Raw genomic sequence first — 144,179 nt, 5'->3', positions numbered from 1 at the left:
TCTGTGAGACCTGAGGGGTACCAGGGATACCAGCACGACGTTTCACGTCAGTGACCAGTTGATAAATCAGAAGTGGAAGAGAAGGCACCCCGCTCAGCCCAGACCTGAGAGCAGGAGTTCTGCATGTCTACAGCAACATGAGCAACCACAGGCACAGTGGTGAGGTGCAAACCTTTCCCCACACAAAGATCCTTGCTCTGGGGCCTGTCAGTGTGCAGAGGTGCACCATCCCAAGGTGTCACTTCCTCCGGCTGAGGCAGGTGCTCTATGGTCCTGCTGGGTTCCTCCACTCTGGCTCTCACTGCAGCAAGCCTCCACTCCCGGCTGCAGCAGCCGCTGAAGGCTGCTGTCAAACAAATGTGGGGGAAAAAAGTGAAAACTGAAAACTGTCAGTCATAACGCAGCCATTTCTTCAAAGAAGTGGCGGTGTGATGGTTTTCCAAGCAAAACAAAAGGCATGCTGCCTAGTCTGTCTCACTTGAAGCTCTGCAGTCAGGTTGAAAGGGAAGGGATTTAAGGAGGGATTTTCAGAGAAATGAATAAGTACAAAGAATGTTGGAGAGCAGCAGGCAACATCTGGAGAGGGGGACTGGGATTTGGCTTTGGGTTATTTAACCTTTCTGCTTGATCTACGTGGGCTTCTATTTTCAGTCAATGCTAAGCAGAACTAAAATAATTTGAAGAAAATGTTTAAGACCTTCTTCTAGGACGTGACAAAACACCAGCTGGTATAAAGTAGTTCAGCTTTTATAGGAGTTCCTATTATTTGGAGCTGCTGTAACTACAAACATCTATCTCTTCAGAAATCTGTAAACATCCATATCTTTTCCGTAAAAATACCTCATTGAAAAAATTGTCACCCAATTCTTTCTGCAGCCATGCTGGCTGGGGAACAGACTGGGACTAGGAGAGCTTCTTTTTGAGGCAGTGTAAGAAAGGCTGGCGCAAGGGCTGGCTCTGTGTTTACACAGAAGCTTAAGGCACTGGCACTTTCTAGGCTACAATAATATGAAGGCTTTGAAGGCCAGAAGTTCCTGGTTAAAGTACTGAAAAGTAAGAAACATTTAGAGATTATAGGTATCCCCTTACCAAAATAAAAAGAAAAAAAAAAAAAGGAAAAAGGCTTCGAGTGAGCAAAAGGAAGCCTTTAGATTTTAATTAGACTTAGCCGTTAGACTTTAATTTTTTACGTGAAATAGGGCTCCACTATGGCAATTTTAGGGAAGGAGAGAAAAAGAGAAAGAACTTCAGAGTAACAAGTGGACATATGTGTGTGGTGTAACCCGCACAATTAATTAGGGAGTGTAACCTTTCCCATTTCAGGTGTGTTTAAGTCACATTCTTTAAACTAATAGTATGTGATATAACCCTCAGGCCAGCAGGGACAATAATAGATGTCCAGCTATGACATGAGTTTGCATGATGAAATAAAAATTATGGAAGTTTCCCAAAACTTAATGTACAACAAATGTGATATTTTCTGACAGAAACCAGAATAAAATCATGCTTCAGTTGTTCAGAAAAAAAAAAAAGTTCCAGGTACAACAAATTTGTTAGTGTCATATGGCAAGAGACAGACTTGGGGTCAAATTCTGGAATTAAAAGGTGCATTCAGCTTAAAAATATGGGCCTCTTGCCACCTTCTGTTAGTTTATCTGGCAGCTGTGCTGCAGGGATGTTTCTGTACCAGGGTCCTTTTTTATTTTCCACTAAATATGCCAGTCCGGCACCTTTCCTTACAACAATCTTAAAACTTCAGTCCTTCCTCAGAGATCATTAAGGCCCAAAGCTCTCTCCTTATGGTCAACATCCAATTTCTGTGTTGGCTCATCCCCCATGTGACACAATTTAAGCACTTGATGCTGATAGGGGACAGGAGTAGAAATTATGGTCAAGCAAAGAATGGGTGATCACTGCAATTGGTTTGGTGATGAGGAGCTGTCAGAGTACAAACCAAAGAAGAATGTTTGGTCAAACACCAAACTGTTTGACTTCTCCATGTCAGGGTACAAACCCGAGAAGAAGGTAACATGCCATCCAAGTTAAGGTATCCATATGTACAAAACCCCAATAAGGGAGGAAAAAAAGTAGGAACCAGAGATGAAAGATAATCTTTGGATTTTGTCAATGAAAATACAAATCTAAACAGCTACAGGCTTTACTCCACTGGGGTCTCTAATTCTGGTTTAATAGCAATCAAAAGAAGAATAGAGATAAAATACCGGTTAGTTTGCCCTTCAGTGAAAAATATCATTTTGCTTACACACTCATGACTATCAGCAACTCCTTAGGTGTTTGATGGTCAACACTCCGGACTTAGACCACCAAAGTTTTGTTTGTTCATATGAATGTTGTTGCTCATTTTTCCATAAATATAATTTCTCCAGATTTTATGAGATACTTTCTGTCCTACGATCTCAACCTGATTACCTCTTATGCCAAATTGCTCATGTCTTTCTACCAGCTCCTGAAGGATACTTTTCAATTGCTACTCTATTAGTCATGCCACTAGACCTCTGTTTTTTAGACTTTAATTTTTGGCAGAGAAGAGTTTGTCTTACAGTGAAAGAAGCGTTGTTCACTATGATCCCTATGTGCAAAAATAAAAACAATACATTGAAGTCATGCCAGACACATGGTTCCTACTTCTTTCTTACCCAAGCAGACACAGGTCAGGCTGAATCACCAGTGCACACGAGAGTTGTCTCACTTGATTATCTACAACACCACAGAGTTCAAATACCGCAGATGTGACCTTTACAAATAGAAACTTGCTCCTTTCCTCTCCCACCCACCCCCCACCTTTGCCCTCCAAGACTGCATAAAACATTGCTTTATTTTTTTTACTCAAAGGCTTTTGTCAGTGTTGCAAATATGTCTTGACGTTGGGGCAAATCTTCAGCATACATGGAGCAGAGACAGGGGGCAGAACTCCTATTAATGTTGATCTAAGTTGTTTAATTCTCCTGCAAGCTGTGCTGAAAACGAGCCCTACTGTGCCATGCCGCATCAATTAGGACACAGTATGTGACCTGAAGCAGCAGTTCTAAAGCAAAAAATTCATTGTCAAGTTGTTTCAGTTTGTGAAAAAACAAGGCACAAGAAAGTGATTGTGAAAGGTTTTTTTTTATTTAAAGACCCAATGTCATCTTGAAAATCACAGATCCTTCTTAAATCTTTTTACTTCTACTATAATTAATGAAATGTTTACAGTTATGCAATGAAAGAACATTATATTTCTACTCTTTATGTTTTACTGTTCAAGTATGACCATTTCTTATATTGTCATTTTATCATATTATTGCTTGTATTTTTTTAATATTATTCCAACTCATTTCAGGTTGCATATCATGCCACAGTATTACTATTTTCAAATAACCACTATAAAAGACTATCCTCTGTCAGAAAGAAGCATCGGTTCTTCTGGTTACAAAAGCAGTTTTATTTTCTGAATATTTGCTCAATTTTTTACCATTTTCTCCGTCTGCTTCTAGAATTGTATTTCAGATATTTTGATAGTTAAGTACAGGGTAGTCAGGCTTTCATCAAAGTTTTCATGTTCTGATTTCTTGGGGTTTTTATTCCACTGCATAGAAGGCCAAAAGGATGGAATTATGTGAAAATTTTTCTTTCCATAATAAAGAATACATTTAGCACTGCATTGCCACTTTCACATAAAACATGCAGGGATCCATTGCTTGGACGCATGTCAAAGCCACGTTTCAAACTCTCTGATAGCAATTAAATGAGAAGGCCGCATGGATTTGCCCAGTCATTCAACATTTTCTTCTCTCTAAAAAAAAAGTGACTATGAAGACTTGTGCTCTTCACTTTTAGGTGGAACTACTTGTACCTTGCGTGCAGGAAAGCAACCGGCAAGATAACATTAATTCTCTAACCTGCTCTAGGCAGTAGAACTTTTGCCAGTTTTAACATTCTGGTCATATTTACTGACATGTGTAACCTGTAGGAATAATCCACCAATGTGCTTTCCATATGTGGCTCTGCTCAAGCTCAGGCCAAACTAAAACGCCACCTGGGAACATCCACAAGTTTTATACAACCTCAGTATGCAGGATCACATCTTTCTCTTGCTCATACCAACACCTTTTACAAGCTGAATGAGTGATTGAACTTCACTATATCTAGGCACTTAAATGAGGGAAGTTAACACTGCCAGGAAATCGTGTTTGCTAGGAAAATGCAAGTAGCAGAATACATTTTGCCATCCCCTAATCCCGAAACAGGGAAAAAATGAGAGCTAAAAACAAATAAAAGCACATCATCAAAGACTTTGTAGCCCTAAATATCAAATCACACTTCACAAGACAACCAAATGAGAAGAAGATCACAGAACAAACTACCCAATAAATAAAGACCACAGAGAGAAAGAAAAGTATAGCAAGCCAAATGGAGACATAACTAACCACTCTACACAGCAAATGAACACAAATTAAATTAAGCAAGACTGAAAATCAAAGTAAATTACATGCAATCAAGGGATCAGAAAAAAAAGGCAGGTCCTAAAAGTATTGCTGGCTTCTTTCCATCTCTCCCTTTGTCTATCTGATAATAGCCAATACCATTAAGCATCTCACCATCACTGAAATAAATTTATCTGATTAGAGGAATTTCAGTATTTGGGAAGATGTGTCTTACATTTCCAGGACCGTTGTGCTTTAGTTTTAATGGTCATTGGAAATAAAATGCCTCTATCTGTTTGTGACCGACAAATGACATTTCATGCCATAGATCTTTGTTCAGGATAATTTCAGTAATTGTTTTCCTTTCCATCTGACAGCCAGTAGCAAGAACATAAGAGAAAAGATAAACCTTTGCAAAAACTAAGGAAATTCCACAAAAACAGAAAACACACAGGAAAACCAAATAGTGGAAGCAAATTATAAATATTAGACTAATATTACTTTAAGTCATTATTTCAAATTAGATTTGAGTAGTATAAACTTACAGTCATTCCCAAGAGAATACATTTACAGTGAGTAGGAGAAGCGCTGTTCCTGAAAGCTTGCCCAGGTGAGCAGTCCAGCAACTTCCACAGAGATACTTATTTTTCTGAAATGGAGCACATGCTTATAGAATGGGAAACTAGAAATGTTTTAATCTTTTCCCACTCAGCTGGGATACACTCTTTTTAATCTTGATTCAGTAGACACCACAAACAAACAACTGTACCTTTCCATGGGTAATTGTCCTGGTTTCAGCCGGAATGGAGCTAATTTTCTTCACAGTAGCTGCTGTGTTTTGGATTTAGTATGGGATTTGGTATGTGAAGGATGTTGATAATACATTGACTTTTTCAGCTTCCCAGGTTTTGCTAATTTGCACGTGCAAGATACTGGAAGGGGTATAGCCAGTACAGTTGACCCAAACTGGCCAAAGAGGGTATTCCATGCTATAAACGTCATGCTCAGTACCTAAGGAGGGGTGGCTGGTGGGCAGTGCTTTCTCTTTCTCTCACTGCTCGAGATTGCTCCAAGACCATTCTTGGTTCTGTCCTATGATTGCTGCTTGGGATGGGCTGCATCAGTTGTCAGGTCCTCAGGTGGTGAGAAATTGTGCATCATTTGTTTGCATATTTTATTATCCCTATATTTTATTATTATTGTCATTACTTTTATATATATATATAAAAAACACTATCTCTTCCTTTGCTATCCTAGTAAACTGACTTTATCTCAACCCATGAATTTTCCTTTCTTCCTGATTCTCTCCCTCATCCACCTGGGGAGAGGGATGGTGAGCGAGCGGCTGCATCGTACTTGATTGTCAACTGAGGTTAAACCTTGACAGTGATCAAGCCTGGTGCTTCTGAAAACATGAACTAAATGAGTTGGGAAAATGAACCAATTAGATTATGTAAAATGGGAATGGGAGTTCAAATCTCAAATGGGAAGGGGAAGCTGAACAACTCACTATGGAGTTTTGTGATATGAGTTCCATTTCCTCAGACCTTCTCTAGGGTTTTCAGCAATTTGCATTCCTTGTTTCCCCAAATTTGAGGATAATTCCCTCTCTGATTCCATAGGTGAATCTTCTGGGACAGGTATTAACTACAGGTATGTCTGGTACACTGACAACACATTCATCTCTTCTGTGACCTGTGGGCCTAGCAGGACTAATGGGGTAGGAAGTACCACCTGCTTGACCATGTACTACTTTATTTACTCCTGTAATTGCCATATATCTGGATACTGCCAACATGTGCTTCTTTTCTCAAATGTTTTGAGAACTGACAAATTCCTACCAAATGCAACCCATATTTGCTTTTGGCTATTACAGGGGCAAGTATAATAATCCTTGTGATAAAATACTTATGGCCATACCCATCCACACTGTTCTTATCTTTCGCTGTAGGCTTCAGTTTAAAAACAGGTTGTGGTTTGGGGTCAAAGCATTTTCTATGGAACAGTTTTTTACCATCAGAAGATGGAATGCCACCACAACTGAAAGTTTCCCTGTAAACAGATTGATATGTTAGAAAATGTTAGGTTAGAATATATTATGCATTAGATTAGGCTGGCATTAATCTCTGTCTCTGCCTTATATATTATCTTTTACAGAAGTTTGTTCAAACCAGAGGCCAATATAAATTGAGTTTCAGCTTAAGGTAATACAAAAACTGCTGTGTATTGTACATGTAACTAAATTCCTGTGGACAGACTCTGAAACGTATGTTATGCCCAGTGACTCCTAGTTCTGTTTCTTGAAGTCAGTAGAGCTTCACAGAGGAGCTAGAATCCACCTGCGTAGACATAGGGTAAAAATGGAGCCATAGGGCTGTGTCGTAGTTCAGCCCCGATCAGGACCAGACTACGCAGTCTCTCTCTCACTCCCCCCACACTCCGAGAGAATAGGGAGAGAAAATATAAGGAAAAACGGCTCAAGGTTTGAGATAAGGACAGGGAGAAATCCTTAAAGTTACCGTCACGGGCAAAACAGACTCGACTTGGGGAAAACTATTCATTTATTACTACAAACAGCAGGATAATGAGACAGAGAACAAGATAACCTCCATCCACCCCTCCCTCTTCCCAAGCTTAACATTATCTCTACTACCTTCCCCCCCCGAGCGGCACAGGGGGGAAGAGGGAATGGGGGTTGCAGTCAGTTCATCATATGTTGTTTTATGCCGCTGCTTCATGGTCGGGGGAAGAACTCCTCACATTCCTCCCCTGCTCCAGCATGGGGTCCCTCCCACGGGCCACAGTCCTTTGTGGAACTGCTCCGGCGTGGGTCATCTCTTCCACGGGTGCAGTCTCTCCAGAACAGCTGTCCCAGCGGGCCCTCCACGGGCCACAGCTGCCTTCAGGTATCCACCTCCCCCGATATGGGGTCCTTCACGGGCTCCAAGTGGATCTCTGCTCCTCCGTGGACCTCCATGGGCTGCAGGGGGACAACCTGCTCCACCATGGTCGTCACCACAGGCTGCAGGGGAATCTTGGCCAGGAGCCGCATTACTCCTCCCCCTCACTTCTGAACTGACCTTGGTGTCTGCAGCCGTTCCTCACAACAGGCTGGTAGGTGTCTCTCAGGATCTTTTTTACATCTCATTCACTTCTCATCTCCTCTCCACTTCTTGCAGCCAGGCTGGACCGAGTCGGGCCCAGTCGGCTGCCTGGCGAGAGGCCAGAGGGTGAGGCCTGCAAGGCCCATGAGGCCTGCGCCTCCCCCTCTGCGCCTCTGCCCCTGCTCAGCTTCTTCACATCTTCTCTTCTCTCTTTTTTTCTGTTTTCCCATTCTTAAATACGTTATCGCAGAGGCGTTATCACGAGACATTCTGCTACCAATCGGCTCGGCCTTGGCCAGCAGTGGGTCCGCCCTAGGCCTGGCCAAGTCCCCTGAACAAAGGGGAGCAACTTCTAGCAGTTTCCTACAGAAGCTACCACCTTAGGCCCCCCCTTACTAACAAAACCACGACAGGCTGAATCCTACGGTCACTCAAACTTTTTTATACATTTTCAGCCTTTGAGTGGGTGTAAATTTAAGACCAATGAAAATGTATGCTGAATTACATATTATGATAAAGCCATACATTACTACTTTAGTTTAATATTCCCACATCACTAAGGTCCCTCAAATAGGAGTTATAAGATGGTCCATGTGTATTTTTCTACAGTCATGTAAAATTCTGCCTGGACACCAATAAAAAAAAAAGCTATTGAGAAAAAGCAAAATGCCAGTTCATTGTAAAGTGGATTTGGTCTAATTCAAAACCAGGTCCTTATGCATGATTCTGCAGTTATACAGGTGTATAAAGATGCAGAGAAGAATATAGAAGTGATGGTTTATTTTCTTTGTTAGTTTATATAGAGAGAATAATAAAATAAAAGAATAAAAGGAAAAGGAAAAAACATATGTAGTCACTTTTTTTATAGCTTAACCAGACATTAAAGCTTTATAGTTTGAATAAGATCTTTTAAAAGCTCAGGAGAGGTTTTGTGAGGCTCTCATAAGTCAAACGAGCATAAATTATTTTGGTAGCAATTCTGGCAAGGTAATATGGTAGCAAAGAATAAGGCCATAAGGGCTTGTGGTTTAATACAGGTTTAAAGGCTCCTTTTGCTGTCAGATTAAGACAGTAATGCTGCAATGTTTATAGCAGAACAGAACATAACTACATTCTTGCAATTTAGAGGGGCATATAATTTAGGTTTGGTACAATACCAGTTAAAGCACTTGCAAACCGAAGTCAATGTTAATCTTGGATTAGTGTCATAATCCTTGAAAAACTGACTGCAAAACCTGTGAATTAAAACAACACATGACAGAAAGTGAGGACAGTTTCTTTATCCCCCGCAGCAGAACAAAATAGACACTTATTTCAGCATTGCCTAATATTTCTATTAATTAAAAAGACAACAAAAACCCCTACTGTATATCATATTCTATCCATGTAGGCATATGTTTTGGCCTTTACACTACCTAGTCTCTAAATAAAATGTAGATATATTTATATTGATTTGTTTCCATAGCAATGTAAAAGCTCCTCTTGGGTTTCCAAGGCAATATGCAGCAGAGTAACAAATTAGAAAAGTATGGGAAATGTTCAGCAAGCAGTGGGTTTAGGCAGTGCCCCAGGCCTCCAAGCAGAAAAGTATTCTTCGTTATAGCAATCTGAAAAAATTGCTTGAAATTAAAAGAGAAAATCTCATCTGCTAGGTTCACATTTTCTTTTGTCATTAAACACAATCTGTAGAAAAAAATGCTTTTGTTTGTGACAATTCTCATTCAAGTTAGTTCCACTGACAGGAGCAAGGGATCTTCACTTTAATATTTTTTTAAATGTGCAACTGTCTAGAAGGGTTTTAGAAGCTCTGATACAAAGATTACTGACGGACGGGTGGTTCAAAGATAAAATCCCAGACAATGAAATTAAATTATTTGACTCTTCTTTTTTTTAGCCATCTAGAGATGCCACTAATTATTTTGGGAAATGAAGATCTAGTATAAAATTTTATTCTGATCTGACCAAACCTTTTTGGAATATCCTTAAAATTCTTGTTCTGACTAGTAATGAGATCTGTCACAACGGTCTACTTTGTCCATATACAAAAGCTGAAAGGAAAAATCTTTTATTTGTAATACCATTGTTATATCCATGGCTCTGCCCTGCATCAGTCTTCAAAAGGTTTTCTGTCCCTTTCTAAATTAAGGCTCTGAATCTGAGAAGTCTTCATCTTGTCCTGAGACCCATCCCAAGTACAAACTAGGTCAGTATAAATTAGTTAAAGCTGTAAGTATGTGAAGCATATTTGGACTTAAATCTTGGGTTTGTTCAGACAAAATATACATTATAGAGACAAACTCATCACTTTTTTCTCAATATTCAGGAAAAAAAACCAGCAAAACCTTATTGTCTTGAAATAGTTCTAGATTCAGGCAAAGGAAAGAATAGTTACAATAAAGCTGTTGTCTCACATCATCACTGGAATTAAAGTTGTTTCAGTACTTAAGTGATAAAGCTTTTAATTTTGGAGTTACACAAATAACATTAGTGTTAGTGCTCAAGAAAGATTTTATTTACTCCACATGAGATGAGATACCTTACCTGTGCAGATACTGCAAACACCCTCATCACTGTTAACAGCTGGAGCCAACCTTCCATAGGTTAGGGAAAAAAAACAATAAAGCCCATAGTGTCTAACTGCTCTAAACTCTTGGTACTGACTGCTCCCCTCACCCTGTTCCTCTAAAGTGACTGCTATTGCTTTATTTTAAGAGAGCTGTGCTTTATTTCTTTGCTTTGAATGCAACAAGCGATCATTCATATTCTCATTTTGTGTATGTAATTTTTTCATTATTTTTTCACATGAAAGAAGGAGGATGGAAGCAAGTGAAAAGCTCTTTGCTAAGTAACAATTGGCAGCATAATCATTGATTGAAATTTCTTTTCAGAGCAGATTTCAGCCTGAAGAAAACCAGATGTTTAGCAAAATCTATCAAGTTCAAAGAGAAAAGTTTCCTTTTGTGTTATCCAAAGATTGTTCTAAATTACATACCTGCAATGAAAATCAGAAATGTGGCTTCCTATTTGAGGTTTTTCTAATTAAAATATGATCTGACCCCTGGTTTATTTTGTATTCAAAAGCAGCATTAAAGAAAAAAAAATACTTCTAAAAACCTTTACTATAAATCTTGCTATATAAAAGGCATTGGTTTTAATATATGACAGAAAGCTAGTTTATTCAACAAATTTAGAAGCTTTTAACTAGATACCTTCCCAAAGCTTTCTGGCAATTTTCATCTAACTTTGCTTACCTATGACTCAAGGAGATGGAAAGCCTCAACAAGAAATCATGAAAGACAGAAAAAAACCTGGAGTCCTTTTGAGCTTAAGACAGAATGAGAGTCTCAAGGGAGACCTATAACTCCCTTAGCACCCCAAAACGAACACTCCTATGGGAACTTAAACCAAATCTCTCAAACAGTATGGACAGGTGCTATTTGATGGTGACAGGTGTCTCTACTGCAAGGGACATTTCAATGTTATTGTTATATCTGATGTTTAACTTGATTTCCATAGCTTTTGCCACAGATGGAGATTCCTTCAGGTCTTTTACTTGCAAGCACTGAAGTGCTGAAGCTTGAAGGGTGGAGAGTTAAGCCATAAAGAAAGAGACCTGTGGGAAGGACTGTGAGAAGTATTGTAATATTCATTGCCACGTTTACAAGTGAACAGAAAATGCTAACAAATATTTACACACAGTTAATTTCCCATATCACATGCTGAAGTAGCAGAATGCCATATTTAAGTCCTTATCTGTATAACAAATTTATTTCTCATTTTTCTTCATTTACGAAAGGATTTCAGTCACGTGGGTGATATTTCCTTTTCTCAGACTCAGAATGTGGAAATGTTGATGCCTGCTCCAAGATGTTTATCGCTACACTTGCCATTACAATGTTACTAAAAAGTTTTCTGGTCTGCAATATCCAGGTTCAAATCTTAGTTTCACTAGATGGTGAAGACTAAACATTAAGAAGATTTTCATGACTGAATACCACTTATCTTTCTTTCACAATTCAGCTAAAAGTTTTTCTGATACAGTCTGATACCTGGAAAATCTGACCTGAACATGCTGAAGTTAATAACAAATGGGTCTAGCAATGGTACAATTAAATCAAATTATTGACATGAATGTAAGTTTTGAATAAAAGTTCTAACAACCTTAACAGTTGCAGCATTATTTCTGGAAGAGAATGAAAATGAAATGTGCATATATATGTATATATTGGCTTTGTACAAGTATTGTATAGAGTGATTTTCTAAGGCATGTGTGTATGCCATATTATTCTTATTAGAACACCACACTATTTTCAATGTTCACATTCTTTTTGTGTGATATTTTTAAACATGTATTTTATTCAGTCTCATTCAAAATTAATGAAATGCAGCAATTAAAACAACAATTTTCTTTGTGTAAAAAGATTTAGGCAGATGAAAATCAGTATTAATAGACTTCTGTATTAAAGCTAAGATTCAAATTATGTGTTAATTTCAATTGCAAACATAAAGAGTTATATTAATTGGTTGAGAAGCAAAGATGTGTTGAAATGTATTAAAGGTACCATTTAAAAAAAAAAATGGAAGCTTATAGAGATTCAGTTGTATGCCAAATGGCAGAAGAAAAGAAGACTTGGAAAAAAATACATTATATAGATTTCCTTTAAACGGATCCTTTAAATAAATGTTGTCTTTCTCTAACTTTTAGGTAGTTTTCTCTTAATATATTTCTACTCCCTCCTGTCTTACTTTGCAGTAACCCACCTCCATATTTACCTTGCCATGGTATTACTATGCCATGTTATTATAGCAGCCACATGAACTGGTCTCCATCTCTTCTTATCAATCACTTATTCACAGGAATCTGTCCAGTACTTATTTTTTGACTCAAATTAATGGCAGAAAATATGAAGAGGCAATAACTATTGCCTTACACTCATGCACCAGAGTCCACTCCTACTGAGCACAGAGGCTGTTTTTATTTGTTATTTTCTTTGTTTGTGTTCTTAGAACCACATTTCCACCATAAAAGAGTCACACACAGCTTGGGAGGTGCTGGTTGGCTTGACCAGCCATATTCAGAGGTAGCAACTACATTACAATTTTATAATGCCATATTTGTTCATTACTTATATCAAACAGGAAGAAGTCCTCCCTTCATACTGATCCAAAATTTAGCATTTGGGGTTGTGTAAGTTTTGTCTCTTCAGTACAGTTTAATCTACAGTTCAGCTAGATCTTCCTGCCTTCCTCTTTTGAAACATGGAGGCTACACTGCAGCACAAAACCTGGAAAGCTTCATTTGTTTCTGTCTTCTACAAAAATAATCACTCAAAAGCTGTGCAGTGTTGAATTACTTGATCGAATTGTTTCAGGAGCATTTGCAATTGCTAAGGGAAAGCATTTAAAGCACTGTCTGCATGTTCTATCAAATGTGTTTGAATAAATGACAAGGTTTTTTTTAGTGCAAAACACTCTCACACTTCAGCAATCTGGGACATCTATCTCATTATTTTTAAAATCCTTATTCTTTGCTCGTACCCAAACCCACTGTTTTTAATTTGACAAATAAACAAGGAAAAAATCTTCTCATCTTGGGGAGATGTATACCTATTTATGATAATTAATGAAAACAAAGTCTCATCTGGTACTTTCCACTTGAAACTGACTAAGAATCAGCTCAAAGTTGCAAGGGAGTTGAAAGAGTTTTGCTAATGAGATGTACATTTTCAAACAGTTGGAGATCACAAGTTAGTGCAGTGGCTGCTGGAAACTGCTAAGTATAATAGGCAGAAATGTTGATCTATGTGTGTTCACAAGCAAAGGCTTCTGAACTTAATCCTACAGATTTTTTTTTACAGGTTTTCCCCAGCAGAAAACCATTCAATAATCTAGCTCACCTAGGTATTTTGGCTATGGAGAGCTATGGGGAGAAATTAACATTCTCATTCACTTCCATATAGGTTAATTTACAAGATCAGTGGGTTTCTTTGTGTAAAGAACATCACTGGGTTTCGTCCAGTTCGTTTCTACTACACGCATGTTTGAAGACTAAGCTTTTTTTACCTTTCGGGTAAAGTTCCTCAGCAGAACTTAGACATGCTCCCAGGCAGCAGGTCTACTGTAGGCAGAGACGTGAGTTCACTCAGGCTGTCTGCACAGTTTCACCACTAACTTAAAATGATGTTCACTGGTTCCCTGATATTCATGTCTTTGACGATTACTCTTGAATGGCAGAGGATTTGCTCCAACTGCAGCTTATAAATAACATACAGAGCCAGATTTATTGTGGACTAAGAAGGCAAAATTATCACTGCATATACAGCAGCCGTAAAACGTGCTAATTGATAGATACCTGAGTAGGATATCCTTCTGCACATCCAGTGACTCTGCCTCTGGTATTAGTACATGGGGTATGTCCAAATAAGTGTCTATGACACAGATAAACTCGATCACTGATGGAAGGATCAATGCTGTGTGCCAAGGAAACAAATGTGCTATGTCTCTGTAAGGTTAGATTTGTTTTGTTCACCAGGTAGTGCTCACATAATTAGTTGCCTCACCCCCAGATATGCAGAATTTCTTGCACTTGTACCTCTGGTCAGGGCAGTAAAACCAACGGACTTAGAACATAACATATATAGTATGCATGTGCAAGTCCTCACGAAACACATAAATTGCAAAGTACACACAGATGTCTTTGAGTAAATCTCAGGCAGCAATATGAGAGCCTTTGCTCATCTGTTGTGATGAATTAGAACTTTGATTTTTAAAATGGTAGCTAACAATAAATAGTCAAAACCTTCTGTGAACAATAGCAAGGTACACAAGACCTGATCTCCGCTGTCAACATGTAAGTATCTGCTTCTGAAAAGGTAATCTGCGTTTGCCTTTCCTGAGCTCATAAGTAAATGGAGACTTACGTCAACTTAATAATAGTGTTCATAGTTTACAAGGACTGTTTTTGTCTGATGGATGAGGATACCTTTTCCTTCTGATCACAAATCCTTCAACCTAAGTCTATTTTTATTCCATTTAATTAATGTAATTCAGAGAAACTTGGAAAGGAACAAATCCTTACAAAGAATTAAGAAAAAAGAACCTGGTAATCACACTCCCAGCATGACGAGGTCAAGATATAATGAATGAATACCCTTTTAAAACAGCATATGGTATTTTACACAAGAAGGAAAAGGTGAACTCTAGGCCTGCTCACAAAAATCACATTCTCTTAAGACAGCTTGAATAGAAATAAACCAGATCGTTGTTTATCAAATGACCAGAGCTGCTCACCGCTAGCTAAAAGGCCTGATGGAGTCACAGTGCTGGTACTTTTCTCCACACGCAATCGACAACCTTTTCAGAAGCATACGAATCTTAGAGATGCCAAGCTTGTAGGAACAAATCCTGATGCACTCAGAGAAGATAAAATAAACATTACATAGCCCTGAGAGATGTTTGTTTAATCTGGTTTTCAACACTTCTAGGAGGGAGGCTCCATGAGCTTCTGAAGAAGTTTCATAACTCTTACTAGTGTAACCTTAGCTAACTATTTCTGGCTGACAGTTACTTCTTGTTCTTCTATGAACAGAGAAGAATATGTCTACTCCATATTCATTATGACTTTTTAAACAGTAGAAAACTCTTACTAAATCATCCCTTTATTATTTACTCTTCTATTTCCTAGACTTTAAAAAATCTGATTCCTTCAATCATTCATTATAAATTATGTTTTTCCAGAGCTCTTTTCATTCTCACCACTATTCTATAGATCCTCTACAATCTGCAGTAGTAGCACTTCCATAAAGCAGTACCCAAGTGAGGCTTTCCAAGCACCACATTGACTAATCAACCCCCCATCTTCTTTAGTAGATTCTTAGCAATACATGACAGAACAAGCTTTGCCTTTCTTCATCTGCATTATACTGCTAACTGCTATTTGTTCTCTGAGCCACTGTTGATTTCTGATTATTTCTCCCATTTCTCAAGATCATTTTTAATCATGATCCTGTCTTGTGAAATGCTTGACAAATCTGTACCTCCTGGTTGGCTGTTTGGTCAGTCAGTTTGTTCATTGATTTATTTGTTGCCTCATTATCTTCTGAGTAGTTATAAATGTTTTTAGTATAGTTTGTCCTGGTGTCCTGATGGCTATCAAAGTGAGACTGATTGATTTAGTGTCCCCTGGGTTCTCCTTCTTCTTTTTCATTTCAAAACACTGAATTCCTTCGCAGCAAGAGCATAGAAACACCATACTCTTGATTCTAGCGTAAGTTCCAACTACCAGACTTCTGCATAAACAGAAGGGAGCTACTTCTTTTCACACAGGTATTCATATCTTAAAACAAGCAATGTCTCCTCCACTTTGGAGGGAGTATTGTCCTGCTGCTGTTATTTCAGACACATTGCATGTTTTCAGCATGATGAGATCCTAAGGCCTGGATCTATGCAGAAGAATAATTACAGGGTATGCAAAAGTATTTGTTGGGAGGTACAGATGGAGATGTGCCATTCTTCCTAAAGTGCAATGTGTAAGTTAAGCATGTACAATGCCTCAAAATGTCAGCATGCAAGCAATGAGATATATTAAAAAAAAATTATTTTTTTTTTTAATTCCCATATCGAAATGAGATGTTTCATTTAATTAACTCATTTAACTGATTGAAGAATTGCATTCTACAGAGTAAAATTTCAATGGACGTTTTGAAGATTCATGTTAAAAACACACACTATGAAGAATATTTGAAAGTAGGGAAATTATTTAATGATAACAAGTGTAAGATATCAGTCTGGTTTGTAAAATCACGTTCACATCATCCTCATAATTTATACATAATTCAAATAATTTAATTTTTAACAAAATTCAATCAGCACTCTTATTAGTGTTAAGGGCATGTTGATTTTAATCAGTTGATAATTAAAGACTTAGTTTATTGTTCTATAACACTAAGACATCCTTTCTTTCCTTACTTGTAGAAGATAACGTTTTCAAGTTTTTAAAACACTCAGAGATCCATACCTAACACTACCATGAATTACTATACAAATTTAAAAGAATAACACAAAAATGAACCTTAGAGGTGTTAAAATGGCCAGAAACATACAATGATGAGAAAGATCATTAGATTTTCCATAAAACTTTGGCACTCTGATATCTAAAATAGCCAATCTTAATAAAAGTAATAAACCCGATCATGAAATGTACAACATTGATAGCTTAATAAAAGTTTGCTCAGGCCACTGTATTTGTCCAGCTCTTTGTAGGGAAATGTAAGCAGATAGTCATAGTAGAAAAAAAAAAAAGAAGAAGACACAGAAGAAATTAACCAACAAGAATTCTTCATATGCTATATATAAAATAGAATATTTGGCATTACATTGATTTAAAGGATTTTACTGAGTAAAATGAATTCCACTTACAAAATGTCTACTAAGCAACCAGGCTGCAAAGAAGCTGTGGAAATGAAATCTTCCCTAATAGTCAGGGTACAGTATATTTCCTCCCAAGCTGAGATTGTATTACAGTCAAAGTCTCTTGGGTCCATTTGGTCTACATAAAGAAAGTCTAAGACATTTCTCCTCTACTGATAGAAATAAAAGTTTTGTTACCTAGTTATTTAGCTTTGCCACACTTAAAATATCACACTTGAGAATCTGACATACCCATGATTGCCATATCTAAATGTTGGAATACCCACCATCTATGTTAGTCTGAGGAAAGAACTGCACAGAAAAGAGAGAGCAAATTAATTATTTTTGAGCCTGTTATTATCCATCTTCAATGCATCTCACTATCCCTCCGGCATAACACGGTCTTTTATCTCTTCTTATTTCTAGGCAACCTTACCTACACTCATAGTGAAAGGTGCTGATAGTCCTTCACTATAAATCTAAGAAACAAAATTTCTATCTTAGTGGGAGATATTCTTCTAATCTAAAATAAACTCTTCGAGGTGGATAGGTAGTTCAGTACAACCACAGATCAAACAAGTCAGGAGGACTGATCATGAGCAACTAGTAACTTACAATTAATTGCATTCTGACAGTTATGACAGTAACAAGAGAAGTGTAAAGGGAATGATCACACAACATAAAAGGTTGTCAAATATAGTCCATACATTTTAAAAAATATTTTTGTACTTTTGGACATTTTTGATTTGCATATTGGAATACAAGTGTAGATAGGAATCCAGTTGTGGACTTTTCCTTCATGAGCTTAACTTTTTACCATATGTTACAAAATTCTTATGAGTATGCATGCATTTTTTTTAAGAACAGAACACTGCTTTGCTTTCTATTTTAGATTTTATTTCTGCTTTGCCTTCTTGGATTTGTGCGTAATTCTATCTTGAGTTAGACAGAAGTAGAGGTTAGTAGTGCCATCTTCTAGATTATAATAATATATTTAGATAAAAAAAATTTTTTCTGAATCACTTAGTAAAGAAAAATATCTATTTTAGAACCTACCTGACTAAAAGTAGGTATAGAACTGAAAGATTCTATATAATAGGAAGATCTTGACCACGAACAAGAAATAGAGGTCAAATTTCCTCACCTTTTAATATTGTTCCCAGCCCTTAATATAAGACAGAGGACTAAATAATATTATTTATTGCTATGGTTAGCATAAGTAAAAACCTCTATCTAAAAATATGTGTGCAGACTCAATACTGTACAGGTACAGTGGAGGATATCATGTGAGAAAGCAGATGGATGCTGAAAGTCTTGTGCAATATCACAGATGCCCTACAGGCTCCTTAGGCTGTTGATAAGACATCTGTTAACTAATTAGATGCATATAACTAGTTAAAATTGAGGTTTTTTTCAATTTTATAGCTACATTATTTAAGGCACGGAGGCCACTCATTTTATCCTGTCTCTTCCAAGACATTTGCCTAGTGCTTAATGGTATGTCTTTTAGTGCCAACTCAAAAAAAAAATACATCAGGGAAAGTTTTTGTGAAAGACAAAAAAAAAAGGGGAGGGGGGAGAGAAAAAAAGTGAGTTAAACACACCACAGAGGGCCCAGACACCAGCTCAATGTCAAACCCAGCAAGCTGTTTTTCTTCATGACTGAGAGAAATAACCCATAGGTTCCTCTCATGCTCCAATGTCTCCTTGGAGGAGGCAACTTCTTACCTACTGCCAGCCTGGGATAAGAATTAGAGCAAAGCTGCCACCATGTATCCCAACTGAGCTTTCTTCCAGCTGGGGAAAGATGCTAGCCCTGCCTAGGATGACTTTCTGTCCCTCTCTGGTTCACTGCCTTGCCTCACAAAGCTGCGTTTCTACTCACTGTGTTACTACTTGTGGAGAGACTTCCTTCCTACAGCTTACTGGCCTCACATGCTCCCTTTGGGTAACTTGGGTATATAAGACTTCAAAATGCGGTTCTAAAAATCCATAACCTTTTTGCAGTTGAAATCTTTTATAGGAGTCTGTGTACAGTTTATTCAGATCACAGGTGTTGGAAATCGAGTTTGCTTAGAGAGGAAGGAAGTGAGAGTATAATGCATTTTTCATACCAGACGATGACATGGAATGTAGTCATGCAGAAATCACTCCACTTCTTCTTAGAGACTTGATTTCAAAGCACCATTAAGTAAAGCTGATATTGTTTTGCTCAAACACTAACTTCATTACTTAAAAGTAATCTGCAAGGGAAATGCATGCTTTCTTTAATTCACTAAATGATTCGCCTTGTCGAAGTGTCAGATAAGACAAAGAACCTTTAAATCCCAGAAGAGCTTGCTCACAGAATGGAAGACAAGCCACTTCTTGTTTTACTGATTTATTTGATCAAGAATGCCTGAGTCATGAGTAACTTGTCTCTGTTATAAACGTCAATATAAAGTGCAAATTAAGCATTTGATTTTAATCTCGCTGAATATTACAGTATCATCAACAATTGGTCAGATGTAATGAAAAATTAAAGTGAACAGTCAGTATGCGTCTACCAGGACAAAATGATTCCCCAACCGGACTTAACTCCCAGAAGCTTGCAGCAGTGCCATGTGGAATTTGGGAGGAGCTCTACTTTCATATTAAGACTAACAGGCAAACCCTAGCTGCACATGTCACCTTCTATCTGCAAGTCAGACAGGAAATCTCAGCCAAGGAATTATCTGTGAAAATTCTTTCCTACTTACTGTAGCAGAAAACTTCACCAAGTAATGCTATTTTCCCACCCACCAAAGTTTGGAGTTTTTTTTCCCTTTCCATAGGCTCCCATTAGCTTACGATTACTGAGATCATTAGAAATAAAGCCTCCATATTTTATTCATTTCATGCTAATTTTACAGGCCTACATGATGTCAAATCTATCTTTATCCTATGCAGACTATGCAGGCATTCTGTCTAATCCTATGTATCTTATGTAGGAATTCTGCCTAATAATAACTGCGCTCTTAAGCGTGCAATCACTCTTGTGAATGCAAATATACTTTCCCATTCCTAGAAATCTATAAATTCACCATAGTCTATAGCAAACATAGGTACAAAAAGTGAAAATTACTGTAATACTTGCTTCCTGTGTCCTCATAAGCAATGAGACAGGTGAAACTTTTGCTGTCCTTTTCACCCTTGTGACAAGCATTTTACTTCAGAGACCTTGGTTACCTTCAGCCTAGTGTGGTTCTGGTGCTGATGAAGGTGATGCCTTCATACAGTTGGCTTGCAGGTGTTTCACGTCACAGCTCACTGGTTGGTGCAACTGTATATGAGCTGCTGATCTCTCATGTTCAGCTTAAGTTCAGACAGGCCACCACACAGATGCTGACATAAAATAATGGTTTTCTGGGAGAAGCTGGTGATGAAGAAACTTGGGTAACTGCAGTAACCCTTTCAGGTCTTGAAGCAAAATTCTCAGCCAGCTCTTATTGCTGGGCATAAGCAAAAAATAATTCTCTAAGAACAAATTTAACCAACTGCACACAAATAAAATGGGGAAACATTAACTAGGCAGCAGTTGGTACAATAAATTCTGGGAATCACAGTGGATCAGAAATACAAAGTTTGGCACAATCGATGCAGAATTAGGAAGGTCTTCTTTGAAATACATCTTCCAGTTTGGAGCACCATCCTTTAAGGAAGATGTGAATGAGTTCAAGAGACTGCATGGAGAAAAGGAACAGTTCAAAGCCTAGGAAGCAAACTATGATGCAAGACTGAAAGACGCAGGGTTGTTCTTAAGATGACTAAAGCCCTGACAGAATTAAATCTGGCCAGGGACGTCAAAGCGCAACAAGAAAAGCTTCTTTAGCTACGTTAAAAGCTGGGGATAAAAGGAAGACCAGGGAGAATGTGGGTGATCTCTGGGAGGAAATGGGAAGCCTGTTTACCCAGCACATGGAGAAGGCTGAGCTACTCTATGACTTTTTTTTGCCTCAGTCTTCACCAGCAAGGGCTCTAGCCACATTGTCCAAGTCACAGAAGGCAAAAGCAGGGACTGGAAGAATTAAGAACTGCCCACTTTAGCAGAAGAGCAGGTTCAAGACCATCTAAGGAACCTGAAGGTGCATTGTATATACACTGCTGTTAAATAGATTTAAGAGGAAAGTGGGATGAGTGTAGAGGAGGTTTCACGCCTACTTCAGACACAACAGGCTGAGATACAACTGTCAGGTATTTCAGTGATGCTCTTTACATCCCAGAGCCATGTCCAAGGCACAGGAGTTTTCAGTCACTGAAGTCAATAAAAAAAATTAACCTTGACTTCAAAGTCACTTGTAACATTTGCAGCATCCACTGGATATATGCATGCTGTACTTGCTGAAGAGTAAACACAAGTACAGATACTGAGAAAGAGACCGACACTGATATACGTTACTCTATTTTTAATATATACCATTACCACATGTCTAACTATTTAAATACATTTTTTCTCTCCAGGGCTAATTCCCATGTCACCTGTTGAGATTTCATTGATGAAATAAACTTCTTAAAAATTTTTACCTGCAAATACCATTACAATTATTGTTCTTCAGCTGCATTGTTCTCAATGCAGACAAAACCGGATTCTCTCAAAAATATTTAACCCAAGTGTTTTTCGTTGAGACAAAAAAAAAAAAGATCCTACATATATATACCACAATTACTTCTAGATAAGTGTAGTGCACTGAAGATGGAAATTAGAAGAAAATGAAGTGGCAAATACATATATTAAACTGTATTTCTTATTTCTATTTTTACCAGTTAAGTCTGGCAGAATGTTACCACACTGGGAAATGAACACTAAATGAACACTAGATGCTGTGTACAAGCACTGTTTGGGAAAACTGAAAATCTGATATACAGAAAACTGTGTAATCATTTAAGATTAAAACTGCATGGTCCACAAACAGCAAGAGGACAGATGGGTGGAAGACTTGGACGAGCTGTTTGATGGCCTCCCACCATTCATTCTGGTATGCCAACTGGTAATTATTCTGCAGAAAACTATGTAGGTCCAAGCTGTGTTTTGTCACATAAAATCTATACAATGACACAGATCATAAACAATCTGTAGGCATGTCTACACTGGCTTTACAAAAGAAATTATGTAATGATAAGTCATTGTAATTTTGAAGATAACAGAAGCATAATTGTGTATAGTAATGTGGTCACATCTGGTCAAACTGACACATGTGCAAAATCAGATGACTCACCACGCCAGCTGAAAAAAATAATGCTGAAATGTATCAATCGACTGTATTACTTTGCCCATATATTCTTGCAGTTATAGTTCCAGCTACGGTCTTTTTGTGTCACAGTGCTAAAATTCACAGTCTTGATACTGAACTACGTTTTCAATCAGTCAGTAATTTTTAGCTACATTTTCATGTGACAGAAGAAAATTGAGTACACCAGTTTGGTTTAGCTACAGGTCAGCCATAGCTCAGCACTGCAGTCCTATCTATGCAATCTGTTGAATCATTATCATAATTTCTTTTGCTGATATTGTTTCCAGCTCATCTGAAATCATATAGAGGTATGCAAGAGTGCTGTCTGCCAGTTCATTTACAAATAATCCACATTGTCAATGAATTTGGGTATTCCTGATGAGACACATGGAGATCCCCAGTGCACATTTTAAAGTGACAGTTAAGCTTTTAGGGTAAATTAGGATGACATGAGGATGTCTCTTTTTGACAGCAACAAATTATTTGTCTTACTACAAATTGAAATACTAAGTGATACATACAGGTTTTCTGCTTATTAAGGGCCCTTCTCATTTTCGTATAGGTGCCAGTTTTTACTGAACTTTTACACTAAGACTGATCCTTGACAGACTTTACCCATAGCTTACCTCCACTTCGCTACCTCCCCTTTCAACACACTCTACTTAGATGTTCATTGATATGACCTAGCTAAGCTTAAAATCGTAACTACTAGCCTCCCATTAGTTTATGAAGAGTCCAAGCTTTTTTCTTATGCTCAGAACTGTACTTAGAGGACTTTTTAGTATTATTTAATATGCCATATTTATGTTCAGCTCTAATTCTGTTTATTAGTCAGCCATTGATCTATCTTCAGATATACAAAATAGAAGAGAAATTGTAGAACTTCACACCTTTTTAAAACAAAGATAACAAAGTTGAAATAAATATCCAGAATTTCCTTTAGAATAAAAGGACAGGATTAACTTCTATGTCATCCAGGAACTCTGCCTTGCTATTCACTGTCACGCTCCGATTTCGGGTGGGAGGAAGGCCCCCTTGCGTTCTAGCCGACCTCAGACGAGTCTGGGAGGCTAGGGGCGGCTAGACCAACCTCACACACACCGGAGCGTGGTTTTGTTTGTATTTCTCGGGAACAGAATTAAGACTCAAAACGGAGTCAAGCGCCAGGTAACTTTATTAACCCGACAAGAAGTTCGCAAATGCAAGAGAAAGGAGAGAAAGAAAGGAAAGAGGGAAAAGAGTTTCAGTTGCAATAGCTACCACCACGGAGCTGCGGCGTCCCGACAGTCCAGTTGACTCGGTGGGGGAAACGTTCCGTCCGATGTTGGTCATTTCTGTCCTCTTATCGTTCGTCTTATCCACGTCACATATTCCAAGAGCGGGTTTGCTTGGCCGCACCCCTCACCTGGCGGTGATACGCATGCCCAATACCGTCTCTGGGCCCCTCTGTTTTTCTGGCCTGGGTCTGGGCGCATACATAGGGGTAAGGCTAAATTTTGCAGAATCAGCTATGCATTCAGGTTTGTGGGAAAATAGGAGGAAAAAACAGGAAGCTTCCAGTCCTGTGGCTTGACTGGCTTGCAAGATAGGGGAATCATCTTGCAGGAAAAAACAGGAAGACTCCAGTCCTATGGTTTGACTGATGTACCATTGTTTAGGTGATGGTTTGACGCTTCGACAATGTTGAGACAAACATTCGACACAGTCTCTCACACCACCCCGTGGCTCAACATTATTGCCTCAGGGATGGGGTTCCGTGGTGGCATAAATGATAGAGGAAAGGGGAAAGAAAAAAAAAAAAAAAAAAAAGAAGAGAGAAAGAGAAAAAAAAAAGATATATACAATTCTAAACATTATTGTTTGTCAGGCAAGTTAGTGTATATAAATGCTAAATACATTGATTTAATTAACAATATCTTATCTAACTAAATGATCTTAACATATCTAAATTTAATTAACAACATTTATCTTATCTGAGTAAATGGTTTTAACATATAAGCATGTGTCCCAGGCCAAGTTTGAGGCTTATGGCTCTAGGGGTTCAGAAGAAGCAAGTAATTGTTTACAAGGACAATCACAAGGTAAACAAAGACAAACCAACAAAACTATAGCAATGCACCACTTCATAAATGTCCCAAGATACAGCACCATCGAAATGTTAAGCATTTTGTTCATTTTTTTGCGACCATTTTTCTTCAGCAAAACAGTTCACTTTTTGCCTTTTGGTGAAGCTGGCGACTAGGTCCTTGTGGAGCTGGTAGCTGTGTGATCCACTGGAACTTGGGTCTGGATACGCAGCAGGAAAGTGGATTTCCACGCCTCCAACTCAGAACACAGTAAATAAACAATAACACTATAAATTGTCAATTTTATATCACCCCATGGATCCATGGTGGTTTCAAAAAAAAAAAAAGAAACAAACAAACAAACATCTCATATAATTTCTATTGCTGGTGGTCTGGTTCGGTTCTTTTCATTGTCCAGCGATGTTGAGACATTAATTAACCTTTTCAGTCTCTATACCACCCCGTGGCTCAGCATCGCTCACCGAGGTTGAAGGGGGAAAAAGGAAAGAAAAAAAAAAAAGAAAAAGGGAAAAGGGGGGGGGGGTGGGAAGAAAGGGTAAGGGGACTTAGTTATGCTTATATGTGGCCACAAAATTGGTTTATATTGTTGTATGATACGTTGAGGTGTTTCTTCATTTTTAATATGGACCACCCCAAGGTAACATATCTTAATCCAGTCCATATATAGCACTTTGTGGATATGATGTTCAGAGATCCAATGATGTCAAATAACCTATTCAAAATCATACATATAACACAAATAAAGATTAATAGGTTAACAATTAATTTCTATATTAATCATCAAAAACATAGATTCAAATATCAATATAAGGACCATTTTTCCCACCCTGTGAGTCCTAAAAATCAAGTTTTAGGTAGGTTTCCAGGTTTGCCTTCAAACAGGGGGGGTAACAAACATGGTTTTTGGGGAAAGCTATCTGTCTATCTGACAGATAGACCACTTTTAAATTTTATATGTCATCAATTGGAAAATCATCTGGAGCCATTCTCTGCCAGTTGTGGTGTGGCTGATATAGACTCCACAGGAGTGGGACAGTGTTTTTTCCTGTGTTTTCCCAAAAATGGGGTGACTGCGCCTGCGCCAGTTTGGAGCTGTGGTCTTGAAGGCAAGCTGGACTACTACCCAGGATTCCCGCTTCAGTACCAACATCCTCCGGAAGAAGGAACTGCATATATGAACCCCAAGATCCGTTTCTAGATCTTTCCAAGGCGGGGGGACTGCGCGTGCGCAATCCTAGACTTGGAATTTATAAAAGGGGCAATGGCAAGGTGCCACGCACACGCACACCACCTGAGCAGCAGGAGTTACCACCTGCGGCACCCATTTTCAAGATGTCGGCAGATGCCCCAGCAGTAAGTGTTCTCTTTTCCTTTATTTCTTTACTTTTCCTGTTGCTTGGCTATAGTGGTGTAATGTTCTCTTATCATTAGCTGGCGCCGCTTGGCGAAGACGAGAGACCTGAACAAGCGCCCGATCACCACGCGAGGCGATCAGTGAGGTAGGTATCATTAATCTCAAGAGGTCTCCTTTAACTTTCGTGGTTGCTAAGGTTTTCCTTTTGTTGCTGTTCCACTTCCAGCTTCATGATATCTGCTGCGGGGGCAGAGAGAGAGAGAGCTGGCGCTGCCCACAGCGAAGGTGTTGAAGAGGTTGATTGGGGGTGTCTGAGAATGTTAATTTGTTTACTGTTAGTGGTCGCAATTTTTGGTGCTCTTTTTATGTTGGGCTTTTTGCTGTACTGTTACTACTACGATTGTTGTATATAAGCTGTTTTCACTTTTTTTTTTTGTTTGTTTTGTGTGTTGTTAGTTATTGTTAGTCTAGTTAATATATGTTTTACAATAAAGTTCAGTTTCACAGTTCATCAGGAGGTCTCTTGTTCACTTCTATGGTGGATCTGTAAGCAAAGGCGGGAAGTTTGCGGAGGCGGGGGGGGGAAGGGAAAACTGCCACGCGGTTTGGCTGACAAAAGCCAATAGTCTCTATAGCAAACAGAACAGTTAAAAATGGCAAAGTTATATGATTTTAACAGTTACGCGTTCAGTTTGCCGTACAAATCTGATATGTTTAACCCCATCGGGTGAAGTCACAGCGACCGCTTGCATTCGAGTCACTACGCTTTGGATTAATTGAATTAGGCACGGTATAACACAAGGCAAAAACATTAAGGCTGCTAACCCACATAGCAAATAAAATAAAAGCCATTTTATCCATGGTGTTCCTGGTAGCCAGGACCACAAACCACCATCCCAGCCATCCCAGCCATTCCATGTCTGAGTGGGGACATGGGCTAGTTTTCTAATGTCTGAGGTCAGTTGTAGAACCACCTCACCAACATCACTGATTTTTAAACAACAATTAGAAATATTTAGCTTCCCACATACTCCTCCCTCTTCAGCCAACAAATAATCCAAAACCATGCGATGTTGCAGGATCGCAGTGCGCATCTCTCGAGATTGTTGATTCAAGAGATCTATAGCATCAGCAGTTTTGTTGGTAATGATTTCCAAAACTGCCTGCAAACGAATTATGCGATTTAAGTTATAAATTGGTTCCCGGGCCCCTGTTATCAGGTCATTAGGATTCCAGGTGGCCGGGCCATAATGCTGTATTATCCTTTCGGGAGGCCACTCATTTTTCCCCCATTTTTGTGTTCCACCTATTCCAATCTCGATAGCTCGCTTATTGCGTGCAACATCTTCGTCACCCAGATTATCATACAGTTTCACTCCTAGTCGGGGACTCTCTGTTTCTGGAAGCAGGAAAAATAGAGGCCGGATAATTCCAATATAACAAACCCCTGACCAGTTTGCTGGTAGTATTTTGTAGGCAATGTGTCCACAGATCCAGTAATGTCCTTTTCTGGCTCTGACCCCTCCAGCAAACGGTCCAGCTGCAGTCCGTGGATGTTGCAAGTAAGTTGTATTATAGTCTCCTAAAGGGCTAAAGAAGGTGGTGTTACGTTTTCCCAGCTGACTATATGTTTGCCCAGTGCAGTACCAAGCACCCGTGTCTTTTTTCCACACACAAGTTTGAATATAACCTCGGCCGTTGGGCCACCAAGCGTCAAAGGATTCATTTTTATTTGACCAAAATCCACCAAAACTCTTACTGCGTCCGGCTTTATTAACCCACATCCATATGCTAAGACTAACATCTTTGTTAATTAACTTATATGTGAGTGTCTACTGACATCTGCTTTCCCCCACACTGACTCCTCCATTTTGGGTGCGATTTAAGCAATATCTACCTACGGCAGGGAATTGAATTGGCCATGTTTCGGAATTGTCCCTAGTGACCTCGCTGTAATTGCTCATGATTTGTCCTGGTGTGAGGGGCATGGAGGTCCATGGCCTGCTTGACAGTCCTAGAGGTCCTCCACACACCCAGCAATGGCTTAAGTTAAAAGTTTCACTCACAGATTTTGCTAACAAAAATAAACTCATTAGTGTCAAAGGAATTCTGAAGGTGGGGGGGGGGCGGTGAGCTGGCCTGTCTTGGCCCACCTCGGACAAATCCCCAGAGCAATATAATTGAGAGAAAAACAGTGTTTACAAACATCTTCACTGATAGGTTTTATCACTTCCTCTGCAGGCGTGTCAGGTTCTGGTCTGGTGCTTTCTTCCTCCTACAAAACAGAACTCGCTTCTCGGGTGAGAGAAAGAGGAAGAGGAAAAAAAAAAAGGAAAAAGCGACCGAGAGACTGAAAGGGGGGGGTGGACGCATGAGGTGCTGGTGGGGGGGGGGGCCTTCTGTTTGCCTCGGGTGAGAGAAAGAGGAGAGAGAGGGAAAAAAAAAAAAAGGAAAAAGCGACCGAGAGGCGCGAGGTGGGGGGGGGCGCCTCTGTTTGCTTAGGTGGTTGTCAGTTTGTCTAAAATGAAGGAATTATCCATCGGGTGTTAATTTTATGTTCCTTCCCAGAGGCATCTCTTGCCTTCCATGCATATATGTTCAGAGGGCTAGTGAGTACCAGTGGTACTGTTCCGATGGTGGGTAGCTCGACCAAAACAGGTTGTCCTGGAAAATGGGAAGGGTTTTGTTTGTGGTCGGGGTCCAAGATGGCAGGTACCAAGGAGGGGGGTTTTGGACAAAAAGCCGTGAGTCTAGGGCACCCGTTTATTCCCCACCGGTCTTTTACTCGTCGAACAGCATCCCACAATCGATTGGCCCAATTTGCCTCTTGGGGTTTCAGAAATCGCTATGCCCTAAAGATTTGTTGGAAAAGGGCCTATTGCAACCTTAGTGTGCACTGGATCTTCCTCCCTGGGCAACCATAATGTTACTGAGGCCATAGATACTGATTGGGTTTTTCCCAAAGCGTTTAAAATAATAAGGTTTTTTGACAAAGTCAAAATTCCACATTGCTCCACCTCAGTTTGCATCAGTGCAGTGATTTGTGCTCCTGTATCAATTAAAAAGGTTACTGGTTTTTTCTGTGGCCCTACAGCCACTGTAATCAATAAATCTCCTCTCATATTTAAGGTGAGTTGCTTTATAAACATCCACCCTCCGTTTCCCCCCCCAGCTTCGGGGAACGGAGGAACTAGTTTCCCGTCACCCTCTTTTCTGCGTCAGTTTCTTCCCTAAGGTCTATCAAAGGTGGGGCACTAGGGGTTCTTCCAAAATTGACTTTTCGCCCTGACCATGTTTGTACGAGTTTCCCCAATTTCTGGGTTGGAAGCCCATCCATTAAATCTCGGGGAATGCCTGTCTGGAGCCCCAGTTGCCACCATTCCTGACGGCTGAGGGGTCTCCCTCTCCCAGAATCAGTAAGTCTGATCGACTTAGAATCGGGACTTTTCTTGACCAGTGCTGGCCGCCCTTCACCTTTTTCTGTGGCTCGTACAGCTCTGGTTTCGGTTCTTTGCCCGAATCCACCAACGGGACCATATTTTCTCCCAAAATTTATGAGTTCTTGTGCTACTTCCCCCCATGTCCACACTTTCCTCCCTGTTCTTCTGTGATCGGGGGTCACTGTTCCCTCCAGAGCACCAGTAAGTCTATCTGCTACAGGGGTACTTTGTATCTTCCCCTGTAGCTGGATCCCAATGGGTTTCAGGGAGTCAGGAAGTCCTCGAATTAGAGGAGTCATCCGTTCGGGATCCACAGGCATCATCATTGGAGAGCCCTGGTTAGGTCTGAGCTCTCTATCATACATCATTTGCAAACAAGCAGCCTTTTGCACACTCTCTACCAGTTGATCCACTGTGCCTGTGATGGCTAGGGGGTCCCCTCTCTCCAAAGGGTTCAGCCCTCCAGCCCAATATGCTGCCCTCTGTGTCAAAGACCATGGGGCCCGATAATTGTCGGTAGTTAAAAATACGCCCGGACCCCAATATCCTTCTGCTTCCCTTTCTGACAACAAGATTCCATCCCCCCCTGACAACGACACTCTCCAAACATACTCTGTTTCCGATTCCTTTGGAGACCTTGCAAAATCCTTCCTTAATTTTGCCAACTCAGTTGCTGTAAACGGAACCTCTTTAGTAATAACTTGGGGACGGTTGTCGGTTTCCCCCTCATACACATATTCAGTTTTAACTAGGGGATACATGTAAGGAGGATTCTCTACAATTTCTTTTGCTTTTTGCAAGTCCTCCTGAGGATAGATTTGTCTGATCCCCTTCTCTTCTAACTTCAATTCCACCTCTCCACATGAGTCATTCTCTCTCCACAATTCTTCCTTCAAAGTTTCCTTTAGCAAAACATTCCGGTGTTTCTCTTCCTCTAACAACTGCTGGGTATCTTTTAATTGTTCTCGTAAGGATTCAACTGCCAGTTTCAAAGAGTCTATCACGGCATTATCTTGACACAATCTCTGCCTCCTATCTTCTATAGCTGCTGCCAGACTTGCTCCTAAAACAGCACAAACTATAGATTTTCCCTTCCCGGGCCTAAGTTTAGAGCCCTTCTGTAATATCATGATCCTATCCACTATACTCTGTGGTTGGAACCAATGATTTTTCGCCCATTCTTGTCCTTGGAGGGACGGGCGAGCATGATAATTTTCCAAAAGGTCATCCAATTTATCTAAATCCCCATTCGATACCGTCGTGGGGATCTCATCACGAACATTTACAGATTTGCAAGCACCCATCTCACCAAAGAGGGGTTATTTCGTCCTGAAAGGGCCGCACCTTAATTTTCTACCACAATTCCACACGCACACACACACTCAGGAGGCCACACCTTTCAAATTTCACTTATTTCACCAAGAGGGGTTATTTCGTCCTGAGAGGGGCACACCTTAAATTTCTACCACAATTCCCCCCATACACTCTCAGGAGGCCACAGCTTTCAAATTTCAGTTATTTTTACCAAGAGGGGTTATTTCGTCCTGAGAGGGACACACCTTAAATTTCTACCACAATTCCCCTCATACACTCTCAGGAGGCCACAGCTTTCAAATTACTCACAAAAAAACCAAAACAAAAACTCGTTTTTCGCCCAATTCTGTCACTTCGTCCTTCTCCGGCTGTTTTCCTCGCGGACAAACAGAACCGTGGATCCGGACTCCGCACTCGCTTCGTACCAATGTACATCTCAGTCACACACGCACACACTAGAGTCTCTAATAAAGCAACTGGACACTCTCTGTTTCTCCGAGAATCCTGCCGACTACGCCAATTAAATAATGTCACGCTCCGATTTCGGGTGGGAGGAAGGCCCCCTTGCGTTCTAGCCGACCTCAGACGAGTCTGGGAGGCTAGGGGCGGCTAGACCAACCTCACACACACCGGAGCGTGGTTTTGTTTGTATTTCTCGGGAACAGAATTAAGACTCAAAACGGAGTCAAGCGCCAGGTAACTTTATTAACCCGACAAGAAGTTCGCAAATGCAAGAGAAAGGAGAGAAAGAAAGGAAAGAGGGAAAAGAGTTTCAGTTGCAATAGCTACCACCACGGAGCTGCGGCGTCCCGACAGTCCAGTTGACTCAGTGGGGGAAACGTTCCGTCCGATGTTGGTCATTTCTGTCCTCTTATCGTTGGTCTTATCCACGTCACATATTCCAAGAGCGGGTTTGCTTGGCCGCACCCCTCACCTGGCGGTGATACGCATGCCCAATACTGTCTCTGGGCCCCTCTGTTTTTCTGGCCTGGGTCTGGGCGCATACGTAGGGGTAAGGCTAAATTTTGCAGAATCAGCTATGCATTCAGGTTTGTGGGAAAATAGGAGGAAAAAACAGGAAGCTTCCAGTCCTGTGGCTTGACTGGCTTACAAGATAAGGGAATCATCTTGCAGGAAAAAACAGGAAGACTCCAGTCCTATGGTTTGACTGATGTACCATTGTTTAGGTGATGATTTGACGCTTCGACAATGTTGAGACAAACATTCGACACAGTCTCTCACATTCACTTTCCATAAAAAATGTGGAAGACCACATCTGGGAAACTGTGCTTGCGAGAAAATTCAATAGCAATAGGACAGTTATGTAAATAAAAGACTGCTCTTAACCAAAATACTTCAATGGCTGCCTTGACAGCTCTTTGTAGAACAGAGATTCATCATGAAGACACAGGGGATGATAGGATTTAATATCTGCTGTGTTCATAGTCATATTCATAGCCCTTATTTAGCTAGGTAAGTGCACAGATAACAAATTGTCACATTTCCAAATGCTAAAACCCAAACATGAGTGCTTACATCCATGTCTACAGACCTAAACAAAGTGACTTCTCCAAAATGCGAAGGTAAAGTCAAGTTCATAGCACAAACTATTCCAGGCCTGGTCCCGGAGAGACACAAATGTACAAATGAGTTTAAATTTAATTTTAGAGTTTTAGACAGGTAACAGTATGAACTGTGCTAATTTTCTGGTCTGCTTCCATTTTGAGATACAGACATTTCAATAGGCTATTTCATACAGATAAATATCTAAGGAAGGAGGATTGAGTCACTCTCATAAGGCACCTATTCTCTCATTGAAATACAGAGAAGGAATAGATTATTAGTTTAGACTAGATATTTAAATATCAGATGGAAAAAATCCTGCCCAGAGAGACCTGCTGTTCCTGAATTCATAATAAAATCCCTCTTTGTGTACATAAACCAAAGTTTCACTGCCCTTCTTTTTTACCACATTGCATTTCAGATGCTTATCTGTTCACATTCTCTACTGCACACCAGCATCTATTCTGGCACTGTAGTTGATGTCCAGGTTTTCCATGTTCATGACAAAATCATATTTCATTAGCATTGTCCACAAGGACATCTGTCATAATACGTTGCATCTTGTATGCAAAATTTCATTCAGGATTTTGATGTGAAAAACGTGTCCCCAGAGACTTGCTGAGAAGTTGAGGAAAAAAATGGCTGTCTGTAATTTTTTAAAAAGGTTAGTAGGCTAGTCTGGTTCTGATTCCAGGAAAAAAAACCAAAAAACCAAAAAAAACCAAAAAAACAATGTGGGTTAAAAGCAAACAGAAGTAATTTCAATCCCAAAGCTGTATTATTTTCACAAATTAAGAAGAACCACAGATTGAATTATTTATAGTCATTTGCTTATTGACTTTCACTCCTCTTCAGTTTAGGAGCTATGCACTCTGCAGTCACTTTAAAAACATTCCTCTTACTGAAATTTTCTGCTAAATATATTTTTATTGGTTTGAGGCTCCAGCTGTCAAAAGTCCATCATAAAAACTACAGATTTTGAATCTAATATGGTTTGATCGTATAAATGGGTCATCTTGTAGGTTTTCTTCCTTAATTCTTAACTTAAAATTTTCTTAATGCAATATTTTCAGGAAGTACATAAGCCATTATTATAAACTGATAGAGCCTTCTATTGGACAGGCCATTTTCTAGAATAGTTTTTGTTAGAAACGCAAAAAATCATAGAATGAGTCAAAGGAAACTCATTTCATATCTGAGTATTCCTGAATCATTTCTCAATTCTTGCCATGGCTGTCCAAAAAGTGAGAATTGCAATGAAAGTTCATCTGTAATCGTAGGTATAGTCTATTAAAATTAAATCTTTGAATAAGGAGCTGGTAAAACAGTTGTCACTAGGCACTAAATAAGTCGTATGAACCTTAAATATACTACTTCCAGGAAGGAAACTGAGGAGGCAAATGTCTTCAGGCATAAGATGGAAAGACCTTAGACTGCATTGGACACATCTTACAGGAGCGTTCAGTGCCAGAAGATATTTTAATCTATTACAAAGCAGTAAATCAAAACAGTTGTACAGTACAACATGATGTTGCATGATATAAATAATTAAAAATAAATCTACTGCTGTAGTATCTATCACACTTCAAACATTTTTAAACAGGTCAAGCCAAAAAAAAAAGGTATTTATTTTCTGGCAAGAGGATTGAAAAACCATGATTTAATGGTAGCAATTAAAAAATATATGTATAATATTTCTTTAAGGAGAAATTTAGGCCTACAGCACACAGAAATTGATATCCATAGATACAGAAGAGTGGGAATTACAGGCATCTCTACCTTTATGTACACTAAAGAAAGAGTAGCATGATAGAATCCTGTGAGCACTGGAAGTGACCAAAACTAGCTCTAACTTTTTTATTGAAGACAGGGCAATTGAATAGAGCAGAGGAATTATGAAATATAGAGCTATTTAAAGTGGTGAAAACCTTGTTTTAAACTTGTTTGGAAGGATTAAAATAGATGAGCCCTGTAATATAAATGGAGTCATTCATGCACATTTGACATTTTAAACTGCAGCAGCACAAAACCAGAATTATTGATACATCAATAAGAGTAGTTTCTTTGTTGCTTGCCCAAGAATTGAGATTTGCATTTTTGCTTCCTGTATTTTTTATATATTTGATATAATTTAATTATTTCAGACCTAGTCAGAAGGCACAATTAATCTTTCTAGGGTCTCCAAAGATGATTAGGTATTTCTGTCTGCCAAGAATATTGTTAAAACACATTAGAGCATCAAAAATAACAGAGAGAAATTTTTTTTCAAAACTAAATTTTCCTTACATTTCTGAAAGACTGGTAATATTTTTACTTATGACTTATTACATTTCCTACAACTCACAGTACTATGTTCAGCCACCTTGCTCAGCGTACAGTCCATATCTTCAGACATTCATTATCAGTCACAGAAATGCTTGAAATGCCTCAAAATATGTACAACGGTCAAAGAGTCAGAAGTTCAGAGAGTCACTCATGCCTTTCTTCTCCTTCCCCTCATTTATATACTGGGTGTGCTCCAGAGGGTACTGGGCATCTTTTGATTGCTTTCAAAGGGTACTGACAGAAGTGTCCTTGCAACCAGACAGACCCTCCCTGTTTCCCAGGGTATCTTTTCCCCTCCACCCTTACTGATCTGTCCTGGGCTTTGCTGACCTCTACAAGACACACATCTGACAAACAATGCTTTCTCTCTCACTGCTTCTTTGTTCTCTCCCTGAATCACTATTAATGATGAGCTCACTATGAGGTCTCAGCAGGCTTAGCAGCTTCAGCTGGACCACGCCTGTACCAAAACTTACACCAGAGAGTGTTTTCCCTGAACTGAATTCACCATAATGTACATTTTCCCTCTCTGCCTATATAGAAAGCTGCATAAGGTGCTCCAGGCCTCAAAAAAAAAAGAGAATAGAAAGGTCTTTGTGTAAGTGAATGGGAGCTGGGTCAGGTGTGACTTGTGAATTAAACGAAGTCAGCAGCCAGCTCAGCTGACAATCACCCGAAACCTGTAACAGGATGTGCAAGGCACCCACAGGAGAGTAACAGTGTGAATAAGAAACTTGCAGTGACTTCATCTGATCCCATTTTCTAATGATGGCTGCCACCTGTCCTTCTCTTTGACTGGGATTTGCAGTTCTCACTGCAATGCAAAAGAGACCATTTAGAGAAGCTTTTAAAAAGCAAGCATTCCTGATGATGTAGAAATAGCATTATGACTGCACTTGTACAGTTTCTTTCAACAACTGCTAATTAAAGTGCATGGTAAATACTTTGTTGTTATCCCTCTGAGATAAACAATGTGAGAGCTGAAATGAAATTTTGACTCAAGAGTAATGTCTTTAAAAAACTAAGAGGAGAAAACTTCAGTTTGAGCATAGCTATATTTTGATTTATTCTGGAATCTTGAATTTTACATTCTTTCTCTCCATGTAATAGAGTGAACAAAACTTCATCCCTTAAAGTAACAATTTTATGTAACATTAGGTCTGTCTGAAAAATGTGTGAAAGATGTGAAATCTTCTACAAAATTGTTTTTTTTCTGTTTGCCAAAATTACAAGTGGTCTTAGAGCTGGTCAGATAACACAAGGAGGGGATAGGATGGTATTACTTTTTCCTCCATGTTTTCCTAAACCAATTCAAAGTTTAAAAGCTTTCATCATACACTGAAATATTACAGTCATTTCTTTTTAATGGCTAAGTCCCAGACGCTGCCTGGATCTTGCAGCAAACTCCAGTGGCATGTTCTTTCATATTGCCTTGCACTTGTTTCCTCAGTAGCCACATGATCATTTCTTGTCATCAAGACTCTATGATAGAGTGCTTTCCATTTAACCTTGTCTCGTTATCCTTTTCTTCTCAGCATCCCCTCTGGCCTGGCCACATACCGAGGAGGATGGCACCCCTGCTTGCCACTTCCCAGGGAGCCACTGGGACCAGCAGGAGCCCGTGCTGAGGGGGCTACACCGCTTCTCTGCAGCTCAGCAAGGTTTATCAAGGCGGGCATGACTGCCAGTCATGGCCCTTAGGCAGAGAGGGAGGCCTACTTTATGAGTCCTAAGCAAGTTTAGGAAGAAGCTAGCCTTTAAAACGCTCAGCTCAGATAAGAAAGCAGTAACTCGTATATTCTGTATACAATAATATGCAATAGTTTTTGAGATGAGAGCCTGGGCACCCTTCAGATGTTAGGCTGGCTAAGCAGCCAGTGGGATCAGTACAAATCAATGTTGCACAGCTAAAACCTGCCTAGGGCAACATGCAAGTTACAAGGTCCTCCCGCAAAAGCAAAAGAAACTAAAAGGGACTCTTCTGCTCCAGATCTGGCTCTGTGGATGATTCCTTGCATATGCTTCATCCTCAGAGACCCAAGGAAATTTACTTATCTCCATTGTCTATAGTTAGGTTTCAGTCTGCTGCCAGCCCCTCCGGAGCCATCTTTGCCCTATACTGAGCCAACCCATCCCTCCAGCCTCTCCTGGCAGGGCAACTGCTCCAGCCCCGACTGCTTGGAGCCCTTGCTGAACTTGCACCAGTTTGACCACATCTTGTATTGAGGGGGGCCCAAAAACCAGGCACTGTATCTGGCCATGGTCTCATAAGTGTAGAGTAGACCTTGAAGGATGGGCTGTGCTCCTACTGCCTGGGCATGGCTGCCTCCTGCATGGCTCATGGTACTCCAGGGCACCGGCACCTGCCACAGAGCTGCTCCCCAGCCCAGCTGCCCCAGCCCACCCTTTGTAGGGTTATCCACCTTTCCCAGGGCAGAGCCTGTATCGTGTGGGCGCTTAAGTCATGTGATATATTGCAAAATCATGTTGCTTGTAAGTGACTGAAGACAGTACAGCAAGTAGCTGTTTCCTTAGGGATTTCAAAAGGAAGAAATGATTGATTGCAAGCGTATGGTTTTAAGGGGGATAAGCAATCACATAAAAATCAGATTGGGGTCTTGGAGGAAATGTTTTTTTTTCCCCGGCACAGAAAGGATCACAGAAATAAACAATGCGGTTTGTGCAACTTTTTAATTAAAGGGTGCCTCCTCATGGTTGGACTCTTCTTGAGCAGAGCAGCCGAAGCAAAGGACAGTATCCCCACAAGGCAGTGTTTGCAGCTTAGACTTTCCTATTTAACATACAGTTTGTCTTCCACCCACTGTGTTTTCTACAAACACTAAACAGTTTGAGCAGGACTGAATTTTCATTTCATGGCCACAGGTATCCTGCTGTATTATGGTGATTTAGAGGTGATTTTGCACTTAAATGTGAGTCTATAACTGAGAAAAAAGTTGTTTCTACCTACTTGTCTCATGAAGGAAGAACCTCAAATCATCATTTGGTCACAACTCAGCCTCTGGGACAGCAAATTATGTGCTACCCCCTTATAGAGACTTCGTTTTGAGGATGTATTAAAATCCCAGAAGTGAACTAACATGGACACTGCCTATACGGCTATTGGAAGGAGTAAGGACTGCAGGATGAAGTTTTAAATTGAGTGACAATCTTGCAAGAGTTCCCAGTATAGGGAAAAAAAAAAAAAAGGATAGATCTGGATTTAAAAAAAAAAAAAAGTATTAATATCTGCTGAATTCTCTCCAGATTTGTCCTTACATTAATTAAATCTGATATTGATGTGGTTAATGCAATTAAAGAAGCAGAGACTTGCTAGGAGAACTCCAGAGAAAGAAAAACTCCTCTATGATGTTTGCTTTCACTTCCTCGAGATTTTGAATTCAGATAAAAATCTCTGGGATAAGTTTTTAGTAATCTCTCTGATATAGTGCAAAAACTTGATGCAGTGCTGGAGAGAAAGGTTGTAAAAACAATCAATTTTCTTTCCTCATTAAAAGAATAAATGTTTATGCAATGATTCTTCAAACCAGCCTGTACATCATAATTTAGAAAACTAATACTGTAGTTAAGTATATACTATAACCACAGTTACCATGGTAATCCACTCAGCAGCTCCCATTTGCCCTAAAAGTTATTGTCATTCCCATGATATACACCTTAACATCAGCTTTCAGAGATACTTCATACTGAACTACAGAATATGTTTTTAATGGAAAACACTTTGGTTACTAATGTATTAAACTTTTTTTTTTATATGAAAATAAGCCCATATCAAAATGTGTAATGCCAGTCTACTGCTGTGTGGGAAGCTGGTCTCTTTCTCACAGGTATCTATCTATAGGTTGCTTTGCAAGTATTGAAAGTATTTGTTAGCCTGCATCTTTGCGGACTGAGAACTCACAACATACATCTTGCTAGATGCCAGGTCAGGTATCACTGAGGTGACATTCAATACAGAAAAACAGAGCTCATCATGAATTTAATACCAAATTGGTGGTTGTGCTGTTTCCTACTGGTTATCTGTACAGTTTAATTTAGAAATTAAATGTTAGAACTCCCCACTCAACATCACACCACTCTGCTGCACTACTTGAGGAAATTATGTTTCTATGGTAACTGCAGGGGACTTATTCGCAGCTGCTGATGTCACCAACATACTAAATTTAATTACAATATATACAAACCATTGAACCATTGATTTCTTTCACTATATTATCTGGAACCATAATGTAATAGTTGCCAGTTACAATCACAGTGAGTATTTGAGTAATCTAAATAAATATACACAGAGAGAAAGCTATAGACATATTTCCTAAAATATATATAAACAGAAAGGCTTTGCAAAGGAACACATTTATCAGCTCTCTCCACTGGCAGATGACCAATTCCAGTTTAGGTACACTTTAGAAGCAAATATCACTTCATTAGACATTTGGCAAATTCTTCTGGTGGCTCAGAAAGTGTGTGGGGACTGCCTGGTCATAGCCAACAACTACAACTGCTGAAGCCAATCTCACCACTTTTGGATCTGTGGAGTGCCTTAGTACACTTTCAGTTCTGGTGGGGATTTGAGAAGTATGCATAGGAGTTCACAACTCCTTCACCCTCCTGAGGGCAAGGGTCAGATGGTAGTTCCTGCCCACAGCTGAGGGAGATCTGGATCTGAGGCCAGAGCAGGATTTATAGAATCACAGAACCATTTAGGTTGGAAAAGACCTTTAATATCATCAAGTCCAACCATCTACACATCTTTTAAATACCTCCAGGGATGGGAACTCAATCACTTCCCTGGGTAGCTTGTTCTAATGCTTGACAAACCTTTTGGTGAATATTTTTTTTCCTAATATCCAATCTAAACCTCCCTTGTCACAACTTGTGGCTGTTTCCTCTTGTCCTGTCACTTGTTACTTCAGAAAAGAGACCAACACTCACCTTGCTACAACCGCCTTCTGGGTAGTTGTAGAGAGTGATAAGGTCTCCCTTCAGTCTCCTTTTCTCCAGACTAAACAGTCCCTCAACTGCTCCTCATAAGACTTACACTCTGGACACTTCACCGGCTTCATTGCTCTTCTTTGGACACTCTCCAGCAACTCAATGATTTCTTGTACTAGGGAGCACAACACTGAACACAATATTCAAGGTGTGGCCTCACCAGTGCCAAGTACAGGGACACAATCACTTCCCTACTCCTGCTGACCACACTGTTCCTGACACAAGCCAGGATGCTGTTGGCCTTCTTGGCCACCTAGGCACACCACCAGCTCATATTCAGCCAGCTGTCAACAAACACCCCAGGTCCTTTTCTGCCAGGCACCTTTCCAGCCTGGCAGAAAAGGCCAAGCCAGTAGGGTTGCATAGGATTGTTGTACCTCAAGTGCAGGATCCAGCACTTGGCCTTGTTGAACCTCATACAGTTCACCTCAGCCCATAGATCCAACTTGCCCAGATCCCTCTGTAGAGCTTTTCTACTCTGAAGCAGATCAACACTCTTGCCCAACTTGGTATCATCTGCAAACTTACTGAGGGTGCACTCGATCCCCTTGTCCAGATCATTGAAAAAGGTATTAAACAGAACTGGCCCAAATACTGAGTGCTAGGGAACACCATTTGTGACTGGCTACCAACTGGATTTAACTCTGTTCACCACAACTATTTGGGCCCGGCCATCCAGCCAGCTTTTTACCCAGCAAAGAGTATGCCTGTCCAAGCCATGAGCAGCCAGTTCCTCCAGGAGAATGCTGCGGGAAACAGTGTCAAAGGCTTTACTAAATTCTAGGTAGACAACATCCACAGCCTTTCCCTCATCTCCACTAAGCGGATCACCTTGTCATACAAGGAGATTGGGTTAGTCAGGCAGGACCTGCCCTTCATAAACCCATGCTGACTGGGCCTGATCATCTGGTTGTCCTGTACATGCCATTTGATGGAATTCAAGATTATCTGCTCCATAACCTTCCCCACCATCAAAGTCAGACTGACAAGTCTGTAGTTCCCCGAATTGTCCTTCAGGGCCTTCTTGTAGATGGGTGTCACAAAGGCTTAGAGAGTTGGGGCTGTTCAGCCTGGAGAAGAGAAAGCTCTGGGGAGATCTTATTGTGGCCTTTCAGTACTTAAAGAGAGCTTAGGAGAAAAATGAGGACAAACTTTTTACCAGTGCCTGTTGTGACAGGACAAAGGGTAACGGTTTTAAACTAAAAGAGAGCAGACTTAGATTTGGCATAAGAATAAAGTTTTTTACAACAAGGGTGGTGGAACACTGAGGCAGGTTGTCTGGAGAGGTGGTAGATGCCCCATCCCTGAAAACATTCAAGGCCAGGTTGGATGAGGCTCTGAGCAACCTGATCTAGTTGAAGATGTCCCTGCTCCTTGCAGAGGAGTTGGACTAGATGACCTTTAAAGGTCCCTTCCAACCCAAACTATTCTATGATTCTATCATTTACTAACCTCTGGGCAATTGGGACCTCCCCAGTTAGCTAGGACTGCTAATAAATGATTTGTGACTAAGCCTTCAGCCAGTCCTCACAAGGTGATAAGAGACAGTCAGACAAGCAGAGCTGACATATCAGTAGGTTGTAGGAGCAATCACAGAGAGATTCTGCCACCAGGAAAGAGATGATGATGATGGGGAACTTCAGACACTGACAGACCTGTCCTTTAGAGCAGCTCCCTTTACAACTCTCATCTACACAACCTAGCTTAGAAAAGAAGTGTGCATCATGAGAAACATTTTGACAATGAACTGGAAGGAACAAATTATTACAATCTGTAAAAGTCAGGCCATAGGGCTGAGGGTTTTTTCAAAGCCTTAGACTCTTTTAATCTGTTTGTGACAAGCAAGACACTACATCAGAGGTAATTTCTCCTCCTGAAAATGAGAACATAGAGGCTATTGATCTTCATGTAAGACAGTTTCCAGAGAAGCTAGAAAGGGAAAATATCTAAAGGCTTCATGTCAATATATTTTCTCAGGCCTGGCCCTGGCCCATTGAGAATTTCTGCCTTATATATGGAATCAGTGGCCTTAGCACATTCAGGCTCAATAACTAAGCCTAGGACAAAGGTTCAAATGTCCCTGTACTGAGATGATGTCTTTTAAAACTTCGACAATAGTCAGGGCTACAGATCAGATTTTTTTTTCCATTTGCAGAAACTCCAAAGCTGTCATTTTCGTGGGGAGTTCACCAGCATAAAGTTTCTCAAATGAAAATTTTTGCAGTAGTAACCAATGATACAACCATCTATTTAATTTCCAGACCATGGTCTAGAAAAATGAATGCTAGAAAAAAGGTGCGTTTCCCACATCAGTACCTTCTTTTTCTTGTGGTTGTTCATCCTGCTGTTACAAGGAGCGAATAGCCTCCTGTATCAGGAGAGCAGGGAATTTCCTGCATCAACAGAAACTATACCTTACCTAGCAATGATTCTTCAAGTAAATTATTAAGTGAAGCTACAGTCACAAGAGATGTTTAGAAATACACTCACCAAACATTGACTATGGCTTCTTTGATTCACTCTCTGATCTTACAGAAACTTGCATGTAATCATTAGACGATCCAAATACCATTAAAACATCTCCCTTTCCTGAAATAACTGCAGCAATGCCTAACTTATAATATTGAGTGGGCTAGCTCTGCAAATAGGAATAGTACTTACCTTAACCCAGAGCCTTTATTTTTAACTCTTCTTGTTTTTTCTCCGCTTTTATATATTGGCTTTCCTTCTTGGAAATCTTTCGATGTTCCACATCTATAGTATTCAAGAAAGAACACGGGTTGCAGCAGAGAACTGCTTTTGAGAAGGATCCCTGAAATCAGGCTATGTGCACTGCTACAATGTTTGCTGAAGCACTTTTTAATAAAGAGCAAATATTTGTAAACACAATGTCCTCTGCTGTTTCCCAGCATGAAGCACCTGCAATATCTCAAATGTGATATGAACAGTCAGTCTAGGGTGACTCACACCAAAGGGATTAAAAGGAGTAAACACAGCCGAACCAGAGCAAACCAAACTGCAGAGACTGATTCCTGTGAAATCTGCATGTGTATAAAGTATTTTGCAGAAGAATAAAACTGAAAGAAAGTCTTAATTCTATATTCAGAGCTGACCATGAGAGATATTTACGAGATATTAAACATGGAGCTATTTTGTTGGTGTTGCACTGGCTTGCAAAGGTTTTTTTTCTTGCTTGTTTTCACTGTCACATTGAGGGGAAAAGGATGGCAAGGGAGTAAAACGTATTTTCAGAAACATGGCTAATGTAATTCATGGAAGCTTTTGCCAGGGGAACAACTAATGAAAGAAATCTTCTCAGGACAGCATTACAGAAAGTGAAGCTGTTGTGGATACAGTAAACTCTTGTGTATTTCATTTTTAACAAAATATGTATTTTCACAAGATAAAAAAGGAAAGGGATAATTAAAAAGCATAGTTTGAAATTCTAGAACTCGCAAAATCTATTAGATTCATATTAAGAAGATAGGATATGTGATTTTATCTTGTGTGAGAGATGAAGACAGATAATTTGAGAAATGCCTCCAAATAACAATGACAGCTGTATTGTCCAGATGGAATAAAAGCTATAGCAGCCTCTAAGACTGAGGCGTTGTCCACAGAGCAGGATAGAAACAGAATAACCGCTAATGCCCAGTCTATGGTGCAAGGAGACCCAAACCCTATGGGCTCCATTGCTTCTGTCTTTGGGATACAGGCAAAACCACAAACACAAATCTCAGCGACTGAGAGTTTAAGGATTTATAGCAAAGGGGACGATGCCTGCAAAACAACTTTAGTACACAGATAGGTTCTCAACACACATTCAACAAGGAGGGCTGCCTGCCATTCAGCTGCTGTCACTGTAGCCCTGTGTTAAATGAGTGACTCCTTTTATTTCAGCTGCATTGCAGAGCCAGCTGCAATGCGATGCTAGCACTGCAACAGGCTGAAGAAATGAAGCCAGGTGCTAATGAGGCACAAAAAGCTATTTTAATACACTTGATAAGAAGGCAAGTGAACCAGATCTATTGAGGCTTGGAGCTTGCACAGTTTTGTTACAACAGCTATGAAAACAATTAAAAGCAAAAGGGTAGTAACCTCATAAACTGGAGGAAAGTACCCACATTGTAAGAAAGAGGGCTGGAGGACAAACTGGAAAGCAGATGTGGCTAGAAATATAAACATATTTGCAACACCACTGCAAACATTTCTGGCCAGGACAGCAAGTTAGCCTTTACAACATGGAATTCACCTTCAGTTGCTGCCCAGCACAAAATTTTCACAGTATGTATATTGCAGACAGCTTTGTGTACAGCAAAAGAAACCTTACTCCGACACTTGAATAATGTGAATCAAATCAGTGTTCATAGCTACTTTGAAATAAATAATTCAGCAAAAGACACTGCAATTATTCCAGGTTTGTGTGGCTGTCAAATAATTGATGATGTATGAGGTTTCGATCATTTTTCATAGAATCATAGAATCATAGAATGGTTAGAGTTGGAAGGGACCTTCAAATGTCATCTAGTCCAACCCCTCTGCAAGAAGCAGGGACATCCCCGACTAGATCAGGTTGCTCAGAGCCTCATCCAACCTGGCCTTGAATGTTTCCAGGGATGGGGCATCCACCACCTCTCTGGGCAACCTGTTCCAGTGTTCTACAACTCGCATTGTAAAAAATTTTTTTCTAATATCCAATCTAAATCTACCTCCCTCTACCTTAAAACCATTACCCCTCGTCTTATCACAACAGGCCCTACTGAACAGCCTATCCCCATCTTTCTTATAAGCCCCCTTGAGGTACTAAAAGACCGCTATAAGGTCTCCCCGGAGCCTCCTCTTCTGCAGGCTGAACAGCCCCAACTCTCTCAGCCTGTCCTCATAGGAAAGGTGCTCCAGCCCTCTGATCATCTTCGTGGCCCTCCTCTGGACCTTCTCCAGCTCTTCCATGTCCTTCTTATGTTGGGGGCTCCAGAACTGGACACAGTACTCCAGGTGGGGTCTCACCAGGGCAGAGTAGAGGGGGAGAATTACCTCCCTCGACCTGCTGGCCACGCTCCTCTTGATGCAGCTCAGGATGCGGTTGGCCTTCTGGGCCGCAAGGGAGCATTGCCAGCTCATGTTGAGCTTCTCATCCACCAGTACTCCCAAGTCCTTCTCCTCAGGGCTGCTCCCGATCCATTCTCCGCCCAGCCTGTACTTGTGCTGGGATTGCCATGACCCAGGTGCAGGACCTTGCTTGCACTTGGCCTGGTTGAACTTCATGAGGTTGGCACGGGCCCACCCCTCCAGCCTGTCAAGGTCCCTCTGGATGGCATCCCTCCCTTCCAGCGTGTCGACGGCACCACACAGCTTGGTGTCATCGGCAAACCTGCTGAGGGTGCACTCTATCCCACCGTCCGTGTCACCAACAAAGATGTTGAACAGGGCCAGGCCCAAAACGGACCCCTGAGGGACACCACTCGTGACTGGTCTCCACTTGGACATTGAGCAGTTGACCACCACTCTCTGAGTGTGGCCATCCAGCCAACTCCTTATCCACCAAGTGGTCTGTCCATCAAACCCATGCCTCTCTAGAATAGACAGACAGATGTCATGTGGGACAGTGTCAAAAGCTTTGCACAAATCCAGTAGATGATATCCGTTGCTTGTCCCTTGTCCACCAATGCTGTCACCCCGTCATAGAAGGCCACCAAATTGGTCAGGCACGATCTGCCCTTGGTGAAGCCATGTTGGCTGTCACCAACCACCTCCTTGTTCTCCATGTGCCTTAGCATGGTTTCCAGGAGAATCTGCTCCATGACCTTGCCAGGCACAGAGGTGAGGCTGACTGGCCTGTAGTTGCCCGGGTCCTCCTTGTTCCCCTTTTTAAAAATGGGGGTTATGTTCCCTCTCTTCCAGTCATCGGGGACCTCACCAGACCACCATGACTTCTCAAATAAAATGGCCAGTGGCTTGGCAACTTCATTCACCAGTTCCCTGAGGACCCACGGATGGATCTCATCAGGTCCCATGGACTTGTGCACCTTTGAGTTCCTCAGATGTTCCAAAACCTGCTCGTCAAGTACAGTGGGTGGTTCTTCATCCTCACAGTCCCTGCTTGTGCCTTCCACAGCTTGGGTGGCGAGACAAGAGCCCTTATCTGTGAAGACTGAGGCAAAAAAAGTAATTGAGTACCTCAGCCTTCTCCATGTCCCGGGTAACCAGGACACTGGTTTCCTTCTGGAGGGGGCCTACATTCTCCTTGGACTTTCTTTTGTCCCCTACATACCTCTAGAAGCTTTTCTTGTTCCTTTCTATATCCTTGGCCAGATTCAATTCCATCAGGGCTTTAGCCTTCCTCACCTGATCCCTGGCCACTCACACAGCCTCTTTGTAGTCCTCCCAGGCTACCTGTCTCCGCTTCCACCCTCTATAGGCTTTCTTCTTCACTTTCAGTTGGTCCAGGAGCTCCTTGCTCATCCACGCACGCCTCCTGGCCTTTTTGCCCGACTTGTTCTTCATCGGGATGCACCTCTGCTGAGCTTGGAGGAGGTGCTCCTTGAATGTGGACCAACTTTCCTGGGCCCCTCTTCCTTCCAGGGCCGCCTCCCGTGGCACTTTTCCCATCAGGTCCCTGAAGAGGCCGAAGTCTGCCTTCCTGAAGTCTAGGGCAGAGAGCTTGCCATGTAGTTTCCTTGCTGCCCCGTGGATCTTGAACTCCACCGTGTCGTGGTTGCTGCCGCCAAGGCTGTCCTTCAGTTTCACATCCCCCACCAATCCCCCACCTTGTGTTGGTGAGCACAAGATCGAGAATGGCACCCCTCCTTGTCAGCTCCTCTATCGCCTGCAGGAGGAAGTTATCATCCACACATTCCAGGAACCTCCTGGACTGCCTGTGCCCTGCCGTGTTGTCTCTCCAACAGATGTCAGGGTGGTTGCAGTCCCCCATGAGGACCGTGAGGCTGCTCCTATCTGGCTATAGAGCACTTCATCTGCTCTGTCCTCCTGGCCAGGCGGCCTGTAACAGACCCCCACCGTAACATCCCCTGTCCGTCCCCGTCCTCTAATCTTGACCCATAAGCTCTCTGTCAGCTCCTCCTCCATCCCCAGGCGGAGCTCCACGCACTCCAGCCGGTTGCTGACGTAGAGAGTGACACCCCCTCCTCGTCTCCCCTTCCTGTCCTTTCTAAAAAGCCTGTACCCGTCCATGTTGACGCTCCAGTCGTACGAGTCGTCCCACCGTGTCTCCATGATGCCAACAAGGTCGTAGCCCTGCTCGTGTGCAAGCATCTCCAGCTCTTCCTGTTTATTTCCCATGCTGCGTGCATTGGTATAGAGACACTTCAGCTGGGCCCCCGACAAATCCATCTTGCTGGCTGAAGCGACAGGAGTTCTTTTGGACCACAGTTTAAGTTCATTTGCACATACCTGAGATCCTTCCTCAGCTTCTGGACCCTCGGTGCTGGCACTGGCGCCATGCTGACAGCAGTGGGCGGAACTGTGCTCCCCTTCCCCCAGCAACACTAGTTTAAAGCCCTCCGGATGAGTCTGGCAAGCCTTTGTCCGAGCACATGCTTCCCCTTCTCAGTTAGGTGCACGCCATCTGCCCCTAGCAGCCTGGGCTTTTCAAAGCATGCCCTGTGGTCTAGATACTACTCCCTGAGCCACAAGTTAACCTGCCAGATACATCTGGCCCCTTTTCCTATCATCAAAGACAAGTCCAAGATTTTAGAAAGAATTCGTCTATCTTTTCACCATTATGTAGGTAAAATAAAGATTAATTACGTATGTAGATTCATCCTAGTCAGAGCTGGTTTTACTACTTTCATAAAGAGTGAGTCAAATTTACCTGCACTTTTGTGGGGTCAGATAGGTGTAATTGGGAGCAGAAGCTGGCCCAGCAGGTAACTCAGACTGATATTTACAACTTCCTAATTTGGCCTGCTCGTGCTATGGCTGCATTGCAGATGCTTGAGAGCTTTACGTCTCGAATAATTACAACCTCAGAAAGTCTCTTACTCAGCTAATTTATATGTGCTTTTTCTTATTGGCTTCAACAGCGCCAATAAAATCTTGTCTCCACGGTGCAAAACAGCACAGCGATAGAGCTTGGTCTGCTGCCAGGGCAGAGGAGACTCATTAGCCGGGCTACAGCATCGACCTGGTATGGCTCTGCTGCTCCTGGCCCAGCTTCACATCTCAGAAGACCGTTGCTCTGCACCCTACAGACAGCCCAATTCAGTCAGCGCAGCGCAGGATCACCGCTGATAGGAGTCCTGCCCTGGGGTGCCCAAGAGAAGGCTTGAACTTCTTGCATTTCTAGTATCCAGCTCCTAAGTTTAAGGCAGAGTTGTGTCTGAACTGATTTATGCCTTGTATATATTTGTTTTCATGTAATGGCATCTGTGTACTTTCTGTCTTCAATTAAGTATAATTACCAGATGAATTCATGTATGACAATATGATTGTTTAGCTTTGAAGTCTACAATTGTGGCAGTCCTCATATGCATTCAATCTTCAGCACTCTGTAAAGTACATTAGTATTAGTTAGGAACGGTTCATTTTGCCACAGAGGCCTGTCTTCAAGTGTCTTTTTATCTTAGTGTGGGACTGGAAAAAAAATCAGGTTATTTCTTGTCAATTACGACACTAATTTATTTAAGGTTATTGTCAGTCTGCCTTCCATGGCTATTTATTTTCTGTATTTCATAAGCAAATCAAAACTTTGGTGAACCCTGAAGACATTTTCTTCACTGAAAGCCAGGTTGTCCTCTCCATGCACAAGTGGTCTGACTATGTGTTAGGGAAAGGATAGCACCACTGCCACTTAGATTTTCAACAAAAACAGTGAATTTGTCACACATACATAGATGTGTGGCTTTATGTTCCAGGAATGGCTTCTAGCTCCAGTTTCCATTCTGCCTCAAACAGAGGCAAATCTCTGGTCTTTTACCAACTTTGATGAGCCCAGTTGTGCCTACGTGATGACCCAGTTTCATCCCACTAGATGCAGCGAAATCTGGACTGGGAATTCCAGATCCAGGAAGAGACACCAGCCTTCCTTTGTGGATGTGGGTCCTTGTGCTTCTCTAGGTGGTTTGCTGCTATTACAATCAACTATCTATTTGCGTCTGTCACTCCAGAAAATGTTGAAATGTGATGGGATCATTTCTTAATCCCCTGCAAAACCCAGTACTCCCTAGAATAGTACTTTTTTTTTAATTTATTTAGCTGTATAAGCCTATTAGCTGTAGATGGAACAACACATCTAGCTAGATAATAAATGCCAATGATTTGTTAAAATCAATAGGAACACTAAAGGCTAATACATTCACACGAGTACTTTGATTAACTTCACATTATTTATTTCAGGTTTCCTCCTTAGATTGTCTAAAGGAACACAGTAAAAACAAGGAATAAAGCTGGCTTGTACTGCATTGGAGCATGTCACATGCGAGGGCTGAGCATCCACAGTGGTGATTATAAGAATGAAAGGAGGAGTGGCAGAGGTCCTCTTCATATTGCTTGAGACACTCTCTGGAGTGCCATTTGAATGGCAAAAAAAAATTACATATCAAAGAACATGTTCTTTTCTCCCTATAATCATACTATTTCCTATCACTTAACTAGCTGCATTTAGCTACATTTCTACTGAGCTATTTTTACCGAGATGCCTTATAATTGAAAGTCACATCCTTTTATGTAATTTTTAGGGATGATAACTGCTATTTCAGTGAATGAGACATAATGGTATATGCTCATATTTTATAGTGCAGTAATGCTAGATTTCATTAATAAAATAATTACTTTATTGGAAATAACTTCTGCTGTTACAATGAGAACACAGACAATGGGGTTCTGAGAGATTTGATGGTTAATATTAACCATTTCACCACCATGCAGGCTATATCACTTGCCACAGTGCAAAGAAGGATATGCTTTGGCCTATAAAAACCATTTTTTCCTTGTCTCACAGAGAGTGGTTTCCCACATACATGAGGTTAGCCTTGTGACTAAAAGGGAGCTCCGTTCACCCGAGGTGCAGCAGAGCCCATGGACAGTGTTGACACAAGGCTGTTTTGTGGGAACTCAGAAAGTGCAGACTAAAGCTGTGTTTGTCACCCAGCTACAGACCGTCTCACTCTAGGATTAAGAGTGACTACAAATATAACTATGTGTTTGCTAAGAGTAAAGTCAGCCTTTAAAGTATTTTCACTGTTTCCTTAGGCATGTATTAGTGAGTGATTTATCAAAATGCTAAGTTGGTGGTTTTACAAACTTGTAGTAAATCAACACGGAACATATTTTTTAATCAGTTAACTTTTCATCCAATCCGAAGTCCAGCTGGAACTTTGGCCACAGTCTTCTTCAGGGATATGAAACAGAAGAGCCAGGGTTATATAAACACCTTGGGTCTCAGATGCCCACACGTTTGCAGGTGAGGACATTTGAGAAACCACAGGGTATGCAAAACATCCATATGGGGCTTGCAAAGATGGCATATGTTTCACAGGAGGTTTATACCCTCTTGATATGTTAGATAGAGTCCAGGATATGCATCTCAGGAGGTGAGTTGGTACAAAACAGTACCTGATAGCTATTGTCCTTCTTAGTGGAGCATCCCCAGCAGTTAACAAGCAGAGAATCATAGAGAAGTAAAACTAGTACCAAATACAGCTGAACAGAAAGAATACAGAATTTCTTGCTGGTTTAGACTAGTGTAAAAATTAAAAGTTCTAGGTCTACTTTTTCTTGAGAGTTCTTAGGAGAGCTTGAAAACCTCCTCTGTTGCTTCACTCTGGAAGGAATTCAGCATCTTTGGCTACCATCAGTTTTGAGTTATCCTGAGGTGCAGCAATTCCCACATAACTCACTGGGTCTTCACCAGAGTGGAGCCAGGAGACTCTATGGCAAGGTAAACAGCAGGTAGGGGTGAGGTAGGCTCCAGGTAGGCATTCCCCTAGCAAGACAGACCTATGAGCTTCTCTGAGGCATGCACAGCAATCACCTGTGCTGCTCAGTGTGTGCTTTGTAAAGCTTCACTTCTTTTTTTAGATAATGAGTGACAGGCATTCACCCTAATCTTGCTTTTTCAGTAGGCCATCCTTTTCAGCTGCACTTCAGTTGCGGAGGCTGGAGATGGAAGGTGTTAATTTGCTGGGTGTTAATTTGCTTGTTTACAGATTCAGTGCAGAAATGCTATTCTGCTGCAAATTGGTTCTGATGGTGTGTTTGGTTTTTTTTTTTAACTGGTTTTTTTTTTATTTACCTTATTTACCATAAGGGCCACTGCCGCATACCTACTCCCACCAATCAGACTGACATGGAAATCGTCCGATCCAGTGTGGGTCGAGCAGTGGCCCCTATCAAAGCCTCGAATGGACGTTCTTCTTGAGCTACTTGACCGCGAACTACAACGAGGTCACATAGAGCCTTCCACTAGCCCATGGAACACCCCAGTTTTTGTAATACCCAAAGATCTGGCGAGGGGTTTCGCCTCCTCCATGACCTGCGTGAAGTAAATAAGAGAATTCAACCAATGGGTCCTGTCCAAACGCTGTTGCCCATGAACTCTATGATACCAGAAGGACAACCTTGTGCTGTCCTTGACATTAAGGACTGTTTCTTTTCGATACCCCTGCATGAAGACGACAAAGAGCGGTTTTCTTTTTCTGTCGTGTTCCCGAACAGCCAACGCCCCAACCTACGCTTCCAGTGGAAAGTGCTGCCTCAAGGAATGATCAACTCACCCACTATCTGCCAGATCACAGTGGACCAGACGCTGGCACCGGTTCGGCACAGTGACCCAACCGCCACTATCATTCAATATATGGATGATATCTTGATCGCCGCACCGTCAGGAAGTCAAGTGGACCAACTGGTGTCAACGGTCTCGGAAACTTTAAAAACTAACGGATTCGGAATTGCGAGCGCAAAAATCAAAAGAGGACCATGTGTGAGTTTTTGGGAGTGGGAATTACAGGTTCTTACATAACCCCTCCCCAAATAAAGATCTGTCGGCGTATCAAAACGCTCCATGACATGCAACAGCTAGTGGGGTCCTTGCAATGGCTTCGTAACATCATCTTGATCCCTCCAGAAACCATGGCCCCCTTGTACGATCTTCTAAAAGGAAAAAACCCATGGGAGCAAAAAACTCTGACGACGGAAGCAATGAACTCCCTTGACTTGATCAAGCAACAGGTATCGTCAGGCACGCTCGCCAGATGGAACCCAGGTGCACCGCTCGATCTGTATGTACACTTCACGGAAAAGGGGGGAGTAGGGGCACTAGCCCAGGGTCCCCCTGAAAAAGCACAGCCAATACGATGGATAGTCCTGGGAAAGCCGTCACGTGCATTCTCTCCAGGAGTCGAGTGTCTTGGCAACCTCATCATGAAAGGCAGAAAACTCGCCTTGAGACATCTAGGCATTGAACCCACCAGAATATACCTACCCTTCCGCAAACAGCTTCCAACGCAGTCAGTGGCAGTGTCAGAACATTTAGCCATAGCCCTCGTCGGATTTGGAGGAGAAATCCAGTACACTGTAAAGCCCCCTTGGACTCAAATGCTGGCAATTGTCGATATCGACCTTCCACGAAAAATCATGGACCGGCCCCAACAGGGACCAACGGTCTTCACAGATGCATCCTCGGCGACCTCAACCGCAGCAGCAGTATGGCAATCGGAAGGAGAATGGCGCTGCATTAAATCGACTGATCGTGCGCTTTCAGTCCAGCAGCTAGAAGCAACAGCAGTAGTACTAGCCTGCGGACTGTTCCCGACAGAACACCTTAACATTGTGACCGATTCGATGTTCGTGGCTAAACTTTGCTTGGTCATGTCGGGGCCTGGCGTGTCAACATCCACAACAGCATAAATGCTAGAAGAAGCACTTTCTTCCCAAAAGGGCACCATATCGGTCATCCACGTCAACAGTCACAGTCCAATTAAGGGATTCTTCCAAACTGGTAACGACAAAGCAGACGCCGCTGCAAAAGGGCTGTGGACGCTAAGAGATGCCCGTCAGCTACACGAGTCTCTCCATATTGGAGCTAAAGCGCTAGCGAAGACATGTGGGATTTCAGTCACGGACGCGAAACACGTAGTAACTACGTGTCCCCACTGTCAGAAAGCGCCACTATGGTCCAGTGGAGTCAACCCCAGAGGTCTTAAAGCCTCTGAGGTGTGGCAAACGGACTTTACGCTGTGTCAGCTACTGAAGCCTCGAGCGTGGCTAGCGGTAACTGTGGACACATATAGCGGAATGATCGTAGCCACACAACACCTTAAGACTGACTCCAAAGCGACCATCCAACATTGGCTGACAGCCATGGCGTGGCTTGGCGTCCCTAATCAGATCAAAATGGACAACGGTCCGAATTTCATTTCTAAACCAGTCCAAGCATTTGCTTTGAAATGGGGTATTACTCTAATACACGGTATCCCGTACAACAGCACAGGACAAGCCATAGTTGAATGGGCAAACCAAACTCTAAAATCTAAATTAGAAGTTCTAGCAAAACCAGAAGGTTTTACCAATGTCATTCCTTCAGGGGACCAAACACGCCTTCTGGTGACCGCTTTGTTAGCATTAAACCAATTCCCCAGGGGGGAAGAGGTGAATAGCCCCACCCAGAAACATTGGGCCACTCGAGCACTGGAAGAAGGCCCATTGGTTACAATTAGAAATGAGTTGGGAGAATGGGAACGAGGGTGGAGTCTAGTTCTAACGGGGCGAGGGTATGCTGCTGTCAAAAAAGATGGCAGAATCAAATGGTGTCCGCTTAAGTCAATTAAACCGGACCTCCAGAATAAAGCTAATGAAAACTGCGAGTTTTTGTCCACAGGATCGGATTATCAAACACCCCCGTGATCCGTACGCCCCGGTGACAAGAGAGGACGACAAGTCGGCAAGCACCTTGTCCGCACCCCGAAGTTCCACATCAGCGGATTCCAAACAACGGCGAAATAGCCCCCACAGGTGGAGGCTGTGACGGTTTTGTGTGATTTTAATCTTGGGGCTTGTATCATCATCTAGTGGCTTATATGACCATCAACCATGGGAATGGGTGCTAGTGAGATGGGAGGATCAGAGGATATTACAAAGAATCGTTACCTCAGGACTCCCTAGCTTTAACGTGTCCCCCTGTGATCTAGTCCCCATTGATCCCTGTTTAAAATACATGATGTACTACATGTGCCCCAGCTCTAATCCCGGCAGATCTTATTGCAACGACCCTAATCAATACTATTGTTCCTATTGGGGATGTGAAACTATAGCCTCTGATTGGGCGCCAGGTGCGGGACCAGACAAGTATTTAAAGGTACAATGGGGGCCCCACGGATGCGTCAGGCGTGATAGTCGGCCACAGCTGGGCCCCCGAAATGGAGGAGAGGCAAAAGGGAAGTGGTGTGAATATCTTATATTAGATGTAACAAACAGTAACGATCTGGGATGGACTTTCGGCAAAACCTGGGGCTTTAGATATTGGGAATCCCATACAGATAGAGGAGGACTGTTTTTTATTAAAAAACAAGGAGTAAGAAGCAGCACGACAATTGGCCCCAATGTTGTAATCAAAAATAATAACCAGCAAAGAAAGGAAACTTTGCCGATATCCATCCCCGTTCCAACCAGTCCCCTACCACCTAAACCAGTAGTTCCCTTAAGCAGATCAAATGTAAACCCCTACTACCAGCCCAACAAGCCATTTCTCGATGTGTTAAACGCTACCTTCTGGTCGCTGAATCAGTCAAACCCGAATCTTACGAGTTCTTGTTGGTTGTGCTATGATATGAATCCCCTCTTCTACGAGGGCGTTGCCCTCAATGCTTCCTTTAACTATTCATCAGATATCAACCCTACCCAGTGTAGGTGGGACACACCATGAAAACGAGTTACCCTGAGCCAAGTCAGAGGCCAAGGCCTATGTTTTGGTAATATCTCATTGGCAAACAGGGTTAGTGCTGTTTGCGCAAAAACCGTTACGATTAATAGAACCTATAAATGGGCAATCCCGTCTGCGTTCGGAATGTGGATCTGCCACCAATTGGGGGTAACCCCCTGTGTGTCCCTTGAACTTTTTAATGATTCCGCTGACTTTTGTATACAAGTTTTGATTGTTCCCAAGGTGCTATATCATACAGAAGAAGAGATGTACTATCACTGGGGAGAAGCTAACATCAGACTCCAAAAAAGAGAAGTACTGACAGCAGTAACGATAGCGACGTTGCTCGGTTTGGGAGTAGCCGGCATGGCCACGGGAGTGACCTCCCTGGTGACGCAGCAACGAGGCCTAACTCAACTACAAATCGCCATCGATGAGGACCTGCAAAAAATTGAAAAATCCATAAGTTTCCTGGAACAATCCCTCTCCTCGGTCTCAGAAGTTGTTTTGCAAAACAGACGGGGATTAGACCTCCTGTTCATGCAACAAGGAGGCCTCTGTGCCGCCTTGAAAGAGGAATGTTGCTTTTATGCGGACCACACTGGAGTGGTCAGAGACTCGATGGCCAAACTGAGAGAAAGATTGGCTCAAAGGAAAAGGGAGAGGGAAGCCCAACAAGGGTGGTTTGAGTCATGGTTCAGCCATTCACCGTGGTTAACCACCCTGATATCTACCCTGATAGGGCTGATCACAACGATCGTGATAGCGTTGATCTTCGGACCCTGTATATTGAATAGACTTGTGTCGTTTGTCAGGAGTTGGTTAGAGACGGTTAACATCATGTTAGTGGAACGCCGACAACTGCTTTAAGTTTGTGTTTAGAATTAACCCCAGTTATCCCCAGTTAGTCTGTTACTCCTAGTTATTCCCCAGTTACTATCCACCCAGTGTGCCTTATGCTTGCTGTCACGAGATGATGACATAGTATTTCGAATTTAGTTTATTAGTAATATTAGATTTGCCTTTGCTTTTATACCCGCTCACAAAGTGCCATTAATTGGTCTTTTTAAGGTAACAACTATTTTAAGAATGTCCTTGTTTAAAATTTCCCCTTGTTATCCCCAGTTGCACCCCGTTACATTTAGTTACCCCTCAGTTATCTCTTGCTTAGTGTATCCTGTGTTTTCTATCCAAGTTTGTGATATATATATATTTTTTAAGATTGCTATAGAGCATAGAACAAGAACAGAGTATTTTAGCTAATTTAGTTATACACTTAGTGTGTTTTTTATCCACAATTACGATATATTTATTTTTTTAAGATTGTTATGTTTTTAGCCAATTTAATTAGCATAGGGAGGGGGGAAATGTAGGCAGCTAGGGTCTGGCGGCTGGAAGATATTGCGCTGTACGGGAAGATAGGACCGTTCTCCGGATAGCCAATAGCGTTTAGTCTATGATAGCCAATAGCGTTTAGTCTATGATGTAAGCAGATGGAAGTGACGTTGTAAACCCAAGCTATATAAGGCCGTGTTACCTACCAATAAATGCCATTTGCCGTCCACCACATTGGTGTCTGCGAGCTGATGGACCGAGCGGCCTGGGGGTGGTCGCCTTGCCGTTCCTGAACCAGGTCGCCACGCCAACAAAGGCAACAGTCACCCGTGTGCAGTGATGCTGCAAGCCATCCCTTAGAAGAGAAAAACACTGACATGTATAATTAGCTGTAGTCTGCATGGCTACTTTGTACAGGACTTGGGAAAAGTGCATCAAACAGCAGCATTTGGTGCTTACAAACTGTTTCTTACAGTGACTCTATTCCCCTAGGATGTTTGCAGAGAAAGAATTATTACACTAATGAAGAAGATTGGTTGTCTGTCTAACTGAAGAGGATTATTTTCTTTTTAAACCACTGTTGTCAGCCTGACTGGCTTCAATTTTGCAGTTAATGTGGGTCACAGTGTTTGTCTTTTCCTTTCAACAGTGCTGTCTTTATTTACACAGTTAATCACTGTTTTCAAACTATTTAATTATTTTGGAAAGCTTACATTCCACTATGCATATATTTTCTGTGCTTCAGCTTTGAAGGAGGCGTCAGGCTTGCCAAAGTCAATGACTGGCTATACTCAGGAAATCTTCTGGAACGTCCCCCTCCTCCTGCAACATCCCCAAGTACAGCAGTGCTGAGATAGTTGGAGACAAAAGGGATTCCATGGGTGGAATCCAACTCCAAACTCAGCCACCAAAACATGGACATCTACAATGTAGATGTCTGCTCTGCACAAGGTGTCCGAACTTCGATCATAGCTTACAGAGACCCAGGGTTCAATTCCATTGCCTAAACATCAGAGTTTACTTTTGAAGCATTCAGGGATAGCCACAATATTTGCATAGCCACCGCTGTTATGAAGCAGGACCTATGGCTGGCCTTTTAAAGCCAGATGGGATACCCCAGGTCTCAAACGGCAATAGATGCTCTAGACCTCCACTAACTCCTAAAAGAGGCTTAGACACCTTGTTGACAGATAGTGCCCTAGACTGTAAACACATTTAGATGTTTGAAGCTGAAAGCCATTCAAACTTACTAGTGAGGGAACAGATAAAAAGGGCATTAAAAAAGGCTTGCTGCAAAGAAGACATAAATTTACTGTTGACAATTCCTGCATTTTGTTATTGCTATTATAACACCAAGTCTTTTTTTTTTAAACTAAGTAAGGAAGAAAGAAAGAAAAGGAAGCGCGTGTCCACCAAAAACATAGTGATGCGGAAGAGTGACAGCTCACCAAGCCATCTCCAAAAACCTTGGTAGGTCTTCACTGCACAGTACAGGGCCATGTAGAGATACTAGTTAGTGTCCCAGCACTAATATAAACATATAATTCTAGCACCATCATGAACCAAATCTGCTACCGGACATTAATCTGAGGATCTCTGCACCATGATACATCTTTTAATGTAGACTAATCTTGAAAATCTCCCTGCATTAAGGTTTATGATGTTACAATCTAAGAAAGAAATGGAAGCTACTAATTTTTTTATTATTTAGTCTTAGTAATATCTTGAACATTTGACTGAAAGTCCTTGTATCCATTCTGCCCTTAAGCTCAATGAATTTGAATTGCAACTGTATTCAATCCAGACAGACCTTGATTGAATAGAAAATGAATAAGAATTCAGTATATACTTCCACTTATTAGTGCTTTCCATGCACTTTCCATTAGTGTTCAAGTGCATGTATAAAAAAACCTCTAGACTTTCAAACGATTTCTACATCAGTAGGGAGATAAGAGAAATAACTGTAAAGAGTTGGATAAAGCTTTTAGGCTTTATCCATATAGAAGTGAAGTCTATGTTTATAACTAAGGAAGACATACCACAGACACAGCACAGCTTCTACATCCCTCACTGCTAAATGTGCATATTATGTATATTAACATAATTTGGCATACTTTCTACGAGCTTACTCTTGTATAGCTTCAGATTAGTCCATTAACCTTTTGCTCGCTATGCAGTGATTTGTGATACACTTTCTTCCTTCAGAAAATGAAAGAACACATAGGGAAAAAAAAGCAGCACCACACCCCACTGAGTCCTGTTCACTTTACAGTCCTCTGTGGCTTAGGTGCTAAGAACAGTCACTACAGCAAAGCGTGTGGAACTCCTCTTACAGCATAGCCATGCATGCTAGGGCCCTAGTGAATTGCATCCTATATTTTAATACCTAGACATATATGACGTATGGATTAGAGATATTTTCTTTGAACAAGTAGCCACACCAAGCTCTTCTGACTCAATAGGAGATGCTAATCTCCTTTCTGACATCTCTGTAGGACTGAGAGTGTCTGTTCTTTGAGAGACAGTGTGAATAGGATTCATCTCCGTGTGTGGACTCTAAAATATAGATGTCTGTGTGTAAGTGCCTACTGTGTCTCAGATAGTCAATGAAGACTGGAGAGCCAGGGCACTACCCAGAAACCCGAACATAGGTCCTGAGACACCTAGGCAGCTACTGCTACTTCAGACATCCTAGAATATCTGGCGCAGCAACTCAGGGATGGCAAATATTACACTGGATATAGAGACCTCATTCCCTCAGCCAGAAGAGACAGGCTGGAAGAAAAGTCTTACACTTTATACCCAGCCCTGAGGCCGTGAGCTGACCACCAGTTTCAGTATGGCCCATATGTAAAAATTCCTAGTAAGGATGTTTTTATCTTCTGAGAACTTTAGCTTTTGAGTTCACAGCGATGACTAACAGGTCTTGAAGTACTGAGATATTTGGTTTTTGTTCTGTTTTTCTTTTCTTACCTTATAGAAGGAAGCCCTGACTGAGCGCTCCTTAAGGAGTTGGTCATTATACATGTAAATTGCTGACTGTTCTGGCCACAGTCCAGAGAAGCACTTAAGAACATGCTTAAGTTTTGCATTTCCTCCATAGGTATGGCAGCGTTCCATTAACAATGTTCCGTGCTCTGTGTACATGGAAGCTACCCTAGAAACAGTGAGATACTTTAAACCCACATCCCTGAGCTGCAGCTAGGGAGCAATCATCACAGCTCCAGACAGGAGGATATAAAGCTAACCTAAGCAATTTTTAATTCCCCTGATTTCAGAGGTGTTTGGGTGCCACTGTGATCCTCAAAGAAAACAGTAAATACACATCGGTGGCACCACTGTGAACCCACATAAAATCCCATTTTCTGTTAGTCTCTACAGCAACCAATAGCTGCAAAAGAACATGAATGCCTTAGGAGAACAGAAATTTTCTGTTCAACCCAAGGCTTCATCTGTGTTGCAAATGCCCTCCAAAGGCCTTTGAGGCCGCTTTGCAGTTACTTGGCTCTAAATAGTTTTCTTTCTTGAGCTCACCTACTTTTCTCTGGGACTCTGATACACTTCAGCACTTGCAGTATCCTTTAGGCAACAAGCACCGTGACAGCTTGTGTGGAGAACCTCTTCCGATCAACCCTACCTCCTGTTTGATTCCTCTGTCTTTAGACATAGATCAGTCCAGATGGTTCAGAGCTTGGCAGCTCAATCTGAATAGTACAGAGGGCTCTCTATTGATTTCTGGGAAAGGAATAATGATGCTACAAGGCTGGCAATGTATTAAACTAAACCGTACATGTACATCAGAGGAAAAATATTCATTCCTTTGTTCAGCCCTCGGTACAGATGGAATGAAAAAATCTAGAGCATTTTCACTGCTGCCCTATGAATTTCATCAACAATATCATACAAGTACTGCCTGAGTCAAATGCCAGCAGAAATAAAAAGGACTTTATGCATGAAAGAAGAGGATCACTCTTTGTTTAGTTTGAGGGGAGTTAACTGTATGATTGCAATTAATATTAGTTTTGAGCAACACAGAAAAGCCTCACGGCCATATAGGCTGAAAAGCAAAATTTTCAACTTCTTTGATGTTTTCTCAAGGAGAAGAAGGTGCCCAGAGGAGGAGAAATACATTTTATGTTTCTAGATATTTTTATTTTATTATACGAAATATTTTTAAAGCAATATGTTCATGGCATGCTAGTAGCTTGCTGATCAGATACGCAGACACTGAATAGTAAAGTAATGTTCATAAAGGCACAAGTGCATGGGCTGATCACCTGGTGAACAGTTGGAATTTTAGTATGCGTTTAGAACTAATGTTAGCAATACTGGCAACTTGCAAAATGCAGTTATAAATTTTCCAGATGAACTGTATTTCAACGTCTGCATCTACCAGGTTTTTTACCTACAAAATATTAAGTGTGTACTGAGATGAAATTACCTGTAAAATAGTTTAATTTTGTAGGAAACACTAAGGTAAATTCACCACTTTTCTGCTACCCTAAGAGATCAACAGAAGAAGTGGAACTGGTTGGTTCATAACTTAATACTCATTTTCATCCACATCTAACATATGGATTCCTCTGAAACAACTTCTTCAAAGGAGAATCGTGGTCTGGATTGGTTTTAGTAAAGTACTGAATCTGACATTTCTAACAGAGAATTAAACTAGCACAGGAAAGCAAATATCTTCAGTACCATCAATCCAGCTACTGCATCGAGCACTGAGAGGAGCTAGCCAACAATGTCTCACAAACACTTGAACTTAGGCTTCACCATGGCATGGCCACCAGGTGTAAAAGACAGTATGTGGGAGGTGGACGGGGAGGACGAGTTGGTATTTAATTAAAAAAAAAAAATTGTTAGTACGTGATAAAGGCCATGAAAATGAGAATTTTGTTCATTGTGGGAAACACAGTCAAGAGAGATCTCTTGATTGAATTGAATTGTTTTTTCCAAGATGCTAAAATGGGAAGAGTAGCTGTAGATAAGCCATATCAGCTATCATCAGAGCCTCTGACTGGTAATTGTATTAAAAATGAGAGGATAGAGACTCAAAGCCGACAAAAGAAGCAGAGCATGGCCTCTTTCATTGAGGCTTAGTGAAACAATAAAAGTAGCAACTTATACACCCATCTTACATAGCAGAGAAGATTTTTAGAGCTATTTGCAGATAGAAGTGCTAATTAGGTAACCGGGCCAGGCAGAAGTATTCCCAAACCTCTTTCTGTTTTATTAATGTTTCTGTGTTGATACTTTTCAGTTCTCTTTATGGAGATGCTATAAAGTGAAGCAGATGTTTTGCATGCTCATTGTCACTAATGAGCACTAACAGACATAATTTCCAGTTCCTTTCCTTCTTCTCTTTAGTGTTCTTCAGTGACAACATTTTCATTCAGCAATATGAGTGACTGAAGTTTGTATTAGTACCTTAATTCATTAAGCTGTTTTAGTAATGAAAATATATGTATTTTTTTCTTGACATTGTAAAATGACAGCTGAAAGGTTGTCGCTTCTAGAATGTAAGGCAAGGTAGTTTGGCATGATTGACCACCAAATTATCCTAGCAAAAGGTATGTTCTGATAGGACTAAGTACTGAAGAAAAGAGTAACTAAAACATGTGTATGTATGCAGGTGTAAAAAGGTTGTGTAAATTATTTGATAGAGTAGATAGTGTTTGATCCTTGGCAGGACTTTAATTTCCACACAGGCACTTAGTGTGACAGCAAAGTGATACAACAGCCTCTGGAGAACATCCAGCTAATTACTGCATCACCTTGTATTTTTTTTTCTCTACTATAAACCATAGACAGAAAGGTGGAAAACCATATTGCAGCTGCTGTGAGAAATTGCTGTGCAGGAAAAAAAAAAAAAAGTAAAAATCCCTTCACACAAGGATGAAAAAATGTTTCGACCCTGCCCTTCTATGACAGGGTGACTGGCCTTCTATGACGGGGTGACGGCATCGGTGGACAAGGGACAAGCAACTGACATCATCTACCTGGAATTGTGCAAAGCTTTTGACACTGTCCCGCACAACATCCTTCTCTCTAAACTAGAGAGACATGGGTTTGATGGACGGACCACTCGGTGGATAAGGAGTTGGCTGGATGGCCACACTCAGAGAGTGGTGGTCAACGGCTCGATGTCCAGGTGGAGACCGGTCACGAGTGGCGTCCCTCAGGGGTCCGTGCTGGGCCCGGCCCTGTTCAACATCTTTGTCGGCAACACGGACAGTGGGATAGAGTGCACCCTCAGCAAGTTCGCCGATGACACCAAGTTGTGTGGTGCCGTCGACACGCTGGAAGGGAGGGATGCCATCCAGAGGGACCTTGACAGGCTGGAGAGGTGGGCCCATGCCAACCTCATGAAGTTCAACCAGGCCAAGTGCAAGGTCCTGCACCTGGGTCATGGCAATCCCAGGCACAAATACAGGCTGGGCGGGGAATGGATTGAGAGCAGCCCTGAGGAGAAGGACTTGGGAGTGCTGGTGGATGAGAAGCTTAACATGAGCAGGCAATGCTCCCTTGCGGCCCAGAAGGCCAACCGCATCCTGGGCTGCATCAAGAGAAGCGTGGCCAGCATGTCGAGGGAGGTGATTCTCCCCCTCTACTCTGCCCTGGTGAGACCCCACCTGGAGTACTGTGTCCAGTTCTGGAGCCCCCAACACAAGAAGGACATGGAAGAGCTGGAGAAGGTCCAGAGGAGGGCCACGAAGATGATAAAAGGGCTGGAGCACCTCTCTTATGAGGCCAGGCTGAGAGAGTTGGGGCTGTTCAGCCTGGAGAAGAGGAGGCTCTGGGGAGACCTGATAGCGGTCTTCCAGTACCTCAAGGGGGCCTACAAGAAAGATGGGGAAAGGCTGTTTAGTAGGGCCTGTTGCGATAGGACGAGAGGTAATGGTTTTAAAATAGAGGGGGGTAGATTTAGATTAGAAATTAGGAAAAATTTTTTTACGATGCGAGTTATAGAACACTGGAACAGGTTGCCCAGAAAGGTGGTGGAGGCCCCATCTCTGGAAGCGTTCAAGGCCAGGCTGGATGAGGCTCTGAGCAACCTGACCTAGTCAGGGATATCCCTGTTCCTTGCATGGGGGTTGGACTAGATGACCTTTGAAGGTCCCTTCCAACCCTAACCATTCTATGATTCTATGATTCTAAAAGCAGAATTTCAAGTCGTAGATCAGTACAACTACTGAAATGTTTCCTCAATGTTAGCATCACAAATAAAAATCAGGTTTTCAGGTTGGAAAGTCTCTTTCCTTTGCAGCAATGTTAAACTATACTTCTTTAATGCCAGCAGGCCACTATAGCCTAGGTGCTGTCCAGATGCAATGCAACAGGCATCCTCTCCTCCACCAAGATAACGTATGCACATTCAGCACATTTGGGAATGGGGCTTGTAAAAGCTGGGAAGGTTTCTGCTGGTGTTAGGAGTCAGCGCTGAGCCAGGGAGAAAGAACAAGAGTGGAGATAGGGACTTAAACGTCTGCTCTGCCCCAGGAGACACCCCCTGTTCAAGAGCTATGGTGAGCACAATGCTGGATTTGTACATTTCTGTCACATGTACACGGAGACACTCGAGATGGAGTCCCTGAAGGATGTCAGCCCAGCAGACACGTTTTCCAGAAAGAATGGAAGAGGTTTTTCTTCAACTAGAAGTTTTCTTAGAACCACACTTTACATGTTGTGACTTCAAGAAGTCCATAACCACTGCTGATTTGGCCTGGTTATTCTAGATCTCACAGCAGAAGCGCACATCATGGGGTCACATGGAGGACAGGCAAGGGCCTTGTGCAAGAAATTTGATACATATTACTGTGCTCTGCATTGAAAGGGAAGTATAAAAGGAAGCACGAAGATATTTAAGGTAAGAACAGAAGGTGAAATACGAACCTGGGTACATTTTCCTATCCTGATGAAGCTTCATTCTTCCTGACCAGGGAAAGTAATCTCATCAACTGTGATTTTTTTTTTTTTGTCTAAGATTACCCTTTCTTTCCTTGTATTGATTTTGCTTTCTTTCAGTTGTCATTGTGGAATGTATTTGCAATTCTGGTATTGCAAATACCTTGAAAGGAGAGGTTTCTGACAAAATCTGGGATTTGGGGTGAGGTGAAGAAGGGGCAACACAGGGAATTATATGGAAAAAAGTTCTGCTAGAAAACAGTACGAAAAAACCCCCAAAACTGTAATTATGCCAAGCCAGCCATTTTCTGATGGAAAAGTAGAATACTACTTATTAAGAAGTATAAAAGGAAATATAAAATAAGTAGGGAAGAATAAGGAAATATAGAAAAAAAAAAGAAAAGGAAATATAAAATAGAGCAAATAATAGAAAATCTTACCTATACTATTTTGCATCAAGAGATGAGCAATCTATTCAAGTCCCTCGGACAAATCAGTGCAGATTCATATGTAGCCTATCTGAGTAACAGATTCATCTTGATTCTGCTAGACAGCTCTCAGCTGTCAACCCAGTGAAGTGGTGAGATCCTCTGCAACCCCACCCTCCCTCCAGCAACGCTCGGGGATGCACAGCAGCACAGCCTTGGAGCAGGTGGAGGATACCCAGGGTACGTGTGGATTAGCACAGTGCAGGGCAGGCGTGCCCAGCAGCCCCATTGCCAGCCGACACAGAGGTGCTCAGCTTTGTATGGAGCCTGAAATCTGGAGCTCTCTAAGGGTGTGCTCGACACATGGATGCAAGCGCAGGACCTTTTCTCTTTTATTTGGAGAGATTAAGCTTGGTGATGACAAGTGTGCTGGGTAAACCAGCTTTTCCTGCAGGAGTTTCAGATCAAGTTCTCCGTGCTGATGTTACAAGCAAGTAAAGGCTATATATTGACAAGTCAAAGTCAAATTATTTACACACATATGCTCAGATCTATTTGTGCCCTCTTGCTATCTACATCCTTTGCAGTTGTTCCACTTCCTTCCCCTTTTCTCCAGCATAAATCACTTTGGCAGCTTCCTTTCAATTCCCACAAAACCAGATATTTAAATTGTTTTCTGCACAGAGGTGAGCTTTGCAGGGAAATCAGAGTAGTAGACAGCCTCTGCTCCTGAGATGCAGGCAAAAAGTGTCTGAAGGAGAGTTTACAGATATTCATGAAAATGGAAGATCACATAAATTTCCCAAATTTTCTGCCTGGTGGAAGTTAACAGGAAACCACAGGCGGATCCATCTTGCTTGCTCCAGGGGCAGCTGAAAAAGCTGAAATTCACACCCTGCCACTGATCTCAGCCTGACAACTACTAAACTCAGGGATTTCAAGAGAGTAACCTCATTGCAGCTCTTTGGAGGTATCTCAATGATTTCTCATAACATTGCTTGTGCATCCTGACAAAGAGGAATGGGAGGCTCATTAAGCTTCCTCAGGCTTATAGGAAGGAGTCCATTTCCAAGTTTCACAGTTCCATGATATATTTACTTTGAAAGCAGAAAAGTCTAAACAAAGAGAAATTAAATATTTGCTGTTAGATTGTTTAAATTGCTGTTACAACTGGGTGAGCGGCTACTGCTTGCTTTTACTGACATAACATGCTGTTTTCTAATCACTGACGGATAACTGTAGCACATAAGATTTGGTTATAGCTATGAACCAGTGTCTAAAAATACAATAAATCAAAGACAAGTGAGAATTTAAATTAATCTTGAGGCAAGAAAATCTATTAGTCTAGGAATTACCTAAGGTGAATTGAAATTCAGGTCCCCAGAAGGAAAATCTAGATCCAAATAAAAGTGCTTCATACAAAAATATTCTCCCAGTTCTTTCCCTGGAGGGTTTTGCAGCCATTAGATACCTTGCCTCCTGATCCAAAATGCCTCTGCATCCTGCTTCACTAAAAGTGGCCTAGGTCAGCAGCTGTCAGGCACTTAGCTCCTGCTAGAACCCCTTAAGGAACCAGAAAATAAATAAAATGATACCTAAGCCAACTGGAGGAAACCAATTCGATAAAGCACGTTTCATTTACATGCAACATACGAAAGGATAAAACTCCTCACAAATGCAGTGAAAGCTGTGTTAATTTTTAAACATACTCTGAAGACAAGTCATGATTGATGGTAATGGCCACCCTTACCCTCATTTTAGCACAGAAGCTGAATGGTTAAAGCACTTGCACAGGGAGGAGGAGATTTAGTCTCCAGGTCTGCTCAGCCTGGAGAATGAAACTCATCTCTCCTTCTCTAACTTTCTTTTCATTCAATCATAGAATTGTACAACAGTTTGGATTGGAAGGGACCATTAAAGGTCATCTAGTCCAAACTCCCTGCAAGCAGCAGGGACATCCCCAACTAGATCAGGTTGCTCAGAGCCCCATCCAGCCTGGCCTTTAATGTTTCCAGGGATGGGGCATCCACCACCTCTCTGGGCAACCAGTTCCAGTGTTCCACCATCCCTCATTGTAAAAAAAAAATTTCCTAATATCTAATCTAAATTTACCTCCCTCTATTTTGAAACCATTACCCCCTCATCCTTTCACAACAGGCCCTACTGAAGAGTTTCTCTCCCTAACTTTCCTATAGGCCCCCTTGAGGTACTGGAAGACCTCTATAAGGTCTCCCCAGAGCCTCCTCTTCTCCAGGCTGAATAGCCCCAACTCCCCCATCCTGTCCTCACAGGAGAGGTGCTCCAGCCCTCTGATCATCAGCACCAGCAGTACTCCAGGTGAGGTCTCCCCTGAGCAGAGAAGAGGGGGAGAATCACCTACCTTGACCTGCTGGCCATGCTCCTCTTGATGAAGCCCAGGACGTGGTTGGCCTTCTGGGCCACAAGGGAGCATTGCCTGCTCATGTTGAGCTTCTCGTCCACCAGTACTCCCAACTCCTTCTCCTCAGGGCTGCTCTCAATCCATTCTCCACCCAGCCTGTATTTGCGCATGGGATTGCCATGACCCAGGTGCAGGACCTTGCACTTGGCCTGGTTGAACTTCATGAGGTTAGCACGGGCCCACCTCTCCAGCCTGTCAAGGTCCCTCTGGATGGCATCCCTTCCCTCCAGCGTGTCTACAGCACCACACAGCTTGGTGTCATTGGCAAACTTGCTGAGGGTGCACTCTATCCCACTGTCCATGTCACTGACAAAGATGTTGAACAGGGCATGTCCCAATACCAGTCCCTGAGGAACGTCACTCATCACGTGTCTCCACTTGGACATCGAGCTCTTGACCGCAATTATTTGAGTGCAGCCATCCAGTCAATTCCTCATCCATCCAACTGGAAAAATCCCAGTTCACATTCCCTAGAACTGCAGAAAATGTTAAGCTGAGCTCCCTACTTCCTAGATCACTAAACAAAATCAGTGGTGCAGTCACCAGGGACTGCCTTATCTCTCCCCATAAGCCAGCAAATGCCCAGGCCACTGCATGGGGGTCCCTCACTCTACATGTCCCCCAGTCCTTGAACTCAGAGTCCATTCTCAGATCTAGCACCCAAAAACTGAGTGGGGCACCACCTAAGAGTCTGTGCACCCTTGAACCAAGAAAATTCTGTTCTGTTACTTGGGAAATTTTCCTCTCAGTGGTTGTTTTCAATTATCATATTTTTGACTATGTATTAACTTCTGATAAGTAACTAGCCAACAACTATTAGTGTCACCAGGCAAGCTAAAAGCAAAGCAAGCGAACTTTTTCTACATTCATTTGGAAAGTTTTATTTTAATGCCTAAGGACTACCAGACTGTAAGTACTATCCAAAATGTTACTGATAAAATTTTTAAATAGGTGAAAATTTTCTGAAACCTGAAATATGTTAGCCATAAAAGGACCTTGCTGGATAGATAAAATGATAATGTTGGTTTATTTAACAACCTAAAATCAAAGTAGTGAAGACAAATTTTAGCTCAGCTGAGAAGAGCTAAACTGAAAGCTAAGCAAAGATAAATTTCCCTACACAAATCTTTTCTGAAACACTCACTCACTCACTCTCTGTAATTCTTGTAAATCTGTATCATCAATATATCTTGTTATACAGTTATTGTGACTGACTGTTTTTATAAAGCTACGTGCTTCTTTACAGGCTGATTCTGATTACTGGGAATGAAGTAAGGTCTTTGTGAGCTGCATTTTTCTGATCTGGTGCATGATTTCAAAACAGCATACAGGTGGCTGACAGGTCCACTTAATACTTCACTTATAGGTTTTCTATTCCACTGCATTCTAAGTAGTGTTTGATTGTTTTATATTTCATTAAAATGATGAGTAACATAATGCTGTTAGAACAAATTGTCCTTCATTGAATGTGCCATCTAATGAACAATGATGTTGCAGCCATATTTTTCATTAAGGTTATCTCACTGTTATCTCTGGGTTTTAGAGTGGAATGGAAGTTGTTTAGTCAGTCAGTTCATGCCCTGCTAGTTACTTCTGCAAGTCGCATGTCAATGTCTGTTTGCCCTCAAGAAAAAAAAAAAAGTCCTACTGTTGCTTCACGTCTGTGTTCCCGTATTACCACAAGGTCTCTGCTGAGACTGGGGTCTCCTTGCCCTGGGGTGCATGCAGATGTATCACAAAAACCTCACAGAGTCTGATCCAGCAGTGACTGTGTCTGTTCCTGAGCTAATGCACAAGAAGTAATTCAAAATGTGTGGGCTCTGAGAGCAGAACAGTAGCATAGCAGTACCATCAGGGACTCTCCATCCCTGTTCCTGGGACTGGCCCCGCGTTTCCTCCAGCAAAGTCTGGATGCTGCCAGGGGTTCCTCTTGGGAGGGGGTGTTTCAGGCATCCTAGTCCTTTCCTGGATCCAACACAAGACCTTTGTTGCAAAGAACACATGGTATAAAGCAATAAATAACACATATATAAGAAAGGTGGTGACTCATGCAAGGTCACAGAGCAGGCTAGTCGTCAAACCGGTACTAAAGCCCTTCCAACCTGACTCCCTGCCCAATTTAATGCTTGGCATACATTTACCAGGGAGTTAGGATTCCTGTAGATCAGCCATAGCACCAAACAATGAACTTGATAAGCATAATTCTACTTAATATGACCTATTTTGGTCCCCACGATGTCCTCCAGCCTCCTCATCCACCCAGAAAATCAGCTATCCTGTATGTCACAGGCTTTCCTAAGTAATCAGCATAGCACGTTGACTGTTGATTTACAAAATGGTTGTAAAAGGACAATTTGACACCTGCTTTCAATAAATTTTTTGAATCTGCTTTTCACAGGTGTTGCCAGTAAAGCAGCTTAAATCTTTAGTATGAGAAATGAACGCAAGTGCACTGACAAATAAAACCAAATTGGATTTAGTTTAAATTGGATTATCTTTGAATAGATACTCACAAATAACTACTTTTGCTTGTTTGCCCATTGTCAATACTTCACATGTTGCTATTTCTTTAGGAAGTCAACAAAGTGCAGAAAGGGACATAAACAGACTGTCAGACTCAGTGTGCGCAGGCCAAAGGAGCATAGAAACCTTTATTTTTGCCACCTTCATACAAATCTTTCCACTATTCTAAATGTCACTGATGCTCTACTGAGAAATGATTCAATACAGTGGAACATCCTATTTCATGCTCTTTGATTTCTGCTGTGTGGTATTTTTATCATAGATTAGTACCTTGGAAAAGTGACTGGAGTTGCATGGTTTGTGTGCTCAAGCCCATTCAACACTGTGTGCTTAAGAAAGATCAGCTACTGCTTTATCCAGCTATTGATTAGAGGATAACAAATCAAATCACCCTCTATTTACATAACGTTGGCAGATAAGTAGATGATAGGCCACCAAGTGAGAGGTCTGAGATCAATACACTGATCAAACAGCAATTATTACTCAACAGGAGAGGAGATCTCCAGAGGGTAAAATGATGTTGTAGTTGTATCCCTCTGTACATGAGCAGTAAGGACCAGGTTAAGAGCAGTGGTGCTAACTGGTTCATTAAAACATCTTTTGCATCAGTCTTTTGCCTGATAGGGGATTAGGGAGACTCATGGGCTCCTAGCAATCTTTTTTTGAGCACAATTGATCTTTTCTGAAGGACCTATCACAGCCTTGGTTGAAAGAAGCCAAGCCTGCTACTGTCTTTTCTGTACCACCACATACTCATTGCAATTGCATTTGGATTCATTTTTCTACACAACTTCAACTTACATAGGCATTCATCCAGGCCCTCAAGAGAGTGGACATTTTCCACGGAAGCTGAAGGGTCCCGTAGTCCAAGTAAAGCAAGCCACTAGGCCTAATCCTCCCTGGTCTCGAGTTTGTCTCGCTCTTCTATTTTACTGCCTACTCGCCCCTATAGAGCTGCTAGATCGCTTCTGGGCACCTTCTGAGATTAGTTAGCTCTTTGTCTTTGAGAGAAAGACTGGCCTCAGCTAATGGGAAGTACTCTGGACAGGCGGTATGGATAGGGACTGTCTCAATTTGAGATTGTCAATCCATGACAGTCCCAAACAGTTTCCTGGAGAGACTTGTCCTCATGCTAGGTACCTCAGGACAAAAGAAGGATTTCCCACCAAAAAAAAAAAAACACCACAATTTTGGTGGATTGCAACACATTTCATTGTTTTGGATGCTTTGAAATAAAAAAAATACAGTTATTAAAAGATGATGGCTACCCTATGGGTCTTGACCCTCAAGAAGGATAATGGCAATGTGGCCAGTATACACCAGAGAGGGCCATCATTGTATGTACAAGGCACCCGCCCATACCTACACACTTGCAAAGGAGTCCTCAAATATGTGTATTTCAAAAATATTACTAAATGTAAGGCCTAAAGTTCTCCTTTGTGTCATCTGCAAAGACGTGTACACAAGGCCTTTGCACAGAGAGTAGGTAGGCCACCCTAGAAAAGCCTACATGAGACTACAGAGAAGATGTTTGAGCTACAGTGACTTTGGAATTGATTGAAAAATCCAACTGGCATTTAAGTTATGGAAACTGTTGCATTTTCAGTTGGTAACAGACCATCACGACTGATTTCTAAACACAGATTTATTTAAAAAGCTGTGCCTTGACTGCCTAAATACAGATCAGAAGATCCAGCAGATGAAATTACTGTATTTTATTCTGGGAACAATATTTGCCTTGTTACCCAGACTCCCTCTCATCTACAATAAACATAAATTCACTACAAATAAAAATTCAGTATTTTTACACAATAAATTTGCATTTTTCTTGTAGCCCTCTATTTCTGGATCAAGCAGAACAGTCCCACAGAGAAATGATTCTGGATGGGTATTTCAAAAATATTACAAAAACAGCTTAATGTCTTGGAAAGCTTGAGGAGTCCGTGCCATAACCAGTGTTACACAGCTGCCCCTGCATGCTGCAAAACAGTTTCAGTATCATTCCCAGCACCTAGTACAAACAGTCACAGTTATAGTGCTGTTCACAATCCTCCCACACCCTAATCTAATGCTTTTTCTCTGCGGGAGGGTTGTGATGCTCATTACAGTACAATGGATACTTGTGGAGGGCTCATCGTGTTGTAACGAGCATCTGGACAGACGTGGGGAGAGGGATGCATTCTCGCTGCATGCGGGCAGTGATGGGGGGAAGGTTACACGTCAAGTTGTTGGCACTGCTGTTGATATTGTTGACAGCATTTTCAATTGAAACACTGTTATTAACAAAATATTTTCTCCACCCTTCTTTATTTCTTATGGCTCAAGAGAGTTGGCAGTGAAACAGGGGAATTCCATTGCTCACATATTTTAAATGGTAAGAGAGATGATGTTTTCAAATGACCTTTTTGTAACCCATTTTGAGAAGTTTGCCTTATGCTTCACTGCAGAGTTTGCATTTTTTAAAGATTGTATCCATATACTCTGGATTGTTAAAGAAATTTCTTCCTAGTGCAGTAGCTTTTAAAAACTTGTTTGTTTGCAAGTCTATATAGCAGTATCAATCGATATTTTCCTCCAGTACTAGGAAGTTCAAATATGATTGCATCTACTAACTTAGTATTAGGTAAAAGATGGTATGCAGAGAACTTTGAAATGAGAGCAGTGCATGGAAAATTGCAATTCTGCACAATAGAAAATATTGCTCTAAATGAGGGACATCTGTAGCCCAAGTTACCTTGCCTTCCATCTCCAAGTTAGAAAAATATTTCTTATATCTGGCCTCAAAAAGGACATTCAAACTCAAGAAACATACTAATGAGCCTAGCCTAGTATTGATGAAAATACTTATCTCAAACAAAAAGAATCATTTATTTTTCATAAACTGTAGATAACTATCATTTTAAAAACATATGCAACATTCATTTTTAAAAGCCTGTGATTGCCACCTTTAAGATTCCCTTGTTGGGTGAGCTTATAAAAAAGATAAAAGTTAGGAGATAATTTAGCCGTGTGTAATGTCCTTTTCTAATACAACAGGTTCCGGTATTTCTCACTCTTTCAGTGGTCTGCACAATTTATAGGCAGCTCCAAGCTGGAATTGCAGGGAAGATGCCCTATTACTATTATAGCCAGTCTTCATTTAATCCAGCAGAGAGGTCATGCATCCAAAACAGCATTCCACAATTTTACTTGTAAAGGCTGTGCCACAGTTGTCACGTTGCACCCACAGTCATCATTAAAACTTCCTCACAGACTTGCTTTTAAATGAATACTCAAAATGTTTCTCTGGTTAACTGTGCTTAGTCTGCTCATTTCAACAATCATACAGTCCCCTGCAGATGCTTGCAGCCTGATGCTGTGTCAGGATGGGATGTAATTGTGTGGCAGTAAATATATAATACTCATTTATAATAAAATCAGAGGTGTTTTAGAAGCACATTAGCAACTCATCTAGATGCATTCGTTTTGAAATTCTGCCATTACCCTCGCTTGAAAACAGGATATAAAAGTCTGATCTAGTACTGAAAGTATTTGGAATTGCACACACTGTGTTGGATTGCAATGGTTTCACAGACCAACTTAACAAGTAATTGAGTCCATAGAACAGAAATTAAATGTAACTCACCATCAGTATACTCATTATTATAATGGAATTTCATCAGAAATATGAATAGAGATATGTTATTTTATTTTAATATTTTTCTCATAAAAGAATGAAACAGCTTGGATTCTTTTATAATCAACTTTACATTGAGATTTAAATTTTTTTTTTAGCCAAGTGCAAGCCAGAAAACAAAAAGAAAACAAACCAACCACACTCCCATACACAACCCAAAGTTGAGATTTAAATACTCTGATCAAGATACTGCACAAAGACTACTTCTAATTACATCTCTGAAGATTTTATTTTCTTGCCTCCCCTCCTTCATCATAAAGTTAATTTTACCAATTTAGGATACCAGCAACTGATCCTGATCTTGTCATCCCATCTAACAAGTACTAGCATAAAGGAAAGAGGAGAATGTCTGGCATTTTTCTCAGCTCTGACTGCAGTTTTGCAGGAATCTGTAATGCTGTTATTTCTCAGGAATCATATTACCACACTTGTTTGTGAAACCATTCTTTCTCTCCATTTGCCATCCTTATGTTTAAATAACCATGTGTGTGTATATATATGTACGTATGCATGTATGTATGTATATTTATATAAAAGCATTTGCAGCAATCTAAGTGTCAGAATTAGAAGTATCCTCGCATTTGTAACACTGCCAACTTTTGAAAAATTATCAAAATCACATCCATTCATACAGAAGTTTTTCAGACTAAGCATCTATCTCAAGTTCCTTTATTTGCAAAAAAAAAAAAACACGTTGTGGCTTTTGCTACAGGGATGTTTCTTGGTTTTTTGGGGGATAATGAAATGTGGTGAATAAACAGATGAAAAACAAAGTCTTCAAAAGTAATAAAAATGCTAGCCTATTTAGCACAACACAGGAAAGTTTGAATGCAGTCCCAGGACAGAGTACAGCTATTGCTTTTTGTCAGGGAAGACAGCAGATATGTCTGAGTATTGTGACCGAAAATAAACTTTGGTTCTGGTCAATGCCTGTTATGGGGTCAGAGCCAAGAATCAAAGCTTGCTGGTCACTGGTGCAGGATCCACTCCACACTCCCTGAAGGGCAGCACCCCCAGCAAACTGAAGGATTTCCAGATATCTGGAAAAAACAGCACAGACTTGAGGGCAAGAGCAGCAATCTCATTCCCTACAGCTTGATGCCCCAGGCAGCTACTTACTTTGCTTATGCTCAGACCAGTTGTGCAATATAAATGGGAAAAAAAAGAAGGAGATGGATTTCCTGACAAATTCATTAGATCCGATGCGCTCATCAGGACAAGTAAGCAAGCCTTGCCTGAGGTCTAGCACTGAGTGGGAGACAGAGCTATGGACAGTGTTGTGTTGTGGCAGAAAGATTTAAAAAAAAGCATAAGGTCATGCAAAACTGATTTTTTTTTTGTTATTGTTTGGTACAGCTATTTATTAACAGAAACATTCAAGGCACAGGACTGCAAGGTAATACTCCCAGTTCAACTGAAAGCACAGAAAAGAAATACAGCAGGACACAGGCAGTCCAGCAACTTCTTGGAACGTGTTGGAGACTTTTTTTTTTCAGAAGACTGGAAGTGCAATTATACAGGAGCCTTTTCTATATTTGATTCTTGACGAGATAGAGAAATGAGTTGAAAATATAGACTGCAGAAGGCAACCTGTGTCTTGTGTCCTAGGAGTATCTCATGTCTCCTACAAGAAGAAAAGGCAAAGTTCCATGGACTTCAAGGAAATAAACTCCCCAGTATTGGTGTGTGTGTTACTCCTTGCTTACAAGGAATAGAAAGTATAGCAGAGAGAAGGGAGCCCCCAGTTTTCTGCCAGCTGCGAAGCAGGGAAGCAGCCCCATTGATGAACTCATCATCTCTAGCCTGTGCCTGCTGGGCACAGTCTGCTGGGACCGAGCAACGAAGGTGGAGTCTTTCATGTGAAAACAGAGGTGCCTCATGCCATGTGACCCAGAAGACAGCCAAAAGCTGCCTCCTATAAAAAGGCTCATCTGTATTTGCAAATCGGAGCAAATCTAGTTTGTAATCTTAGAAAATAAGTACATTTTCTCCTGTCCTGGAGCAAAAGTTTTATTCAAGAAAACTTTACAGTCTTGTTTGAAGCTGAACTGGTCTTTCATTTGCAATAAGTGTAATTAAGTAGAAGAAACAAGGGCATCCGTTTATTCTTATGCCTCCTGCTCGTTTTTTTTCTTTGACTAGTCTGTTGTCTAAGTGTTAATGACATAGATGGTCCATGACTACTGCCAAGATTTTTCTAAATATTGTTGACAAACTGAAGGGCAACATGTTGTGTGGATAATGGGTCAGGCTTAAAGAAATATCAGTTCCAGGTTTCCAGTGTATATCTGTGTTACAGCTGTCAAGTTTGTAATTCAAGTTTGCCATTTAAGAGCAGCAATATCATATACATGATTTATCAAAGAAATTACAAATGGAATAATTTTGGATATTGAATAATGAAGATGACGAAGTAATGGAAATTGCATTCCAAGAACTAAAAGCAACCACTATTTTTGGCAGAGATAAAAAATAAAACCTTTTCTTCTGTATTAAAGGGCAGGAGGTATAAGGTCTTATGCATCTAATAGGAGAAGAGGCTATGTATTTTATATATGGGACTCAACCAGCTCTGTTTACAATTAAGGCTATGCCAGCTTTTTACCTTCAGCTACAACTTCCACGAATTATCATTTCTCTCCCAAGTGGAGTTTGTCAGTCGTTGCAATAAAATAACCAGATAACATAAATCATACGCTACCTCAAGAGCTTCAAAATTTTAAATATTTTTCCTTCTTTCCTTCCTCTCCCCTAAAGGAACTTTAAACTTATTTAAATCTGATTACTTTGTTGTTCCCTAACATTGAATAAAATTCAGGGAAGGACATTAAACCAATATTCTGATCACCTAAGTGTGAAAAAAAGAAAGTTTCATTTTTTTGAGGGGATCCATTTGCGAGGAGTTTCCTATAGATCTGTTAGCAGAGTTTCAAAACTCTGCTATCTTTTCCACAAATTCACTGAGTTATAAAATTTGGAACACAAATGTGAGACTGGTACCTACAATTCATTTTGCAACCTTTCAAACTCCACCTTTTCATCAAAAGGTTGTTCAGGTACCTGAACTGTGATTTGAGGCAAAATAAATCTATCACATAGTATCCCTTGTGAAGTGCACTCTGAAGATGTCTTACAAATAGAAAAAATTGGTGATTCTCTCTTACCCTACACTGATGGGGGGAAGAATCACCTTCCTTTGGGAGTTAGACGAAAGAGGATAATAAATGGTACAACCTCAGTATTGACACAGTCCCAGCAGAAAGTATAAAATAAGACATTAAAGGAATGTGTGGAAGTTAGCATGATGTACTGCTATATTTGGCGAATAAAAAGACTGAGGGAACTCAGAGCGCAATGATGAAGTTGTAGATCCAGGAAGAGAGGCAGTTTTCATGACTTATCAATAGAGCAGGAAATTATGAGAACTATCAAAAGCTGGCTGCAGTGAGCAAGGAGTGATGAAGATACAGGTTGGCTATAGACGCAGTTGTTTATCTGACCTTTACACTAGACCAGTAGCACACAGCACATAACAGCGAACAACTCTCTCATTTACCTTTACACAGTATTGAGAGTCCAATCCACAGTGGTGCAAATCCATAATCTTGTGAGTGGATGAAGGCACTTCCTCACTTGGCAAAGCTGCTCCATGACAGACACTCAACTTCTAGGACATACTGTCAAATACTCAAAGGACCAAGTTTCACTGCAATTTTACAAAGGAAGGATAGGTGTAAATAAGAGGCCATTTATTTGCTTTTAACTTCATTGTTCCTCATATGAGTATTTGACATTGTAATTTCACATATTTTTATAAAAACTTACATTGGACACCATTAACCTGAACGCATGAGGTGAACATGACGTGAGTGCAGTTTACCAGAGCCACATCACTCAAAAGCAAGGCTGGTCATGCCAGACACTTAGCTTTCCATGACACCATGTGTTTGTGCATACCACATCACCCATGCCATCTCAGCAAATAAATGCACTTTACGTTGCATTGGCACTACTTTCACACCTCTCCCTTTGAAAATCCAGGCTGCCCTAGCACCATAAACTGCTTCTGTTTTCTCCAATAAAAGATAAAATTAAAGAAATCTAGAGGTTATTGAAAGACCGTTTTGACTTTAAAGCCTGGGATATCCAGTTTAGAAACACAGGTTGCCTGTCCCACTTGGCAGAAGGAAGCCACACATGTGCAGAGAATCACAGCTGTGATACTAAGCGTAAATCACAAAGAAATCTTGCCAATATGGGCTTCAGACCTGTGCAGTTTTTGTAGCACTAGTGAAACGGGGTACTTTGTATACAGGTGCCTTTATTAAGAGGGTCCATCTTGTAAGTACGTTGATAATCACAGTATCATTATATGTTTGTGTCCCTTTAAAAATATATAGAGGATTCCCTAGTTCTTTGGTACTTCCACAGACTCCTCCAGTCTTAGGAAAAAATCTCAGTCTTTTTAGGAAAGAAAAAGGGTTTTCCTCTCTCCTTTTTTAGACCATAATTTGTAGCTGTTTGAAGCTGTTCAGGGGTTTGATATGTTATCAGTTCTAGCAGAACCGTTTCCTGGTGCCACACTAGAAAAAAAATAAGATAAAGAGGACCAAGGAGGCAAATCCTGTCACCTAAAATTTTCTTTCCAAAGATATGGCAGGCAGTAGACAGAGGTATCTTTTACAATGTGCAAGAAACAGACTAATGAGTTCCTTCTACTAGTCACATCTTGCCAGAAAATATCCTTGTTTCCCCAGAAGAAAAAAAAAATCCATCCAATATGTCCATCAACATTTATATTATACTGTTTTCCTATTATTGTAGGAATAGAAGAACTGGTCAAATAATAAACTGTTTGAACATCATTGTGGTTTTTTGTCAAACAGGACAGTTGATCCATAGTGCTCACCCACTGAAACCAAAATTTTGCAATTGCAAAAATTACTAAAATTACTAAAACATGGTTAGTAACTTGACCACGAACAATAATTATAGTATTATGCCTGTTAATATTTGAAGCATTGCAACATAAAAATGAAAATCCTTTGAAGAAGTCCATGTTTACAAAACAAGTAGACATAAAACATTATTTATTGGCCCCAAAACAATCTAATGAACAAGGCTAAGGATGGTTTTGACAGTTTCTTACAGTACACAGCAAGTATGACCAAAACACCCTCCAAGTTTTGGGGTTTTTTACATGCTTACATTTTTTACTCCCATGTCTTTATGAGTACTCAGTGTCATAACCCAGAAAGACTCTCTGCCTGGAAGAGGTGTCATGAAATCTCTACCATCTCAGACTACTCTGCCATGGTCTGTTTGAAGTGGACAGAACCAGATAGGATTTGGACTGGACCTGAGCTGGCCTGCTAAAAATCCACTCTCGCCAATAGTCATGCCAAACAACTTCCAGCTGTTTCTGTGTGACCATTCTGCCCTAGCACTGGTGCCACATCGGTGACTTGAGGGTCCCCCCTTGGAGTTACTGAACTCCAGCTATTTTCTGAGAGCCTAGAGCTCGTGCACTGTCAACATCTAGTCTAACCACCTACCCAGCGTTAATGCACTGAATATATATCCTTCCAGAGCTGGATGCAGGGAGGTAGTCCTCTTAAAGGGCTGTAGCCACTAGCCTTGAGCAACATTAATCAGTGCAGAACTGGTTACGTGACTGTACTTCCACAAGCAGTGGGGCGCAGAGAGAGCTCTCTCCCACCGAGGAATCCCACTGAAGCCAGACAAAGTGAGAGTGTGAAAAGCTTCTGGCAGGAGGGAGGCAGCTTTCAAACATCTTTTGTGAAGCCATCTGCTCTTTGCTGATGTCTATCAGAGCATTTATGTACCTAAAATGAAAGATATTCTTGCAAATAAACCAACAGGGTTCATACTGCTGTACAATAGTGATGTAATTAAGCATGCCTTGAGAAAAATTTATAAATACGTATTTTTATATTTTACATACATTCACACAGAAAAACAAAATTATAAACTCTCTTAGGAAAAAAACACAGTCCAGCTCCTTAATGACTTAATCCTCTGCAGCCATGCATGATCAGAGGGACACAGAATGCTTTCCAAAAAACCCATGCATTTGTCTTGAAAGTCAAGAAACATTCATTCTAATTTTTTTTATTCTTTTTTATTCTTTTTTATTCTTTTTTATTCTTGTCATTTACTTTGTGGATTCAAGATCTTTAAGTTTCATTTTCAAATCAAGACCTTTCAAGTTTCTTTAAAAAAAAATTAAAGCAAGTATTTTCATGCAATCTCATTATTCCAGTAGACTGGGCTTAAAGAAAAGTATCAAGTATCACAAAATTCAGTTGAAATTATCTTGCTTAACATGAAAGAAATAAAATCTTGACATATTTCCTAGGAGAATCACTGGAATTGGGCTCAGTGAGGTGAGCACATACAGGAAAAAAAAACCAGAATTGAAGGTGTATCACTTAAAATATCTAGGCAAAGTTGATCCTAAAGAGGTCACTTCTATTATGAGGTGAAGTCTTGGCTCAAGGGAGAAGTAAAGACACTGAACTCTGCAGCCCACGTGAACTTGCTCTCTTTCCTGCCTGCAGCCTGCCTGCATTTTAGGCTCAGAGCAGCCACCCTGACCTTGGGAGTAGCTGAGGTGCTCTTTGGGCTGTTGTACCCCTAGCTTCATCTATGCCTGGTGCTTCCAGACTCTAAAGGAAGCTTGGATGTACCCTGCCATACCAAAGCCTGGTACTGAAAGGATGGGAATAGTGAACTAGCAAGCAGTTCTGGACTTCTGACTGGGTTTGGGCCGTGCTTAATGGGCAGAATGAAGTTAAAGCCAGGAAGGTGTTTTGAGCATTTTAGTTAAGTTTTAAAATGTTTTAAGGTGATTTCTCACACACTGATAGATGAATTCTAAAGTTAAGATACTTCTCTTAAAACAAGATAATTTTCCTCTAAGTCACATTAGGAACAAAGGCATTCATGAATTCTATATAAAAAGCCCATTTTTGTTGTTATTTGTAAGGAACTTTGATGTATATGTTGGCTGTTACTCACTTTTGTCATTGTAGAACCTCAGAGCCTCTTGGTATAGAGGGCAGTAATAAACCAAAAGTCAGAAGTCTTACAATCAGAGTATGTGCACAACCTCGTGGAATGCCTTATTGTCAAAGGAATTGGGTAAGATACTAAAAGGAGCTTTATTTGCATTTAGGTTTCTCTCTTTTCTTAAGCTGTTTGTTTAGAAATGGGTCACTTAGCCTAGCAGATGTTTCCTCAACACAACATATTTGTGTCACAGATGAAGAAAACTTTCCAACCAACTCCTTTGTTTTAGTAATCATAATTTAATAATCTATTTTATTTCTTTTTAGAGCAGACAGAACAACTAACTAAAAATTCCAGTTGTTCATCTGTGTTTTTCCCCCACTTCACATTTGTACAGATAAACTGCTATGGGGAATTTTAGTTCTGTCCTAATAAAAAAATATAAACTCCACATGAATGTGCAGTTTCAAGCCACCAGAAATTATTCAGGAAACATCTCTTAGCTGGCTTATGCACCAGAATGTAAATGAGGCCTCCTTTTTTTCCTCTGCTACCAGTAAAGCTGAGGCATTCACTGCTTTCATTTCACTTCACTTCTTTTTTTTTTTTCGGTTGCCATAGAAACCAGGGTGCCAGTCAGTCTGTAGAGGAGCCTGCCATTGCAGGTGGTTTGCAGATACAGTATTAATAAATGAATAAATAAATAAATAAATAAGACACACATTTTCCTCAAAAAGACAGCAGTAAAAAGCACATCACTTTGCATTTATGCTGTTGGCTTGTGTAATTTGGCTACTGAGACTTTATAGAAAACATTTACTGCCTTAGAAAATAAGCATGCTTGTATTTTCTATACCTGGCAAGCCCATTGTGTATATTTACAGCCTTCTCTATGGCAATCAACTAAAATATTGAAACAACATAAACCAATTGAGCTGAAGAGAATGAATCCTAAAAAGAAAGTGAGAATAGGACAGAGAGCGTGCATGCACACGCATGCAGCTGTTGACTTATTCATGTATATGTTCAGGTTATGTGCCTGGGATTAATAACAACTTTGGGTCCTATTTGTACAATGATCCTGTTGTTCTGAAGATATTTAAATTAATGTAACCTTGATCTAAGAAAATAAAATCAACCAGGAAAAAAAAAAAGGTTGCTTTAGCCTGATTTTAAGCATCAGGAAAATAGGCTTAGAGGATCACTTTATCAGTCCACCTGGGAATTCCCCATAACCTTAGAACGCTTTTGTCTAAGTTCAACCAAATCTTAAAAACAGGCAGAAATCCCACAGGAAATTATTCATGTGAAATAATTTGTAAACACTAGCAACTGGAGGAGAGATCAGTGTCTCCAAAAAGGAAAGGCAGGAACTCCTCTGTTATCTATTCCATTTGGCACTTTTCATTGAAACAAAAATCAAGCACACAAAGAAGTGTCACTTCAATTCTCTCCATTAAAAACCCATGTTTTAGTAGATGTAGGAAGCGGAAGGACTGTATGACTTACAGTTCTACATATAATGTATCTTAAGTCTTTACAGTATAGAGAAAGCTCTACAGTTATTACCGATTTAGGCGTTCATAACATTTCAGTAAAATGTATACATATTTTCTCTTCCATCATGGTCTTTATTCCCCTCATACTTCCTAACAAAATTAATGTTAGTGTTAGTCTTCTAAGGAATGAATCATCAGTCAGAGTTCTCCCAGTAGACTATTTGTCTAACCTACAGATTAAAAAGACATAAGAAGATTTAAAAAAAAAAAAAAACAAACAAAAAAGAAAAACATGAATGACCCACACTGCAAACCAGCAGAAGACCAAGGTTTTGCAAATACTTACATTCCAATGAAAAAGATATCCTTGGGCCTCTCCAGTTCTACTCTGGTGCCGGCGACCTAGTTATTGTCCAAACCACCATGGGAAGTGTTGCTTTTTATTGTGGTTATTTCTTACATACGTAAAAACAGCAGTGAGAGACACTTCAGCCTCATCATTTCAAGGATGCCAGAACAGTGGAGGGAAGTAAATGTCACTCCAGTCTTCAAGAAAAACAAGAAGGAGGACCCAGGGAACTAAAGGCTGGTCAACATCACCTTGATTCCTGGGAAGGCATGATCAGCTAATCTTGAAACCATTTCTAGGCACACAAAGGACAAGAAAGTCATCAGGAGTAGTCAGCGTGGTTCTTCACGGGGAAGTCATGCTTGGCTAACCTGGTAACCTTCTACAATGAAATGACTGGCCTTAGTAGATGATGAAAGCAGTGGATATTGTCTACCTTGACTTAAGTAAGGCTTTTAACACTATCTCCCATAAGATCCTCATAGAAAAACTGTTGAACTATGGGCTGGGTGAGCAGACAGTGAGGTGGATTCAAATCTGACTGAACAGCCAGGTCCAGAGCGTGATGATAAGTGGCACAAAGTCTAGTTGGAGGCTATCACCTAGCAGTGTACCCCAAGGGTCAATATTCACTCCAGTTCTCTTAAACATTTTCATTAATGATCTTGACTATGGGGCTTGGTGTACCCTCAGAAAGTTTGCTGATGACACACAACTGGGAGGAGTGGCTAATACATGAGTCATGCTGCCATCCAGAGGGATCCCAGCAGGCTGGGGAAATGGGTTGACAGGAAACCAGGAGAACTGCAAAGTCCTGTACCTGAGAAGGAAGAATCCCATCCACCAGTATATTCTTGGGGCCACCCAGCTGGAAAGAAGATTTGCAGAAAAGGATCTGTGTGTCCCGGTGGACATCAAGTTTAAGATAAGCCACCAATGTGCCCTTGTGGCAAAGAAGACCAATGGTATGCTGGGCTGCATTAGGCAAAGTATTGCCAGCAGGTGAGGGAGCTGATCCTTCCCTTCCACTAGGCACTGATGAGGCTGTATCTGGAGTGCTGGGTCCAGTTCCGGCTCCTCAGTACAAGAGAGGCATGGCCATACTGGGAAGAATCCTTAACAAGGGACCACAAAAAAGGATGAAGGGACTGGAGCATCTCTCCTGTGAGGAAAGGCTGAGAGAGCTGGGACTGTTCAGCCTGGAGAAGAGCAGGCTTAGGGAGGATCTTATCTGTGTTTATGAACACCTGAAGGGAGGGTGCAAAGAGGGCGGAGCCAGGCTCTTTTCAGTGGTGCCCAGTGGACCAGAGCCAATGGCCTGAACTGAAACACAGGAGATTCCTTCTGAACATCACAAAAACACTTCTTCACTGTAAAAGCAACCCAGCCCTGGCACAGGTTGCCCAGAAAGGTGAGCAACCCCTCCTTCAAAAGCCATCTGTATATGATCCCGAGCAGCTGTCACGAGGTGACCCTACTCGAGCAGGGAGTTTGGACCAGATGGTCCCTTCCAACGTCAACTATTCTGTAATTTTGTAACTGTAACAAGCATAAAATCATCACCTCTCCCTGAAAGGTTTACCATTTCAGGCTTCAGTCCAACAAAGTGAAATAGCCATTGCCATTGGAATCAGTGGCATTCAGCATCTCCTATAAAATCAGGCCTATTAGGTAAAAAACTGATTGAAAAAAATGTCTCTGAAATTTTCATTCCTAGGATATGGGACATCTTTGTTATCTCCTGTCACCCAATATATGACCAAATCTATGAAAGTCCACCAAATTATTTTTGTGACTATTAAATCTGTAAAATTAAAGTTATATGCCTCAGTCACTTCTTATAGACTATTATGCCAGAAATGCTCCTGGATTTTACTGCACCATTCTGAGAAGGAGGAAAAGAAATGTTTTCTACTGTGCTACACGTGAAACAGTTTGAAATCCTGCAACAACCAAAACCATAGTAGCTGGAGACCACTATCATCAGTCTGGAATGGTCACAGCTTTTTGCTCAGAAGATGAATGGAAATTTCAGCAAAAGTTTGATTGGAAAAGGCAACTTTGCTTCTCTTCCTCTTTGATCACCTTCCAGCCTGTTCCAGTTCACACTCCAGAGACCTCAGTGAAAAACCATTAGCAGGGAAGGTAATCGGGAATGGTTGCTGCACACGTATCCTTGTTCTCAGAATTGGTTTGTCAATAGCACAAGTAGTACATTTTCTGGTTTATAGTTTATCAATAGCACAGGCATTACGTTTTCTTGTCCTGAAGGTTAAAAAAAAAAAACAACCAAACTAAACAAACAAACAAAGGAACTTCTTACTTACCTGCATCCCTGAGGCACAAAGCTGAATTTTGTGGTAACATCAGAGTGAATTTCAAAGGTACACTGGGGAAGGAAGAAGGGGATTATAGGTACCACGGGGCCCTGTGTAGCATTAGGGGATCCCTCCATCTCTTACTCTCTCTTTCATTATTCCCTAAATCCCAAGGGCAATAGGAAATACCTTCAGCCTCCCTCACTCCTAAGGTGTCCCCTCCTGATTTACAGGATCACAACTCTCATTCTTCCCCTGACCATCCTGCCCCTGGTAGGCAGCTTCCTCCTCCGCTAATCTCCTGCCACAAGCAGCAGCCTATTTGGCTTATTATTTCCTAATTTTTTGTAATTGCACTCTAAGCAATTCATTGACAACGGTTCACACAGGGTAACGAGCCTGATGAACTTCAGTTACGACTCAGCGTGGCTCTTTTCATGTCAATAATATATTTACTAGAAAATTTTTAGAAAGAGAAGCACTGGTTTTAGGGTGGGTTTTTTTAGGGACTTATCAACAGGAAGTTGAATTTCAGAGCTCTAGTATAACCTGCTTAGCAAAAACAGAGCATATAATAAAAGCAGTGGAAACTATGGATATCTCTTCCTCTATATTATTAATTGCACATTACAAGCTGTGTCTACCCATGGATTTCCTGGCTTCTTATTGCAGAACTCACTCCTTTTAAAGGCATCTACAGACTCCTGTGTTGATGGCGATAGGCCATTCATGAATGCCACATGCCTACAGAATTAGTTGAAAAAACTGAAGAAACGTTTCATAGATACACAGTCTTCTGTAATTCCAACCATTAGTGAAAAAAATTTACACCACTAGTTGTAGAATACATTTCAGAAAAGGCAGTATATATATGAGTTAAAATAGGTCATTTGTGTTAGTAAATTTCCAGAAGCATTCTAGTAAGAAAAAAGAAAATAATTCTGTAAAATGGATCAAATGACAGAAATCAAAATGTTGACCGTGTATCAGTTTTACATGAGGCATTTTTTTAAAAAGTTCTAATTTGGAGTCACCAATGGAAGACTTCTAAAAAAGGCAAACAAACTTTTGCTTCTGTTTTCATTATTTGTATCTCATTTCAGTCTGGAATATCACTTGTATGCTGAGACCATTGCAGAATATGAATTTTACAGAAAAATCCAAATTTCTGTAAGATAAATGTGCTATTATAATTTCAAGAAGACAAGAACCTACAAAATTTATACATATAAATGGAAAAACACTTAATGTTGGTGGAGAAATCTAAACCACATCCTTTTGTACTCTAACCATCTACTCACTACCAGAGAAGAGTTGTCAGAGAAGTATTTTAACTCTGAGTGTGTCGGAACTTTCAAAATAAGTTGGTCTTTTTTTCTCTTTTAGTGACTATATATATAAGTAGAATGAAGGTATTTTTGGTTTTAGGTTTCCCTTTCTGGGCAACAAAGAAAGAAACCTTTACTGTGCATTCCTATTTAGGCACAAGTTAGGTTAAAAGAATGTCACCCTTACAAAAACAAAGAGCCCCAGAAACATTTAGTAAAAATGGAGACAGTGCTGAGCATCTCTGAAATATATTCACCTCATGATCTACTACTTTCTTTATAGATGAAAGAAAAGCCTGAGCACTTGGAGCCAGGTAATCCAAACTTTGAATTAATTTAGATTTGGATTCTGTTCAAGTCCATATGTACTTAATGTAAATGTTAAAGAGTCCAGATACAAATATGGGCTAGAATTGGCAACCCTCATCTGGGCAAAGCTCCCCTGAAATCAGTGTAAATGTGCCTCAATTAAGTTTCCAGGCTGGAACTTACTTGGAATTAGAGATCATAAACATCTGCTGCATGTTCTGTAATATTTGTCCATAAAATTTTCTCAAGAGACAATCTTAAATATGTAGTGTATGTTGTAATGAGAAGAGAAGAAAACTTGGTTTTGATTTGTTTTTATGATCATAAGAATACTGATGTCATAGCCTAAAATGGAAAAATATGCTGTTACGTTATATAGCATTATATCTCATAATTTAACCTCTTGCTGAGGTGGAGCAGAAGATACAAGGGCCCTTGGTGGTAGTTACTGCACTGTTGTATTTTCATGGCTTCTTTTCTAAGCCTAGTAGAATTCTGGAAAACAGATGGAAGCAGAGCAACGGTGCAGTCCTACAAGTTTCCAGGAAACCCTGATTATATAATTTATACTAGTCCTGTCACCAAGAGGCTAGTTGCTACTGAAGACCAAAACAAGACAGAAGAACCTCCTGAGCAGGCGAAGGCACAGCAAATGCTCAAAGGGAGGCAATAGCTAGTCAGAGGCAGGGGTAGTTCTGGAGAAGTGAGATAACTGAGTAGCAGCCTGGAAGCTTTAAAAATTAGCTCCAACAGAGAATATGCTATTTCAGAAATGCTAACTCTTGATTTAGAAAGTGGGAAATACATACAATTCCCTGGGATTTCCATTAGGACAACATCTGCCCACTGGATGAGACCAGTTGGGGAGGAGATACAGAGAGAGCACTGGTTCTCTCAGCCAGATTTGGGCACAACATCATGGCTCAACAATGTACTGTGGTTCTATTTCTCTTCAGAGCGAGTGTTTTGAAACTGTTAGCCTTGTGTTTTGATTGATCTTCTATCAGTTCCTTGCCTGTGCTTTTTCGTGGGCACTTCCAAAGGCAGCTTTGGGGCTACTGGGGAAACTCCACACTCCCAACAGGGAAGAAAGAGGATTCACCAGAGAAATCGCCAAATCCGATACTGTCCCCACTCTGAGTCACCCTCTGGAGAAGTCTTGCTTTCCCCATGGGCTATCAGGAGACATCAGGGACATTTATCTCATTAGTAGTCCACAGTGGCCTTTTAGAGAGTTTCCCTTGTGTGTTTCCACAAGTCTCTCCTGGTTTTGTAAGCTAGACAGAAGCAGTGGGATAGATTCACTCCTGCTCTAAGCTGACTCATGCCAGTAGACAGAGAGAAATTCAATCCCACCACTTCTATGGATTAAGTTTTATTTATTTGTTTTCATTACCATGCCACTTAATTAGCTGTATTCTTACAAAACACGCTTGGGGCCTTTTCCTTTATAAAAGAAAGGGAATGTGTCATTTTTTCAGAAACATCCAGTGGCTTAGCAGTTGAAGTCTCACTTAAAATCAATGGATGGCTTTTGAAATTCGAAATAACGACCTCTTGTCCAGTAGTTAACAGGAACATCAAACATCCACAGCTTCTACATTCAATAGACGAAATGATGTCAGTCACCACATCACTGAACCTATCCCTAAGGAAGTCATATATTCAGGAGCCAATTGGTTCTGGTGTTTTAATTACAGATCGTATTAATTTATTAAAGCCTAATGTTAGTTCCCCTGATGAGGCAGGGGAAAATGGCAACACAGCAAAACTGGAACACAGTAATCCTGTTTGCTGTGCCTGCTACCTACTTTTATAGCCAGCCATGTAACATACTTTTGGCAACCTATTTACCTCATTTCAGTTACTTTTGATGTTCTTTAATATAAGCACTAAATGACTTCAGTATTTCCTGGAAACGCAGCAGTGTTGAGCATGGATGGCTCCTCAGATGTAGTAGATGGCACAGGACCATGAATATTAGTGGGAGTGTCTGCATGTCCTACCACAGGCTTTGGATCACACCCATAACGAGAGCACACATTCGGAAAAACCTTTCCATGGCTACCTGGGATTCACAGGAAACACAACAGGAATGGAAAACAAGACATGTCCGAGTGCATGCTTGGGGATGGGGGTGAGGGGCCAGCTTTCTGTGTTGTAGTGGCCTGGGGAGGTCTCCTCCACCCTTCCTTGGGGAATCCACCTGAAAGAAAGCAGGATGCAGAACTTGACTGCATATCTGGAGCAGAAAAACTGAAAGAGAGGCTGAAAGAGCACAGAGTCATTTTGATATTTTAGAGGGAAGTAACAGGAATCAGTGTATTTTTTCCTTTCATGAACTCAAGTATGAATGTCTTTTGCAATCTCTGTTGGGGAAGAACCCTAATAAAGTAAGGCTCTTAATTTGAGCGTGTAGAGAAGCAGTAGATTTCTGCAGGCCTTGCTGCCTTACCCCTAGAAACACGCCTTTTTCTTAGTAGCAAATGGGCAGCCACAGCTGTACTGACTTTGACTTTTATTTATGTGCTGCTTACAGTGGTTTGACAACAACTTTGTTTTATTTATTCCTGGATTCCAAACTGAAATAATTTCTTCTTCCCACTGAAGCAATTCTTATTCTGCTTCTACAGCTACAAGCAAGAGGGAAAAAAAGAAATTAAAAACATGTGAGCCCCATTGTTAGGTGTGAAAATACGTCACAGGCCAGCTTTGCCAGATGTATTAAAAAACCCTCATCCTATACAAATATAATCAAAAAGGATAGGCACTGAAGTATAGCAGTGGTTGAACCTTTAAAAGTGATGCATCAGCCAGGCTCAAAAAAAAAAAACTCGCAGCCACAGAGATTACTTCTATTTTGCCAAAGTTAACAAGGTTCTTTACCTCCTAGATGCTTTTATGTGCAGGATGAGGCAAGTCTCCCCACACACAAAATAGCATGTGCTGCAGAAAAATATTGTGTGCTGTTACTGGCTACAGGGGAATGTGCATGTTGCAGGATCTTAGAGAAGTCCCTTGCGTTGAACCAGACTGGCTGAGGTTCATCTTTTGTTTGTCAAAGACATTATGCACGTCCACAGCCACAAGGATTTAGGAAGGAAAAGAACCAAAAGGGCTTTAGCAGCCTGCTGAGACAAGCCCAATAAAACCTTGTAGATAATTTAGGTTCAGAGAGTCAAAGAACCACACAGAACATGCATAATATAGCTAAGCAATCCTACCAGAGCCTATGTTTTTAAGTGAAACATGAACACTTTCTGTAACAGCTTTGCAACACCAATTATCATCTTTGGATTGCGAGTAGGTTTTGAAATCTAGTGAACTGTCTCCCAGTTCCAGGACAATATCTAACAATACACAAATTAAAACAAGGAAAGACAATTTCTTGCTAGCATTTCATTTACCACCAATGGATTGTCATGCTCAGAAAGGCAGAGAAGACAGGGAAAATCTGAAATTGCAATTGCCACTTATGGCATATTATTTGACTGAGTGAATTGTGAATGGTTCAAGGGTTTGTTTCACCTACAATTAATGTCAAAAGGTTTCAGCTCTTATTTTAACATCTTAAAATGAAAAAATCTATCCAGGATCTAGATTTCTTGTGACATTGCTAATACAAGACTCTACTAGTTGCAGCTGATGCAAGGATGCCTTTACAATGTTATTTCTTTTCAATGCTATATGTGGGAAAAAACTGAAAAGTAAAACCATTTTCTGTAAAGTGAAAGAAATGTATTTATTCCCTTGGCACTTCATACATAAAAGCAATTTCTATATAAAATACCTATTTGGCATTATTGCTGTTATTAATCTGTTATTTGCATTTGTTGATTACAAAACCACAAATGACCAATCTATTATTTTTTAAAATTAACTATGAACTCTAGAGTGCAAAGTGAATATAGGTCAGAAAAGGTTTACTATGAAAGTTAATAATGTAATCCTATACAAGTTAATAATAGAAGTAGGCACTAATTTGCATTGCACTTGTGGAGTAATTGTCTGTCTTGAGGAAAAAAAAAAAATTATCTTCAGTGCCATACAGCTAAAAACAAGCAGTATCAGAATATCTTTCCTTGAAAACACAAACTCAATATCACTACATTTCAGTACTTCTGAAACTACTTTTTATATCCCAACAACTCTTCTGCAAAAGACTTCTGAGTTTTCACCCCACTTGTTATAAGGCAACAAGACATATAATTGTTGAGATGAACTGTATGTCTGCCTGTGAGTCTATCCAGCTAATCACTCTTGAAGCTTTTACAGAATCACAGAAGAGTGGCCAGAGGCGGGACCTCTGGAGATCATCTGGTTCAACCTCCCTGCTCAAGCAGGGTCACCTAGAGATGATTGCCCAGGACCATGTCCAGATGGCTTTTGAAGATCTCCAAGGATGGAGACTCCGTCACCTCTCTGGGCAACCTGTGCCAGAGTTTGGTCACTTTCACAGTGAAGAAGCATTTCCCAGTCTTCAGAGGGAACCTCCTGTGTTTCTATTTGTGCCCATTTTAACTCACCTCAATCACATGTGAAAGGGGAGAAGTTTACAGGCTTCTTGAAATGTTGTGAGAGTTCCTAGCCAGGAGAAGGGCAAGCTCAGGTGAGGGCTGTCACCACATGAACGTAAGCCAGTGTGTGCATATTAGATGGCCAAGCAGGACATACATAGGTGGCTGCCTGCCCTCACCCTAACTCCTTATGAGTAGAAGTACCATCAGAGGCATCAGGAAGAGCTATGAGGAGGAGCCTTAGAGGCCTCAAGACATTAACTTGTAGAAAAGATAATTTCTTCCACTCCATTGCTCAAAGGAAAAAAATAATGCTTTCTGTGGGTGGCTTAGTCTGTTCCCTGCAGTAGCTGAATATTGCAGATAAAATCTGTGCCCTCAGTGGTCTTGGAGGACCCAGTCCAGTAGGGCAAAGGTATCTTCATCTACCAGTGAACCCAGTCTTGCCAGGATCTGTAGGTATATGTTTATGAACACAAATTTCGCTAGGACAAGATTGATTTCTTTCAGTGGAAGGCAAGTGTATAACATAAACATCTTTATGCTTCACCAAAGTGGAAGCTTTCTTGATTCCTTTTTGTCTTAACAGCTCACAAGGATACAATTACTTTTTGAAGAACTATTGTAAGTATTACAGGGTCAGGATCCAGCAAGTAACCATGCAGTGGACAGCCTTCCAAGTCCCGAGAAAGTGAGCAGGCTTTGAGTATTGGGAATTTCTGTTGTTCTTAGTTTTGATTTTTACAGGAGTTCACACAGAAAATTTTGACTGTCAAGCTAAAAGGAGCTTTATTTCCATTAAAGTCATATCTCGATGCAGCCTCGCTCCCTTGGAACTAGACAACAATAATGTGCTAAGATTGTTTATATGAACCATGACCATCACATTTCAGAGCTTGTATAAACTGAGAAAGTTACATGACCAGAGCTCTAGTACCACTGATCTCTTCTCAGTAGAAACCAGCCAGAAAGATATTTGCAAAAGCTCAGCAGAGAAACAAGGATGGTCTCAGAGTACAAATTTGTCTCAAAAGTAAATAAGTACCTTAGCTAATTCACTTGTACCTTTCAGTATTACTGAAGTTTGGACAAAATAGGAACATGGACTGTAATCTGTATTCTGTCCCACTTACTATTCAGGCTTTGCACTGCAGCAGTTGAACACTTTCCTCATATGCACAGAGAACAACATGATTTGTTGTCAGATGAAGTTTCTATCTTCTGTCATTCTCTCCCTAAACATTGGCACTCAGGTTGCACAGGCAGGTTCAGGCTACCTCTGTATTTTTTTGGCCAAAAATTTCACCTTGTTTTCTTGCTTAGTGATTTGGGCAGAGGGCAAGTTTGTGAGAGCCTCAAGTTTGTGCCTCTGTCCCAGTTAATATTTCTTTATTCAGGAAAGAGATTGAGAGAGACAAACCAGAGAATTATAACTGAATATTTTCACATTATCAAATGAGTGGCATAGTTATCTGTGCTGTGGAAAAAACTGGAAAGAATTTGAACCTGGGTGTCTGCAATTCAGGGGAGTCTCCTATTGCCATGTTATTGTCTATTTCAGGCTGGTTTTCTGTTTCATAAAGAAAAAAAATGTGGAAATTCTTTGGCTTGTCACAGTTGAGAGTGGGCATGTTTTTATTTTAAATGCCAAATTCTCAGGAGACATGAAATCACTACCGGGGGCCATTAATTGGACAGAGGACCGCTCTATTTTTTAATCTCTTAATCATTCAGTCTAGATTTTTGTGGAGACAACTTGGTGGTAGTATGCATTGATGGACTTTTCAGATGCTTCACTTGGAACATGTAAGGCAAAAAAAAAAAATAAATTAAACCAGCAATGATACTATTTTCCATTAAGGAAAGTTCACTGCTGCATGCAGTGAAAAAGTCCAGAGGTCAGAAAGATCCAAGAGTTCAACAAAAACACTGCTTTTCTGTGACACAATCAGATTTAAAGAAACTTTTAAATAAAAAGTCTATGAATTTATTTATTCATTCCTTCATTCTGTCTTTGGACAACGAAGCTTTTGAGACCAGGCATCTGATGACCTCCACGGGAGCCACTGAGGACCACAGGCCGGTGAAAACAGTTAGTCCTTTTTGCTAACAGCATCTCCGTGCAGATTTAGTGGAGACATTCAGTCTATAATAAATACAGTCTAGGGAAATACAGGCCTAGAACTGTCTACTGGCTCATTATTAATACATTGGGATAGTCTCGACCTCTGACCTCTTTACTGAATCTTCCCCCTCCCTACCACCTCTTCTTCTGTCTCCGCACACGGCAGGAACCCTCCTGGGCTTTGCACGTACGCAATCGCAGCTGCGGTGTCTCAGCTCGCACTCCTTTCGTCGCCTGCGCCACAGAGTCCCTCACCCACAGGGACAGCACCCTTCAACAAGACAGACCGTGCAAGTGAAACCAGCTTGTGTGTGCCCAGTGTGCCAACACTACCCGTGAACTGAAGGGATGTGATTTCATCTGGTAGTATGCACTGTTTGCAGCTTAATAACAAACCAGAAATGTAAGAAAACTGTATCAATCATGCAGACACAGCAGGGGGGAAAAAAAAAAAAGAAAGAGTGGAGTACATTGGATCTTTTTTATTATTATTCTTTTTTCCCCTGTTACTTACAGCCACTAAGCAAAAGACTAACAGATTTAAGTGCTACATAAAAATGAGTAGCAAGACAAGTCCAGGGAACGATACATCTGAAGGAAAAGGACTTCCAAAAGCAGACTCAGGTTTTTTTTTTGTGTGAGGCCTGGAAGCAGCTAATCTCTGCTGAGTAAAGATAACCATTCAGCTCAGATCAGTCAGCTACACTGCCGGAGGAGGAAAACCAGGGAATCGTTTCATTGTCATTACTGGGGAACTACTAGATGCTTGGGATTCCATATATTTGAGGGATAAATCTTTCAAAAGCTCCATTGACACTGGGGTATGTCAATAATTCAACGTATTAGTTGGATGCAAATACTGCACAATAAGGTATGGAAAGAAAACTGTAATTGGGAATGCCGGGGCGAAGGGGGCTCTACCTTCTGACTGAGCCTATTGTTGAACTCCAGGCTGAACCTCCGACCCTTTACTTTGGAGGGACACAATAGGCTTTGATATGAGATGGTGGGAAACAGGCTTGGAGGCTCATTTCACATTCAGCTGCAATTCATCAGCTTGGCTGGGACTTCTAGCAGCTTTAATGACCACTGCAATTGATGGTTAAATCAATTTGTGACGGTGACAGCATGGCTGGCCCCTAGACTGTAACAATCCGGGATTACAACAGGCAGAAAGGGCCCCGTTATTCAGACGTGCGTGGTTTCTGCTCAGCTCAGAGTGGGAACAACAGTGGGACAAAGTCTCACAAAACGAGGCCTGGAGAATGTACTCGTTCACTCCAGTTGACTACACACCATCACGGCTTCTTTTTGTAGTGCGATGAAGAGGGTTAAAAAAAAAAGCAAAGCATTGTTACAAATAAAAATATACAGTAGGGCACAAAAGATCTTGATATCTAACTTATCTAACTTGATATCTAACAGGGAAAGTGGCAACCCAGAAAGAATATCAGCTCTGCTCCTCCAGAGACGAAGTGGGTGGTCCGTCCCCCCTCCACCCTCGGCCCCAAACTGTCTTGCCGCTTGCCCCCATGGTAAAACCCAGCCGTGTCTGGATTATGATCAAGCAGGTTTGCATTTGGCAAGAGGGGCATAGGCAGGGGGGATGGGGGCCAAATGTATCTCTCAGGCAGTGAGAAGGAAGAACTGCTCCCTCTTCTGTCACTGAAGAAAAAACGCATTTGAAATACACTATGATTTATTTTTCATGTCTGCATGATTATAATTACCCTTTATGCCAAACAGATTTTACAGGGAAAGAAGATGACTAAAGATCACTGTGGTGGTCTTGCACTTGATAATTATGTTACAGGAGATTGAGTTGTTTTGGACAAGGGTCTGCAAGTCCGGTGCTTGCCTGAGAGCAAGGCAAAAAATGCACTGAAATAGTCTTAGCTCTCCCTTCTGCGTTCTGCTGGTGTAATATATTATTTGGACCCAAAAGCCACGGTGTACATCAGAAGCAGACAGTATTTTTGGAAAAATATGTGATTCTGATTCTGCTTTACAGTATAGTATTTTACACAAACTAACAGTGGCTAAAAATGCTCAAACGTATGTATATATCTGTGTTGTAGTACAGATGTGACCTAATGTATATCTGTGCCTTGTTTAAGTCAAATTAGACTTAAAATAGGTCAGATGATTCAATGAAAAGCTACGTTCTCTGTCATGCTAATTGAAATGCTTTATTCAGCCCAAATAGAACTGTTTTAAAGTTAATATATAATGTTATGTGTCTAACTGAGTGTAGATTCATTTAAAAAATCAATATGATACATAGTCAGAGAATCAAAATACTTAAAAATTTATATGGGGATGCTGTTAATATGAGCACTACAAATGATGCCAATCAATAACTTGTAAATTATATAGTAATTAATTACATGTCTCTCTTTGTGGTTAGGCGTCATCAAGCCATTTTTGTGTATACTAAAGATACATGGTGAAAATGAGTACTAAAAAACAGGAAAATGTGAGAAACAGTCCACTGACCTGTTACATAAATCCCTTCATTCACATCCTGAGTTGAAGTCTACAATTAATAACCAATTCTGGCATCTTCCTTACAAAATGTCATGGTCTAAATGTTGTAAAAGAAAGAGCTGTCTAGCTCCTTGAAGTGTATGAATCAATTGGTCGATGTTAATACCTGAAAAATTGTATCGTGAAATAAAGTACTACATCTTGAAGATGTAAACAACAGATTTTTTTTTCTAAAAGATCTGTCCAAATATTGAAAAAATATTATTGCTAACAGTAGAGAGGTCTGCCACAAGGTTCAAACCCTGACGGGGGGGGAGGGGGGGAAGCACTTGGTTTCTATGGTAACAGTGCTGGTAGAAATAGTTGTGTGAGCATACTGAACATGCATAAAAGCCTTCCCAAGGGAGGTCAGAGGATTTGAAGAAAGAAGGAAAAAAAAAAAAAGATGGCAGCTTCTGCAGAAAGCACAGAGACATTTTATGCTGAATAAGTGTTTCACATTTGTGATGTGATCAATAACAAAATCTCACTGTTAAGACAATATTAAAAATGTTTACTATCTATCCATTTATACCTAAATCATGTGTTTGTGCATGCTTGTTACTATACGAGGTATACGACACATACAAATTTGCTTCTGCACACATGTGTATAGATATCAGTATGTGAATAAATAATACATCATCCCACACAATGGAATTATAATGGGAGAATATAACAGCCTCTTTAATATATGCACTATCATATATAATGCATTACATATGGATGACTTTACTATATCAGATATATTAAATACATCTGTGCAGATTTAAAGTATAAAATATCAGTCTGAAATATTTGACCCACTGATTATCCTTGAGAAGATCAGCATACAAAGTAACCCACGAGAAGCAGCAAGAAGCACCTAGCATTATTTGTGGGTGAGTTATTTAGTTTTGGCAATTAAAGTATTTTAATTAAATTTAATGTTATTAGTGATGATCAAGAAGACAGGAATTAGAGTCTTTTGTACAGCGAGCACACTATATATGCCAACTAGGCTCTGCCATTCAGCCTGCTTAGAAACCAAGTGATCACAATTCATTCTTTTGAGCTAAAAATGTTCACTAGCCCTTTATTTACATCTACTTCAATCCTCTCTGTTCATTGTTGGTTGCTATAAACTCACTCCATGGGGGATGGATTGGCACAGATCAAAAACGTGACGGAGGCTCCCATGCAGAGGACGAGCCGTTGCTGCAAGTAAAATCCCACATGCATAAAGACAGGGGGAGGGGGAGAATTCCCAATTACACTCGAAAGCTTCATTTTTGCAAGCATAAAGGAAAAATATTTTTAGCCGTGCATGATGTGTGAAGAAGGTTTAGAAAAATGTGCGTTGCTGTCATGGATTTTTCAGAGTCACACAATGCACTAAAATTTCCAGAGCTCACTAGATTCCCTTCTGGGGTATGATGAGAGAGGATTTTCATCCAGAAAAGATGGCTACTGAAAGTAAAGAGGATCTATATCCATTGCTGCATCTTCACAATTCAAAAGAAGCAGCACATTATCTGGGGTCAACCCTTGCAAAGACAGAAGTGGCACGTAAGTCTTCCCTTCCTCTCTCAGCCCCCTTCCCTCCCTCTCCCCTGTGACACCCACCCCCCGCAACCCCCCGCAACCAGCCGCCAAAGGGGGCCCCAGAAGCAGAAAGCGGCTTTCTCCTGCGCCAGCCACATGGCCATCCTCCCTTCTTCCCTCTGTGTGGAAACCATTATGCACTCATAATGTGTAGGGTGCGGCATGGGCATATAGCCAGCAAGGACCTTGCCTCCAGGACCTCCCCAGCCAACTTCGAAGCAAATAAGACAAAGGATGCACTTCAGACACCGGCTGCCAACGTTGGCTCAGGCCGGATGATGCTGGGCAGGGGGCGACGCGCTGTTCTGTAAAGCAGTAGCATTTGTAAAAGGGATATGTGCACCAGGGAATTGTAACCCCACTAAGCTGCCTAGCTCATTTGGGAAGTCACACTGCTGGCCACATGGGCCCTTTTGAAAAATCTGAGGCAGCACCACTATTGGTTGCAGTGGGAAAGTACATTTTAAGAAGGTATTTTCAGTCTCCCCTGTATGAGGATTGTGCTGTTCACATTAGAGAAAAATGGAAATTTATTCATATGATGATCGTACTTCACCCAGTTTCTTAAACTTCGCCTGCAAGCTGAAAGCATCTTGCTAGTCATTAATTTTCCTTAATTAGACCTCGGGTTAATATTTTTCTGAAATGAACAATGGTTCTCTGCACTTCTCAAAGCTAGTATTTCTATCTGCCTTTGGAAACTCACCTAGATCACATCGGACTGGCATCTAATTAGAAAATATCCTTGTTATTAGAAGAGCTGGGGGCTGAGGGGGGCACCCAAACAACAACAACAACAACAAAAAATCCCAAACAAAATAAACCAAGCAAACTATTAAAAAAATCAGAGTATGACCCAGCCAAAACAGGCAGAGCCTTCCAGCATGGTTACTGAGGACCTTACTTCTGGATTCCCCAGTACCAGTGTGACAAGCTCTAAAAATATGAAGCTGTAGTAATTCTATGTCACAAAGTCAGCAGTCCAAAGGGGCTGAACTTGAGATTCTCTATGTGCTTATTTTCTTCCTGCTCTCGGCTGGTAGTATCACTGTCTTGAGAACTGGCAGGGTTGTAACATGCCCTGAATGACTCTGACTTTATCACGTAACCTCCAGTTCTTTCCAGAAACTGTAATGATCCTGACTCGGTTTATTATGGGCTCCAGGACTTGTGTATCCTGCTATCTAAATATACATTTCACTTGCAATCTGGAATTGGACAGTCACCAATCCAACATTTTTTTCTTGCATCTGCAAGGACTTAAACCCAGCTGCTGAACCTTAATGCACATTCATGAACGCATATCCTGCCCCCGCTTCTCTGTTCAGCAAACCTGCTCTTTTGTCCTCTGTCATATGAGTGCTTTCTTTTGCAGTCCATGAACCTTTTGTAACAAAACTCCCATCCTCATTCTGCATGCTAGCTTGCCTTCTTGCTTGAATTTACTGTGTAATAACTCTGCTTTCCTACTCAGAAAGCTATGTGAGGGAGAAAACTTCCATCTGGCTGTAAGTATTTAATGGTACCATTGTACCAATTTATTCTACTTATGGTGCCTCCCCACCAATATCACTATTTGTTGGTATTTTTTAGCCTCTTCATGATAACCTTAGCAGGAATTCCCAGCTTAGAGGCCAGTTCTTGTCAACACAGAAGCAACACTAATGCCATTCTGTACTGATGGACCGATATGGATGATTTCAGTGCAAATGATGGCCAAACAGTTAAGACAAAGACTACATAGCAAGTGTAGTGACTGCTGTATGAAGTCCAGATACACAAGGTACTCTTAATTCAACTTCTTGCCCAAGCTTCATATTATGGATGTTGACTGATTTTGTCCCTAGCCTACTAAAGCTGGTTTAGCAATCACACTACGCTATAGCAAATTCGGTGAGTGTAGATTGAACACAATTTAAATTAGTCCTGAGTAAAGATTTTTAATAAAGCATATCTTTCAACATATGCATAAATTATAATGGGGCAACAGCTGCCTGAAGTAGTTATATCTGCTTGTTTGGTTGGTTGTTTTTTTTTGGTTTTATCAGCCTTATAAACTACAACTCCAAACTTCCCTCACTGCTGTACAAATCTTCATCAAACGAGTTGTCTTCTCAGCATCAATGAGTAAACATTGATCTTTGTTGGAAGGGGTTTTTGAATGAGATTGTAGAAAGACATAAACACATAAAACCAGCAGTAGCACAAGATATGCCATGGTTTTTATACATGTTTTGATGAGTTTGTTTTTGTTGTCTTTGCCTTATTTCTCTAAAGAGTGACCAGCAGTATATTTGATAGGTTGAATATTTACAGCACTCTGATCATCTGTTCTTTTTCAGTGGCTGCAATTTGCTAGACATGCACTTTTATAATATTCTGTTCCTTTGTTAAAATTCACAAAATCCTCGGTTGCTGTCCCTTTACTGTCTTAATTGGTCATCCCCCCCCTTTAGAAAAATTAACACATAACTGCGATGCTCTCATTGATGCCGACTTGACTGCCCTCTATGCATCAAGCAAAGTTGGCCACCCATACACTCTACCTCATGGAGATGCTCTTCCTCTTGTCAGAGTGGCTGTGACTGTGGAATAAGCTCAAAATCAGCTGTTGGGACAGCAGCAACTCCCTCAGTTTGATTAAGACACACTGAAAAAAATTGTGTGTAGCAGGTATAGTACATTAAACAGTGTTTCTTGTCAGACTCAGAACATCATCTGAAAACCCATACTCAGCTACTGAATAATCCTACTTGTAGGTATACAGTATCCCAGGAAGCAAATATACTGGCCAGGTGGATTTTACAGAATCCATAGTGAGAGTTTGGGGTTATGGCAGAATTACTCATACCAGCTCTCTGTAAAGGGCCCATGTTACAGTTGAGATCAAATGGTATTTTAAAATTGTATCCAAAAAGTTCCACTGCATCTTTATCAGAGGTATTTGCAATATTAAGAAGAGTGTGATAGTCAAAATGCAATAGTTGAAAAAGATCCAGGTCCAGAAAATTACTTTCTTCCTACACACAATCAATAAGAATATAAAACCATAAGTGCTTTAGATACACTTAGGCCAGTTTATACTCTTAATGAAACAAAAGCCTATCAGACTTGAACCTTAGAATAAAAATACTCGAGTGTCTGAAATGATGTAGCACATTTGGGTATTAGTTTGTCACTGCAGTGATGGCACTGCCAATACTGCATCATTATCTTGGATATAAATATGTTACCACGCTATAAATCTGGTGTCACAAGTACAGTGTCTCTGAGGTTTTCTTGTCCTTTCTTACTGCGTGGTCTGCTCAAATAGACCTGCAAAACATCTGAGCCTGTATTACGCTGGAGCTGAGACTGTAAGCCAAAAATGCTGAAGACTGTGGAAATTGCATGAGCTGAATCTATTAATTTCAGCCTAAACAATTTACTGAAAAATTATCCCTTCATTAGTGTTGAACCTGTTCGAAATACTAATATAACAAGCATTGTGTCTTAAATATATATGTGACCTGAAGTCATTGCGTGAACTTCCAAAAAGCAAGCCACAAACTTACTGACAGATACAAGTGTAAAGGGAAAGGAAGTGAATTCACAGAATTATCGTCAAAGTTCAGAAACAGCACTAATTTTTTCTTTGAATTATCACTGGCTTCAGAGTTACTGTAAAGTGTATAAATTTGGGCATAGTATGGCTTTGCCATAAAAAAAAAAAAAAAAAAAAAATTATTTGCTCTGGGACAGATTCTAATCCACTGACTTTGGATAGTAATTCTCTTTTCAAGTAACCAGACTGAATTCAACGTACCTGAATACAATAGACCACTTTGCTTTCTGGCATGGAAAATTATGTTCATTCCACTTTTATCAGTTTTCAGACTTCTTATGCTCCACTAAAGTCTTGTGAAATCATTCTTGAAAATTAAAATCTGGTCCATGGGGCTGCTTTCAAAGATTCTGCTCACCACAAACAAAGGTGTCATGATTTGGTTCTTTGTATAAGTCTAAAAAATTACAGTGGCTATGAAGCATCAATAGTTCTGTAGCGAGAACTTCATGCTGATTTTGTTGCATGCAGTTTCCCATGGTGGTTAAGTAAATAAAAGGTTTACTTCGCATGTGATTGTTAGAAATTATAAGTCTTAGACCATAAAAACAACCCTTAACAAATATGGCTTTGCACTAGCCAAAGAGAACAGAAAATAGCATCTCATTAGCTGTAAATCTTGGCAGAAAAGGGAAACAGAGCCCAGGAGTGCTAACACCAGCTTCTGTGCACCAGCCATTAGATCATACTGAAAAGTATAACAGGTCTAAAATTCAGTTGTATGAATGCCCATATAAACATTTTGGTATTATACGATCATTTAAGTACTCCGAAGTCTATGGTTATAGGCTTATGCCAGCCTTTAAAAGATTAAAGGTTTTACTTTAGACTAATGAATTCCACTTATTTTTATTTTTGAAAACTTTATTAATGCGTTTTAAGAGGTGATATTCTCCTATTCAGATTTTCATTGCTTCCATGTTTGCCATGTTTTTGATAGGATATGTGTTAAGTAGGCACAGCAAACAGTTTGATATGTGACTGAAAACAAGATCCAGGCTGGCCTATGAAATTCTCTGCATACTTGAGCTTAGACACCTGCAAGCGCATAAAGGCAGCCTTGTCTGAGTCATCAGGTTGCCTCATTCCTGCCAAAGCTCCCCCATGACTGACGCAGCATGGAGGGACCTTGTGCTTTTCCCATAGCCACTTAAAAGAAACATAAGCACAGTGGGGAAATGCCTGCTCTTCCATGAAACTCAGTACCCTGCATCCCATGTGATGGAAATCATGCAATGCACAGCCCTGACTGAATCTCACAAGCTCCAGATAGATGCAGCTACCCTGAAGGTACCCTGTCCTAACCCTCTGGTGAGCATACACATAAATCTGGAGTATCATGAACCATCTATCAGGGCTGAATGCCTCCTTTTCAGGCATAAACACACCTGAACTAAGCACCGAAAGTAAGCTGTCTGAACCTAGTCCTAAAAGGCAAACACTGTGGTGAAAAATTTCAGGTTTCCTTCTTGCTTCAGTATTTCTTGAAGCCTTCTTCCGTAGCAGTTCCTTCTCATTCCAGATATATGTGAGAAAATTAAAACCAGACAGGCAAAAAATACTAGGGACACTTATTTTATTTTCATAAAATGGAGAAAGTTGAAAATAGCAAGCATTAAACCCACAGTAGCAACCATTTGTTTTGCATAAAAATACTCTGGTGCTTAAAGCTCCAGAAGGCTCTCACCAGTGAGCTTTCCTGCTCTTTGCTTATGTGGTGCTGAAACCTCATTCGGCTGCTGAAGATGTGCTAAATAGTCATCAAAGGGAATGTCTGGATCTTCTTTATGAAGTGGTCTGGACAAGAAAAGAGGGAATTCTTTCCTATATAATGAAATAGGCAAAGACGTAAGGCTTAGAGAAAACCACCAGAAAACAAGATGTTAAGTCTTCGCCAATCCCTATGTTAGTGGTCCATATTTGCCATACGCCTTTGTCTTAACCTGTGGAATATCTTCAAGTGCTGTCAGCTGGGGTGTTAACATACTGCTTTTTCTTCTGCCTGATTTCTACCAGGTCTGCCTGCTTGAAGAGGCCCACCAGTAGAATCAGCTGGAAAATAAGCAGACAAATAAGAGAGAACAACATGAGGAAACAATACCATCTGGGTCATATTTCCTGAAGTAAATCTTAGTAAATTCTGACTAAGTCAATCACACCACACAGATTCACATTAGATTGGGAATTAGCCCAAGATTTTAAACTTTTATACAGACTCTTCCATATATATATATCTTTTTCACAAAACAGTTCCAAATATTCTATTACTTCCTTGCTACTGTTACCGTATATGCAAGCTTTCCTTCTAAAGTGATTAAAGGTCTTTCCTTATCTAAGGGATAGCAAAGCAGGGTGGTGAATCTTAGCATCCATTCACCAAGCTCACACACACATACATGGTATGATGTTCAGGATAGTTGTTAATTATTTATTTCTGCCAAGAAATGAAAATAGGCAAATGCATTTACTAAAAAGAAAAATATAATCTACCCTACAATTAGCTCTTAAGTAGCATCTTTCAATAAACTTGCCCTCAGCAAGATGCTTTGCTATCAACATGAAACAATTCAAAACACTTGGAAAAAGCATATTGAGAAAGAAAATGCAAGAAAGATAATTAAAACCAATCAGGAATGTGAGAGATGTGATTCTGAAGCAGCAATAATCTAAAGAGAGAAATTCAATCCCATGAGGGAAATCAAACATATCTGCCACCTTTATAACAAATGATAGATAACAGCAATAGCCAAAGTTTGGACTAGGTCACATATTTTATTAAAAACACATATGGCATGATGATTCACTATAAAAAAATACATATAGTGGTGGTTTATTGCTGTGGTTTGTACACTAACAAGATTTTCATTTATTTGAACGTATTACAGCATGTTCAGGACACGAAAGTGTTTCTGGTCATCTCCTATTAGTCATTATTTTGGCATTATGTTATTTGATTTAAAAAGCAGCTCAATACAGCTGAAGTAATGCAATTTAATAAGATGTGCTACTTGCTGTTTGTTTTAGGATAGTTGATTCTGACTGCCTGTTGAACATCAGCATACCACATACCGGACATTTGGAAAATTTGACTGGCCGGTGTCAAGTCCAAACTCAAAGTAGTATCAGATGTGCTACCGTTCTGGGGCAATGTGGCAGCAAATATGCTGATTAAGTTATAAAGAAGTAATTTTCTTCTACTTTCATGGATGCCAGTGGGACCTGCATAAGAGGATTGGACAAAAAAATCTGCGTTTCCACATCATGTGATGAGGAATGTGCAAGCTGTGTGTGTCTTTATGAGCATGCGCCTGTCCTTCATACCAAAAGTTCATGGTGCTCTGGGGATGAAACCAAACAAAGTTTACAGATCAGCAACTTGTCAGCCCCAACCTCCAGCTGAAATTAAATGCAGATATAACAAATAGAATGTTTTAAGGAAATGGAAATACCAAGTGCTGGAATTTCCTGGCTATATACAGCTGGATTTATTTCAAGCTCTGTGGACATGGAAAAAAATATGAGCTCATACTCCCCATATGGGAAATGTGATGTTGGTAAGGGAAGAAAACAGAGTTATAGTCCCTGTTCTATGGCAACTGCATGATCATCCAGGCCAAAGACGAGAAAATAGTCCCATCAAGAATAGCTGCCCAGTCACAGCTTGGAGGATAGCGTGGGCAAGAGTACGTACCCAGTAAGCAATACAGATGAGGCTTTCTGGGGTTGCTGTGAGGGATGGAGGGAGAAAATTAGGCCATGTGGAAGCAAGCTGTGCTATGACCCTTGCCCTGGCTGTGTGTAGTTTTTTAATATACAAGTAGATTATGTGACTTACTGATTCTAGTGTGCAGTGAGGGGTCAGCTTGAATTACAATGGGAATGAAATACTAAAAAAGGAAAATATCAGGTCCATAGGGTCTGTGACTGCAGCAAGGCATTGTCAGAGAGAGGATTAGAGCAGGGACTGCTGGAAGTGGTAAGTCTGAAGGGACTAAATTCCTGGTATCTCACATTTAGCTCTCAAAAATAGTGGATGCTTTTTGCTTTAACCTCCATGTGTGTGGTTCCTCCGTCTGTAAAACAGATGGTCTTCTCACAGGATGTGCCTACCATAGCCTGTTAGGTCTGATCTGCAGTGTGTTTTTGAAGAGAATCTCTCAGTTGTCCCCACTCACTGTGCTTCAATTTGCATTCCTAAGCACTTCTGGGGCACACAGGTTGGATTTCTTTGGACACGATTAAACTGGACGTTGTTCTGCAGGCACCTCCACCTGATGCACTCCAGCCCCTCACGGATGTTCATACTACACTGCCAGGATGCAGCAAAACCGCTGCAGTGCAGGCTTTGGGGACTCGCACCCCCTCTTCCACGCAGCAGACGTGGTCCAGCAGGACCTCAGCACTCACTAACACAGGCACAGATTTCTGCAAAAATGATGCTGCTAAGTGCCCAGCTGCAGCAGTTATGAGCAAGAGAAAACTGCCCAAGAGGAAACAATTTTTCCTTCAGTGTAAGGTTTGTACGGTGCAGAGTAAAAGCATCACATGCCACGTATGAGAAGGAAAATATGTGTTGCATAGCTGTTCCCTAAATGGGCAGCTGACACTTTCTGTGCACTGACTGAGGTGGGTGTCTTGGAGAGAAGTCATATACGTTTGTGTAACTAAAGACTGTCTTGAGGCATACATTCACGAGGTCAAATTAAAGCTGCACAGACCACCTTAATTCTGGCATTTCCTAAGTCTCAAGTGTTTGACTTTACAACCTTAATAATGTTCTTTTAACATAGTTTTTGTATGTGTAATAAATTATATACCCTTCTCACTTTCAGTGCTCTTCTCACCAGTAATGCTGTTGGACTCTGGTCCTTTGTTATGAAAACAAATATTGGAAATTATTGTTGTTGTTATTGAAACCAGATGTACTGCTCTCTGTGGCATTTATTTGTACAGTGTCAAACTCTGGCACATTTGATTTCAGGGTAGTTATTGAATAAAATGAGCAGTATAACTGATAGTGAAATGTAAGTGCTGGAAAGGCCTTAGAAGCTGTCTCTTTTCAGGAAAGTTTATCATTTTTATTTCATATGCAAACATTTGCACAAATGAGCATGAGCAAAAATGACAAAATCACATATTTGCATCAGTACAAAGTAATGAAAGCAACAGAGGGCCAAGATTAAACAATCTGTGCCTGAATGTGTGAGGCACTATATCCGCCCTAAAGAAGGTGGTCGCTCGTGCTTCGTGGGAAAAAAAAAGTGACGCCCTTGGTAAACTCAAACAATAAATGTGAAGCAGAGACCTCACTCTCTTTTCATCTTATCTCAGATCTCAGACAAAAGGCACCCAGAAGTACAGCATTTCTCCCTATCTACTTCCACGGGTGTGCATGATTCAGCTTTAGAGGCTGAACTTTTGGACATCAAGTATTAGGTGAGAAACGTCTTTTCCATGCTCTCACTGCTCATCTTGACCTCACCCCAGAGGAGAAAGCTGCTTGACTGTAGTAAAAAGTGCTGGGTGGAGAAAACGCACATGATCACCTCACAATTTTCCCACAGGATTTCTACCTGAGTTAATGCACGTGGTGGGTTGCTCTGAGAATAAATCAGGGCTGTGCTGTTAATTAAGCTTTGTTAAAAGGCTGGATCTGAAGAATTACTGAACACTTACATCTGTAACTGCAGTCAAGGAGTGTCTGTGTTCTGGATGTGCATCACAAAAAGCTGAAGACTCTGTAAATTAGTCCATGGGCTTCTCAGGTTGAATGATTTGTCTCATACAGTTTGAGCTTTAACTTCTCAGTTACTTAGACATATCTCACAAGCCTGGATACTGGTATGCTTTCATCTCAGAGAGCTGTCAAGAAAATCAATTTACTAGCAGTTGTATCTTCTTTATGGACTATAGGAACAACGGTGCAGTAAAACCAATTGAAAGATTAAACACACATGGAAGACGTGGAAAGGTAGATGTAGAGTAATAGAATTCCATGCTCTGTATGAATAGTGAAGAAAAACTGTTTACAGAGAGTTTTTGCAGCTTTAACACTTCTGTTAACATTTGGGTTGTTTTTTTTTTTGTGGTGTAACTATCTGTACAAATCCCAGGCTCATGAAAAGCACCCACAGATGCTAAAAATCTTTCAGTCTAAGTAAACAATGTGCATAGGGAAGGCTGAACAAAGCATGATACGCATGCATAAGCATCTTTGCAGTTAATGTATGTTAACCATTGCAACAAAATTACTCCCATTTTCATTATTCTGTAATACCTACTACCATTTTTACAGACTCTGCTGTTTCTGACTGGGGCTCCATCAACCAGTCTAATCCAAAAATTCAGTTCATCCCCTGACCAGCCTCCCACATTGTGCCAAGGCAGCAGTGTTCAATGCCTGCCTCACAGTATTTGCCTTATTTTGTCAGCCCTCCATCTCATTCAGGAGAGCAAGGGCAACCTATTGATTGACTGATTTCACCCTCATTCTCCTGACATTCCTTGAATTTCTTGCAGCAAAGATCAGACACCCTCCTCAGAAAACAATTTGGAATTATAGCAAGACCTCAGAGAGAGACAAGCTCAAAATGGCATGGACTTTTGTTGGGAAACTAGTCCCTGAATACTTCTGACAATTTTAAGTGGAGGCAACATCTGCAACAGGGAAGAATGACCAATTATTTATTGAAGAGAAAGGCAACCTTCATGGCCATTTCAAAAACATTTTACTGTAATCTAAAATGTACATCTGTAGGAAGGTTTGAAAGGAGAATACCAAAAAAATAAAAGTTTTTTGAGTACAGCTGTAAGGAAAATGTGCCCTGTTATTTTATAAAGCTTTTGATTGTATCCAGATTAATCAGATTTATGCTACATATATAGTATGTGGCCTAAAGTCACAGTATAGGGGGAACCCTTGTAATAAAACACAGTGATTTGGGGCTTTTTTAATATTGCAAAAGGATACTATTTTTACTGCAATATGCAACTGTGCCAATGGAAAATATTGGGAAGAAAAAAATATATTGTCTGGCACTAGTTGCCATAGCAACAAGCTGAAGTTCAAGGAGAAGTGGAGAATCTGAATTCTGTGGCAAGGTAATGAATTTAGCATCTACAGGAACAGAAATGGATTTTCTGTCACAGCCTGTAAATCAACTGCAGGAAGCCAACATGCAGGAGGTATTTTCGAATGCTTTATATCTGCTTCTTGTGTATGAAAAGTGTATTGAAATTAGCTTTCAGGGTTTTGTCTTCAAGGGCCTTCCTTCCCTTTCTTTCTGTTCAGACCAATGCACTTTAAAACATACTCGATGAAGCTGATGTTTGTTACTGCGACAAAGGCAAAAGCCTTGCAGTTTTCTCTGCCAGCCCCTGAAGTCAGCAGGCATCGCCCTCGTCTGAGAAAGCTGCTTTAACACACTCATTTTTCGCAATGCACCAAAGTTCCAAAGGTCAGCCATGAGTCGCATGTATCCAGTTGTCCAAGTTGGATCTGAGATGCTTTTTAAGATGTTTTCTTATGCAAATGCAGGATCTGGGTGAGCAAAGGGACTGAACATGAAAATACCTGAGGTATCCAGCTCAGCATCAGGAACAAACAAGACAGCTGTTCAGCATACCTACACGTAAGTGTAATTGATCTGCCTTGAAAACCCCTGCGAGCAACAGCTGCTTGGCATGAGGAGTTGCCTTGGGGGACCCATCACACCCAGGAGAAGTGGGGATGGAGTTTGGACACTGAGCGGGTGTTTCATGACGGTTGCCTGTGGAAAGGCTGCCTGTGGCTCCAGGTTGCCCACGAGCAGTCCCTCAAAAGGGATTTAGGGAAATTACATCCGTGCCTCAGCTAAATCTCTAGTCTGTTCTCGTGCTTTCTCAGTCTCCTTCAAATGGCTTGTTGATCTCTAGAGTGACTTTGTCCTTGGCCACAATAATTATGCCTCAACAATCTAGACAGTATCAGAGAGAAATGTAGAGAAAAAAAAAAATCTCACAACAGTGGGACACGGCTAACATTCTTCATGCTCTCTGTGCCTTTAAAAACATGCCTTCCTACCTCCTATCCTGAAGCAGATGGAACACACCCTGGGGAAAAGGAAGAAAATATTCTCTTAAAAAAAAAAAAAAAGAATTATAACAATACCCTGTAGTTAATTATCTATAATGGGCTTCATTCCCAGTAAATCACACCCATGTAGCTCAAATGTAATTCTTCCAAAGTCAGTGAAGATATAGCAGTGTAAAATCACTGTGAGCAGAGAATACAGATCATCACTGTAAAAAATCAAGTAGGAGAAGAAGATATTACACAAAAAAAAAAAAAAAAGTTATTTCTTATTTGGATGTCTTTGCGTAAGACAAAGGAATGCACTCTGTCCCTGTCACTGTAGAGGATGCATATGGAAGATCAATTATCTCTATATATTCCCTTTGCCTACCAGCCATGCAACTGAATGCTAACTAAACAGAATTACAGTTCAGGAATTAAAACATCTCAGAGAATTTTGTTTAATTTCTTGACCTTGACTTATTCTTGTACAAATCTTCATTTGCTTCTAGAGTAAAAGCATAACCATGAGCATCATAAATTTCCTTGGATGTGCATTTCTAACTTTCCCTGAAAAAAATGTTTTGAAATTTGTGAATTAAAACACCTAGTATCAGAGCTATTTTTTAAGATTATTATTACTTTTTTCATTTAGTTGGCACATTCCAGAAGGTAAGCCCACTTTTGACCATCTGAAAGAAAGCAAACATTTCCATTCTAACCACTATGTTTTGTTCTGTTTGTCCAGATTCCTGTTCCATTACAACTGCAAAAATGTTGGGCATCGGTTGAATTTAAGTGCCTCTCCCAAGTTAGGTCAAATCAATCAGCGAAGTTCTTAAACTCATACTTAACTATTGGGAGTCTTGAATGTAAATGGTTTCAGGACTTTTGGTGGTCTGTGGCCATTTGGAAAAGAAGAGAGGAAACACAAAGATACAAATTTCAAAGGCACTTCAGTGCTCATTTGGACAGCTGTAGAATTAAAGATGTGTTAAATCTCACAGCCTCAGTTATTCTTTCTTACTCTTCTGACAGAAATCTCTCAAAAACTTCGACCTCCTTGTCCTTTTATACATATTTGAATGGCTGGTAGCTTAAGCTTCTGCTCTGTCGTCTTTCATTTAAAATTTGAGTCCCTCTGGGCTACAGAACAGGACAGCATTGCCCAGTATGGGTTTTGGTACAGCAAGCAGGTTTCTGCTCAACAGTCCTTGGAGAGAAAGGCACTTTACTGTTGAGATGAACCACTCCAATAACAGCTTGAAGTCTGCAGGATTTCCTTACGAAAATCAGGCATTTGTTTGCCTTTAAAGAGAATCTTCTGATCCAAGAGACTGCTTTTATGCAGTAATGGTGTACCGTGTTTCGGGGATTTTTGCCTGAAACTGTAAGTAAATATGAAGATAGTAGGAAATCATTATTTCAATTACTACTCCTGCCGTGAACATAAGATTGTCTCTGTCTGACAATCAGTGCACAATTTTAATTTACATAAGCTTCTCTTGGAGTGGAAAATAATAAATCAAAACATGTTTTTTTTTCCTTCCCACTTCTGTCCCTACAGAGTATTTAAGTGACTGGAATAAACAAAGCCAGACATGACAGCATTCGGGACAGACTCTTTTTCCTTCCAGCTCTGCGGTACTTCTCAATCCTCTCCCACTTGCTGGACGTGCAGGTACACAAGCTGTTGAAGATGGTGGAAATATCAGATAACACAGTCATTTCCCTCATTTCCCTTAAAAAAAAAATAGACAGATGCTTAGGAAGAGAAGATCCTATCTTGTACATTGGACAAGCACTGTCTGGAATAAAATCATGAAATTAGCATAAACTTTGCCTTATGTGATCTGACCAGGATAGGAGTGAAATATATACAGTCAATAACCTGCTCATGAAGGAATCTGCTGTTAAGAACCAGGGAATTATGCCTTGAAATATTTCTCCAGGCTGATAGACATGTCAGGCAGGTGCTAGGTGCACTTGGATTTCAATCAGTCCCTTTTCAACAAGTCTCTAATTGTTAACACAAAGTGACAAATATCCAGCAGGTGCCCCCTGTTCAGAATACCTTAAAACCCAATGGTTATGTTGTGTATCTCAGAGTTATGAATTGAGGCACTTTTGATTGCAGTTGATGCTATAAAGTATTAATTACCAATAAGAACTGTTTAATCTTTCTTGCCATCTTTTCACTCAGATGTGCCATGAACCACTGTGATAAACATATCTGTATTACGGAAATAAACCAACCAGGTACATTTTTTTTGCCAAGTCATTTTTCTGCAAGATCCATCCTTGATTCAGACCACAGTGTGACTGTAAAAATTGGCATGGTTCAACTGCTGGAGCAGTCAAAGGGGTGGGAACATCTGTGATCCTGTCACCAAACACACTGTCCTGTCAAGTCATAGCCTCAGGAAAAAGAGTGGAAGATTTGATTGGGACGCAGATCTCTCTCAGCATGGCTGAGATTTCCAAGAAGTGTGGAGGAGCCTGCATGCCTTCCTCCAGCAGCTTTGTGAATCGACCCCAGGATATTCTTTTCACATCTGTAACAATAAAAAAAAAAGAAAGCCATTTCAGCTGTTTTGGGGTGAGATTTTTTTTTTTAACTGTGTACATTCCCGTCAGTCTTAGCTGAAGATTTTCTCACTCTTTTTTTTTGCTTCAGCTACCAAAGAAAAAGCCTTTTTTATGGTACCAAAAAGACATGTGACCCCTTCTCTGAAAAACCTGTCTTTGACTACTTCTGTGACAGTTTCCACAGCTCATTAACTCTTCTGTGCAAATTTATTTATGAGCACAAACTATTTCCCCTCCCTATCAGTTCTCTCCAGAAAGTAAGGGAGGAGAGACTGCCACTGTAAGGAGTCGTTGCATGAGTGATTTGGCTCTATTTACAGCTTGCAGAAATATAACCTGCCTGTTTGTGCTGTCCCCATTCACCTGAGAAATCTTCATTTGTGCTAGTAATTCCACTGAAGTAATTACTGTCTGAGGAGCTGAAGCATGTTATCTAGCCAATTCTTCTTGCAAGCCATAATGCACAGCTGCAAACCTCCGGGAGAGCACTGAAAGGCATCCTGAAACTTCACGGTAGTGGCAGGAGGGAAAGTGAGGACACCTGGCCCTTCTGGCGTTCACATAGGACTGACTGGTTATGTGCAGAGAGTGGGGAAGGGGAAGGAGAGACAGGGCTACCATGGGTTTGTTTATCCTTCCATTTAATCTTAAATCACCTCAAAGGGATTTTTGTGATCTGTTGATTTTTTAAGCTGTTGGAGATGGCAGGGAAGCCAGGAGTTATTAGTTTTTTGGGTTCCAGTAATGAATTCTGGATGCCGAAGCAAAAGTCTGCTTTCCTTACTCTTTCCCAGGACTAATTCCTGTCCCCTTCCCTCAGAAAGGAGCCTTCTCTACAAGACCAGTTTATCTCACTTTCCATCAAGATTTTTCCAATTACCCAAACTAGCTCAGGCAGAAGCAGTTCAGCTGCATACCACAAAACACTGTGGTGTGCTGCAGGATTCAATGTTGCTCCTGAAGATCCCAAAGCTGTGTACATATCTTCTTGCCATTCTTAGAAGGGCAGAAGCAGACTGGAAAATCTCAGTGGAACTTTATCCCAGAAATTCCTTCTCAAAGAGTCTGTACGCACCAAGCATGCCCTGCGTTTACACAGAGCTGAGCTAGCCCAGCAGAGAAAGCCACATCCCTGCAGAGCTCATTATCAGTACTCCCAGCTTGTGACTAGGCAAGACTGCTTTATAATTGTTCTTTTAGTTGTCAAGGACTGTCTAGGAACATTGCATGCAAGCACAAGTTAGAGACACTGGTGCTACTCCTATGGGTTCAGTGCTTCCCAGAGACACTGAAGAAGATGACCCAAGAGATCTGGTTCAGGTTGTAGAAGACCAACAATCACAGAGGACAGGCACAGACCTAGACACTGGAGAATAAGGGAGGGAAAATGTCTCCAGAGGCACAAAGCTGAACAAGCAGCTTAATTCTGGCATTTCCTAGCATTTGAGTGCTTGGATTTGAAACATCATCTTTTTATCTAGTTCTTGTGCACACAGAAAACGGTTGCAAATAACAATATTGAGTTGGGTTCTTTTACCGTCTTCTGTCACAATTTTAAAAGGCATCTTTAAGAAGGCAACATAACTACATCTTACAATGAGCTTTGACTTCGTAACTCCTGAACTATCAACAACCACAGGTAATTCAATGAGAAAACAGATCTCTGACTGTGTTGCTTCTGTAGCAGTCACTTTACGGGGCAACTGCTTGAAGAAAGGCCATTTGACACCCTATACCTGAAAGCATCAATGAACATCAGTCCAGAGACCTCTGCTCAGAAAGCAGCATTGATGGGGTCTCATACAAACCCGAAGCAAGCCATGTAGTGAGCAGACTGTTTACATCAAATGATTAAACCATTACATTAAGTGAGAAACAAGGCAAGATCCAAGATGTCTCAATCTCTACTTGACATGAAAGGCAAGAGCTACTAGTTTAAAAATACTGGTGAAAATCTGGAGGACGTCTGCTTGCCCTACAGACTAATGGGCTGCAGCAGTTATCATGTTCTTGGGGAGTCCTGGGCAGAGTTCAGAGAGTACGTACAGTCCCACCAGTACAGATGTTGTGTGCAGTCAGTGGAAATTCAGTCCAATACATTGTAATTGCTAAAGTAATTAAAGCTCATTACTGAAAGCAAACATAACCGCCGAAGTTAGTGCTCCTGAAGGAGTCAGTGACATTCCTCATTTACTCACACTGGAACCAAAAGAGATCATGAGGGCACAGATGAACTTTGGGCTGACAGAGGAGGAGCAATTTAAGGAGAAAATAGTTACAAGGGGGGGTTAATATATTTATATATGTAAATTGTGAAAATAAAAAAAAACCCTGCAAAATAATACATTACTGTAAATTGAATGCCTTTCCAGTAGTGGGCGAGGGGAGGCGAGGGGAGGCGAGGCGAGGTGAGGCGAGGCGAGGAGAGGCAAGGAGAGGCGAGGAGAGGCGAGGAGAGGAGAGGGCTGTCAGCCTGGGCATGTTTACAGAACAGGTGATGTGTTCCCGGATAAACTCATTAACTATAATTTCCTTTCCCCATTCTGGACTTCTGATCTCTTTTCTTGAGGACTGCTGAAGTTACTACCTGTTATTCATTCCGTAGAGAATGAAAAAAAAAAAAGCCATTTAGTATCAAGATACATAAATTTAATCTGTGCATGTAGAAGTATTCTAGTATATGTATACATATAAATACACTTAGGTTCACATATATGTACATGATTATATTAAATGTCTACAATAAAAACAGAAAAAAAGCCTATATATATAGACATACACATCCACTATATCTATATCTATAATTATACTTATACATACTTGTATACACATCTATATTTTGTTACATGCAAAGATGCATATGTGTGAACGGATGTGTGTGGGTAAGTATGTAATGGAGGTATACATCTAAGTTCCTATTGTGGTCAATGGAGTTAAGACAGGTGCCTAAATGTAGCTGTCCACAATGACCTGAGATGTCCTCTGGTATCCAAGACAGCCACACAGGTCTGACAAATGTAACACAGGATCTTTGGGAAATTCATGGCCTTGTGAATTGATCCTTCTGGAGGTCACGGACGATTATTTTCGTGAGTCTCAAACTGTATTAGATGCATATGTTTAGACAACTAAATCCAGCTCCTAGTTGATGGATTCTCCAAAGCTGCTCAGCTGAGCTCACAGCAAGCACCATTTGTTCACCTGAAGAGCTCTCGAAACTCCATTGACTGTACTGACTAAATTGCCATTGATTGGTAAGGAAGCTTAGGCAGCCAGCACACATATGGACACCTACATGAAAACACCAACATTTAGCAATCTTAACCTAGAGCAGAATCCTAGCTGCTAACGTAGAAGTATGAATTCTGCCATAATTCTAACTTGAAAAAAAAGATGTAATCTTTTGCCCAGCTGGTGACATTGAAAGCACAGAGTGGAAGTGCAGACCAGTTTAGCTCTGCAAAAAAAACTGTGCCTGCTACAGCTCTAAGTGGAAGAACAATTTCAGGTATTTTTACATGGTTTTCAGTGATCGACCAGTTGCATACCTTGACTGATTTATGTTTGCCTATTACAACATGCAGGCAAAAGGCAATCATCTTGTCACAGCTGATTTTATCCCAGTATTGCCCTGCTCTGGATTACTAGTTCTTTCACGTCTGAGTACTCTTACTATGACCAATTTTCATTTCTGAGAGAAAATGAAGTGTTTTCTGAACACTTTGTTTATGGTAGTCTATAAAATTTTTGACATTTTCATGTTGAATATTTTTTGTATTCAAATTCCTTCTCAACCTCAGAAAGCTCTCTTTAAAATCAAAGAAAATTCATAGAATCATAGAATCATAGAATGGTTAGGGTTGGAAGGGACCCTCAAGGGTCATCTAATCCAATCCCCCTGCATGAAGTAGGGACATCTCCGACCAGATCAGGTTGCTCACAGCTCCGTCCAACCTGGCCTGGAAAGTTTCCAGGGATGGGGCATCTACCACCTCTCTGGGCAACCTGTGCCAGTGTTCTACCACCCTCAGTGTAAAAATTTTTTTCCTAATATCTAATCTGAATCTACCTCCCTCTATTTTAAAACCATTACCCCTCATCCTATTACAACAGGTCCTACTGAAGAGTTTTTCCCAAAAAAAAAACCTGATTTCATCTGAAATCAGTCCATTCAAATAATTTCTCAAATGTACCACTTAGCATTCATTATGGTTAATGCACTAACAGAAGTCAGAGATGTGCTGTCCCTACATCACATGGAAATGTGGGGCCCACTTTGACAGCTGTTCTAGGTGGAAGCAATCCCCAAGACTGGGCTTACCACAGGGCTGGTGTAGCACACCTCTGTAAGGAGGCATGAATTCCTTTTGCCATAGTCTCACAGTTGCATCTCTGGAATGAGTCTTGCACTGCCTGGGCTCAGGGAAATTTCCCTTCCACACACTGCCATTTTGCAGCTTGTGTGTAAGAAGAGATGCCATCAGTGCAGGCAGTTCTTTATTCGAGAAGCAAGCTTCAAAAATCACATACTCCTCATGTGATTAAGCGGAATCTGATTTCATGATTCAGCAATGTACATTTCATACTTGCTAATTAACTTGCATGGCTGAGTCTGAATATTGTCACAGAGTCAGTTTTGCTTGTTATATATTTTCTTCTGCTTTGCCAGCAAAGTAGTTGGTCAGTTCTCATATTGATCCTGACCAATTTGCATCGCTGATGCTTTCAAAGTGTACTTTTAAGGAGATAGACACAATTAAGAATTAATATAGTTTTGCAGGGAAAATAGAAAGAGCACCACCATGCTATATTCTGCAAGATAACATGCTGAGGAGAAACGCTGTGTGCCTGTTGACAACCTGGCAAGGCTAATGTCAGCAGCAGAGTCACAGCTGGAAGCCTGCCCAGATTCTCTACCAGGAGACGAGCCATGAGCTCGGTGGCACCTGTGGATCAACAACACGTGCAGTCCTACGTGAGCCATTAATTTAGCAAAGGAGGATGTTTTCATTTACTGTGTTTGTCAGCTCTGTAGTTTGGCATCGCAGGGATGAGAACTAGGGATGAGGTAATCTGTTCACATAGAGTATCGACTCAAACCAGCCACCAAAAGCACCAGCTCTAAGATTGGGGAGATCTTTTTCAGAGTGAATGATAACAGATTAGCAGTTTTAGTTTCCCACACATTCTCTTTTCACTGCAGACAGAATTCCTTTGTGTACTGGTAACTGCGAACTCAAGGAATTTTTCTACTGTAAAAGCAGTACTGGATACAGGTAGTTTGGTTGAATCACTGGATCATATAAATGGCTAAGCAACAAAAAGAAAAACAAATAAATGCATGAATAATGCATTATCCCCCTCTTTGGCTGTATTTTCAGCTTTTTTATTATTGTTATATAAATTGCAAGCCAGAACAAACAAGTCATCACCCATCTTTGCTTGGATGAGATAAGCAAGTTGTCAGCAAAGCACAAGGCAAAAGAGATTGTAAGCCATTTAATCAGTCCTTTAAGCAGTTTTTATAAGTATGTAGTTCCTCAGCAAACCACAGTTTTGCAATTGAATTACCATGAATTGAGATATTCCCCAAGAAGAATGGCAGATGTGAGGGAGGGTGATATAATCATGTTTTACTACACAGCCAGGGCCTCGGTGCTGAGTGCTGCAGACAAGGACCGTTTGCATCCTAGGTTAGCAAAGAGCTTTGGACTGCCAAATATCTAACTGCAAAATATGCTGTACTTACAGATTCTGTAAAAACACTTAATAGATGAAAGCAGTGTCTGCTCCCTACCTGCCAATCTAGCTATCTGTTCACTTTTTCTCTTTAGATAAAGTATGGCCTTATGATGCAGTGAATTCAGGTCATAGTTCAGAGCAAAGATTTTTACAGCAGTTAGTTATTATATTTGAGAAAAGGACTTGGTTTTAGAAGGAAAATATGGGAAAGGAACATGAGAGGTTCTTGGTGTTTATTTACTTTTTGCCTTTTGGGGCTCAGAGGGCTGATAAGAACCTCTCTTGTAAGTTGGGAGTTCTTGAGGCAAAGGCATGGATACCTGCCCTCACCAAGCCTGGTGCTGACCCTCTCCTCTGATGAGTTGAGAATGTCAACTGTCTGCTCTTAAAATGCTTTTTTTTTTTCTCTGCACCCACCAAGAAGCCTTAAAACCTAAAGATTACACTTAATTATTTTTAAATTATTGGTTTTCTCTCCATGTTTCAAAAAAGTTACTAAAGCCTTTTTTTGTGTGTGTTTGGATTCTACTTCAACACATATAGTAATCCTTCAGTGTAAAAAATCCTTATGGCTAAACTGTGGAAGGGATATAAAGGACCAAATCTCACTGGCTTCAGCAGAAGTTCAGACACCAAATAACTCCAAGGGTTTGGGGCTTTTCCTGTGTACCCTCTTTATACCTGTATGCCTCTACCCTAGAGCTGCTCCGGAGATAGGAAAAAAACCTTGGAGCACATTCAGGAGGTGGGAAGCAGAGGCATTCCAGAGAGTGCACCATATTCTCAAATCACAGAGCCTCAGCACTGTCCCTGGCCCATCTGCACCTCCCTCTTTACGGTCATTTTCCCAAGCATCTCCTCTGGGAACCATGCTGCTGCTGGCTGACTTGGTTTGCAGCTGCAGAAACACAGCCCTGGGAAGGAGTTTTGGTGAGTTACCGGCTGCTGGGTTTTCCTGTTGTTAATTCCCAGGGTAGCTAAGAGTCTGTCTGCAATGACCTGCACTGAATCTGAGCAGCATCTGTTCTCCATAGCAATGTCCTTCTTCAACTTGGAATACCCAGGAAAGAACAGATAGGACGGAGCTGGAGCAGGGAGGCTCAGGGAAACCTGTTGGAGCAGACAAGTTCAGTTGCAGGCAGTGTTCATAAAACTCATATGGTTGAGTCCCATCCCATGCCCTGCAGGTAGGTTTGTACCTCACACACTTACAGAACAGTCATGCAGCTTTTCTCTGTGACAGCACAGTGGAGTTATGATCCCCTGACCCACTGAATTTTGAAGCTGGGGCTCACAGAGCAGAAGGGGTCACTGATTTTCAGAGCTGCTAGGGATGAGCCACCTTGCATGTCTCCCACAGGTGACCCCCTCAGATGTCACACATCACTTGCACCCCTTCCACACTCATGTGTCCAAACCTGCTCAGGTCCTCCCGGGCATATCCTGGCAGGCATAGGGAAATATTGTATTTGAGTAATCTGCTTGGGAATGCCAATTTCTAATTTTTTTCAGAGAAAGAGAGTAGAACAACGATGGTAAGTGCAGAGGATTTCTCATTGCTGCTTGCAACACACGTAACACATTTTTAGGTGAAACACAGGCCTCAGTCTCCCTGAGGATAAGCCACATTGTTAGTCCGTTCATTTGTTTGAAAAGCTGCAATAACAAAATCTCATCTGAGGAAAGCAATTTGGCATCAAAATCTTAGAAAGCACAAGGCGAGAGAAGAATATGCACCAAAACACTTGTTTCATTTTGTCTCCATTGACTTTATTGATTGCAATAACAGTATCTGATTCTGACGTAGAGCTTTTTACCCACATAGCTAAAGCATTTTATGAAAATAGGTCCATATATAAGATGAAATTACTTTTTCTTCTGGTGGCAGATGGCTCAAAACTCAACTAGTTAGTTCCCATCCTAAGGCCCTATTCTCTGGAACTCAGTCTAACAGAAGTAAGTCTTGCCCACATCTCCACGAAGGCGAAGGAGACTTTACCCAGATTGCCTAGCAAATCCATGCTTGGTTTTGTGCGACACCTGATTCACTCTGCCACGAGTCATCGGGCTCTGCAGTTGTCTATCATTGTCTGGCCAGGCAGGATGTGCTTAGTTATGTGTTTGGAGCACTGTACAGATCTAATTTTTCTGCATTGAAAACAGACTTTCTCGTGATCTGAGGGGCGGAGTGACCCTGTAAAAGTTGGATGATCTTCTTTATTTATATAGAAATATAGTAAGCTGCTTACCAGATGGACTTGTTTGCAAGCTTGCCCACTTCTGACATGAATCAATTAGTTTACAGGGAGATTTTCTGGAAACCAGCAAGTTCAAGAAAAGAAAACCAATGTGATACCAGTACTGCCACCTCGTGTAGGCTCTGACCATTGCAGATGTTTCCTACAGGAGCTTTACATTGTAGTAGCACTCAGTAACAAGAAAGTTATTACCAGAGCAAATGCTTTAAATGGCTGCAGACTAACACGATACAAAGGATACTATTACCCTGTTACCATTCCAAAGCCTGTCCTTCCAACTAAACATCTGCAGGAACAGAAATACTCTTGGATCCGATTTATAAGTGGACTTCGATATCACATAGTCACAACTTCAGTGGTAAACCATAATTCCCTACTGGAAATGAAGAAATTAAAGGAAACACTGCAGGAAAATGGGGAAGACAAAGAGCTTTAGAGAGTGAATAGTTCCCCTGGAGGAGAACAACCAAGGCAAAAGGAGCAGAAAGCTAAAGCAGCAGGCAAGATCATCAGGCAAATACAGAAGAAAGATCAGCAAGCCCAAATCAAATAAAATATTGTACAAAAGGGAAATGGGAAAAAGCTTGAAAATTGCTTCATGTTACTTCTTCTCACCTTGGGGGTCCACCTAGGTGTCGTTTTCTGCACTTAAGTAACATCTCTGAATTCTTATAGGGAAATCCTAACAGTATCGTCTCTAAAAGCAGATATGATGATCAACAGACCATTGATCTTCCAAACGAAATATCCGAAGACTTTTTTTTTGCAGGGATGAGCTCTGCCAAGGGAAACAAGAGGGCTGTGTCACTGTGTGACCAGGGACATGCACTCCACATTAGTCTGCAACCCTTCCACACTCTCCCTGCCCTCTTTGCCCACCCCACATATGCACATGGGTGGGAACAGCCATGAGCTCACTGAAGCAAGGCTCACTGCCCATGTGAAGATCTCTGGAGTATGGCTAAAACAGTGTAATCCTCTGTTTTGAACATATCACACCTAAAATGAAGCAAGCAGAACCAATTCCAGAACAAGAGAGCATCAGGTCGCATTATTAGGAACAGTGAAAACAGACACTAAGAACAGGAAAGCAATGAATCGCTCTCTTAAAGGATGTTCAAAGTTTACAGGAGCTCAAGGGCAGACTGGAGAAATATGGCAAGAGAAATCACCAGGAATGACCAGATACACACAAAACATACAGGACATGTTCGGCTCAGCAGAGCAACTTACCCCACATTCTCCATGTCAACCCATCCAATACCTTGACTCCAGCATTGTATAGGTGCCTTAAACAGAGCTCCCGGAAATCCTAGCAGAAAACAGAAAGCAGAATGAAGCTAGTTAGTCTTAAAAACAAGTTAAGATTAAATTTAAACTTATTTGATGTAACAGAGACTTATTCTGGTTATGGGCTAATCTTTTCCATAAAATTCAGAGTAGTCATTGTCTTAGAAGAACTATTTTTTCACTATGCTGACAAATACCAGGTTTGAATAGAAACTGTGAATATATTTTTTTTTCCCAGAAAATAAACCACTATACCACCATTTCACAAAGTCTGGTTTGGGTCAAGCTTCCCAAAATTTCATACGGATTGCACCTGGAACTCTCTCACCCTCCTTCCCTCCGTCTCTCTCCCTTCTCCCCTCTTTCCTTCCCTCCCAGGAACATCACATGAGGACAGCTTCCCTACTCCCCGTTTCCATCTGGTCAAAGCAGAGTGACAGAGTCTGGGCAGAAACTGCCTTTCACCACAGCTACAAATGCAGTGCAATATTCCTGCTGGCTATACGAATGGTAATGTAGAAAGAAAGAGTGAGAACTGTGACACCTGCAGTCATACACAATGCTCAGACACCCAGCAGTCACTATTCTGCATGTCCTTGGATAACAGCAAAAAACCTAGGGGAAGCTCTCTGTTATCACAGGCTTAGCTTTCAAACCTTCTTTTCATCCTGTCACTGTGGAACAAATTCTTTTCTCTTTCACACTGAGTCTTTTCTTACTGTATCCAGCTTAATAACGATCACCATCACTGCAGTTTTGATGTTTTTAGATGGCACTGCAGAATTTAATTTAAGCAAAATTTTCACTTTAGGTTTCTCAGTGTAATAAATGGGGGCAAGGCTAACTGCCCGGCAAGCTTTAAAGCAGGCTTTTTCAAAAATTTTTGCTTACCATACTTTCCTGTGGACAAACAGAGAGACCTACTAAATATTGGTAAGTAGTTTTGACCACAGTCCTTAAATAGTGTTTATCTACATTGTCTATGTCTCTGTCATTTCTGTTTAAAAATAAAAGAAAAAAAAACTATTCCAGAAATATATGAAAAATCATGCTTCAAGTACAAACGAGTGTACTTGACAAAATATGAAAGTGCTGTCCAGGGACACGTGTTTGAATGGCTCTTTAAAATTATAGAATTATGGAAATTGACATATTTATTGCAAATGGTTATTTGTTGAGTAGCATTTGACATGTGGAGTTATAGTTCACATCAATTTGTTCAGCATCACCAGCGTCTCCAGCGTATACATTACCAGCAGAGCCCCTAGATCCATATAACATGGCTGCATTGGAGGGCAGTGGATTAAGGAAACCAGATTAGCTTGATGCTGATTCCCAGTGTCTAAATAAATTACTTCAGCTTCAAGACATCAGATGAGATAACATCCCAGCCAAATTACATCACACTACAGTATCTGGCAGGCTTTTTATTCTAGGATATAAGGGGAAACAGATGAATATAATAAAGCTATCTAAAAATCTCTGAACATTTACTCTTTAAAAATTGAATTAGTATCTCATTTTCCCATTAATCAGTGAGCCATATCTCTTTCTGATCAGGTGTACAGTGAGACACATTTCCAGATGTCTCCAGAGCAAACACCTTATTCTGTGGGAAATGCAGAAATATTTTTCTCTCCATCACAGTCACACTTTAGAAATATCCTTGCACCATGTGGAAATACTTTTGTTTAAATTAGATGTGCCAGTGCAGGAAAATACAAACACTACAAGCATCTGCTGTGTAGCAGCTAAATCTGATTGAACAGTCATGATCAAAAAGAGAAAGGCATCCTGTACAGGTCCCCATGACGTAAATCAAAAACATCTTTAGGGGAATATCTTAAAGTCAGAGCTTCACAAAGCCAGTGCACACTGATGTATAATATAAAGGATTGCTCTCATTCTTTGTTGTTCTACCCAAGGAGCTAAGATCGCTGCAAGAAGAAGTAAAATTCAATCATTAGAGTACCATATTTGCATTATTCTTTCATCTATCTCCAGTTTTCAGGCACCTTTTATGCCTCCTCACGCAATTTAAAACCCTATTAACACAAACAATTGCTGCAGCTTTATCCTAGGAGGACGGCATGTGGCTCTGAACCCACTGCTGCACCTGTATTATAATCAGCAAGCCAGTAGGCTGTGAATTAAGCCAGTCCTCTAAGGAAAGGATTTGAGTGGGGGTCCACAGCCCTTAGCTTCCAGCAGGAGCAACTGGAGCTCTGTGGCTGTGCAGACAGGGCTGGAGAATGCTCTGAGTACCCTTCCTCATGCATAATTTAGGTTGGTTAAAAGGCAGACATCTAGTCTGAAGTTACTTTCCTAAGTTTCTTCTATAACCAGTGGAGATGGATAGGCACTGTCAGAGGATGCCCTATCTCATCCTAAAGAGGAGGTCTGCTGCAGGTGGCGTCAACCACTCTTTGGAGGTTGCTAATCTGACCATGGAGGAAGCTGAAGGCCTTGCTTCAGATCAAACCTCTAACCCTTAAGAGATAAGAAGATGAGATGCACCTTTGTCTGCCTGCTCAACTACCCCACAGAACCTCCCTGAACAGGAAAGATATTTACAAAGCAGTAAACCAAAAATAATTATAAACTTGCTAGAACTGCAGAGTCTCAACTTCCATTAGCAACATTGTGTTGATTTACTCTAGCCAAGGTTTGGTGACATATGCTTGACTGAGAAATCGCATTGAATTACGTGATTGTTTAAAAATTACTACATGATCTTTCAATCTACCTTTTGGTTCCCTTTGGAATTGTTTATTTATTTATGCACTGTAAAACCCTGCACAAAGGATGGAATTCACTGGAACAAGCTACCCAGAGAGGGAGTGGATGTCCCATCCCTGGAGACATTCAAGATCAGGTTGGATGAGGCTCTGAGCAACCTGATCTGGTTGGAGATGTTCCTGCTTCTTGCAGGGGGGTTGGACTAGATGGCTTTTAAAGGTCCCTTCCAACCCAAACCATTCTATGATCCTGTGAAATACAGACTCCAAAGTCCAAGTCTACAAAACATCCCAAGAGATGTTACTGGTTTCTGAAGTACTCTAGCCACATCAATGCAGTTCTGCCCCAAATTAATTTTCCTCACAGAAAAAAAAAAAAACAAAAAAAAACAAAAAAAAACAGGACTTGTTATCCAAGGCATAGTGGTAGGCAGAAACAACTATTTTGTATTTTGAATTGAGATAACATCTCTGTATTGCACTGGATAGTTGTACACACAGCTCATGTTAGGTCTGATATGAGTACATTTTTCTTTATTGTAATATATAGGCTTGTCCTTTGAAAGCCAGAGTTTCTTTAGAAAAAAAAAAAAAAAAACAAGCCAGAACTTGGGGCGAAGCACTGCTATATTTAAAGTCCTGCATCTCTACAAATACATTCTTCAGTAGGAATACAGATACAAAAATAATGAAATTGTGAAGAAGGGAACAGAACAATTTTTGTAGCTCCTAGCAAACACTTTGTGGGTTCAGTCATCTCACTGTGCTTTAATATGTGCTTTAATTTTTAACAAAATATGCAAAACTACGTGTAAATTCATGTTAAGGAAAACAGATTAATGTTGCTACAAGAAGCCAGGGAGGCAACGGAGAGGACAGGGAGGCAATGCATGATGGACCAAGACACCACAAAGGCCCTGCTGTGTCACAGGGGAAGAGAAAAGGGAGAGAGGCTGCTGCTGGTCCATCAAGCCGCCAAGAAACAGCACGCCTATGCAACATGAGTGCAAGAAAAGCTGATGCTAAAGGCAAGTTGTCAAAGGGTTATTAACTATTATGGCAACTGTTGTATCCACATAGCCTGAAAAGGAGAATTAAAGCTCTGTTTTGTCTCCTGTGAAGATAATTAATGACAACTACAGAATTAATTGCTTTCCATTTTCAGCCCCATGCCAGGCAGCACTGCATACGTTGCTCTGACTGAGCAGATGCAGAGCCAGTGAAGAATAAATATAGTCAATAGGTGAAGTCTTTGAATAATCAACACTTCAGGAGTTGACACTTGGAGTAGGAGCCTGTGTTTACATGTAACAGTCTTGTGACAGTAATGTCTGTAGTTTAACTCGAAGGACTCAACTCAGATCTCTCAAAGTATTTAAGCATCTAAATCCTCCTGTCATTCAAAATTCCAGATTCAGCTGTCTACCTGTCTGCTGTAACAAGCCCAACAACATCCTGTGAGGAGCCTCCTTCTTATTACAGGAGAGCAAAGACTAATACTCCCTTTGCATAACATTCAAGGAACAGTTTATTAGAGCATAGGATTTGAAAAATACCAGAGAAAGGCTTCAAGTGGTCATTTGGCTCACACAGAAAATCTGTCTGGCTTCTGGACTACACATTTCACAAACTCCTCAGACTGGACACTAGTTTGAAAACATAGCCCTTGGTTTTGTAAGCTGCTCCTGGTACTTACACAAATATTGGAGTAGCTTTTCAATACATTAAGCATCATATAGGCAAAAGAACAATTTCTAAATTACCTCATCTGCTCTCACTATATCTCCTGCTTCACTGAAATAAACATGGTTATTCCATGGATGGTAGCTACGTACTGATGTACTGAAGAAAATCTTCCTATTTGAGACTGAAGTAGAAGGTAACACATTTGTACACATGTTGCACTTTCATCAGCTGAAGGTTGCCACAGAAATGGTGGCATAAAAATGTGGAAGACTTACTAACATTATGTGCTGGTTTTGTTGGGGGGGGGGGGAGGCGCGTGCTATGGTGACAGCTTCTGTAAGAAGCTGCTAGAAGTTTCCCCTTTGTCCAATGGACTCTGTCAGGTCTAGGGCAGAACGACCACTGGTGAGGGCCAAGCCATTTGGGGACCGAATGTTCCCTGATAACACCTCTGTGACAATGTATTTAAGAAGGGGGGAAATAAAAAAAAAAGAAGACGACAATGTGTAGAAGCTGGAGCCGGGGCAGAGAGGGGGACGTGCGAACCCCGTGGGCCTTGTGGCCCTCACCGTCTGGCCTCCCGCCAGGTGGCCAACTGGGCCTGACTTGGCCCAGCCCAGTTGCAAGAAGTGGAGGGGAGATGAGATGTGAAGGGGCCCTGAGAGGTGTCTGCCTGCCAATTGTGAAGAATTTCTTGTGAGAGGAACGGCTGCAGATACCAAGGTCAGTTCAGAAGGAGGAGGAGGAGTAATGCTACTCCTGGCCAAGATTCCCCTGCAGCCTGTGGTGATGACCATGGTGGAGCAGGTTGTCCCCCTGCAGCCCATGGAGGCCCACGGAGGAGCAGAAATCCACCTGCAGCCCATGGAGGACCCCACACTGGGGCAGGCAGAAGCCAGAAGGAGGCTGTGGCCCATGGAGGGCCCACGCTGGGGCACCTGTTCTGGAGGGACTGCACCCAGTGGAAAAGGACCTGTGCTATACCAGTTCATGAAGGACTGTAGCCCATGGGAGGGACCCCACACTGGAGCAGGGGAGGAATGTGAGGAGTTCTTCCCCCAAGGAGGAAGAAGCGGTGTAAAGAAACGTGTGATGAACTGACTGCAACCTCCATTCGCTATTCCCACTGTGCTGCTCAGGAGGGGGAAGGAGATGTAGATAACTGAAGTTAAGCCCGGGAAGAGGGAGGGGATGGGGGGAAGTTGTTTTTGTTCTCTTCCTCATTATCCTGCTTTGGTTTTACAAATAAATAAATATCTTTCCCCAAGTTGAGTCTGTTTTGCCCATAACAGTAACTTTAATGATCTCTCCCTGTCCTTATCTCAGACCTTGAGACTTTTTTATTATCTCTCCCCCTATTCCCTTGGAGGGTGGGGGGGAGTAAGAGAGAGACTGCATAGCTTGGTCTCGAGCAGGGCTAAACTATGACATATTACTAATGAATATAGGTAATAGTAAGGTATAGTAAAGTAATAGCAAGTCATGATATCAGGGAAGATTCAAACCTTATGATATTACCTGAGCTCTTGGCACACAAATTTTAAATCCATAATTACATCCCACAGAACATCCTACATGGTCTTGGTGATGCAGACCTAACAGATGTTAAGTTAAGCCATTAAACAGTTTATATGGTTAGTTACATGGCATAAAACTCATAATTATTGCTTACTCTGCCAATGAAGCACAAAGGGGAGAAAATGACAAATTCAAATTAAAAAATCAGCAGACATGCATTATGCATATCTGGGAAGGAGACAGAGTGAATTCCCCTTCAGGCAGTGCTAATGCTGCTCAACTGTTTTTATTCAGATTGTGTTGTCTCTTAATGTTAGCAGCACAATCCTTCTGTGTCAGATGACGATATTTTTAACTTCTTTTGACTCTTTCCTCTCCTCTTCACCTTCGTTTCCATCTGTTGTTGAACAAGCATGCCGGAGTTAGAATTGCCCATGCGATGACAGAGGGAGGAACACAGCAGACTGGAGATGTTTTTCTGGTGGGAGCAGAGCTCTGCTAGCCCTGAAACTGTCGCACATGGTTCTGGCACTGGCTGTGACTGGCAGGTGTTACATATCCACAGTTACATAGGCGTTAAATAGACACAGTTTTGGTGTCCAATCCATAGCCTAAAATAAAATAAAAAACACTGAGCCACTAATACTCCAAGGGCAAAGAAGACTTGCTCCTGTGTGTTTTGTGAAATGCTGAGAGAATTAAAATTCCAGTAGACAGTTTAGAATCATAAATTAAGTAAAAAATTATGGTGATGAGGTCATTTATCACAACACCAAGCTGAGTGGTGCAATTGACATGCCTGAGGGATGGAATGCCATCCAGAGAGACCTGGACAAGCTTGAGAAGTGAGCTCATATGAACTTCATGAGGTTTAATAAGACCAAGTGCAAGGTCTTGCACCTGGGTCAGGGCAACCTCCAGTATCAATACAAGCTGGGAGATGAAAGGATTGAGTACAGCCCTGCCGAGAAAGACTTGGGGGTACTGGTGGATGAAAAGCTGGACATGAGGTGTCAAAGTCCGCTCATAGCTCAGAAAGCAAATCATATCCTGGGCTGCATCAAAAGAAGTGTGACTAGCAGGTCAAGGGAGGTGATTCCCCTCCTCTATTCCACTCTCATGAGACCCCACCTGGAGTACTGCATCCAGCTCCAGAGCCCTCAACAAAAGAATGACATGGACCTGCTAGAGTGAGTCCAGAGGAGGGCCATGAAGATGATCAGAGGGCTGGAGCACCTCTCTTATAAGGTCAGGCTGAGAGAGATGGGGCTGTTCAGCCTGGAGAAAAGAAGGCTCCAGGGAGACCTTAAAGCAGCCTTCCAGTACCTAAAGGAGGCTTATAGGAAAGATGAGGAGAAAATTTTTAGCAAGATCTGCAGCAATAGGACAAGGGTTAATGATTTTAAATTAAAAGAGGGTAGATTAAGACTAAACATCAGGAAAACTTCTAAAATGAGGGTGGTGAAGCACTGGAACAGGTTGCCTGGACAGTTGGTAGGTGCCCCATCCCTGGAGACGTTGAAGCTCAGGCTGGACGGGGTTCTATATAACCTTATTTAGTTGAAGATGTCCCTGCTCACTGCAGGAGTGTTGGACTAGATGACTTTTAAAGGTCACTTCCAACCCAAACAACTCTGTGATTCCATGATTCATCACATCAAGAATATATATGAAACTGTCACCTTACGTTATTTCACAGAGAGAAACAGGCTGAAGTTCAGAAGATTTTAAATGGACACTCACAATTTTTTGGTGCATTTCTGTTTTACATTAGTAAAAGTAGTTTGAGGAGTTTGTCATCAAGTTAGCTTCAAAATTATTTTTGTTCATCTATCCTGAACTTCTTCACAAGGATGCACGAGCTTTGATTTCTTAATATTTTCTAAATCCTGTAAGCTGCTGAAATTGGGGAACTGAAGTCAAACCACAGCAAAAAGGCAAAGGTGTGAGTACCACACCAGCAAATACAGTGGATAGCCTTGCTGCTCTTAGCCGATCCAAAGAAAATCAAAGTTCACTGTCTATGAAAACTGGGATAACCACAGGGAGAGAGGAAGCAGGAATGCTTCTCTTAAATTGCAACATTTGCCTGCCAGTGACCAAAAAACAAAGCCTGCCAGAACTGGTTTGGGGCCCATGATCAAAGGCCTAAAAAATCTTGCAGATTAAATTTTTTATTTTGTTCTCTTTCATTGTCCTTTGTACATTTTGAATGAGGATGTCATCTACATATTTACTATTCTTTCTACAGAACTTTTCAGTGTGAAAGAGTGTGTGCATATCCAGAGCTCTAGGAAATGCTACTACACTAATGCTCCCCATGACTGATTTTTTAGCAGTTAGTTTAACTGTGGATTCTTCATTGTCTTCAAGTTTTCTCAGTTGTTAATTTGCAATACTTTAAAAAATACAAAAAAAAAAAGGATTCTTGCACACAACTGCAGCAATCTTGTGCCTTCTGAAAGATCAAAGATAATTTTGCACAGTAGGTTTGCAGCTAAATTGCTTCCCTTCCATATTCATGCTTGTGTCCTTCGCACTATTTTGATCATTGTTTAACTATGATAGATATAAATTTCCCATTCTTATCACTATATGATCAGAGTGAAAAATGTCCTTGGAAGAGGTATAATACCAGAAGCAGCTAGAAATGCATATATAGACCTCCTACAATTATAAACTAGAAAAGATACGTGAGCTATTTTTTACCACAAATATAACCTAAATTAGACAAAATGTCTTATCTCTATGTCTAAATATACACTATGCACAACCATAAAATCTAGCAAAATGTGTGTTCCCTGTCTGGATATCAATGCTGCAGAAGTAATGGAGAGTTTCTGCATAGGCTGCAGGATGCTGAATCTGAGTAAATATTACTTTTTTTCCTGTAAAAAATACATCTTGACTTGGCTGTGAACAGGTGTCTTTCACACTTGCTCTGAAACAGAGCCCACACACTGCAAAATTAAAAAGCTCTGGCATTTTTGGAAACCTGCAGAACGTCAGGTTGGGTCTTTTTTCAGAGTTTAGCACCTCCTAGATTTTCTATCAAGCCCATCCTAGAACCCATGATCCTTTTTACTCCATGTTTTTTACCTCACCTTAGTAGGAGCTGTGACTGGTTGCTCCTAAACACCTTTCTTGTGAACTTCCTGGTGAGAGCACACACGACTACACAGTTTGGAGTAGAATTACTCCATTGTTTCCATTGTAGAATATAGATAGACCTGTTATCGTGTGAAGCCATCCTGCCTTTTCAAACGTACCTTAGTTCTGTTCAAGGTATAGAGGTTTCTCAGCTGCCTTAAGGTGGACAATAGGTGGATCCACTTATTTCTAGAGGACATTTGTGAAGGCATTTTAGAGTAAGGAGCAAGACAAGGGGGAGTTCAGAGGGGATTTCTGTGAGCACTAGCAATATGGGAGTAGACATGCTCCATTTTGCATGTAGCCGCTCTTCCTCACTGTGTTATGAATTTCAAACTGCAATACTGTGCAGAGGAGACTTGCACAAGAGAAGGGGGAACTGATGAGTTCTTGGCTGAAAGAAACTCACTTTAAACTACCCTGGACTTGCACAATTGCAAGTTGTATGGTGGTGTTTATGCATATTTACTTTGTCTGACATCACATTGTAAATTATAGGGAGCTGATGGGCAGCTCAGACAAGAAGAAATGAAACACCATCAAAAAAGGACAATAAACTCACAAGCAATGAGCACAGACTTTTCCAAGTAATAGTAATTCTCAGGTTCATATTATGTTTGGAATGTATTGTTCAAACCTACCTAAATTACCTTTTTACAGTGGTAATGGGAAGAAGATTGAATGAGGTTTGGATTAATGCCTCTGTGTATTAATTGCCAAATGTGTCAGGTTTCTGGTTTTTCCTAGCTATAAAATGTTTTATTGCTGAAAGAATACAGACTGATTATTTTTCTTTTTGTTATTTAACTGACTAAAATGGAGTGGGAATATGGCAATTTTTTTTCTTTTATTTTTATAAAATGAAAAAGAAACACTGATGCTTCTTTTGGCACATTTGTTTCTTTTAATGATTTAAATTCTTTTCAGAGACAGTTAAATTCCGTTGCTGCGAATTGTGTTTGAAGTACCTTCCCACTGCTGGTTAATAAAGGTCATGATGAAAGAAAAGCCCGGTACTGGTCATATCTATTGTTACTGAGGAAAAAGAGATGGAACAATGACAAATGAAATATCAGATATTATCAGACAGAGACTTTATTTTCCATCGATAGAGCTGAACACATCAGTCTACATGATCCTATGAGTGTCTGTCTATGATTCTACTGCCATCGCTTTTTATTGCCATAGCTGGAAAATAGGGATTCACAAACTGAATCCAGATCCTGATTCAACAAAGCAAGTAAATACATATTAGCAAATTGGAGTAAGTCTTTCTTAAAGATGCTCCTTTGCTGGAAAGTATTGGCTTAAGTCATATGGTAAGCAGCAGGGCTGCATGTTCAAAATCAGACATTCACAGTACAGTACAACACAACTGAACTGATGAACTAGTGCGAAAGATTAGAGCCCTCCTTACTTTTTCCCAGGTATGTATGGTACAAGAAATTCAGTATCCTAAATGACAGGGAAAGAGTAAGGGTTACCTCACAATTGAACAGTTACTCTGATCCATTTACAAAAAACACTTAAATGTCAGTATCATTTTTCAAACACAACTTCTAATCATGTTCTCCAACTAATGTAACATTGAAAGAAGTTAGCAGAGAGCTAAGACATTATCTAACACATTTCTCTTCCTTCCACTCTCAACAAATTTGCTATGAAAAAAGCCATAGAGAAAGAGAAACTACTCTTCTTCTGAAAACATTCAGTACCAACTACTTTGTAGGTGCAGGTACCAGTACTGTTACAAGATGTTGACCCTTTTCTTTTTGTCCTCTGAAGTCCTATTCCTGAACTTGCTTTTCAAATTTAAAGATGCAACACATTTCTTGTAAAGTTTAAGGGTGGTTGGAAGGCATTACCGAAAGGAATGGGGCTTATAAAGATCGCACTGATTTTATGTAGTAAAAGTATTGTCATATGTGTTTCTACCTGCTAGATGATCCAGTCCAGGTTGTAGATGTGCTAAATATTGTTGATATACTAAAAAAGTGTGTGTGAGATTTATTTTAGGAAATATAAATTGGAAATAGAGTACATATGTTAGGCTAAAATTGCAAAGCTTCAAAATATTCATAAAAGGAAGTGTGATACCAACACTGGGAGAATTGAAAAGCCACCAAATTGAGATTCTTCCCAGTTCATGAATCATTCACAGATTATTTCTAGCTGAGGCACATGGAGCCATACACTAGGAAGATACCTGTTCACCAAGTAGCTTGGGTGGGTGTTTGTCAGCCAGCAGCTCAGCAGGGGTGGTGGTTCTTGTTTGGTCATGGGACATGCTTTCTGTTCCTCATCTGGAAAACTGATGCCGTCATGGGAGTGAGGAATGGGAAAGAAAAAAGAAACACTCATAAATTTTGCTGTCGTGCTTCAGAGGATCAAATGGGGACCCCTTATAGGGTTCAGTGCTCCTGGGACTGGTTAATTTGTGGCCTTTCCAGTCTCACTTCCCCTGAGCATCTGCCATTTGGCCTGTTCTGATCTCATCAGATTATCCAAGGTAGGAAAATTAGTACAGGGAGAAAAATAATTCTTCATGCTGGATTCCACAAGAGTAACACACTGCAGGCTAGTGATGAAAACTAGGTGTACCTCACTCACATCCTAGGAAAACTTCTCTGTCAGTAAAGTTGGTGGAACATTTTGACTAATGAGGTAGTTACAGCACAGGCACTCGGTAGCTTTAAGGAAAGGTCAGATACACACAATGAACAAAGTACCACAGGGTCCTCCCCTCCTCAATGCAAGGGGCTGGATCGGAGTAGTGCCTTGATCCTTTCAATCCCATCATCTGAGATTTATCATTAAAAAGGCTTCCTCCCAGAGAGCTGAAAGAACAGAAGTCCAGTTTTGTATGCAGGGGGAGCTGCAGGGACTGAGCTGTTATTGTTCTGTTATTGTCTAAGAAGCCTCTGTGTGCCAGTAGATATTTATAATCCGGTATGTTTTAGAATAAGTGTGTTATCTCTCAGAGAACAGCATGTTTGATATAATTCTAGTGGGATATGTGAAACACAAGTTTCACGTGAACGGCGGAGCTGCCAGGGGAGGTACGTGACAAGCTGCATTTGCTATGCTCAGTCTGCTCAGGAACACACTAGAGAAAACAAACTGCCACCTTGATTGAATCTCTCCCTGCTAACAAATTAAACAAATAGAAATGAGAACATTAAATAAAGCTTTCTGGATGCCATGAATTGTGAGAGCACTAGTGTGCCTGCTAATCCTCATGAATCTTTGCAGTAGCAAAATCAAGGCAGTTTAGTCAGGACAGTGGCAGTTGCCCTATATAAATTTAATTTGATCAGAATCACATAACACATTGAGCTATCAAAAGAGCATAAAAAGATCCCTTTCAGGTCATTTTCCTACAACACAAGATTTGCTTTGCCTTTGCACATCCAATGTCACGATCTCACTAGGTGCAAAATGTCACACAATGCATTACACAATGTCACACAATGCATTCTCACAGAAGAAAATTTTCTATTTACAGCACAATCCAAGGAACTATAAACCTTGTAAGAAGGGAATCTTTCTCTTTTTTTTCCCTCACTCTCTCCCCCTTATTCCTTGCCTTTTCATACCATAATATGAAGGCTTTTGTTTTGAAATTTATATTTCCTCCAATAAACAAATGTGAGATCGTGCTGTGTTGCTGGAAACATGATAATTAGCTTTGCTGCAATATGAGAGCCTGAGGTGATGCAGTGATAGATTAAGGCACACACACTACCTCCCTGAGCATTTTCCAGCAATCAGATGAGGAAATTATGAGATTTACAATTGGATCAGCTACAGAAATAAAATACCTCTTCATAGCTCTCTCATTGCAACTAGAGCTCTTTGTGTTTTACTGTACAGTGATGCTATATTTCCTTATTCCTGCTGCTGAAATGAGTAGCTCATTGATGTTGCATTTGGAGATTCCTCTTGAAATGTTTCTGTTTCAGTTAAAGCACATAAACACTCTCAGTTAAAGAGGGATAGACAGAGCAGTGAGCAACAGCCAAATGTTCATCAGATATTTGAGCTGAATGTCAAAGCAGCAGGCCTAAATCAGTATCAGTTTTCTTGCAGGTCGGCAAAAGAAGCAAAGACAAAGACAACACTGAATCAAAAGATATAGTGCAGAGCAGCTGGAAGCTCAAAAAAAAATAAAACACAGAAAACAGCAGGATAAGACATTTCCCCATTTAGCTTTGGTAGTGAAAGGAAGCATCTTCTCTACCATAGTTTATTAGCTTCTGTAGAGCCAGTTTATTAAAACACACAACAATGAAGAGGTATGGAGTGGTATTTTCTTTTCTTTAGATGTCTTGTTAAAGCCCTGTTAAGATATAATTTAACATTATATCCATCAAGAATCTGGAAAGGCCTTTTCAAAGTGGAGACAAATGTGGGTCAATATCTGGATAACAAAACCAATAGCATCATACTATAGTCCAGTGATTGAGACAGTAAATTTCATGGGTCCAGGACAACAATTTTGTTAAAAACTATCAGTATTTCCTAGTAATCCTAGAAGAACATGCACAAAATTGCCTTCAGTGAATACTGAGCCTCCTGATACTTTCTCATCTTGTAGCCAGGTAACAGCAGACCTAACAGTCAGTGTGCAGCTTTAGGAGATGTACAAACTGTTGGCTAATACAGAGGAGTTAAGAATTTCAGAGCACATTCACAGGATAAATTATTCAACTTCTAAGAACAAGTCTTGACCCTTCGCTGAAGCAAACAGGCTTTGCACAATGATACTCGAGTAAAATGTAAACCGACTGAGATAAAACCGGAAGATATGGTCACCATTCACTGGCTTCTTAAAATGAAACACTGTGCTGGGCTGCCCTCATGCCTCCTGTAGAAATGTTTCCTCATTCAAGAATGACAAACCACATTTTTCTGTTTGCTTAGTGGAGCTCTCAGCAATTGAGTCTAGTCAATTTTGAAAACCAGCTAAGCTTTGTCCTTTTATTGGCTAAAGAGTAGGCAGGATTTGATATCAGCAGTGGTCTTCAAAGTGCTGTCCTTATGCCCTTGAGAATGGATAGGTTATAGGTTCACGAAAAGCGATTTTAAAAACTAAGCCTGCTCGGAATGGAATCTATTTGGTCAGCATCTCCAGTGAAAATATTTTAAAGGACTTGCAAATCAAAGGGAAAAAAAAAAAAAAAAAAGAATGTGAAACTTATAAGCCTGCAATAAAATACATTTTGGAAGTATGCAGTGAAGAAGCCTGTGCCTAACTTGTTGCAAGAAACCACTTCTTTTCACCAAACTCCAGATATCTCTGATCATGTCTGGCAAATGTATGCTTTCCAGCACATATACCTTCTCCAATACGTATTCAATGTAATCTTCGGACATTTGCTGATCCCAGTGAACACATAGATGTGATTCACCTGTCTTTCTGCATTATATATTCTCTCAGACATACATTTCCTCCCAGTGCTTTCAGGATTTTTGAGAGTTAGGCTGAGGGGAAAGAGAAAAACGTGGAAGAGTATACCGTGGTTTAAAATTATCTTGTGAAGCCTTGTTTTGTTGGAAATTTTATATCCTTTATAATTTTTTCATCACAAACACAGGTGTGAAAGAAATGCAGACCTACCCCAGAGTGACATTCACGTGGGTGTTCCATCCACCACCAAGTCTCTCTCCCACTAGCTCAGTCTCTGTGTCGCTCTGTCCTAGAACTGAGCACCCTTTGCAACAAAAGTTTTGAAGTTAATATGTTGCTGCAGACATTTCAGTTTCCATACAGCAATATTCCTCAGCAAGAAAAAAAAAAATGTTGCAAACTTTTTGAGCATCCCTGCATCCCTTGTTCTTCTCTGCTGACATTATATTGTCATGCCATTCTGGATAAGAAGACAGTTTCTTTCTTGGAGAGGGCTGCAAAGATGCAGTTTCACTTGTACGTGCAGAAACCTTTCTGGAGCTGTGAGCTGTAATTTACTGTTTTAGCCCAGTAGTTATATTCACAACATTGTTGATGTATGACATGGCTGATGCACACTAAGGTAACCCTGGCATGCTATGCCTCTGCCTGTGTAGGCTAAAGGATTTTTACACAGCCAAAAGCCTTTGATTTTTTTTTCAAAATTAGACAGTTTCTGAAATTATTTAACATTTTCTGGTATGGGCTTTGCTGTATTTTCTGGGTTGAGTGACAGCCCCGTGCAGCCAATAGGCATCTCATGGATGGTACTTTATAACCATTTCCCCTTATTTCTATTCCAATCTGTTTCCTTGAGTCTGACAGCGAAGGACATGGTTGCAGCTCATCCGTCAGGCCAGCTACATGTCCCTACAACAGAAGTCACTCTTTTTCATGCAGCTTTTTGCAAACCCAAGTACTTCTTTCTAGCACTGTTAATATTGTCCTGCAACTGGTTTGATCCCCAAAAGTTTGTTCAGACACTTCTACTTGCTGGAGATCCCAAATGTGGTCAGAAAAAAAAAAAAGTTCTTTATGCAGCAACACTTTCCAAAATCCGTCTTCAGCACAGGATACTACTGTTGCCAAGTCAAACATTTAGAAGCATCAGGCAAGGATCTCTTTCCAGTGCTTTGCTTAAGTTGCTTGGGACCACGCAAATGAACAGTCACTTTCTCATGCTTTTCCCTACTGTGCTCAGAAAGCGTTTTCTGCATTGTGTTCGTTTCTTCTCCTTTGTTGTTTTGCATTTGGTTTTGCACAGTGTTGATGTTGGGGTGTCTGTGCTCTTTCTATTACCAACGGTTTGTCTCTGAGATTGCACGCCTTCAGCTCTACATTTAGATATGAACTTTCAATTTACTTTATCTGCAAACAACTTTTGATACAGTTAGCGTGGGATGTCTAAGTATTTCTTATTCGAACACCTGCATTTTGCATTCCATTTACTAACCTATCATGAATCAGTTTCAAAATATATTAACTGCATGAGTCAGGTCACTAAAATATGGATCTATTGTTTCTCCAATTCTTGACTAGACTCGTTAAATAAACATCTCTCTGTTGCTGGTTGAAAATACTTATTGAATACTTTTAGCACTTTTTATGTATACCTCCCCTTATCTGCTCCACACTTAGCCAAACACTCTTGAAATAGGGAATGTACTGAAGTGAAAAAGATAAGAATCTGGCTTGGGTCTTTTTTCTTCTTTTTTTTTTTCTTTTTTTTCCCCCTTTTTAAAAATTTTGTTCTCTTTTTTCCTTCTTCTTTTTTTCTTTTGTTTTAGTTTACTAACCCCATTAGAGTAACATCATTTACCCAGTTATCTAAAGGAAAGCCAACCCACAGGCAACTTCAGCTCTGCCTCCCTATATTCCCTTAAGGAGATGTGGGCATCAGGACCTGCCTAACCAACCACCCAACAGGAACCTCCTCTCTCCAGCTGCCACTGCTGTGGTCTGGGAGAGGAGAGGGGTGCCAGTGGGCCACCAAGCAGAACCTTCTCCTCTGGGATGGGGAGACACAGGAGGACAGAAGGGTGAGGACAGCTCTGAAGCAACCTGCAACCACTACCATGTCTGTACATGGTGGCAGAAAGGGGCATTAAATACACCTTTTCTATTCCCAGCCACCACCACCACAAGTGACAGGGATACTGGCATCCACGTTCCGTTGCTGCTGACTTCTCCCTACCATGAGGTAGGGTGCATCCACCTCCTGAACAAATCACCACCATCTACTCAGGGACAGCAATGTGACATGTTGTTCAAAAAATCTGCTTTGATGAGGTAATTTTTGTTTTCCTGTTTGCTTTTCCTTTAAATAGGCTTTTCAGTGGGGAGGGTTGAGGGAAATACTCATCGTTTCTGATTCCACAGATGTGCAGGAGCCAACTGACTTCTGATACCAAACAGTGTTTGAGAGACAGAGCAAGAAGGCACCAAGACAACACAACATCCCAAGACAACATCTTCACAGCCCTTTCTCCATGTGGAATATTCTTTCCCATCAAACCCTGTCTGTTGCGTTCCCAGTCAAAGGCCCCGTGGAAAGTTTTCTGTGCCAGTCAGCTGGAAGGTGGGTTTGAAAGCACTCTCCTTCCCTACAAAGAAAGTACCCTGGGCATGGGGTTGGAGAAGGGAAGTGGAGCTGTCAAATGTGGCAGAAATAACTCAGCTGCTTTTCCATGGCCTGCAAAGAAGAAATCCTTGCCCTTGTCCCACAGAGATTCCTGTCTGGGCTGGGTGGAAGAAGGACAGCCAGATCCCCCTGAGGACACTCAGGGAAAAGGCTGGGCACTGTACATCTCTGCTCTGTACAGACTATAAACATTGCTAATGCAGTTACTGCTCAACTGCCAAGCTTTGCATCGCACGTAGCACATGGCCCAAAGAACAGCCCATACACACAAACAGTATTTCTGAACTTCATTGGTAAAAGGTAAAAAATATTTACGTGCAGTAGGCGTCTGCATACATAAAAATCAACATCAGTAAAACTTTTGGCAAATGCATGGGAACCTCAAGCACAGGGAGTCTCCAGGAAGGAAGCAGCTAAAGCATCAGTATAGGAAACGGGTGACCGTGGCTTGGATTCAAGCTTAGTCACTGTCACCTTCCTCGGCTTGCAGCTTCAGTTGAACTGTGTTTGGCCTGGGTCTCTAAAGAGCTGAGGAAAATAAGGGCAAAGTTTATCAGTTTCTAAACATGAAAAAATAAGAGGTTGCTAGAGCATATATTTTTACTTTTTTTTAATCTATTGGAAATCTGTCTTCTTCCTCTTTAATAGATGGAATATTATTCAATTCCTATTAAATACAGTATATATACTTCATTTGAAATAAGTCATGCAAACTTGGACAGAAGCAATTCTGCTACAGAAACTAAGTATAGCCTAAAAAATAAATTTTGTCCTCCTTTTCTGTTTCAGCTTTCTGTCAAAACCATTCCATTCCATTCCTTATTTTACACTCCTAAAAGCTATATAGGAATTAAATACCTAGTGCTAGAGCCTGGAAGACGCAAGGACAAACACAGCCCACTCCACAGAGGCTTACCCAGCCTGGCTGCTCCTGGCTCCAGTCCAGTCTCAGTTCTGCAGGGCACCTAAAACATCTGTTGTGCCTTCGCAGTCACACTGCCGTATCCCAGGCCCCCGTACCGAGGGACTGGCCCCCAGTCCTCACTTGGACTGAAGCACATAGCTCCTCTCTCATTTCTTTCTCCTGTCATAACTATTCCAGAATGGGACAGGTATCCATTCCCACCACCAGTGCACTGAAGAGACCTGTTACCGGAAGCAGAAAGATCAAAAAGTGTGTTTTTCCCATCTCCACCAGGGAGCCCATCTCCTGGCCCTTCTCTCCTCCCCCACCTTCCCCATCCACGTACTTGCTCCCACTTCCCTTCCATTCCACTCCCAACTGGAAAAGTGCTGATCACTTTCTTTCCCAAAGGGGATCACATAACATCCCTCTGGCAATGGCGCCAACTGTGTGTGAAGGAAAGTAATATTAGGAAAATGTTAATGGAGTTTAAAAACTTCTAATGTAATTTAGAGCTGGAAACAATGAAGCAAGCCTGAATGAAGCTCACTGCCAGCTTCCCCATGAACTAGTAGCCAGCACTCCCATGAGCCCTCTTCAGGAACCGGTGTCCCAAGGACAGGAGAGAAAAGGAGGGAGATGGTGAGGGCTTTGGAAAAGATTACAGCATGCACAGGAACTGACTTTCCAGCCCAAGAGCAGCCTTAACTGGTGCCAAAGGAAGAAGTAATGAAAGGATTTGTACCGACACAAAGAGGAAGGAGCTGACAAAATGACATTCTGAGTCTAACCCCAAGGAAAGCATTTAATGAAAAGAACAAAAATATGTGCTGAGAGGCCAAAAGGCCAGGAAGCCAAGCTGGGAATGTTGAATGGATGTATCATGTCCAAATCCTCAGTACTCTCAGAGACTTTGGTAATGTTACTTACAGAAACAGGAGACATTAGTAACATACGTAACACCTCTATGAACAAAAATGAAGTGTGTTTGGCTCTATACATTGATAAGCATACATCTGGAATTCAGATTTGTAAAAAATGTCAGGTCAGAAATACCTTTATAAATACTGACACAATTAGCAGAAGGAGGTACATAAGGAAAGAGAGACAGTACTCAGGACAGAGTGACACATAGCACATAATACTGATCGGTGATAATTAAAAAGCTAAGTGAGCCTGGACTTGGTCATGGAAATATCCTCAGGTGTAGCAAGATAGGTCTGGGGACTTCACATTGAAAAAAGTGCTATTTTGCCATGCTGTTTCTTCAGGGTGTCATCAGAAAAGCATGGGGAGAATGTGTTGATCCACAGGAAAAAATATTTTTGTAAACTTTTTCTTTTCAATTTCTGTGACCATCAGAAGTCATGAGCACATGTTTTATCAGATGATCTTTAGGAAAAAATTTCTCTCTAATGGCAGTGTGTGCCTTTGGTCAGTATCTAAAAGTACTTGTAAAATCAGGTAATTTCCCCTTACAAGATTTTTTATATCAGCTGGCTACTGAGACATCATAATTATAAATGCAGCATCACTCATAATTGCTGTAGCCCTGACAAAAGTGATGGATCATATATACCAGATAATCCTTTTCTGTTGCAAGCTGTTGCGAGGGTAAAGCATGGAGTTATTTCCCATGAAACATCACTGCTTTCTTTGATAAATTATCTATGTTTCATAGCCAGGGCTTATGCTTCCAATATTGAGTTGAAACATTAGAAGTAAAACCTTGAAAAAATAGTTTAAATACTTTTGTGGTTGGACTCAATGATTGTAAAGGTCTTTTCCAACCTAAATGATTCTATACCCAAACTATTCTATGATTCTATGTTGATTTCTACCCCTAAACATGTAACTGAGATGCATGACAAGGCTGACCTCTGAGCTTTCACTGAGACAAATGAAGCTAGATTTACTGCTGCAGATTTTGAATGGGAAAACTTGAGACAAGTTCATCAATATTGTATTTTTCTCTTTTAAAAGTTGGACAAAAATATGAGTTTTCCTCTCTACACAAGCTTCTTTCATGGTTCATTTAACATCAATAGAAATCAGTTAATCATCTCCAGCACAGACAGCCAGACAACGCATTCTCACTACCCCAAAAATAGACTTACCCTTTTAGGTCTCTCCAGCTTCCTCCCCTCACCCCTACTTCCACACATCCACTCTACCGTCAGGCTGTTATTGGAGGTCATGCTGCTGCAGGAGACATGACACACAGCAACAAGAAAGTCAGCATCACGAGGTATTTCTTGGTAGAAAATCCTGCTTCCTTTGCCTCTCTTGCCACTGCCCAGAGATGGCTGTGCCAAGGCCTGTCTTCTGAAAAGAGAGCAGGGGGACAGTTAAAGGAGAAATCTGTGCTGTTTTGTCAACAAAGTTCTTTGCTCAATGTTTATCTCTCTTCAGCTCACAATTTTCTTTAAATGCACTGGTAGGTGATATTGACACCGATGACCTTTTTGGGCAGGGAATTCAGGGACAGATATAAAATAATATAGCTCAGGAGCCACCACAAGTGACTACAAACATTTTTGCTTTTTCAATACCTTTTCAAAATCAATTAAAATCACTTTAAATCTCTGTCATTATCTCAGGCCTGATGTAACTCTGTTCCATAAATTCCTTGCAATAGGAACAAACAGTTTTTTACATTCATAAATATCACAGCAAATATACACTGAACATTAATTCATGATACTGAAGTCGTACAAATGTATGATTGGAAGCAGGATGAGCTGTAATAACTTCTGAATATGTTCCATATTTTCACACTCCATATAGTCTGTTTGTCAATTTACATTTGCTATGCTGGAACTGGAATTTGTTAAGGTAAATCAGGAGCAAGATGAGGATTCATATTTCAGATTTTTGTGCCATTCTCCCACGTGAAATCAGAATATAAGTGTATCATTGAGGCTGATTATTCCCACCACTGCTTTCTGCAGTTTCACTGATTTCCCATCCAGCTGAGAAAATATTTCACTGTGAAACATCTGGCTGAAGAATGCTGGGAGCTCTGAAATGGCTGATGCATCCTCTGAAGTAGACAGCTTTGAAGAAAATTGACATAGTTTAAAACTATTCCAATAGACTGAAGTATATTTAATGAAAACTCACCAGAGACTATCCAAGATCCTGTAGCTCTTGTCATAGACTTGTCTGAGTGTGGTGCCCTGGCACATGCAGATGTAACTGAGACTGTGAAGATATTATGAGCGTGAAAGTACAACCCCAGCAGAAAAGCTGTGAAGGGATGCACACTGGAGCAAAGAAGGAATTGTAAAAATAGAGGGAAGTGGAAAATCAGAAGCAAAGAAAATCTGTTTTGTCCAGCTTGCAGTTTTTCTCTCATGAACATTTCTCAGAGGTGAGAGCTACTCAGCTCTACTGCAGTTAGAAAAGAAAAGAATAGAAAACTGTCAGAGAAGCAGAAAATTGTGTCCTCTTTACTACCTTTGTGCTTATTAAAAAAAAAAAAAAGCAAACATAAAATAAGTAATTGAAGATAAGAATAAGTCCAGTGTTTATTTCATTCATTATAGTCTTGGGCCAAAGGTTGGGCCAGAATTCAGCACAACACTTGACCACATATATGATTACAGCATCATCAACCAGGGATACCTGCTGAACTTCAGGCACCTGAGCAGTCCCTTCCAGCCCTGTGCATGGTTAGTTAGGCCTGATTGAAAGGAAGCATTCATCTTTTCTTGAACTCAAAATTGTTATTCTGTTATTTAGAAAAAAAAAAAGTTTTTCTGCTGTTGTTCTAACACAGCTCCCATTAATAAGAAGGACCAGTCACTTTAGCAACTGATCACATAGAAGTACTTATGGTGCAGTGGAATGATCACAAATAAACTCCAAAGTTAATGAAGAAAGTTGTAAAACTGTCTTGTGAGGTCTCATGAGAGAAAGGTTAAGAAGGAAAAGAGTTGAAAAGCAAGAGATTCCTGGAAAAAGGGACCATCATAAATTACATCACCGTGAAAGGAAGATATGAAACATTGCAAGGAATTAACTTGGCTAAGTGAAGTGTCCTTCATGTGTCTTACACATCACAACAAATTATGCAGGCGGAGAAATCGGGTCAGATTACTAAGGACAAGCTTAAAAGTACAACACGTTGAGACAAAAGTAGCCAGTATGGATATGGAAAAAGTTCTATTAATGGTCAAGTTTATAAATGTGTTCACAGATAAGAGGAACAGCAAAGAAAAGATCAATCCACTAAGCATCTGAGACGAGAAGTTATTAAGACATTTCTCTAAGAAGGTATCAAAGTCAGCTGCAAGCTGATAGAGAGTATTATTAGTCCTAATAAACAAGAAAACACATCTGCCAGAATACCCTCCTTGATTCAAGTAGCCCGTGGCTCAGGGACTGTCTAAGCAGAGGGTGATTTCTTTATACTTTTTCCTTGTGAATTTTTTGGTTGCTTTTCTGAACCAGCATATTTTTCTGGCATTTAAAACTGCCTGTGGCAAGAAATACTAGCAACTTAACTTTGTGGTGCGTGATGAATGATGTCCAGTTGTTTTGAATCTGATTCTTGCTGCTTGATTTTATTTCTCCTAGTTCTTATGTCAGAAAAGATAAAACATAAATCTTTTTTACCCTTTTCTATGGTACTTGTGATATGACAGACCTCTACTGTATGCCGACTTAGCTACTTTTATCCTATTTGAAGTTTCCTAACAGGATTAGTTGATTTTCATACAGTAGCTACTTTTGATCATCTTCTCTCAAACTTCTCCAGTTGTGATGTACCTTCATTTTGATGGGAGATTAAATCCACCCTCAGTGCACAGAAGTACTATCAGAATGTGTGCTGTTCTGAAGAAAAGGATTTGGGTCATTGTTAATCAGAAACTGAGCATGAGTCAAAAAGGGTCTGCTATTGCAGAAAAAGAAAACTCATACCAATACGTATAAACACAGATCATGGGAAGTTGTCTATCCATTCTACTTTGTGCTGGAAAGGATGTAGCTGCAGTACTCCACACAGCACTAGGCAATGATATCAATGATGGAGAAAAACAAGAGGAAAGTATGAACCCTCTGGACAAGAATAAGAAAAGCTCTGTAAGAATTATTATGGTCTACAGAAGTACACAAGCTGGGAGGAAAGACTAGGGACTTAGTTATACTACTAAGCATAATCCAGAAGGTAGGCTGGGCAAAAAGTCTTTAAATACATGACAAAGCAAGAAAGTATTCTGGTGTCCATTTCTGTGGCTGGCAGAAGAGGTAATCGCCTCACCTTTGAGCAAGGAGAAGCCCAGGGACATTCTAGGAAAAGCTGGTGGGTTGTAAGGAGAATGAAGCACGGGTGCCTGGAGAGGCTATGGGACACCGTGAAGAAAGACCATAAAGATGAGGTTAGGCAGATGTCTATGGGAATAAGAATACTTGATCTTGCCCTGGGACAAGTGGATGGAAAAGACAGCCCCTCCAAATTCCTCTCATCTCTGGAGTTCTCTGAAGCCCTGAAAAGTAGAGATTTAAGAGAACAGTTAATGCTTGAAAGTCCTTTTCTTTAAAGCATCACTGAATTACCTTTAAATTTGTCTGTCTTATTTGGCTTATGTGTTGAGGATTTGTCTATATCTTAGCAAAGATCACTGAAAAACTCACTAATCTAACTGGACACTTCCCGTATTCCAGACAGCAAAGCCAAATATAATCTTTTAAGACAAGTAGTATTGCTCTACTTGCCGTTTTCTCTCTTGGAAGTCATTAATCCGGGTTAGATTATATACCTTATTCAGCACTATTTATGGGACTTTTTCTGAATCATGGTTTCTGCATATAACAATTGGGAATATCAATATCCGACTCTGATATCATGGCTAGAAAAATCATCAGGCAAAGAGAAGAAGCCTTAAAAGCTCATACTCAGATTTTCAGCTCCTATCTGTCTCTATTAATGCTAAATTGTTTTTGTTGGTTAGCCACAAAAGAGATAAAACAGTTTAGAGATATTTAGTAAATCTGTTCATATTTCTATTTCAAGCTTCCTCTCCTGAATTTAATTTTCCCTGAGGAAATCTGATAAAGGATATGCTTATGCTTTGTTTCAACTCTTCAGACTGCTCAGCAAATGAATGTTTTGTTTTCTCTTCTACAGCATTTCCCACCCAGTATATAATTGATTAATAAAGCTTTTCAAAAAATAGGAAAAAAATCAACAATTGGTCACACTTAATTCCAGCAGTTTCTACAGAGCAAGGGTTAATAATACAACCTGGCTTAACATTTCCTTTTTAGTACTTGCAAGACCTTGACTTGAGAACATTACAACTTCATCAAGAAAATAAACACCCTTGGTGTGATGTAATATTCTAAGTATTTCATTGTGAGTGGTATTCAAAGGAAGCACTAGGTGAGGGCATGAAAGGGTTAATGGCCTTTCCTGGGGAAAGTGGTCCTTTGGACTTTGGCCACAGCATTTGCCAGGAGTGACAAATCTGGAGGAAGCGACCTTCCCTCCAGATGAAGGAG

At 40.8% G+C, this 144,179-nt stretch overlaps 2 protein-coding genes across 4 annotated transcripts; both read right to left on the bottom strand.

Annotated features, from left to right (window-relative positions):
- Nucleotides 1-28,816: 28,816 nt before the first annotated feature.
- Nucleotides 28,817-30,370, bottom strand: LOC147601243 (uncharacterized). Its single transcript, XM_086743341.1, has one exon. It carries the CDS (start codon nucleotides 30,368-30,370, stop codon nucleotides 28,817-28,819), a length of 1,554 nt encoding a protein of 517 aa, XP_086599467.1.
- Nucleotides 30,371-73,807: 43,437 nt separating this feature from the next.
- Nucleotides 73,808-140,857, bottom strand: LOC147601242 (uncharacterized). 3 transcript variants are annotated; one of them, XM_086745109.1, is made up of 6 exons: nucleotides 140,796-140,847; nucleotides 130,885-130,989; nucleotides 119,530-119,608; nucleotides 87,367-87,504; nucleotides 83,671-83,732; nucleotides 73,808-74,087 (listed from the first exon to the last, which is right to left on the bottom strand). In XM_086745109.1, the coding sequence occupies exons 3-6, from the start codon at nucleotides 119,541-119,543 to the stop codon at nucleotides 74,068-74,070; spliced, it is 234 nt and encodes a 77-aa protein (XP_086601235.1). In that variant the 5' UTR covers nucleotides 119,544-119,608; nucleotides 130,885-130,989; nucleotides 140,796-140,847; the 3' UTR covers nucleotides 73,808-74,067. The 3 variants fall into 3 exon arrangements, 2 of the variants coding, with proteins under 2 accessions (XP_086601235.1, XP_086601234.1); XM_086745108.1 differs by lacking the exon at nucleotides 130,885-130,989 and having other exon boundaries at nucleotides 140,796-140,857; XR_015258180.1 differs by lacking the exons at nucleotides 73,808-74,087; nucleotides 83,671-83,732; nucleotides 87,367-87,504; nucleotides 140,796-140,847 and adding an exon at nucleotides 118,059-119,074 and having other exon boundaries at nucleotides 130,885-130,993.
- Nucleotides 140,858-144,179: the final 3,322 nt, after the last annotated feature.

Source organism: Chlamydotis macqueenii, chromosome 3 (genome assembly GCF_036417535.1).
Source record: "Chlamydotis macqueenii isolate bChlMac1 chromosome 3, bChlMac1.mat, whole genome shotgun sequence".
NCBI lineage: Eukaryota > Metazoa > Chordata > Aves > Otidiformes > Otididae > Chlamydotis > Chlamydotis macqueenii.
Note: the sequence above shows the minus strand (reverse complement) of the source record. Positions and strands in the feature narration are given on the sequence as shown.

Excerpts from the sequence above, each read along its gene's own strand:
- LOC147601243 (XM_086743341.1), bottom strand. The coding sequence starts at position 30,370 with ATGGGTGCTTGCAAATCTGTAAATGTTCGTGATGAGATCCCCACGACG.
- LOC147601242 (XM_086745108.1), bottom strand. The coding sequence starts at position 140,829 with ATGACAAGAGCTACAGGATCTTGGATAGTCTCTG. Across the intron at positions 87,505-119,529 it reads GTTGACATGGAGAATGTGGG|GTGGATTCCCCAAGGAAGGG; the intron begins GTAAGTTGCTCT and ends GCTTTCTTTCAG. Across the intron at positions 74,088-83,670 it reads TTTGTGCCTCAGGGATGCAG|GAGACATGAGATACTCCTAG; the intron begins GTAAGTAAGAAG and ends TTCTTCTTGTAG.